Here is a 144,179-nt window from a genome sequence, read left to right as displayed (position 1 = left end):
AACTGGATTGAGACCCTAGGGGTTCCTTGGAGGTAGCTCAGGCTCATTGTTGTGCGTGATAATAATGCCAGTGGAGAGGGGCTGTCATCTCCCCAGCCTCTGCTAAAATCAAAGACGCTTCGTTTTTATGCATTTCACGTATTTGGCTTCTGTATGTGATAGAATTTAAAGAGAGATTTTCAGTGCTTAAAAAGAAAAAGAAAAGCTTGCAGTTTGTAAACCACCATGCTAGATGTTTCCAGAAGTCTCTCCCAGTGGCAGCCCTTCTGGTTTTCTTTATGGAAAGTGCTTGATTCTCTATGAGTACAGTGGGAGTTATCTGGGCTGGAGCAACACTGTGGTATTATCTCACCCTGTTATCAGTGACTCAGCTTGGTCCTGAAATACAACAGAGACTTGTCAAGAGAAAGTCTATTCCAAAGGCATACCCAGCCTAACTTCCCATCAATCACTGGGCTGCATCAAAGTATAAACTTTCCATGATATTTTCAAAGGGATCAAAATATTTGGATGAGAAGTTCTGGGAAAAGTTTTACGAGGGTAATGCTACTTGAGGAATATTTAAAAATGCTGCTTATGGCAACATTTTAAATATTTTGTGTTAGAAGATTTTTTTTTAAGATATTAATTTTACTGAAGTCTAGTGGACTATTTTGGCAAACGCTGCATCTATGTAACAACTATTACGATCAAGATATAGGCTATTACCTTCACCCAAAACCTTTCTTTGCCTTTACCCCTTACTAATCAATAATATCCCCATTTCTCGTTCCAGGCAAAGCTAGTCCACTTTCTTTCATTGCGGAATCATTTGTCCTTCTTGAAGGTTTTTGTTTTCTTTCTTTTTTTTTAATATAAGTAAAACATACAGTTTCTACTCTTTTCTGTCTTTGATCATTTAGTGCAGTGCTGTTCAGAGTCATCTGCATCGTTGTGTTTATCAATAGTTCATTACTGCAGATCAGTACTTAATTGGATGTATATATCCAAGTTCATTCATTTACCTGTGGACGCATGTATAGGTTGGCTAGAGTTGTGGCTACTAGGAAGAGACCTGCTAGGAACAATCAAGCCCAAGTCTTTGTGTGGACATATATTTTTATTCTCTTGGGAAAAGAACTCAGTGTGTGTTGCTGGGTCATATGATAAGTGCATGTGGGACTTTTTAGGAAACATTTCCACAGGGTTATACATTTTATATTCCCACCAGCAATGAGAGCTCCAGCTGGTCTACATGCCAGCCAAGACTGTTGCTTTTTCTTTTCAGCCATTTCAGTGGGTATATGGTATTATTCCATTGTGGTTTTTAACTTGCATCTCTCTGGTTCTTGCAGTCGAGATGACTTTTCGAGATTATTTCTGTCTTTATGATTGTGATCTTGATTCATTTGCCCCGCCATTTTGGTCTTCACTGAGTGTGTTTACTTTTGCTCTATGATGTAGATAAGTGGGTTTCTCCAGTTCCACTTTTTAATGTCGCAGTTTACTTTTACTTATGTTTTCCAACAAGTTACCTCCAATTTTTTTGAATCTAAAAGGCTATGTTATATGTACTACAATTAATTAGCATTACACTCAATTTCTAGCTAAGCTTCAAGGCAAATTAAAGAATTTTTTAAAAATTTAAATGACTTGTCTTTGTTATAAAAACATTGTCGTGAAGACGTTCTTTAAAAGCAAACTCTTCTGACATGAGAAAAATCATTTGCATATGTTAAATGTTTTAAATATTTCTATTCTTAATATCTGAACTCATTTTGAATGTTACTTTTCAGTTTAGAAGGTTCATTGACAATATAAGAAAAAGTCAGTTGGGGTGGAGCACACCTGTAATACCAGCAGCTCAGGAGGCCGAGGCAGGAGTATCATAAGTTCAAAGTCAGCCTCAGCAACTTAGCAAGGCCCTAAGCAACTCAGTGAGACCCTGTCTTAAAATAAAATATGAAAAAGGGTTGGGGATGTGGCTCAGTGGTTCAGTGCCCCTGAGATCAATCTCTGGTACCAAAAAAAAAAAAAAAAAAAAGAAAAGAAAAGAAAAAGATATAAGTAAAGGAGTCATAGGTGCTTAAACATATGCTGTTTCAATAAATTATGTATTTACCTCCTAGAAAGATGTTTGACATAATCATTATTGTATGTTTTCTGGTTCCTATTATTACTCGGTGACATGACTTCAAATTGTTTTTCTTTGCCAGATATTTAAAGCATATATGTGCTAAAAAGCTCTGCTATAATTTATTAGAAATATTTCTTCTTTAGACTTTTCTCTGCATGTGAGACATAAAACATTTATTCATTAGCTCAACAAGTGATCATTATTTTCTGCACTTTTATGATCCTGTAAAATTACTTTGTCATCTGCATTGCTTATATTTTAAATGAATCCTAAAGATTGTAGCTTAAACTTGGGACATTAAGAAATTATTGCCCACATTTTTTCTGGTTTTTTAATTGTAACAGAGACAATGATCATTCAGCAGGGCAAGAAGTTGGCCATGAACTTATTCCTGTTTATTTTGGCAATAGCACACCAAGGAAGAGAAACTCCACAAAAGTCTATCTTCTTAAGTATGTTGATTTCAAATCCATTATGTTTCACGACCAAGTCAAGTGCAAAAAAATATCAAAGATTCTCACCTGGTGTGAAGTTTCCTATTTCTCCTGGAGTTTTGCAGAACACCAGAAAGAAAATGGTACTTGCCTGCAGCTACATATGTGCCTGTGGGATAGTATATATTCTTTGAATTTGTCTGGAGTAGGCTGAGGTCTGGAAGTATATGTGTGGCCTAGTCATGTCTTGACATCATCCAAATCTCTGCTTAATGGCATGCCATCCCATGAATTCACCAGAACCACTTTATGAAACAACATAGCACATAGCAACTCACCCTAAAAATAATAATACCATAAAGCTTACAGCCAGGCACATCAGTTCAGAGGAGAGGATGATGGCTATTAAATCTTCTGGCTACTACTATGTCATTGGGATTTTTTTGTAATCTGAGTCTTTATTTTTTTAAGGAATTAGTCTGAAGGTCAAGTCTTTGACTTCTATTTCATCATTCTAAACATCTATAGGCTATCTCATTAATGTTAATTTTTCAGAATTTATTATTTTTTTTTGCAAAACTTGCATGCATTTTGAGACCTGGAAAGGCAATTAGGGTTTCCTAAACCTAGTCTAGCCATCACATTCCTCTAGAATGAGGAATTCTGGATTTTTTTCTCCTTCCTCTGTCCAAGACAAATTGCACCATTAACAATTTATTTTTGATGTAATATGAAGTGCCTGGCTTAAAAGAGAAAAATCTCATTTTTCTGCCCTGTTGGAAGCACATGCCATTATTTCCTTTATACATCATGTACATGCTGTCATATGAAAATAATTTAAAGCTCTTTTCATTAAATGTCACTAAATAATGACATATACTTAAAGAAACTTATTATTGAATTATTATATGTATGTAGAAATCTCAAGGGTATAGCTTAATGAATCTCACAATGTGAACACATCTGTGTAATTACCACTCTGACCAAGAAATAAAATATTAGCATACCAGAAACCCTTCCTGTGCCTTCTCCCAATTATTATTTCTCTATCCTTCCAAAAGGTAATCATCATCCTATTTTCTAACATCATGAATCAGTTTACTTGTTGAACTTTATGCATAAGTTTCACTGCAGTAATTATTTTTTGGTGTTGGGCTATTTTTCTCACTATTATCTTTCTCGGATTCCCCCATGTTACTTCTTATAGCAGTAGTTGGCTTATTTCTGCTACTATATAGTATTTTATTATAGTCATATGCTGTATGACACAGTTTTGGTTAATGGTGGACCTTATATATGACAGTGGTCCCAGAAAACTACAACGGAGTTAAAAAATTCCTATTGCCAGTGGTGTCATAGCCATGAAAACATCATGGTGCTGGTGTTACTCATGTTTGTAGTGATGCTGGCATAAACTGCCAGTCATGTAGGAATGTAGCAAAACAATTATGTACAATACATAATGCTTGACAATAATAATAAATGATAATGTTCCTGGCTTATATTTACTATCCCATATATTTTCTTCATTATTTTAGAGTGTACTCCTTCTATTCATAAAAAAGTTTCCTGTTATACAGTATGCAGTGTTACATCTCCTTCAGTCTTGTACATCTTGTGCTTACCACACTTTTTTTAAAAATAATTTTTTTGTAGTCATAGATGGACAACATGCCTTTATTTTATGGGTGTGTGTGTATGTGTGTGTGTGTGTGTTTATGCAGTGCTGAGGATTGAACCCAGTGCCTCACATATGCTAGGCAAGTGCTCCACCACGAAACCACAACGGCAGCCCTTACCACACCTTTTGATTGTGTCAAGAGGCCATGTTGAAAGAGTGACCTCGGCTGTCTAGGTTTGTGTCAGTATACTTCCAGGATGAAATTGGCTAATTTTCAGAATTATCTCCATCATTAAGGGATGCATAATTATATCAACTTATTATTTATTGATTGGTTCTATTGATTTAGGTTTTATTTGGAGCTTTAGCTTTTCTAAATCATGTTGCTATGAATATTCTTGTGTATGTCCTTATCTATCTATTTCTTTCTTTCTTTCTTTCTTTCTTCTAATGAAGTTGACCACCTATTTATAATTTCCTAGTTCTTTGGATATTTTTGTGTGAATTTTCTGCTTAGAACACTTTCCATCCAATTTTTCTCTGGGATTATTTATGTCTTTCAAAAGGATTTGGAGTTCTTTATATATTCTAGAGCTGGGCCATGTATGTGTTCTAAACATCTCTTCTAACTATAAGGGCTATCTTTTCATGCTTTTAATGTTGTCTTTTTAAATAATTAATAATTCATACTACAAATTACCAGGGAAATGCAAAACCACACATGTGTTAGGGTGGCCAGCATCAGAACAACAAAAGACAAGAAGTGTTGATGAGACTATAGGGAAGCCGAGACCCTTGTGCATAGTTAGTGGGAATGAGAAATGGGGCAGTTGCAAGGGAAAACAGCATGAAAAGTTCTCAAAAAATTAAAAACAGTATAAATACATTTATATATTTAAAAGAGCACATAAAACATTATATATATATATATATACACACACACACACACACACACACACACACACATACACATACACACACACACAGAGCTATTATATTATTCAACAAAAACACTTCTGGGTATTTATTCAAAAAAACTGAAACCCAGGATCTCAAAGAGACACTAATAATCAATATTCATTGTAGTGCTACTTTTAATAGCCAAAATGTAGAAATAACCTAAATGCCCATTGAAGGATGAATGGATTAAGAAAATGTTATATATCCACAAAATACAATACTATTTAGCCTTAAAAGAGCAGGTAAATTCTGTATGTGCCAACATGGATGAACTTTAAGAGTATTATCTTAATGATAGCTTTGGATGAAGAATTTAATTTTTATGATATTCAATATATCAATATTTTCCTTTTTGATTAGGATGCATAAAAATGTTACTGGATGAAAATTTAGGATCTGATTGATGGAGGTTTGGAACACCATGTTAAAGAGTCAAAAAAAGTATGTAGGAAGAACAAAGGAAACTTTTTTTTACTCCACGTGAGTGATTTAGTCAGTGATATTTTAAACATTAGACTAGTAGTGACTATATAATGAATTGAAAAACTGAAGAGGAAACTATAATCTTAGATATCAGAAATTCGTAAAGTAGACAGTGGAGAACAATAAGAACCCTGAAATACACTAAGAGAATAGAAGTGAGTGTAGGAAATATTTCAAAGGATCAATGGAAACTACTTAATTAATCATGTCAGTTGCAGAGTCCAGAACATGTCGTTATCCTGATACTGCCAAGTCTCTCACCTGTTACATCCAATGAGTCATTAGATCCTACCAATTCTGTATGTTATAGGACTTTAGGATCCATCCACCTCATCCCACCCGCCTGCTGGCTTTCATTGTATTCAACCCAGGTACTGCAATGACATCCACAGTGTTCTCCACTTGTCTCTTCAAACCAACCTCAATGCTAACAACTGGGCTTATCTTTCTGAAATATGAGTTGAATTATCCCATTTATCTGTTTAAATGTCTTCATGAATTCTTCATAGTTCAAAAATGAAGTTCATATTCTTTTTTCCCCTCCTTTGGGCACATTCTTTTATTTTGCCTCATAGTATCATCTGTAAACAGGGCTCATATTTCAAATATCACCTTGTGAAGTTCATATTCTTATATAAATCAAAAGTTCCTTTGTCATTTCTCCAGGAAGTCCTTTGTGCTCACTGTCTGGCCATTTCAACATTTGCTAGATTTTCTAGACAATTCAGAGATTTGAAATCTTCCTGTACATTATGCATTTCCATCTCACCAGACTTGACTGATGCCTGCTCACATTAAAGTCTTTTAAAAAATCTTTTCAGATATCTGAAGCATTCCTGAGCATTCCTGGTGATAGTTTTGCCCTGGAAGCAGGCATGAGCTCAAAGTTTGATGGTGCCATTTACAAAAATATGGAACTTTGGAAAATCTGCTTTGATTTTAGTGATGTTGGGTTTAAGATTCTGGAAGGAAATCTAGTAAGAGCTGTGCAGCAGGCAGTTGGAAAGAGGGAGTATAGGTGAGATGCTGAGTGTGAGGATCATTATTATCATTTGCATTTGAGTACCTTTGAAACTATAGGAATGTGTGAGTTTATCAGGGAAGAATATAAGAAATAAAATTAAAAGACACACATTCACCTCTCACTTTAAATAGAAATATATATATATATGTGATCTTCAATAATATTTATAATTTTAAATATCTTTAAATAATAATATTTTAAATAATGATAATAGTACATAAGCTTCCTAGAGAATAGTGGAAATTTTTTTACAAATTTATAATTCCAACATTCAGATATAACTATAAGTTATATATTCTCATTTTTTTTACTAAGCTGACGGATTTTTATTGCAAACTCAGAATCATTGTACCCCCAAAGTCTGGTCTGGGTCCTGATTTTTGTTTTGAATAGAGGTACAGAGGCCCAAGTGATTAATATCTCAGGGTATTGTCTACTGTAAACATTGGCCTATGCTCTCTCTCTCTCCCTCCCTTCCTTCTTTCCTACCTTCATTTCATCTTTTATATTTATCTTTATATTCATCTATCATCTTTATCTAACCATCCATCCATCCATCCATCCATCCACCCACCCATCCATTGATCTACTCATTCATCCAATTGGTCATCTTCATCCTTATTCCCTTCTGAACCGAGAAAACTAGTCTCTATAATTGACATATAGAATTTTTTTTGCATATGTTCCTTGAAAAATATTTAATTTGTGTGCATATGTGCATTTTCCTTCTTCTGAGATAATTACAGATTTACAAGTTGCAAAAAATGTACATGAATATTCTCAATACTTAACTCAGACCACCATAAAGCCATGTTAACTAAGCCATGATATTTTATAATCACAGCATGCCATAAAAACCAGAAAAGTAGTCATTGGCCAGTCTTGAGATAACGCAAGAATTTTCAGAGGTGAAATGCTTAGTTATGAGAAATATAACCTAACCAATGGATTAATCCAAACTGGGCAGTAACTGTAGGCAGGTATAGGTGACTGGGGATACCTTTGGGGTTTATATTTTGTTCCCAGTGAGCAGAGCTCACTTTCTCTCTGTTTCCTGGCTCTCAGGGCCCTGAGCTGCTTTCCTCTGACATACTCTCCACCATGATGTTCTGTCTCACCTCCAGCCTAGAGCTATGGAGTCAGCTGACCATGGACTGAGACCTCTAAAATCACGAGTCAAAATAAACCTTTCCTCCTCTAATTATTCTTGTCAGGACTTTTGGTCTCAGTGAAGAAAAAGCTGGCTGAAACACAATCTAAAGAACTTAATCTGGGTCTAGGAGTTTCCCAGCCACTCATTTGCCCGTCTATGTGCTTACAATTCTGTATAATTTTAGCTTCTTGTAGCCACGGGTACATTTGAGACACTGAATACTCCATCATGATGACTGCAGGACTTTCACCTGCTACCCCTTTATAGCCACCCACTCCCTCCCTGCCCATTATTGAGCTTTGATGGCCACTAAATCTTCTCTATCTCTATAATTTTATTTTCAGAGTACCCAGAATAAATGAATAAACATATTCATTGTTTTAGTTAGCCTTTCTGCTGCTGTGGCTAAAAGACCTGACCAAAACAATCGGAGAGGAGGAAAAGTTTAAGGGCTCACAGTTTCAGAGGTCTCAGTCCATAGACAGTGGAGTCCATTCCTCAGAGCTCAAGGTGAGGCTGAACATCATGGTGGAAGCGTGTGGCAGAGGGAAGCAGCTCACATCAGGAAGCAGAGAGAGGTCTCCACTTGCCCCCTACAAATATATCCCCCAAGGCCTCACCCCCAATTCCCACCTCCTTCAGCCACACCTCACCACTTCAGTTACCACTCAGTTAATCCCTGTTAGGAGATTAATTCACTAATTGGGTTCAGATGCTCCCAATCCAATCATTTCTCCTCTGAACCTCCTTGCACTGTTTTGGAGGACTCCTCACATTCAAACCATAATATTCGTAGAGTATGTAACCTTTTGAGATTGGCTTTTTTTCACTCATTCTAATTCCCTTGGGACTTATCCAATCATATATCCATTCATTTTTATTACTGAGGAGTAATTCATTAGATGTATCACAAATATTTGTATTTTTAATTTACGATAATGATATTTTGCTATGGACAGTGTGATGTTACGTTTTCATTTTCAACAATACATTTTTAAGATCCATTTGTGTTTCTGTGCGTTTCTAACCTCCACATAGTATTTCTTAATGTGTGCCTTTCACATTTCACATTGATTCCCTCAAAGATGGATACCTAGATGGTCTACCACCCTTTACCATCACAAATAACATTCATCTTATGGTTATATATAAAAATGCCTCTGGAATACTCATATCTAAGCATGAAATTTCTAGGTTAAAGTGATGCGTATATTCATTTGACTAAGCCTTGACAATTTGTACACTTGCCAGTGGCAGAAAAGGGGTCCTGTATTTCCATGTCTCTAACATCACTGGCTATTATAATGCTTTCTGGTTTTGCCAGTATTATAGGCATAAATTGATAGCTTATTGTCATTGTTATTTAAATTTCTATAATTTATTAATTATTTTAACCACTTCTTCATATGATTATCTTTTGGCTTATCTCTTAGTTTTTTCTTTTTCCTCTCCCTCCTTTTAAATTGTGGTCTGTCTTCTTCATTGTTGTTTGTTGTTTTGTAAGACTTCTTGATATATTATATATATATATTTTTTTTCTTTTTCTTTGTAGTTGGGATTAAATCCAGGGGAGCTTTGCCACTGAGCTACATCCCCTGCCAGTTTTATCCTTCATTTTGAAACAGAGTCTCGCTAAGTTGCTGAGGCTGGCTTTGAACTTGCAATTCTCCTGCCTCAGCCTCTCCAGCTGCTGGGATTACAGGCATGCACCACGGTGCCTGCCTCATATTTTAGGTATTAACCACTTGCAAATTTTAGAAATTTCAAATAATTTTTCCTAAGTCCTCATCTATTTGCTAACTTCTGCTATGGTGTTCTTCATTTAAATGAAATCCTTAATATTGATGTAATTAAAAACATTATTTTTTTTGGTTTTCTTCTTTGTGCAGAAAGAAATACTTCCTTATCGCTAGCTATATACTCCTACATTGTACCTTTCCTCAATTGATGGTTACTCCATCCTCTCGTCCTTGGACCCCAAACTCATGTCACCTGGGTTCGTTCTTCTCTCACATTCCTTATCAATTTGTCAGGAAATTTCTGCTTTAGTTTCAAAACGTATCTAGAGTCTCACTGCCTTTTCGCACCTCTACTGCTACCATCCAAGCTACCATCCCATCATCTCTCATTGGGGTATTGTGAAGATCCTTGCTCCCTAATTGATGCATAAACAAATGCAAATACAATGTATAAACAAATTAATTTTATAATGTAATGTTTCACCTTTAGATCTGGGGAGTTCAATTTAACTTCTCTCTATATAGTGAAACAATTTTCCAAAACAGTTTACCAAATTACCTTTTTTCCAAGGATTTGTTGTACTGCCTTCATTGCATATTAAGCTCTCACTGATACACGATTCTGTTTCTGGCCTCTTAATTCTGTATCACAGGCAGTATATAGTATACAGTATACAGTATGGGTTATTGTGCTTATATTATTGTATTATTATTTTGGGGGGCAGGGGTACCAGGGATTGAACTGAGGGGCACTTGACCACTGAGTCACATCTCTAGCCCTATTTTGTATTTTATTTAGAGACAGGGTCTCTCTGAGTTGCTTAGCGCCTCACTTTTGCTGATGCTGGCTTTGAATTTTTGATCCTCCAGTCTCAGCCTCCTGAGCCACAGGGATTATAGGCATGTGCCTATTATGGCACTGGGGTATACTTTTATTTCGATAGGGCAACAAATCCTCTTATTAACCTTTTATCGAAGTTGATTTAGACATTCATGAAACTTTTTCCTTCATATAAATTTATTGATTTTTTTTCTTAGAAAAATGAGCTTTAGATTGGAACTATATTTATAGATAAGTTTGTAGTATACTGGGGGAGGGGAGAAACTATTTTTTAGAATATTTTATAATTTCATCTATGAGCACGGACTGTTTTCTCTATTATGTCACATCTTGTTTTACATCCTTTAATATAGTTCTAACATTTTATCCATACAGGTATTACTAATTCTTTGTAGGTTGGTGAATACCTTAAAATGATGTTTTGAATAGTCTTTCAAAGATATTTTAAAATAATTACTCATGCTGTAGAGAAGAACTGATTGTTATTCTAAGTTGTAGATTGCGCTTGGATCCAGTGGCACTGCTCCCTCCTTTTAGCTCTAATGGCTCACTCTTGAGTTTTGCCCCCAGGTGGTACCACCTGTGAAAATAACCATGGCGACATCTCCTCCTTTCCCATGCTTACAGCTCTTACTTCCTGGGCTTTACTTACAGCAGTGACAGTGGGCTTGTGTTCCTGATCTTAGCACCTAAAGTTTCTTCATAACACGTCATATTTGCTCTCGGGAATGTCTGTCAAGTTATGGAAGTTCTGCCCTTTAGCTAATTTTGCAACATGAAAGAAAAAAAAAAATCCCACCAAACCCTAAGTGTTGAAATGCACCAAAGCTTGTCAAGTGCCCTAACCCTGAAACTGTCTGCTTTGTTCCAGAGAGTGAAGAGGGGAAGGAGAGGAAGCTCGTCAAGGACCAGGAGCCCCCAAAGCTGTCCTGATCTTTTCATGGAACAGTATGGCATCTGTTTCCCCCACCTCTTTCAATACTTTTGATGAAAAGATTGAGATCGATCTATCTATCTATCTATCTATCTATCTATCTATCTATCTATCTATCTATCTATATTTTTTGGTACCAGGGATTGAACCCAAGGTGTTAACCACTGAGCCATTTCCCCAGCCCCACCCCCCCTTATGTTTTGTATTTTATTTAGAGACAGGGTCTCGCTGAGTTGCTAAGGACCTCACTAAGTTGCTGAGGCTGGTTTTGAGCTTGTAATCCTCTTGCCTCAGCCTCCCAAGCCCCTGGGATTATAGGTGTGTGTGCCACCACATCTGGCCAAAGGGATGATTTTTAACAACTGTGCAAAGTATCACAAGCTAGAATATGTAACCATCTCCCATATTTTATAATCCTTAACATTGTTCTGTAATAAAAAGTATATTAATGACATTATAGTATAAATGTACCTCAAAATCTTACCTTTGTTATACTAAAAAAGAACAAATAGGAAGTCCCTAGTTGTTGACAGCCACAGCCGAAGGGGCCCCAGCAAACTTCTAGCTGATTGGCTCACAGTGGCCCCAGCAAACTTCCAGCTGATTGGCTCACAGTGGCCCCAGCAAACTTGCAGCTGCCAGCTGATTGGCTCCTCTGTGGTGATGCTCATTGGGCTATTTCCCCGCCCTTTCAGACCACGGAGCTGCTCATTGGGGGACTCTTTTGGCTCCGCCCATGTGACCCAGCCAATCGGCCTCAAGAGCAGGAGGAGTTGGGGGTTGAGAGGCTCAACAAGCGGGTGGTGGCAGGTGGGCTCTAAGGGAATTCCTGAAGAGCTCCTGTGGTGTGGAGAGTGTGTTCTAAAAATAAAGTTTGTTTCTGCTTGACAAGTGGCTCTTGTATTGTGCCCAGCCAGACTGCGGCACCTAATTATTACTACACCTAATTATTAATACTACAGTATTTTAAAATTAGACATTTTATGTGTTTTAGGAGCATAGTGCTTACCTAATTTTAAGGTCCATTCAGATGGACAGTGAGAGCTAGGCCTCCATGAGGCTTAAACCTGAAAATTAATATCAGTCTAATTTTGAATATTTAATTCAATGAAGAAAAGACCCTCTATGAAGATCACGTGTCTACACTAAATTTTCAAAATCAATTTAAAAGTATTTCAGGAGGCCTGGAGAACTAAAACAAGCCAGATCCAGGCAGACAGAAGATTTTTTTTTTTTTAAAAAAAAAAAACATTTTATGGTTAAAATGATGAATATTCTGAAAAACAACTTCATGTTTTGAAAAAAAAAATTGAATGTGGAAAGGTCTATAAATTTGCTGGGTTTCTCACAAGCTTCATATTTTAGCTTTCTGGCTAGAAAAGAAAAGTCATGAAACCATAATCAAGAAAGGTCACAGGCAGGTCCACTTAAGATTTCAGGCACAATAAAACTGTGAAGTCTGCCATTTTCATGCTGCTTTGCAATTTTCTGGTTTGAGTTTGGTGCTGAGAACCCCCGATAGGATAACCTTTTCGCTTCCTCCCGGGCACGCGCAATATTTACTCGACTGCCACTTCTCAACACAGGAGAAGTGTGTGGGATTGTATGCACACGTCTGTAAATAATTACCTTCAAAACTACCTCAGGAAGACTGCCTTATTGAAGAAAGACGACTTTATAATTATAAGATGCATCCTCTTATAATTAATGGCCATTCCATTTTATAGGATAGTGGAAGACGAAAGAGACTAATAAACGCACAAAGCTCAGGCTCATTTTAAGCTTAGCATCAGTCTGGACATTTTCTCTCCCTCTCAGACTTTCTGTTTGGGGGCAAGGACATGGCAAGTGGGAGTGGGGAGAGTTTGGAGAATTTGGATTTTAAGGTAAACAGAAGGTGGGAAATTGAAAAGCAAGTCCAGCTCCCTTTTAGGAAGAGGACCAGTTATTAAGCCACAAATAAAGAACCCAGGACTTGGGTCCCTCTCAAGCACTGAGGGCAGGAGGTAGTTTCCTCTTAGATCTCCAGGAAGTGCAGCAGGGGTGTAGACAGTTGACATACATTTCAAGCCATTCCTTCCTTCTGCATCCCAAATTTGGGAGCCATATTCGGAGTCCATGTCAACACCCAGGCCTGGCATTTCAACTTCCTCCTCCTACCACTGGGAGGCGGGGGGGGAAACTGGGACTGCAGATGGCAGGAAGGCCATGGCTCTGGGCATCCAGCACCAGGTGCAGAGGCCAGTTCAGTGCTGACCTTGGGCTAGAACAATGTTGAAGCCACTTCACTTCTCTGAGCCTCATTTTGATCGCTTGCCAAGTGATACTGTGTGGCACCTATGGTCCCTGTTGGCTCAGGGGTTTGGTGACTGACTGACTTCTCCCTCCCCAGGTGTCTGGCTCTGGCTCTTTGTTAGCACACTCTCTCAGGTCTTGAGTGGCCAGGGCTTCCTTCCCACACATATCATTCCTCCATGGGTCCCAGTAGATGGCAGAGACCCCCTTAAGGTATGGTATGCTCCGAAGTTAGAATCATTGAGGGATTTTAAAAACACCCTAAGAATTTTTAGATGTGAGGAAGACACAGCACCAGGCTTCCACCCTTCTATTTTCTCTTTTAATGGGTGATTGAGGGAACACATCCCTCTTCTTTGAATCTTAATATTCCCATCTGTAAGACAGAGTGTTCACTCTCCTTATTCACACAAAGGTGTGATTAATGCTTATAAACCTTGAGGTTTTGATGAGAGACACTACAGCAGCATAACATATAATTATGCCTAATTACAGAGCACCTGTGTATGAAATGCACTCAAAATGACAATAACTTTACCTGAAGACAGAGAAATGTGGAGATGATGGAGAAGAGGTGATGAAGGAAGGAGAAATATAGAGGCAGAGTGACAATAGGCAAAGCAGAGTGGGAGAAGGCCAGAGGAGAACAGTTTTAAAAATGTAAGTGGAAGGAAAAAAGAGAAGCATAATAAAGGGACAGATGGTTCAGAATTTATTATGAATTTATTAGGGCTGTTATAAACCATAATACAGATAATGGCTAAAATTAGCGACCAGTAACCCTAACGCAGTTCTCAGCACGTGCTGTATGCAGAAAGAATTCTAAGATGGTCTCTGCTGGGCTAGAACAATGTTGGTCAGCCCTAGAACAATGTTTCTTAAACATGTTATTTCACATGGCAAAGGGATTCTGGAGATGTCATTACAGCTGTTGATCAGTTCCTACTCCAATAGAGAAATTGACCTCATCTTGCGAGTTCTTGAAAAGCAAGGGGTTTGCTTGGCTGGTAGTAGACGAGGAAACCACAATGGTGTTCTCTGTCTCACCCGGAAGGAAGCAATTATCATATAGTGAGCTGCCCCTGCAGGCTTCTGGGGAAAGGCCCGAGATTAACCCCCAAGAGCTAGAAGTACACCGCAAGGACAAGCAGACTTCAGTCCTACAACCGCAAGAAACTAAATCCTGCCAACAACAAATATGAGCTTGGAAGTGGATTTTCTCCCACGTCACACAGCAGGTCAACAGTTGGGTTTCTGCCTCCTGGTACCCCGAGCATGGAACCCAGTCATGCCACGAGGGACTCTGACAGGCAGAACTGAACCCACGAAGAGCTGCTAAGCTTGTGATAATTTGCCACTTAGCAATGGAAAACCAAGGTACCTTGTTAATACAAAATAGAAATAACTGCTTTATAACATTATTCTATCAACTAAAACTCTTTCATTGATTGGCTTCTAGGCCACTAGTTAAAATTTAGAAGTCATGATAGTGAAAATTTGGGTTCCAAGGAGAACAAGGAAAAATGAAATTTTTAACAAACTCTGTTATCTTATTTAATGCAGATTTAACCTGTTGAATAAGAATAGCATTGCTCTACAAGTACAGGTAACATATTTAGTTGTATGTTTGTAAATTAAGCCAGGTTTGGGGAAGGAATGTTACACAGGGCGTTGGGGACCAACAGTTTTGAAAGGAAGGAGTTTCCTTATGACAATCTCCTCCTATAGGGAGAGTTTTATTGACAAGTGGCAAAGTAGACTTTTTTTTTTTATTGGTTGTTCACAACATTACAAAGCTCTTGACATATCATATTTCATACATTAGATTCAAGTGAATTACATCTTCTCTGTATATTTTATGCCATTTTGTATTAGAGCACCTGCCATACAATGAAGGGAGCAAGAAAAGAAAAATCATAGGCAGATTTGGAAAGGTGGAAAACCACAACTAATCAGTGTGTTTCTTCTTCTGCCATTTCCAGCACCAATCTTTCCTGTTTTACATATCATATCAAGATCCCAGTAAAGGACCTTTTTGTTGTTGTTGTTCTTTTTAGATAGATATGACAGCAGAGTGTATTTTGACCTATATTACATACATTGAGTATAACTTCCCATTCTTGTGGCTGTGCATGATATGGAGTTACATTGGTTGTGTATTCATATATGAACATGGGGGGGGGAGTTATGTCTGATGCATTCTACTGTCTTTTCTATTCATTTCCCCCCTCCCTTCCCTTCAATCCACTGAATTTCTATCCCCTCCCACCTTCATGTGTACTAGCATCCACATATCAAAGAGAACATTCAGCCTTTGGGTTTTTGGGATTGGCTTATTTTACTCAGCATGATAGTCTCCAGTTCCATCCATTTACCATCAAATACCATAATTTCATTCTTCTTTAGTGCTCAGTAATATTCCATGGTGTATATATACCACAATTTCTTTGTCCATTCATCTATTGAAGGGCATCTAGGTTGCTTGCACAGTTGAGCTATTGTGAATTGAGCTGCTATAAACATTGATGAGGCCACATTACTATAGTATGCTGATTTTAAGTCCTTTGGGTATAGACAAAGGAGTGGGATAGCTGGGTCAAATGGTGGTTCCATTCCAAGTTTCCTGAGGAATCTCCACACTGCTTTCCAGAGTGGTTGCACCAATTTGCAGTCCCACCACCAATGTATGAGGGAACGTTTTCACCACAACCTCACCAACATTTATTGTTGCTTGTATTCCATTCAAGGACGGTTTTAAGAAATTAGTGGCAATGACCTGCCCTTCCTCCTACCAAGCTAACCAGCAGCTCTGCTTGATGTACTTTCTCATGTGTGATGCCACCACTCCTTCAGCTCCCAAGACTTCAAAGCTCTGAGTCATCATCCCTCCCTCCCGTTCCCTAATCCCTCATATCCTTTAGTTGCCAAAGTCCTACAAAATGTGTCTTTTTTCCCCCTGAGCCCTGCTGCCATTTACTTAATTCAAGTCCTTGTTAGGGTTTGCCAGATTTTCAGCACAGCCTCTGAAGTCATTCGGTTTTCTCTGTCCTCATCACCATTCATTCTACAAATCACTTACAGGACATTCCTTCCAAAATACTGTACAGTTCTAGTCTTGCTTTTTGCACTGAAAGATTTTTAATATCTCCTTTGGCTCACAGAACCAAGTCCAGACTCCTTACTTGGGTATTAAATATCTCCACAATATGAACCAACTTGTTTTTTTTAGCCTGTTTTCCAGGGCTTTCTCCATGTGCACTCTACTCTTGAATAGAGTTTGATTCTTGTGTTCTGAAGTGTTTGTGAATTTTGGAATCAAATAAGGTTGCAACAAATTTCTAATTCTACAAGTTACTGGATATGTGAACTTGGACAGCTCTCCTCAATCTCCATTAGCTTCAATTTTGTCATATGTAAAATGGGGGAAATATGATCTCTCATGGAGAGACATCCAGAGAATGAAATAGGATGCTGTATGTAAATTTCTGGGAGAGGCCTGACATGCAAGTGCTGAATAAAGGATACTTTCACTCTTATTTTTCGTCTTCTCCCTTTCCTGTTTCTTATATGTCCATATTCTTATTCTCATGTCTGGTATATTTTGTCTCCTTGCTTTTTGTTTGTGATGCTTTCTTGATTGGAGCGCCAATTCTGCCTATTTAATTGCACATTACCATTCCTGGTGGTGACATCCCCAAATCCCTCCCAATGCAAAGGATGGACAGTCTAATCCAATTCTGTTGACTCTTTTCTTTGCAGAAACTGGGAAATAGTATGTGGCTCAGTTCTAGACAATGAGGTGTGAAATAAATCTGCCACTAAAGGCCTTTTTTTTTTTTTCCCAATGGAGGAAACTGTCCCTCATCATCCTTTGGACTTGATTGTATCTGAATGTGGTTCCTGAACTAGTATTATCCCAAAGTGCCTCCAGGAATGGAAGAGAAAATGAAGAGAGAACTTGACAGATGTCCTGACATTAGCCACGCTGAGCCTAGAGCCTCTTCTCTCCTGCCTTCTGATCATGTGATATAAAAATCTTTCTTACCTGAAGCTTGAATGAGCTGTGGCTTTCTTCCTTCCTTCTAGAAGGATGCTAAAATTTACTATCTTTCAAGGCTAAGTTAGAATGCTATTCTCTCTCTCTCTCTCTCTCTCTCTCTCTCTCTCTCTCTCTCTCTCTTTTAGAACTGGGCATTGAACTCAGGGGCACTTAACCACTGAGCTATATCCCCAGTCCTTTTTTTGTATTTCATTTAATGACAGGGTCTCAATGAGTTGCTTAGCACCTGGCTAAGTTGATGAAGCTACCTTTGAACTTGTGGTCCTCCTGCCTCAGCCTACTGAGTGGCTGGGATTATAGGTGTGTGCCACCATGCCTGGCAAAATGCTATTTTCTTGATGAAACTGTCCCTGCTATTTCTCCAGCAGATGTGAGCATGTTCTATCCTCCTATGCCCATCAGAGCCATGCACCTATCACAGGCTGCCATGGAGAGTGGTCATGTTTACAGGTACCTATGACTTGCTGGAGAGGTGTTCCATTGAAGGTAGTGACTGCATCTGAATCCCCTTAAGAGTGTGCCATGGTGTCTTGCTCAAGAACACATCATCTTCCAATGGGCCATTTATTATTTGTTGGGCTTCTGTATGTTGACTTTTTATAGTTTAGATGCAATTCAGTTATTCTTTTAAAAGGACAATGGTCCACATAGAGAGATATACAGGTTCTCTTCCAAATTTTCTTGTGTGAGAACATTTTTTTTAAATCAACACTTTAGAGGGGAACCCCAAATATATTTTAATTGGTAGCAGAGAACCTAAGAGATTAAAGAGTAAAGAGAATATGAGCACGGTGGCGCATGCCTGTAATCTTAGTAGCTTGGGAGGCTGAAGCAGGAGGATTCTGAGTTCAAAGTCAGCCTCAGCAATTTAGCGAGGACCTAAGTAACTCAGAAAGACTTGTCTCTAAATAAAATATTTTAAAAAATGGCTGAGGCTGGGGCTCAGTGGTTAAGTACCCCTGGGTCCAATCCTCAGTGTAACAACGACACAGTGAGGAGCAGAAAATCTAGGAAATCTGTTTCATGCATCCTATCAGCAACACTAAGGGACACTGTGAGCAGGTTCATGGAAAACTTATGTTTCCCACATATACCAATGGCCTGATTTGTGACATAGGTAAACATGTGTCCTTTAACTAGTATATTTGCAGGGCAGGAGGATAAAAATTGTTCACAAATGTTTTTTGAAAAAAAAAATCAATAAACTTATAATTTCTTCAATTTGATCCATCTCCTTATTTCACTTTCAGACTCCAAATACCAATCACCTTGAATGTTCACATTAAGAAACAAAATACTGGGCTGGGGATATAGCTCAGTTGGTAGGGGTGCTTGCCTGGCATGCATAAGGCCCTGGGTTCAATCCCCAGCACCAAAAAAAGAATATTTAAACAGTCTGTCTTCAATGCCACATGTCAATTATTCTTAATATAAGCCTCTGATAACTTTTTAAATGTTTATGTTATTATTTGGAATTGAAGCCTACATCATGGTCTTCCTTGGGGTGAGAGCTAAAAATCCCTTTCCTCTGTCACTAACGTGTAGTATTATGAGAGGTCATGGAATTTGCCTCCAGGATTTAAGGTAGATTCTCATCTTCAATGTGCCTGTGTCTGAAATAGGGGATATTTGACCCAAATTAACTCTCAGCCGTCGGATATTATGATGTATATATATCTGTCACTCCAGAAGGTTTCAAGAAAAGACTTGAAGGAATTAGACTATCTTGAAGCCTAGAAATGGAACGTGGGGGAGGAAGGGGCAGGAGGCTCCGGAGGCTCTGGGAGGCTCTGGAGGCTCTGGGAGGCTCTAGGGAGGTGGGTACACTTACACAAACTCTCTGATGTCAGGTTTGGCACATGCACCTATGCTTTCAAGGAGCGTGCAGCATCTTCCCAGGGCTGGGCAGGCTGGGTGGTTCACAGCGCCTTGGCCCAAAGGAGCCCATCATGCTGGGAGAGAGAGATGGGCGTGGGCCCGAGTTGGGGGAGCGGGCACATCTGTACCCCGGCAGGAGTTAGTTATGACTGCACCCAGCAACTGCTCTGCTCTTTAGTAAACACCACTTACGGACCCACTGGCAGGGCTCCCAGAGTGAGGCCTTTCTTTCCTCTGTGTCTGCTGGAGAAGCACCGTCAGTGAGGAGTGAACCGCTCCCAACCCAGTGGACCAAGGGGTGATGTTGGAGACCTCCCTGTGTCAACTCGCCTCACTCCCTCGGGGGTCTTTTCGAAGACCTGGATCTTCTGTTATTTCTTAGTCTTCCTGAGCTTCACACTTGAAGAATTAGCAACGTGTTTTGTTTTTGGTTGTTGTTAATTCAATTGTTTTCATCACTTTAATCAAACAAAAAAAAATCTTTTTTTTTTTTTTTGAGCATATGCTTGGTGCCAGGCACCTTTGTCTGTACTGAGGACACACAGCAGCCCTGGACCTGGGAAACTTGGTCTCTATGGTTCACTAAGTTCATGATCAAAAGTAGGGGTCTGAAAGTTAAAGAATTAGTTACGGCTGGAATGCTCTTCCAGTCTCCAGGGCTCTCCCCCGCCCCCCGACTTTCACAGATCAGGATTCTCAGGCCTGACCTCCCCATCACCCAATCTCAAGACACCCTACCTCCAAGGCCTTCACTGTTCCATCACCCGCACCCACAGTCCCCAAATCCAAACATCTCTGACACTAAAAGTTTTCTCCCCCCATAATTTTGGTGCAAACTAATTGGTTCCAAATGCTGTGAGGGTATAACCTTTATTTGTTTAATTTATTATGAATATTTATATATTTTACTGCAGACACATTCATGTGTTTGACCATGAGAGGCTGCCCCAGACCCTGTGCTTTCACAAACAGTATGAATGCTGGATGGGTTTCCTAAAATCCTGAATGTAGTCCTAATGGTTTTAGATAAGGGACTATGAACTTGTCCTCCCTCATTTTCTCCTGTTTACTTCCCAATCAAGAATCACAGCAGCTTCCTTGTCCCTCTTGTTCTCTCTATCTGGAATCCAACACAGAAATGAGTTGCTTACTAAGTAGCTGTTAAATAAATCAATGTTTTTGTATGTCAAGTACCTCGTGCTCTGGGGTCAATTTTGGTTGGGGGAGGACAGAGGGAATGCCAGAGAAGTTTTCTTGAAATAAATGAAATTAGATCTAAGATTTACTATCCTTCCTACTCCCATACCCCTCCCCTCCGTTCACTCCCCTCTGTCTAATCCAAAGTACCTGTATTCCTCCCTAGCCACCAGTCCCCCCATTGTGAATTAGCATCCACACATCAGAGAATACATATATATATATATATATATATCACATTTTCTTTATCCATTCATCTACTGAAGAGCATGCATTCTACTGTCACATATAACTAATTAGAACAAAAAAAAATACAGATTGTTATTTATTCACCATGAAATAAGGACTATAAAAAAAAATCTAAGATTTAAATAATGCCCTAACTAAAGGGGAATGGGAAAGGGGAAGAGAAACAGTACAAGCCAAGGAGAGTCTTAAGTTTGAAGGAGGGACCAAGACTCAGGGAGGATGAAGCCGAAAATTTCAGGGAATGGGATTTGAAAGGGATAAGACAGCAAGTGACAGATTTAAAAACCATGTTAAAGGATCTGGGTTTTCTTCCTCAGGCAAAAAGACCTCTTCCTAAAGACAGCCACTCATTTAGTCTTGCCAACCTGTGAAGCTGCTGCTGTCTTTCTGTCTGAGGGTCTGGGGAGCTCGGGGGAGCCGACTGGCATTGTGCTCTGGTCCTGGCCTCTGTGCGGTGTGTCCTTTTACAATGATGGTGAAAAATCTTTATGGGAAGCAGGACACCTGTGATGTCACTGCCATCGCCATGAAATAAGGCCTCCTGAGCGTCCAGGCTCTCTGCATCACTAAGCTCATCATGCCAGCAGCAGGGAGTTGGTCTCTGAATGTGCTGATTAGATCTGGTCTGTCCCACTAGCTGAGCCGGTACGTCTTCTCCATCCACCAAGGGTCTTACAGATCCAATGATCCAGTCGCACAGCGGATGGCTGGGTGAGACAGGAGAAGCACACTGCATAAAACAAAGCCACCTTACAAGCCCAGACTATTTAGACAGCAGGGTTCCTGTTCACAGAGGACTGCATGACATTAGCTATCCACCCGGGTGTTCTAGAAGGTATGGGACACTTGTTGGCCACTCGCAGAGGTGGTAGGTAACTAGGAAGTGGATAAGATGTGAAAACGGCTGGTAGGGTTTAAATGTCGCATCCAGGCTTCTGCATGCCTTCATCTTCCTTTACAGAATCCACTGGCTTTCACTCTGCCTGGTAAGCTTCAAAGCTCCTTCCTGAAGAGCTGCCCGTTGTTCTCCACTGACCTCATGGAAGCATGGAAATGTGTTATTCCAAAATGCAGAGGGCTAAACCATATGTATTGACTAGAGTTGCTATTTCTGTTAGCAACTGGAATGTTTCAAATCAACTTTTGTGAGTAGTAGCATATTTCATGGGCTACCAGCTCCAGCAGAGGCCTGACTTGACCTTCTGAAGTGATTGGGTCATTATGGATTTCAGAGTTCTTAGTTTCTCTTTGTTAACTCTGGGAGCCCTTCCTTCAGTGAAAAAAGAAAGGGTATCTGTTGACTTCTGCTTCAGGTCCTTATAAGATTTGTAAAGAAAGTTGTAACCAACATGAAGCTGCTCTGTGGCATGATGGATGTGGCATCGGTTTGGGGAGTCAGAAGACCTAGGCCTGATTGCCAAGTCTATTCCTCCCTATGAATTCTTGGAAATGTAGCTAATCTGTCCAAGTCTCAGTTTTCCTGCTTGCAAAATGAGAAAATATGGAGGATTAATTGGGATCATACATGTGAAAAGCACGTTGAGAGAATTGTGCAAGGACCTGCTATGAATAGTACCAATTTATACTGCAAATAGGGAGACTTTAGAGATTTGTTTTAGACATAAGAGTGAATTCTGTTGTGTTTGGATGGATTTAAATGTGGAAATTGACAAAGTGGGTTCTTTAGAATGAGTTCCACTTTCATTTGTAGTTTTATGACAGTTGTATGTAAGAGGAACAGTTGAATTACGAGGAATTTGAGAAAATGCTAAAAATGTCTTAGGAAAAAACCCTTAGAGCAATACTATGTTTAACATTAGCACGTCAGGTAAAATGTTTGAAATATTTTAGTGATGTTTTCTAGAAAGTTCCTTGGCTGTCACTTTCAGGCTGTCAATCTGATGTACTGGGGCAGGCTGTGACACTGATTTGCGGTAGGTCGTAGGAATCAGTCAGTGACCCATCTATTCAGCAAGTGGACCTGACATAGCTGGGGAGATTTAGAAGCATACTGAATTATCCTGGGTCTTTGATTTACCCTGTTAAACATATCAGTAATCCAGATTTTTTCAAAATGTAAATAAATAGAGAAGTTAGTAAAAGAAAAAAATGTGCCTTAAATTTTGAATTTGTTACAGAAGTTTGGACAGCTCAGATAATGTAAGTTTGTTATAAAGGGAGATTGTTTTGTAGGGAAGCTGGTGGCATACATTTAGCAAGCTCTGTATCATGCCAGATGTAGTGGCACATGCCTGAAATCTTAGTGACTTGAGAGGCTGAGGTAGGAGGATCGCAAGTTCAAAGCCAGCCTCAGCAACCTAGGCCCTAAGCAACTTAGTGAGTCCCGGCTTCAAAACAAAAAATTAGAAGGACTGGGGATGTGGCTCAGTGGATAAGCACCCCTGGGGGCAATCTTCCATACCTAAATAAATAAATAAATAAATAAGTCTCTACTCATAATTGTGCTTTGATAGTTCCTTGTCTGAGACCCTAGTCTGAGCTTTTTTATGCATCTATACAATAGGGATAGTGAATGGGACCTTCATACTATGACTGTTGGATGGTTTGAGTGTGGAAATTGAAAAGTGGGCTCTTGAATGACTTCTACTGTCATTGGTAGAGTTTTATGAAAGCTGTGTAGGAAGAAGTACAATGGTATTAATGAGGAATTTGAACAAATGCTGAAAGGTATCTTAGGAATTAACCTTTAGAGCAGCACAATGTGAGGGAGTCCCCATGAACTACAGTCCGGTGCCTAAATGGGCAGTTCACGATGTCTATCATATTCATAGATTATTTAGCAACGTTTAAAAACTGGTCTTTCAATCCATTTCTACAACATTCTTTCCCCAAAGAAGACAATCAGTCAGAAGCAAAATCCGATGCTATTATATCAACTCCAGCTTTATTACTCTCCTAAGGAAAGAATAGAGAAAAAATCTTAGAAGTGCAATTGCTGCAGAACTGGGCCACAGCCTTGTGAAAGCCCAGGAATGAGCAGGGGTTAGGGCTCATGAGCGCGAGGCTTTGCAAGTGCTTGAACTAAAAAATGAATCAAAAAAGGAACAGAACAGAAAAGAAAGCCCCCTGATATTTCATACCTAATATACATTCGTGGGGTATAATCCTTTTTGGAAAGAACTCATAAGTGGAGAAACAAAATATTAAAGCAATGGAGTTTTACCAAACCTATGAGCATGTAAAAGAAATTCTTTGCTAAAGAAATGACACACATAATATTTGCAGCAATGGGGCAGTAGTCAGAGACAAGCAAGAGGCTGCAAATAAACAGGTAAGATACGCTGCAATCATGCTCCAAGCCTGATATCAGCCTTGCACAGGAACCTGCTTGCCACCTGCAGTTAGAAGCAATAGCAACAAAACCTTCCCATCACAATCAACCCATTTACTGTGGAGAAGTCCCTGCCAGAGACAGCAGCAATGTTGACTGAGTGGGGAGACGTCTCAGTGGGGCCTGTAAAGGGAAGACATTCAAAAGGACTTCAGGGCAGGAGGACAGTAAAACACTTATGTTCAGAGGTGGCTCAACTACAGTTCTAGGCTCTGTTCCCTGGGGAGGCCTGGTGCCTCCAGAAATCTGGCCTGGAGCAGAGACCACAGGCTGAGCTGTTGTGGAGAGCACAGCTCGCCGCGCCTTCGCTTGGCTCTGGACGCAGGGCCTAGTTTATGGATGGGCAGAAGGCGAGCACAGTTTTGTGCTTCCTGGCTCTGCTTTACAATGCCCAGTGGTCCAAAAGCGACACACGCTCCCTCTAGAGATGAATGGTGTGAAACTGGGAAGGCAAATACAACTTGCCCTGCCCCTCTGCCCATGTCAAATACTCAATTGAAAAACAATCTCATAAAGAGAGCTTTATTGTATAATAACACTGAGAGAAGGGTGGGAGCCTCTGGGGATCAAGTATGCACAGACACTATTTTGACAGTAAGCAGTGCTGTTATTAAGCCCTGAGAGGGTAAACAGCTCTCCTCTTAGCGCAGTTCATTGCATGGATCAAACTGCACTGGCAATGCAGAGGGAGACAAAGAAGAGATGGCGTTTGGGTCTTTAGGAACTCCAGCCAGGCTGGAAGTCACTTCTGAAATGGACAAAAGGGCCAAATGACATTAATAACCTTGGTTTTGAAACTATGAGGGCTTCCACGGGAGCTAGTGTGCAGGCTACAGGCCCAGGGGCCTGGGGAGTCTGGTGAGCAGCAGGGAGAAAGGGCTGGTGGGCAGATGGGTGGGTGCAAAGAGGCAGACAGTTCTCTTCCTTTCCTTCCACCACCTCTGCCTTTTAGACAGTACCCCTGCCTCTAGGTCTGCGAGGTCCTGGGGTCTGAAGAGGCAGAGGCGAGGAGCCACGGGAATGGGGAAGGAAGGCCAGGGGGAGGAAGGTCAGTAAGTGTATACCCGAGGACCTTTTGAAATCTTTTCAAATGCAGAGATGTGGTAATATTCAAGGATCGGGGATGTTATTCTTCCTCTCTTCACTCCACTTCAAGCTTTGATACCGCTGCTCTATGTTGCAACCTCAAGTCCTGTGACAGCTTTGGGAGTGAATGATTGACAACATTGGATTTCACCCAAGTATAGGCCACAGCAGAGGACAGGGAGCTACTGCCATCATGGCTGCCCGCCCTTCCTCCCTCCCTCCCTCCCTCCCTTCCTTCCTTCCTTCCTTCCTTCCTTCCTTCCTTCCTTCCTTCCTTCCTTCCTTCCTTCCTTCCTTCTCTCTATCTCTCTCTCTCTCTCCCTGTCCTTCTCCTTCTTCCTCTTTCTTTCTGTGGGAATTGAATCCAGGACCTTGCACTTTACCCAGGCTACATATTTTCTTCTCCAAAGAACAATTACCTATTTTTTTCCTTCCCCTCTCCCCTCCCCTCCCTTTTCCTATTCTTCTCCCCTCCCTCTTGTTAGTGTTGCTTTTCTACTTAAATTTACTTTACCCCCCCCCCCCACCACCAAGGAGACTGTCATTTGTTTTCAGTATCCTCACATGGGAGGAGAAACACTCCAACTTCTGGACCTAGGAGCAGCACCTGGGTGGCAGAGATCTCACCTGAGTTAACCTCCTAGGCCGCCCTCTCTCCTTTGCCGCCTGCCCCTGTGGCCTCATTTCACCATGAAAATCAAGGTATCGTTTAACACATGGTTCTAAGAAACACTGGGCCAAATACTCGGCCCCTTGGCATAGGCCACGCTCAGGAGCAACAGCGTTTTTCTTCACTTCACCGTCATGGCTGCTAAAGAAAGGAATACAGAGCACTTGAATTTCAAGGCACTGGGGAAATGAAGACTGTTGAGCAAATATTAGTTCATGCATGGTGATCCTCTCCTTTGTGTACACTTTGAACTAAAACAACAGCCTCTTAGTAGAGCGGTTGAAGTTAAAGTGTTCTGACACACATTCAAAAGAAAAAAAAAAAAAAGAAGAACATTTTAAACAGCAGCCTGCCTCTGTGCTCTACGCAAAGACTCCCCAAGTCTCAGAACAAAATTAATGTGCTTGCAAGGTGTCTGCTTCTTGCCCAAAATTAAATAGACTATGATCAGCAATTCAGTGATGTTGGAATCCAAAAGGCGATAAAAGACAAGGAAATGTGTCCTAGTTTGATGACTTATAGGGAGTTAGTACATGAACGAGGAAATACTGGACCTCAACAGACGAAGGTCATTATTTTTTTCTGCCACTAAAATTTTGTTTGGACAACTGAAGAAGATGAAGTGGAAAAAGGAGACATTCATGTCTCGTATGGAAGGAAAGACCTGGTTGCGTCTGATATTGGAGAACAAATTTTTCTGGGACTGTTCATTCTAATGAAAATATTACCTTTGTGTGTCTGCCAATGGGAGCGTTCTCATTTGTGATTCAGGATTATTTGTCCTGTTGTGGTTGTTTGATTCTCTTTTAAAATTCTTCCCTTTTCCTTTAGTATTTGCTTGGCTTTCCAACTCCAGCTGATCAGGACAGCGGAATCGTTTTCTAGAAGGAGATGCTCAGTGTTGGTCCCTGACTTCATGACCATGGACATTGCTCTTTGTCCCAAGGAGACACATGTCCTCCCGTTTGGAAACAGATGTGGGCATTTCTGATGGAGGCCTAGGCAGCAAATGAACAAGGTCTCTTGTTTGGAATGCAGGCATTACTCAGTGCCTTTTGTCACATATCAAGCATGAAAATGACATGTGTAACACAGGAAGGATGTTTTGATGCCAGGCTAATCCTGGGCCTGCTTCAGGTTCTGAGAGTCTGAGGGTTGGACCACTGGGTTCTTTGTAGTAGGTCCAAATTGCCGAGCTCCATGACACTCAAAGGATCTCTGGAACAGTCTGGGATCATGCTGGATCCCTGGGCTGCCAGGGATGCATAGCTACTTTGAGGCTTTGTTTTGACCTTGACTTTCTCTCTTCCTAAAGAAGATCTACTCCAGGTGCTTTGAAATGCATGGGAGAAAATGCAAAGCCCAGAGGATTTCAGTTTTTCAGACAGATGAAATGTAGTTTTATGCAATTCTGAAAGTGCTCACCTGCTCATGAAGGTTCCCCTACCTACTCTAGAATCTTTTTTTTTTTTTTTTTTTTTGGTGGTGGTGGTACTGGGAATTGATCCACTGAAGCACATTCCCAGCCTCATTTTACATTTTGTTTAGAGATTGGGTCTTGCTGTGTTGCTTAGGGTCTAGCTAAGTTGCTGAGGCTGGCTTTGAACACACAATCCTCTTGCCTCAGTCTCCCAAGCTGCTGGGTGCTCTAGAATCATCACCTGAGGCAGTGTTAATTCTGAAAACTGAAGGAGATTCATACTGGAGAAGAAAAGTGTGGATCATCAAAGTTCCTTTCCCTGAAAATCCCAGACCACTCACTCTTTACTCTCCCCAAAGTGGATTATGAGCTTCAACCTATTACCAATAGGAATTAGACATCTTGACCTTGCAGTCAAATCAGTCACGCATTTACAAGTTCCCCCTACTTGTATTCTCCTGTGGATTATAACCTGTAAGTTTGCCCAATTCAGAATCATGACATAGATCTGACATCTGAAGTCAGCCTTGATGTCAGCAGTGATAAACTTGTTTCTTTCATTTTCACATAATGTCATGACTATCTGCTGTACCATGACATTTCTGTAACAGGTTGTTTTGAATTTCTGTACTCAAAAGAATTTTATAGTCCTGAGGAATATTTCCAGAGTGGAATATTTGGTTGTAAGCAGAATAATTTATGATGAAATTCATGTAGCTATCCCTTTGATGGTGAATTTGAAAACTCAGGGACAACAGGTGGGTGAGTTAGACTTTTCTAAATGAGGGCATACCAGTGTGATGGAACTGTTTATGATATCTCAAATGGTCTTTTCTTTCTTTTTAAAAATTTTATTTATTCTAATTTGTTATATATGATGGTGGAATGCAATTCAATTCATATTACACAAATAGAGTCCAATTTTTCATGTCTGGTTGTACACAAAGTAGAGTCACACCATTCGAGTTTTCATACATGCACTTAGGGTAATAATGTCTGTCTCATTCCACTGTTTTTCCTAGCCCCATTCCCCCTCCCTTCCCCTTCCTCCCATTTCTCCCCTTTTCCCTATCTAAAATTCTTCTATTTGTTCCACGCTGCTCTCGCATCTCCATTACGAATCAGCATCTTTACATCAGAGAAAACATTCAGCATTTGGTTTTTTGGGATTGGCTTAGTTCACTTAGCATTATATTCTCCAACTCCATCTCAAATGGTCTTTTCTAAAGGTATTTATGAAGCAATAGCATACAGGAAAGAATAAAAGTATCTATAAAAATCTTAATTTTTATTGGGAGCAGATTTGGATTATACTCAGTAAATTACTTTGAGTTGACTGACAAGGGGAGATAGAGCAATTGCAGCATTAAGCAATAATGTGTTTCTCTTTTCTGATACCAATTAAAATTTTCCCAGTAGCTAAAGAATCAAGTTAAATTTCCCACCATTGGGACCATATTTTGAAGTGAAGAAATCCTGTATCTGAAATCACCCTTAGATATATATTTTCATCTTTCTAAGTCTCAGCTATTTCTCATATAGATAAAAAGACCTGACTCACAGAGGAGTTGTGAGAAATAAATATAGTATAACATGTAGGGAGATACCATCGGCACATATTGGATGCCCAAGGGATAGTAATTACTTTTATTATTTTTGTTGTCTATTTTTATTATTATTATTATTATTTAGATGGTCTGCCCAAGCATTTCATCTTAGCTCTTTTTCTAGGTATTTCTTCTTATGCACTCTCCTTTCCTGAGTTCTGGACTCCTGGCCCTGTAACCCAGCCTCCAAAGCACCCATCCTATCTGCAATGCATCCTTGCTGGGAAATCTCCATCCTTCTGATTGGATTCCTTCTAGATGTTTGGACCTTTGCTTATCTGAGGATTTCCTAAGTTCTCCAAACTCTACTTAGACTCCAGCTGTCCCGGGCGGAAGTTCTCAATGAGTACCAAGAAATCCAGGATTGCAGAAGCTCTGAATTAGGAAAACACAACTAAACAAAAACAAAAACCCTGCACTGGATATTTGGCTATTTGTTGGTTGTTTGCTTGGTATCCACTCCCCGCTACCTTTTGTCTTCCTGAAAGGTGTGAGAGAAGAATTTGCTTGCAAATAACTGGTGACTGGTGAAAATAACTGGTGCAAAATAACTGGTGACTCCAGCTCAGAAATGTTTGGCCTCACTTGCTGGGGTCCTTTTTCTCCCTTTGGTGCTGGGGAGGGAACCCAGGGGCCTTGTGCATTCTAAGCACATGTTCTATGGGGGAGCTACAATCTCAGCCTCTACCTGCTTGTGTTTTAGACTATTCCAACAGCCTCTGAATCACTATCTTCTTCCACACCCAGTTTGTTCTTTGCAGAGTTCATCTGTGCATTTATCCAATGAATAACACGTAAGTCCTTTGGTGAGTCAGGCACTGAACTGAAGGTAAATGATAAATTAGTCTGTGGAGACGTCAGAGGCTGGGATTCATGTGTTGGTCAATCTCCTTCTCCCTGTCTTCACCTGCAACTTGATATGGATGAGGTCTTTGTTGCTAGAGGCAGAGGCAAGGGGCAATTTGTGTGTATATGGACTTTTAAGGAGTGGTGGAGAAGGAAAAATATAGTGTGTGGACCTTACCATTTCCCTTGGAAGAAAGCTGAACACCCATGATTAATCGGGCAGGCACTGAAGGAATTATGTCCTTGTTTTTGCTTTTCTTTTTGGCACTGGGCATCCAACCCAGGCCTTCAAATATATGAAGTGAGTGACTGACTATTGAGCTCAATACTGTTGAGCTCTAAAGGACTTATTTTTATGAAATTCTTACTTTGTATATTTTGGACACCATTATTTTGGAGTCCAAGTGACGAGAGTCAGGGTGAGAGCCCTCTGCATCCCTGTGGATGGGACCCAGTGCCATTTTAAAATCCTGCAGACCAGTTGCTCCTTGTTTGATAGGTAGGTCAGTACCCTTGATACTGATTTTTCCTGTAGTAGCTCCTTGGACAGTGGATACGGACAAGCAGAAGACAGAGCAGGGGAAGAGAATACGGCTGATGTCACTTGGTGACCGAAACTCACAGTCTGGGACTGTTTCAAAGATGAGACTTCAGAAGAAACCAGGGAGGCTTGAAGGATAGACACAGGTGGAAGATAAAGAGGACTGAGACTGTGCAAGGGCTTAGATAGGACTGTAATTGGGTCACCTGTATTGCGTATCTGATTGATATAATAAGTCTTTTGAAATTTCAGCTATGAGGTCCACTTGCCCAATCTGAGTATGTTTATACCTGATTTCCACAGACCAAGTTCCCTAGGCCCAGACTGGCAAAACGGCTCTTCATAACACCACCCAACCTCCTTCTGTGCGTCATCTTTTCCCTCTGCCCCCTTCTCCCGTTCAGCCTGTTCGACGACAGCTTTCTTTCTCCACGTTCCTCAGATGGCTGTCTTATGCCTGTTATTCCCTACACAGTACATTTTGCAGAATACGATTCTCATGTGTTTGTTCTCATACATATATCCTTGGGTTACTGCAATAGGGTTTCTCTTGTCTTCCTCTCTAACCAAAGTCTCTTTGGAGAAGCCAGGAGTATCATTCAGGTTCTAAATAAACGTTTCATAAATGCTTACATGCAGTGAGACCTAACTCAGAATAGTAGAAAGTCAAAATATGTAAAGCAAGAAACTCTTCACAAACAGGGCATTTGTTGGTTATCTACTTAGCATCCTTTTTTTTTTTTTTTTTCCCCTGTTCTTCTCTAACAAAGGGCACATAGCTGAGGTACTTCTAGGGTGCAATATCCATTAGTCTCATCAGAATCAAAATGGAAAATTTGCCTAACATGTGAGACATATCAGATGCATTGTGTCTGAATGTGTGTCCCCAGGTTTGGGCAGCCTTCTGGTGACCATGAGGGTGGATGGGCTAAGGAAGGAACAGGAAGTAATGGAGACAGGGAGAATTAGCTCTTAACGGTGTCACTGAGATGGTACCCCATGCCTTCCCCACCTGCACTTTCACACTAAGTCAGAAAAGCCCTTCTCTGTGTTAATTTGAGCTGGCTGTTTCTGTCCTTGTGCTAGCTAACACAGAAGATTATGCATCTCCTGCTTCCCACAAAGGCCTGAGAGCAGGAACCAGAGGCCCTGAACCAGGCAGCAACTTCATAACTATCTGGAAAGTAGAACCCAGGTCTCTGCCCTCCTCTTCCAAACCTCTTTATGTTAAATCATACTTTATCGTAGGCATTTTTAGTGTTGCCACTTTCACTTCTAAACAGAAAAGAATTAAAAATTTCTTAACAATTCATGGCTTTTCTACTTGTTATTAAATATGAATATATTTGCAATCTGGCCCAATAATTATTTAAATTTACATAGATGAGCCTGGAGAAGGTGATGTGCCGATTTATGCAACACAGTGTTCAAATTGGGCACCCAAGAACTGCTTTTTGTTTAACTAGGACTGTAACTTTAGAATGTATGGTCTTTTTTTTTTTTTTCCCTGAAAACTGTTGAAATTGTAAATTGTAGGAAAATGAACTAGTTCATAATTCTGGGCAGAGAGTATCTGACTCCATAAAACTTGATGGGAAAGTTACATTAATGACTGTGTCAGTAGCCATGTGATTAAGATAAAAGACTTATCATGAGAGTTTATAAAAAGTGCTTTAGATAATTGGCAGTGCAGTCCACTTTAATCAAAATTGTGATAGACACCAAAAGCCATGTTATCAAGGGAATATAGGAGTCTCACGCATGGATAATGATGTTTGGCTGCAAAACACAACGAACATTTGAAATGGTACATCTTGTTTCGAAGACGTTGTTTAGCAATGTAACTGCATGCTGGCCAATGATCCCTGATGAAGCGTGGATGGCAGGTCATGCCTAGCATGGTGAGCTCTGTTAAGTGTCTCACAGTCTAAATAAACTCCCTGCAATAGTTTAGGAGCCAGTATGAGGCAAAGTTTATCGTTTTGGGTTCCTTGTGAAGAATCAGTAAGAACATTCTGTTTACTTCTGCAAAGAAGTGTTTTTGATGGGCCCAGTCATGCAGGCAGTTGGGGGAATCCTAACTGCTTACTACCGGGAGGCTGAGAATAGTCTTCCCTTCCTTACACTTTCTTTCTAGGCAGCTCTTCTTGCCTGATCTTCAGCTCTCGGTGAACAACAGCTGCATACACATCACTGAACCTGACACTTGGAAAACAGACAAGTAGCCTTTTCTATTACTGCCATAAATGCCACTCGGTGAACCAGCCACTAGGTCATGCTCATGTGCAATGCAATCTGCTTCCTCCCTGCTGGGCTCCGGCCTCACCTTCATAATGACTAGAGAGGGAGCTGTCCCTGGGGGAGCCTGTTGTTCTACACTTAAGGCTTTTGGCTGCTAGTAAACATAAACCTATTATTTTCCAAGTAAGCTCATTACACAAACATGAAATTTCCAAGTTGAAAAACTGTGTTAACTAGGATCCTATTCAATCAAGAAATGTGTGTGAGAATATAGAATATGTGCGAGAATATGGAATGATGGAAAATATACTGATGTTTTTATTTTTCTTACATAGAATCTAATGCTTCTAAGAACATACCTTCACGGCTTAGAATCCCTCTCTTTCACATGTTTCTGAAGAAAACCCATATTCCGTTTCTAGGATATATAAAAGGCATGCTGAAAAAAAAAAAAACAAAACAAAAACCCAACAACTCACAAAGTCAAGAATCTTGAAGGTAAAGCTTAGGAAGCAATGCCAACTTACGTCATAGTAGAAAGTATGCCAACTCTAAAATTATTTTGTTAGTTACTAGGAATATAGAAATAAACGTACAAGGGAGTTCAGCCGATTTTGCACTTAAAAAGTAGGCTGCATCTTACCATTCTCTAATTATGAGCTAGTGCTTTTCTCTTCAAGTGTTCAGAAAACCATATCCCTGGTTCAAGTTGTTCCACCTCTCAAAATGGACATGGGTTAAATTTAGACAGAAGGACATCGGTCAGATTTGTGGTTTTACGTGCTTACTATGCCAGTGCAAGAAAAGGATTCTCGTTTTAAAGCATGTTGGTCGTTCATAAATTTAGTTTTAAAAAGCCCAAAGAATGCCTACTCCAAGAATTCCTTTCTGTGCTTGGAGAACCATTCCGAATTTCCCATTCAGTGCCTACGGATGCCATGTGTGGCACAGAGCAGTTCCTCAGTAAGTATCTGTTGGCAAGATGAATACATGGATGAATTCTCCCTCTTGGATAGATTGTCCTTCACCCTGCTCTGCCTCCTGAGGAAGGAACTCCCCCTGGCCCTGTTCTGGACACTTGACCTTGGGTTTTCCTCTTTGAAATTTCAGCAAGTGCCCGCTAAGTTTAGTATGCAGTAGCAGAGTCCTTGCTGCTCAGCATAAAGATCCTGGCAATGAGGAGAATGTGTTTGCAGTCCCGCAGGCCTAGTGTTGCCGGCCTCTCTGCTCTCAGCAGCTGGGTGACCTCAAGCTCTGGGGCTCATTTCCTCACTGGTAACAGGAGGGCGACAATCCCACCCTGCTAGGCTGGGTGGGAGAACTGAAGGGGATGACATATTTAAAGAATTTAGCATACTGCCCGGCTCACAGTAAATATGTAGTACATGTATTATTATTTGAGTTTTGCACCTGTGGGAAAGAGTCCTGTTCCCTAAAGTTTATTTTCCTAAGCCTCTCACCCTTGAGATGGTCCTAGTTTTTTTCTCTATAGAGGGGCAGTGACTGTCAGTACACCGTACAGTACCCCAGGGGCCGTCCACTGTTGTTCTAAATGACATTTCCACAATGTCTGGTATTTATTGCTCCTTTTGACTATGGCGATGTATTAGGATCTTATATTCAGGGAGCAGCAGGCAGTGATCCTTAGATTTCTTTCTTAGACATGATTAAGGACTCGGAGTTCTTCGTTTTATAAGTATTATTTGGATATTTCTTCCTAAATGCAATTCTTCCTGTGTGTCTCATCTATAGCTCACCTGACTATGTGAACATACCACCATTGCAGTAGCCAATGTCGTTTTATATTTCAAATCTTCCTTCTTTCTGAAAATATAAAAGGGTGTTTTCAGTACTGAAGATTTTATGACTGGCACTAGCCTTCGTCCCAGGAACAGCTGTGGTTGGCACAGCTCTCTTTAGTTCCCATTGCTGTTCTTAGATAACCGTCCCCCAAGGGGCCATGTGTTAGAGGCCTGGTTCCCAGACAGTGGTGCCATGGGACACGATGGAACCTTTTAGAGGTAGAGCCCCATGGGAGATTTTCTAGTCATTGGGGTTATGCCCTTGGAACTATACCCTTTCCTTTCTCTCTTTTCCTTCTGGCCATGAGATGAGGGCTTTCTCTGCCACATATTCCTGCCATGATGCGTTGCCTCACCACAAGCCTAAAAACAACAGGCCAAATGATCCTCCCAAACTGTGAGATGCAATAAACCTTTCTTCTTTTTTTCAAATTGATTTGTTACAGTAATGGAAAGCAGACTACCACAGTAATTAATGTTGGTTTTTTATCCTTTTAGGACATTTGTATATGATAAGAATATTGACTGTCATTATATTTGTTGAAACATTTTTTAATTTGCTTGCTTTTAATTTTGATTATACATTTTTGACATAGAAATTCTATGTTTTACCTAGTTGATTCTACAGTGGTTTTCATCTTTGTGTTTTCTTTTAAGACTGTTTAAACTTAGAAATTCTATTGGACTCATTCTGATCAAAATTCTACTGTACTCATTCTGATAAAAATTCAGCAACATGTTCATCTAGATATTAATGGTTGTCATTTTTAAAGAAATATATCACATTAAATTGATCTCTCTGTGTCATATGTAATAGCTAAGATTATGACACAAACAGGCAATGATTATCTTGAAACTACTGATGGAATAATTATTTCTTTCTCCACAGATTTGATTTGTAGAGCCAAGCTTATCATATGCTAGATTTATAAAATATTCTATCATCTGTTGGCAGGTCATTTTTCAAATATAGGTCTAGCTACTGATTCCTGCATTGCAACTCTCCTTTGTTATTGTTATTATTGGTTTATAAGACGTTTTAACCATGTTTTAAATATAAGTGCCCTCGCTCACCAGAACTTGTGTTGGCTCCATGCACAGTCAACATGAAAACCGCATCTGTCCACTAATGTGCTCAGAGTCCTACTGCTTTGCCATGTCCACTGTAACTGTCTTAGTTTCCGTCACTATTGTCTCCTCCTGGGATTGTAGTAATGACCTTTTTGTTCCTCCAGCTTTCACCTTGCACCCCAAAGTCTATTCTGCACACCACAATCACAGCACGTACCTCAGATGTAGGTTAGATCAACTCAGACGGAGACACTGTGGTACCTTTCTTCCTAAGCCAGCGTCCATGTCCCCAAGGCCCAAGGGACCGGGTGTTATATTCTTTCTAGCCTCTGTGCACACAAAGCTCCAGGTGCATACTTTTACCTCAGGGTCCTTCTATGTCTGTTTCCTCTAGCACCAGCTTTCCATATTTCCTTTGTAGTTTACTCCTCAGCTGCTCATAGAACACCAGAGTCCTTGTCCACCCACCTGAGGAATGACCAACTATCTATGTCTTCCTTCCCTTCCCCATCCTGTGTTGGCTTTCTTCATAGTGTGTGTGTGTGTGTGTGTGTGTGTGTGTGTGTGTGTATCTTTAAGAAATCTAACACATTAAATTTATTATTTATGTGGCATATGTAATAGCTAAGACTATAACAAAAATAGATAACCGATTATCTTAAAACTATTGAGGGATATTCCCAGTATCTAGAGTAGGGCTTAACATATAGTATGTTAATTTGTACTCCAATAAAATAGAAAATATCAAAGGCATTGACAAATTTCTAGAAGCATACGATATGCCCAAACTAAATCGGATGACATACACAATTTAAACAGACCAATTTCAAGCAAGGAAATAGAGGATGCCATCAGAGGCCTACCAACCAAGAAAAGTGCAGGTCTGGATGGATACACAGCTGAGTTCTACAAGACCTTTAAAGAAAAACTAACACCAATGCTCCTCAAACTACTTCATAAAGTAGAAAAAGAGGGACCACTTCCATACAAATTCTATGAGGCCAATATCACCGTGATTTCAAAACCAGACAGAGACTCATCAAAGAAAGAAAACTTCAGACCAATATCTCTAATGAATATAGATGCAAAAATTCTCAATGAAATTCTGGCAACTTGAACACAAAAACATATCAAAAAGATAGTGCACCATGATCAAGTGGGATTCAGCCCAGGGATGCAAGGTTGGTTCAACCTATGGAAATCAATAAATGTAATTCATCACATCAATGGACTCAAAGATAAAAATCATATAATCATCTCAATAGATGCAAAGAAAGCACTTGACAAAATACAGCACCCTTTCATTTTCAAAACACTAGAAAATCTAGGGATATCAGGAACATATCTCAACATTGTAAAAGCTATCTATGCTAAGCCCCAGGCCAACGTCATTCTAAATGGAGAAAAAGTAAAAGTATTCCCTCTAAAATCTGGAACAAGACAGGGATGCCCTCTTTCACCATTTCTATATAACATAGTTCTTGAAACTCTAGCCAGAGCAATTAAACAGATAAAAGAAATTAAAGGGATACAGATAGGAAAAGAAGAACTCAAATTATCATTATTTGTTGACAATATGATTCTATACCTAGAAGACCCAAAAATTCTACCAGAAATCTTCTAGAACTAATAAATTATTTCAGCAAAGTAGCAAGATATGAAATCAACACCCATAAATTAAAGGCATTTCTGTACATCAGTAACAAATCCTTAGAAATAGAAAGTAGGAAAACCATCCCCTTTACAATAGCCTCAAAAAAAAAATACTTAGGAATCAAATTAATGAAAAAGATAAAAAGACCTCTACAATGAAAACTACAGCACACTTAAGAAAGAAATTAAAGAAGACCTTAGAAAATGGAAAGATATACCTTGTTCTTGGATAGGCAGAATTAATACTGTCAAAATGACCGTACTACCAAAAGCACTATACAGTTTCAATGCAATCCCCATCAAAATCCCAATGACATTCTTCATAGTAATAGAAAAATAAGAAAATCTGGAAAAATAAGAGACCAAGAATAGCTAAAGCAATCCATAGCAAGAAGAGTGAAGCTGGTGGCATTACTATTGCAGACCTTAAACTATACTATATACGACAGAGCAATACTAACAAAAACAGCCTGGTATTGGCACCAGCTACCCCACTCCTTGGTTTAAACCCAAAGGACTTAAAAACAGCATACTTTCAGAGACACTGCCACAATTCACAATAGCTAATATGTGGAACCAACTTATATATCCTTCAGCACATGAATGGATAAAGAAAATGTGGTATCTATATACATGTGCAATATTATTCAGCATTAAACAAAAATAAAATCATGGCATTTGCAGGTAAATGGATGAGGTTGGAGAATACAATGCTAAGTAAGTTAGCCAATCCCCAAAAAACAAATACTGAATGTTTTCTCTGATATAAAGATGTTGATTCATAATGGGGTTGGGGGCGCATGGGAGGATTATATGAATTCTAGACAGGACAAAGGGGAGGGAGGGGAAGGGAGAAGGCATGGGGGTAGTAAAGACGGTGGAATGAGATGTACATGTATGAAGAACGAATGATGTGAAATATACTTTGTGTACAGCTAGAGAAATGATTGTGCTCTGTACGGGTAATATGAATTGTAATGCATTCTGCTGTCATATATAACAAATAAAAATTTGAGAAACTAAAAAAAAAAAGATAAATTCCATGCATGTATGATGATGTCAAAGTGAACCTTACTATTATGTACAACTGGAATGCGCTAATAGTAAAAACAAACACACACACACACAAAACAAGTGTGCACGTATTGTTCTACTGACCTCTGGTTTTCCTGTTAAAAGAAAGCCAATCTAATTTCAGTTCACGGTAATTAACCTGAATTTTCTACGTAGATATTTAATAGGATTTTTTTTTCTTCATTCGTGTGTTTCAGGACGTGTCTCCGTGTGGCTCTTCTTTTATTCATTTTATTTCCATCAACATAAGGAGGCTCTGAAGGGCAACAAAAGCAGGGAAAAGGTGCCAGATTCCTGGACCCCAAGGCTGCTCTTTCCCACACTAAGCTACTGCTGGCACCCACAAATCCATCCACGCTCCATCACGAATTGACCTTGGCTTCCCTCCACCTCTGTCCACCCCAGAAAGCCATGTGTGATAGCCAGGATCTCTTTAAATTATTTCACTTTTATTTTCTGGGATATGCAGCCCCAAATGGATATATATATAAATGCAGGATTGAGGGTATAGTATTTTGCCTGCCTCAAATGACATCATCTGCCCCAGAGAAGAAAAATAATTCTCTTTTATTTACTTGGTAAAGGGCCTTGGGGCACTGAGGTAGATGTCAGTAGACTTAAGACTAAGCTCTGAGTTTGTTTGTATTTTTTTAGATTGATTCCATTTATGAAGTTTCTTCCTCCTCTCTAACAATTGATTATTGCCCATTGTTTTCCTTTTGAATGGAACCGAATGAGAGCCTGGGACAATTGCTATTAGGAGCTACTTCCTTGACACATCATTTTAAACTGAGAAATCTCATTGATTTCCATTTCTGTTTTTGTGATCCCATATGGCCTCATGTCAGAAAAACTTTTGTCAGTATCTGCATGCCATTTTAGGACTCTATAATTTTTTTAGACTAAACATGTTTTCTGTATCTTTTAGGCCTCAAACTGCAATTTACATTATCTGAATTGTTTGTCTACTGAGATCGCTTTTTCTAGACAGTGTTCAACTTTTTCCTAGGCCGTGGATAAATAGGCTTGTATACAAAACCTTCTATTTATAAAATCTCTCCTTGGGATAACAGAGCACTTTTGCAATTCATTGACTTCTTCTAGTTTTGGATGGCTAACTTTGGAAGTTCTGTTGCCCTAAAGGAATACCAAACTTACAGTGATGTACTGTATGTGCACATTCCATGCTAATTTATATTTTTACTTTAATTGTGTTTAAAAGAAATTTGCTCTCATGTGTCCTTATGAATTTGATGTCCTAAAAGTCTTTTATGTTATCAGACTTTCACTGTATTGTCTTAAATCCCACTGTCTTAGTATGTTTGGGTGGCTATGCCCAATTGCTTAAGATGGCTGTTCTGATTTGCATATGAGGTGTCCATCAGAAGCCACTGTGTTAATGCAGGAATAATCAGAGGTGAACTGTTTAGATTATGAGAGCTCTACCCTAATAGGTGCATCCTAGTTTGAATGGACTGATTGGTTGACTCCTGTAAGTAGATAGGGTATGGCTGGAGGAGGTGTGTTCCCTAAGTCCCCCTGCCCTACTTCCTGGCTGTCATGAGCAGAACAAAGCTCCTCTGTCACACTCTCCTGTCACAGTGTTCTGCCTTACCCTGGGCCCTGAGCAATGGAGTTGAATAGAGTTGGCTGACCAAGGACTGAACCTCTGAAAACATAAGCCAAAATAAACTTCCTCTAAGTTAGTCTTGTTAGGCATTTTGGTTAAAACAACAAAGTTAACTAACAAGTTGTGTTAGGTAATTTACAAACAACAGATTTTTTTTCTCATAATTATGGAGGCTGGGAAGTCCAAGGTCAGGGTGTTAGTAGATACAGTATCTGCATCATGGTGCATGGTAGATGGCACCTTCTTGTGGGTTCCTCACATGGCAGAAGAGGCAAAGCCCACTCAGGCCTCTCTGTTAAGGCATTTATAATCCCATTTATGAGAGCTCCACTCTTGTGATTTAATCACTTCCTTTATGCCCCATCTCTTAGTAGAATTGCATTGGTTAGAAGGTCTCAATATAAGAGTCTCCCTGCCCCCTGAAAAACAGACATTCAGATGGTAGCATCTGACCATTGTGTATCTCATCTGTGTTCCTATTCTGAGTGTATAAAAAGGAACAAAGGTAATTCTTTGCATTAACCAGGTTCATTCTAACGAGGCATATTTGGTGCACTTAAGTTTTGGGCCTTTTTGGGAAAAAAACCCAATCTTCCTTTAGCTACAAGTTGTTAAAAAACAAAAACAAAAACAAAAAAAAGCGTGGTGGAGAGGAGCTGGAGCACAAGCTGAAGGTCTAAAATGAACACGATGACCCAGAGAGGAGCTCCATCCTTACTTGAACCCAAACTCTGGTTTTGCCCAGACTCAACACTCAGCAGTCTTCCCTGCATACCACCATACCTCATGGCTCCATCTTATTAAAGACATGTGCACTGTTATTTAGAAAGTATACATACGGCCAAGAACTTTTTCTTCTCAAAGTTCTGTACAAAAGGATTTTTATTTATTCATTTCAGTCTAAAAAGTAAGTAGTTTTATGTCAGTTCTAACTGCCTATTATATATTCTTTCTTTCAATAAACACTGGTCAGTCATCTCTAAGTCTTGGCTACATCCTGAGCCCTGGAAGTTTAAAGATGAACTTGAAGGTTTATTTATTTTTTAATTGAAAACAAAGATGTAAGTGCTCAGTACAATAACCTATGCAATAAAATGTTGTGGGAAATATAATTGAATGATATTGAGTACCATGGGACAAAAGGTAAAATGATCAATACAAATGTTAGCGTAGGGAAGAGAAGGTGGTTTTGAAATGTTATAAGAGAATCTTAGCCCTGTAAGTGCCTTTTCACATACGTTATTCTTCTAAATATGTGTTATGTTTTAATGATTCCATACTTAGAAAAATTGCCTGAGTGCTTTTCATACTGATTCTTGTAGGAGCTAATATGCTCAACCCATAGTACTCTAGACCAAATGTTGACAGATTCATCCTGCTCCCTTAGCATGGTTTTAGTGCTGGGGCATAGCTGGGATTCTTACAAAGCTGGGTTATGCAGCTGATCCATATTTTTCTACAAATATTTCAAAACATAAAAGACACCGACTATTTTGAAAAAGAAAGAAGAAAGAATGTGATCATTGGTGCAACTATGTAGACACGGATACAGAGGGACATAGAACACAATTCCTTTTCCTTACCTTTCATGTGAAAATAAAATCCAACGTTATAAGAAGTCCTGGGAAACAGGATATTTTTTTTCCCTTGGATTGTAAAGTTGGTTTAAAAAAATAGTAATAACCTTTTAATGTTGATGAAAATTTCCTCTGTAAAATACATGCCGGAACACCTTTTGCATTTTTGTCCTACTGGAAAAATAACATAATTTCGTTCCCTCTACCCCATGGATTGCTAAAGTAGAAGCAGAAATTACTTTGTGGCCACCACCATGGAGAGAAAATGGCTCTTCTCACATTGCCTAACGCAGGCCTCCATCATTCCCACTCTCTGGCCCTTGTTTAAGTATAGCTCAGGAACTCGTGCTAGGTGGGGTTGTTGCTAAATGGGATGTACTATTTTCCACCGAGTGCTTGTGGGACACCCAAGTAGGCCACCAGGGTGTTGGGGAGAACCAGAAAAACAAAGGTATGAGGCCTCTCCTCCCACTCCACCCTCCAATTGCAGGGTTATCAAACCAGAGCCCTGGACGGGCCAGTGGCTGAAGGATTTGGGGTTTGGATGAGAGAAGGACAGGAGGGTGGGAAGCAGCATTACAGAAAACTGATCCAATGCAGTGCCCAGAGCAAATGCAAGGCATTTCAGAGGATCCTCTGTTCTTTTAAAAAAATACTGCTTTGCTTTCCATGAAAAATTCATAAAACAAAACCTAGGAATTTCTCACAGCGTACACAGGGGGATGGGTGTTTCCACTTCAGAGCCAGAGACAAGTAATGGGGAAGATTGTTTCTCTGAACATGAATGTAGAATATGCCTAGATGGTTAGGAAATCTTTGGAGTGAGATCCATCTTTTCAAATGTGGTACATACACAGGCAAAGTTCCCTGTGTGTTCAGGGTTGGTTCTCAGAAGCTCAACCTGAAAACAGAGGAGAAGGTGTCAGAGGGCAGGTTGAATATTTTTCTCATGTGTAAGCCTAGAAGATACCCTCACAGTTCAGGAAAAAAACCTCACCTCACCTGAACAAACGTGGGTGGCTGCAGAGTTCCCTTGAAGGAATTCCTGGAGCATTTCTTGGGCATGCACAGGGTTGCTGAGTGACAGCCCCCTGCTTAGGTCCAGGCAGCCTGCATTCTCTCCTGGTGGCCACTTTCTGTCCCTCTCAGCAGCCCTAGGGAGACTGGGTGCTCATTTCAAACACACCTGAAGGCACTCACATCATGATACAGTCATTGCATGGGAATGGATGCATGGTACATGGATGGGAAATCAAAATTGCCCATAGGGGACATTTCTGAATCCTCCTGAAGGGCTCAAATCCTACTCACTCATTGTCACGGTTCTGTCTAAGCAAGGGAGCACCGCAGCTTGGCAGAGGTTGAAGATAACTAAGACACCATTGGTGGGAACAAGAAGTTAGGAAAACACGTTCCTCTTTTAACTTGATGGTCTGATTCCCCACTTAAGGGTCACTCTGCGTTTTTGTAATCCCTTTTGTGCTTTCCTGCCCAACCACTTTTCACCCGTTCAACTTCCTGTTCCTCTCTTACATCCAGTTCTTTGTATGACTTGGCGCCTCTTCCTACCTTCACATGTCCGGAACACTTTCTGAGCAAATATTTTATTGAATTTCCTAAAAATACACAGGAAGAATGAAAATATGGCCATGTAAATAAAGGCAGCAGAGTGCTGATGTTTACTAGAAAATATGCATAAATATGCTGGTGCAGGATTCTCTGACTCTGTCCCCACCGTAATTCTTGCCAATGCTAAAATTGCCATTAAAACAGAAATATGCTCATGGCAATTTCCACTGGACTTTCTGAACACCGATTTCCATAGTGATATGTTTTTGAAGTTCACAACAGTCTGTACTGCCATAATGAGATGGCTGTGTTGCTCAAATACTCCTTGTGATAAAAAAAAAAAATCACATGAAAGATATGATTAGAAATTAGAGTGATAAAGTGAACATTTTTTTAGCAGTAAATAAGTGTTTGAGTGAATGCTTAAAAATTAATCCTACAAGTTCTTACTTGCAAAACCTAAATCGACCAATCCAGTATTTGAGTATAACTAACTTTTCCTATCACTATCAATACTGACCTTCACCTGCATTTTTTAAAAAATATTGTATTATTATGGTCACTCCTCTCACTTTCAGCAGGATAAATCCAGCAAAAAGCCACTACCCAAAGTATCTGTGTTCTAAGATGCTATGGTCTCAATATTTTTGTCCTTTTAAAATTTGTAAGCTGAAATGTAACTCCCAGGTGAAAATACTCAGGTGAGGCCTTTAGAAGGTGACTACATCAAGAGAGGATTAGTGTCCTTATAAAAGAGGCTTGTGGGGGCTGGGGATGTGGCTCAAGCGGTAGCGCGCTCGCCTGGCATGCATGCGGCCCGGGTTCGATCCTCAGCACCACATACAAAACAAAGATGTCGTGTCCACCGAAAAACTAAAATAAATAAATAAATATTAAAATTCTCTAAATTCTCTCTCTCTCTCTCTTATATAAAAAAAAAGAGGCTTGGGGAGTCCTTTTGCTTTTTTACCATGTGAGGACATAAGAAGAAGGACCATCTTTGGGCCCTGTTGACACAATAGCCACATCCCTATCCACATCCACTGACAATGCCATGATTCAGTGCCAAGCCCCCAGAACTGTAAGCAATAAATTCCTGTTGTTTATAATTTCCCAGTCTCATCTATTTTGTTATAGCAGCCCCCACAGACTAAGGCATTGGGGTAATAGTTTTCTTCTTGCCCAGGTGCTAATTCCTATTTACAACTATGCTATTACTGACAGCAGTTTGGTAAAAGCAAATCACGCTTCCTCATCAGCTTCATTATATTTAATTGGTGCTACGGAAAGTTGTACTGCATTTGTCGATACAAGTTATGAGTTAAAATTAAATATAAATTCATTTTGGACCAAAACAAGCAGTCTTTTTGAGGTTGAAATATTATCTAACTGTTGACATTCACTGAGACTCTTTTATTCTTTTGCATGCTATAAACTATTGAGACAGGATCCAAAAATGATCTTTTCTAAGGAATGCTTCATCCTTCTCTGAGCACATTTATTTTTGTTTTATTTTATTTTTGTCTATTCTTCCTAATGGGAGTTTTGTATTTGCCTATCTGTAATTGTTTATAGCTACACATTAAAAAATAATGGGACTTAATGACTATGTCTCAAATTAGGATGATTAGGATCTACTTTTTAGGTCTATTTCCAAGCAAATCTGCAGCACTGTGAAGATGCTCCAGAGATTTAATGAGGGTGAACCAGGTATTACTAAACAGCTTTTGCAAAGAAGGAACTCTGAGTTAAAGGAAAGAAAGCAAAATTCTTTTTTTTTTTTTTCCTTCTCCTCTCCTAACTTAAGAGACCAGTTAACTTGCCAAGTGAAAACTCCAAATCCCAAGAAATGCCCCAAACTCAGAAAAAATAAGCACATAGATGAATGGCTCCCCTTTTGCTGGTTGGTCTGAGACCGACTGACAGTACCAGGTGGTAGCCCTCGGGAGATGCCTGCTCCAGATGCCCTACCTGACAGCCAAAAGCTGGCAGGAATTAACCAGAAACATGTGCTTCCTGTGGAGGGCAACGGTCGGCAGGTGGGATGGGCAGACTTGGTGCCTGAGCCCAGCCTCTTGTGTGGTCACCGGCCGCCTTCCTCGTGGGCACTGAGGGCCCGGAACAAGACATTTTCTCAGAGCCGTGCTGGAAGCCATTCAAGTGCAATTACGCTGTGTTTCGCTGCGGAATGGATGACTTAGAGGTTCCACACAAATTGAATTCTGAGGCCAGCCTGAAATTACATTAGATCTGGGGGCTTTGACAAAAGCCTGTCTGAATCCCCCGGCAGTCCCCCCGGGTCATCTTTCTTTAATCATTCGCTAATGTTTTTCTGGTTAGGTCACTGATTAATGGGTGACGTCAATTTCTGCCCCCCTCCTTTTAGGACTGTAGGCTGCATAACGTTTTATTAATTTGTCCTTTTGGGCTGCCACCAAGACAGCAAATATGAAACTGATTTCTGAGCCTCAAAAAAAAAAAAAAAAAAAAAGGACATTTCTAATTCTGCTGTGTGTTATAAATCTCAAATGCAAAAGGCTATGACGAGAATGTGATAATAGACGAGATGTAATAATTCTTTGCTGTTGTCTGTAAGTACACTCTCAACAAGCCGAGAGAAACCGCGGGAATTCAGCACATGGAGCTCATGAGAAAAATAGGAACTTGCCCCTCAGGGCAGGAAGCACAAATGCCCACACTCCTATCCATGCATCCTGCATCTCAGATAATTGCTTCATTTTTCTCGATATCTTATTAAAACAATAAACCATGGGTTTATTATTTAAGATATAACAAAGCCCCCAAACTCCCCTCATTCTTGCTTGGTCTCTGCCAATGTCAGCAGTCACACAAGCACTCACAGCACATCTGTAAGGTTATAATACGTCTGCAAGAAATTATATAGAGTCAGCCAGGCTATCTACAAAAGCTTTATTATTATTTTTTTGAATCTTTCAATCACAGAATTGATCAGAAAAATCTTGGTAAGAAAAATACAGCTCATGACTTCTTCTCTTTCTTCTGGCCCAAAGAGTCTGAGTTACTAATATCCCAAGGACAGGAAAAGTTGATGGGCATTTTTGGTGAAATTTGGGGGGACAACTCAGAAGATGATTGACATATAAGCCATCAGACAAACTGCTGCTTCAGCAAACTTTGTTCTAAGTGTGATTCTGTTAAATATAAAGTAAGAATGTATCTCAGTTTTTTTTATCTTGTGTTAATTCAAGAAACATTGATTAGAAGTCTCCTATGTGCCAGGCTTGGTGTTGAATACTGGAGATAGAATGATAAATAAGATGTAGTTCCTGGCCTTAATTTGATTATGGTTGCATTGAAAGAGATATAAACAAGGGATTTCAATGTGGTCCAGTTTTGCCTGCTTTTAAATTTTATATGAATGGACCAATTATGCAAATATTCTTTTATATATGGTTGATTTTCTCAATATTATGTTGGTGACATTCATCCATGCTGTTTAACCATGGTTTATTCTTTCTTTATGATATATTACATTCCTATTATGGAACTATACCACATTTTATTTACTCATTCTCCTATGGGTGGAATTTGAGTTGTTTCCTGTTTGGGCTGTTATAAATACCATCCCTATGAACATTCCTATGTGTGTCTTGGTGAACGTGTGCATTCATCTCTATTAGTTATATGTCTAGGAATGGAATTTCTGGAGCATAAGGAATGCATATGCTCAGCTCTCTCTCTATCTTGTAGATTCTTTTGCAGTTTTCCAAAGTGTCTTTAGCAGTGTATGTGCCCACCATCTGTGTGTGAGAGTTCTATTTGACCTTCACTCTTACCAACACTTGGCATTGTCTGTCTTCTCCATTTCAACAATTCTCTTAGTTATGTATTCATCTCTCATTGTAATTTTATTCATGCAATAAATATAAAGTCAAAGATGTTTTTCCCTGGATAACTTAATTATAGAGGCAAAGATGGTATATTTTAGAAAGAAAAATACTCAGTGACCTATTCTGTAATTCTGTGCACATTGAGTACTGCAGTGTTGCTATAACACTCTCATAACTTTGAAGAGCTCCCAAATTCATGCCTTTTGCATCATCTCTCCATTCTATTCTGCCTTTACCTCTTTATTGGCTTTCCCATACACTGGGAGTAAGATTAAAAAGGACAGTAATAGCTAATGATTACTGTGGGCTACCATTTGCCAGGTGCTGTTCCAAAGTACTTTATGGATACGTGTCTTTTAATCCTCAGAATAATTTCATGAGGTAGATGGTGTGATTTACTCCATTTTACAGATGAGAAGAATGAGGCACAGAGAGGTTGAATAACTCATCCAGGTTCCACGGGAAGTCATGAAGTCTGAATTTGAATGCAAGTGAACAGATTCCAAATGCAAATTCTTAAACTTTATGCTATCATGGGCCAGTGGAGCTTGAAGTTTGCCCCTTTTCCATGGGTTTGTATTTATACATTTCAGTAGAAACAAATTAGAGAAGCATGGCTTTCTTGGTATATAGCTTCATCTAGGGAAAAAAGGGAAAAACTCCATCAGTTTTAAGGTATTGTTGAATACATGTCCAAACTAGTGTTTGACATTATGATCACTGTGATGCATGCTAATAAGAAGTTTAATAGTTGAACAGGACCTTTGAACTTCCAAATTTCTTTGTCATTGTTATTTGATCTGCATTAAGAGTTAACTGAAGAGAGATTTTAAGACTAAGAACTTCAGTGAATTACTGAGGTCAAATGTCCAAAGCAGGTTCTGAGCCTTGACTCAGACCCTTGGATTTTCTAGTCAGGTTTGGACTGTAATGCACAGAGAAGAACTTGAGTGCCTGGTCAAAAAATGAAAAGGGTAAAATTTTATACAAAATTCAGGCTAACTCTAGGTTCTACACATGAAATAATCTCTTAACTCTGCCAGTGAAACTCATCTATATTGATTTAAATTTGCATGTACTGTAGCATATTTTTCATGATTTTTCTCCCCAAATTCTGGTCTACTGGGGTGGCATTTAAAAAAACGATACTTATATCTAAAACTCTTCATAGAAAACAAATTTAGTGCATGAACTTCAACATATTTAAATGTTTGACAATACTAATAACTAAAACCCAAATAAAATTGTACAGTCCTATTGTTCTGGGGAGAGATGAAAGTATTCTCTTTTAATTCCCCAGAAATTTAAAAAAAAAAAATCTGTTTTTAGCTACTTTTATGCAGTTTGGTGGACAGCACTGTGATTTTCCTAACACCCAGTAAAGAAAACAAGCCTAATTTCCATGTGCCACCATGCTGATAAATGTTGACTCTAAAAAGCACATGAAGTATTTCAGTGCCACCCAGCATGTAAACACCTATGTCATATGTTACTTCCAAACTGGCCTCTGTAATGTTGACAGAGAAGGCAGGGTCAACATTAAAATGTGAATCTTGCTGGCTCTACCGCAGTGATATTCTCTATTTCCCTGCAAGATGGTTCTGAAATCAGGAAAACAAATCTTCCCATACTTTCCCTACATTTTTCCAAATTGCTGGTAGACTTGTGTTCGATTTTGATCCATGTTCTTTGTCTCAACTTCACACACACAGACAAGGAGTCCCAGGAATTACTCACTCCTTATCCAGACTTGAGAATCTCTTATGTTTTAATAAGTCATGAAGTCAATAGGGAAGTATCACCGTGTTTTTTTTTTAAAGTAATATGTCATAGATTACATGAGAAGAAAATATAACGTGTCTCATTGGTTCATGAAGTTTGTTTGGGTTGGACATGTTTGCAAGTGTTGTGTACTGAGTCCTGATGTGAAATATGATTTCTTACTGCGATGGAATCTGTGCTGGCTTTTATCCATTTCCCTCCATCTCCAGATCCACCTCTCCAGCAACAAAGGGTGGTCGAGGATGAGGCAATGTGGCTGTGGAGGGGAGAGAGAAGGAGAAAATGAAAAATGGATGTCTCGGCTGGGATGAGGGAGCCGGTAGGGATGAGACAGCTGCCAAGGGGAGGGCATTTGGGAAATGTGTGAAGAAGAGGAAACGTGGTTTGTAAAGTGCTGTGGGATTAGAGCCCCTTTCTCCTTCTCTCCAAAAGACTGTACTCAGTAATAACTACCTTCCTGGTGTGAACAGGTGTGTGTGCTGGTGCCTACAAGTCTGTATGTGTGTACGTGTGTTGCTTTCTTTTGTGGAGACATCGTTGGCCTTGGTCCAAGACTGATGTACAGACGGGGGTAGGACAATAGGAACAAGGGTTCAGGAAAGCCAGTGTTAGTGACATGACATTTTCTGAGTGTTTTTTTCTTTTAAGAAAATAATTCTTTTGAAGTCCATAGCTATGATTATCAAAATATTAGATACCAAATTCAATTACAATTGACAACACTCATTAAATTTAATCAGTCAAAAATATATTGCAAAAATAGCATATTGCAACTGTTGCTTGGTGATAGTCCTCTCTCTTTTTTTTTTTTTTTTTGTGAGGGGGCGGGTACCAGGGATTGAACTCAGGGCACTCAATCACTGAGCCACATCTCCAGCCCAATTTTGTATTTTATTAGAGACAGGGTCTCACTGAGTTGCTTAGTGCCTCACCGTTGCGGAGGCTGGCTTTGAACTCACAATCCTCCTGTCTCAGCCTCCTGAGCTGCTGGGATTACAGGTGTGCGCCATGGCGCCCGGTCAAGATCCTCTCTTTTAACTCTCCCCGAGGTTGCACTTTTCACAATCTTTCATCATGTGATGCTACACTTTGAAATGTATACCCAGGTATGACTCTCTCTATGGTTCTATATTCATATATAGATAGATATTTGTATTGTTGATTATAAGTTTATTGGAAATTATTAAAATTATATGTGTATGTTTTAGCATTTTTCACTTTTGTGACCAAAAGACCGGATGAGAACAATTTTAGAGGAGAAAAAGTTTATTTTTGAGTCTCACTGTTTAGAGGCATCAGTCCATAGATGGCCAACTCCATTGCTTTGTGCCCAAAGTATGGCAGAATATTATGGTGGAAGAGTGTGGTGGAGGAAAGTGGCTTGGGACATGGCTACCAGGAAACACAGAGAGAGTTCCCTTTGCCACAACAAAATATAAACCCCAAAGGCATGCTACCAATGACCTCCCTCCTCCAGCCATATCCCACCTGCCTCCAGTTACCACCAGTGAATCTCTATCAGTTGATTAATGCTCTGATCAGGTTAAGGGTCTCATAATCCAATCATTTTATCCCTAAACTTCCTCGCACTGTCTCACATCTGAGGCAGACACCTCATAGGTAAACCATAATAGAATACTTTATATAGCTATTAAACTATAAATAAAGAGTGTCATAAAACTACATGTATGAAACAACATACAGCTATATACAATTATATGTAATTATAGAAAGCGATCTGTAGATTACCTGGCTTTATTGCTAGTTGACAATGTGCACCTTTTTCTTCACCGAGCTTTGTCATTTCTTTCTCAAACCTGAGAAAATTTGAAATATTCCTTAAAAACTAAGTAAAACTGTAGAGTCATTTAAAGTCACCAGTGATCCATGCCCAGATAACCAGTGTTAAAATGCAAGTTATTTTTCTTCTAATTTTTTTTCCTGGGTGAGAATGAATAGCACATCTTGGTGGCCTTGCCAGAGCCTCCTCTCCCTTGCCCCTTTTCTAAAGGCCCTGTGACTCTTCCAGTCACCGTGATTGGCTGTAATTTACTTCACCTCTGATTGTGGGGGTCCAGAGTGGGGTGGCAGGAGGTGCCATGCCATCTTGCATTTGGTTCAGGGCTGGGAATGAGAAGCAAGACAAACAAAATCAGGATCCCAAACTGGTTGCTGTTTGGATTGCTTGTTCCCACCAATCTTGAATGGGGCTACCCTCAGCCTTGGAAGACCTTTACGGTAGGACCTACCAATGGCACGGGAGTAGGGCAGAGAGAGAGATAGCATGAGAAATGGGATCCTGGCACAGATTTTGCACCCTGGACCCAGCCTTGTCTGAAGCCAGTTCTATCCCGGAATTGTTCAGTTATAATATCAACAACCCCTATTCTGCTCAGGACAGATTGAGCTAATACCTCCTGATGAGGGATTTGTGTAGTTGGGCAGGGACTAGTATAACAAAGGTCACTTGTCTGAATCATCCTTCTGTGGGCTTCTTTCTCCTTTTATGAGCTCAGTGCTTTTCTATAGGCCTCAGATAAATCTATCATGTTGTATCCATCAAGTAATTCTCCTCATTTACTTAAAAGTGCCATTTTCTTCAGCAGCCTGATCTTAAAAACACTGCTCAAAACCACCTTTACGGTAGGACTGACAAATCCTTCTTTGCCAAGTCATTCAAAGAAAGCAATTTTTTAAAAAATTTTTATTTAAAAGTGGACCTATCTGGTGAGAACCTTCTTCCTGTGTTTCGCTCAGCGTTAATACAGTCGGTATTCCATTACTATCATCCAACAGCAAGCCTGTATGACTGACGATTTTTAGGTTGACGAATCTCACCATTAATTCATTTCTAAAGGTGTTTTGATGATTGCAGAGGTGATTAATGGAAAGCAACGAAGGCCCATCCCATTGATTCATTCTCTGTGCTGAGCAGACATAGAAGACACCAGAAGCCAACTCAGGGCACTGGAATATTGCAAACTGATGTTTCCTGTGCAACCAAGGGTTTGCAAGGAGAGATTTGCAGCATTGAATGGGGGTAGCTTGCTTTGTTTTTGGCGGGCAGTTCCTTAGCACTTATCAGAGATGAAGGGTATCATCCAGGCTACAGTTTCCTGCGTTTTGCCTTAGAAATCAGCTGCAGAGGAAGGAAGCTAATATCCTCAGTTTCCATGAAGCCCTTCTCCTGTCTTCACCAGGTTTTTAATTTTTGTGTAAACTGGGAAGCGTCCTTTTAGATTAGGTTTTTTTTTTTTTTTGGTACTGGGTATTGAAATCAGGGCCACTCAACCACTGAGCCACACCCCCAGCCCTATTTTGTATTTTTTTTAAAGACAGGTTCTCACTGAGTTGCTTAGCACCTTGCTTTTGCTGAGGCTGGTTTTGAACTCTCCATCCTCCTGCCTCAGCTTCCAGAGTCACTGGGATTATGGGTGTGCACCAGTGTGCCCAGCCCCTTTTAGCATTTGAACCATCCATCACTTTCTAACAGCACCTGGTTTCTGATCAGTTAAATGGAGATAAAATATTTCACAGAATGTTGTGAAAATCCAAGGCCACAATGCTTGTGTAAATGCTTGGAATGAACAAAACATCGAAATTCTGGAAGTAGAAATCTATAACAGTTCTAAAGCATTCAAATTTTTCTCTTTATTAAGGCAAGATGATTTAGAATGGACAAATTCATAAAATGGAACGAGAACTATTTTCATCAACAACTATATATGGTTAATTATATATGTAATAAGCTACCAATACTCTTCCATATAAAATATAGTTCCATCTCATTATAACTTTATCCAAATCTAAACTAAACGAAATGCCTCTGCATTGACCACACTCTTGATTTATTAAACAGGTGAAATGATTCCCTTTGTACAGACTTTTTTGGTGGTGGTGATATGATCACTCACTTTTAGTACTTCTAACAAAAACTAATTTTGGGAATTTTCTACTTTTTTGTCCACAATTGTTGAATATTTACCCCCTATATTTCTAAAGAAATTTACTTTCTTGCATAATATGCTCTGCAAACTGCCTACAACTAGTTTCTACACTATTTTACCATTAGGTCTATTTTTGATTGTTAGTACTTAGAGGTAAGCCCTATGAAGGTAAGGCCCTTACCAATATATTTTTTTGTAATATTCCAGATCAGTGTCTGTTGTACAAGTGAATCCCTCAGTAAAATATTTTTTTAAGATATTTATTTTTTAGTTGTAGTTGGACACAAAAACTTTATTTTATTTATTTATTTATTAACTTTATTTTTTTAATTTAATTTTATGTGGTGCTGAGGATTGAACTCAGGGGCACATGCAAGGTGTGTGCTCTACCGCTGAGCCACAACCCCAGCCCTCAGTAAAATATTTTAAAAAATTGAGTGAATGAATATATAATTGTAATCATGGCCATCATGGGTTTTATTTTTTATTGCTGCTGTAACAAATTAGTGCAAACTTAATGTCTTAAAACAATATAGATTTATTGCTTTTAAATTCTTTAGATCAGAAGTCCAAGAAAGGTCTCACTGAGCTAGGTGTCAGCTGATTGCATTTCTTGCTGAGGGCTCTTGGGAAGAATCTGTTTCCTTGCTCAATCCTATTGGCAGAATTTCATTCCTTGTGGTTCTAGGACTGAAGTCCCTGTTTCCTCCTACCTGTCAGCTGAGGCAAGTTCTCAGTCTCTAGAAGCCTGCCTTTTTTAACTCATTCCCTTCCTCCACCTTCAGCCAGTAAGAGTGGTTGAGTGCCTCTTTTGCTTGGAATTCACCTGCAAAAGTTTTGTATCCTAGGCTGGGGTTGTGGCTCAGCGGTAGAGTGTTCACCTCGCATGTATGAGGCACTGGGTTCGATTCTCAGCATCACATGAAAATAAATAAAATAAAGTCCATCAAAAACTCAAACAAATGTATTTTTTTAAAAAAGGTTTTGTATCTTAGAGTGAAAGTGGGTCTTCTGTTCACAGTGTATAATTGTAGTTTATTCTTTTAACACAGGCCTAGGTGCTTTATGTGCTGTCTAGATGGTTTCATCCATTGAATCCAGTTCACAGCTTGTTCATACAGTGGACTTCAGATCTCCACTTTATTTACCCACCTCTTCTTTGTTCCTTCATGCCTCCTTTTTTCTCTAATTGGTAAGACATTTTCATCATCTCATTCTTTATTTCTCTATTAGTTTTCCAGTTATAAATTTTAAAAATCATTTTAGGTCGTTATCCTAAATATTAAGATATGCATTCTTAAGCACATTGTAATAGGACTTAAATTGGTTACCTTAGCACTTCCTAAATAAAAAGAAAGAACATTACCACATTTAATCCCTTCTCTTCCTATGCATAATTGTTGTTACTTGTTTTATTTCTATTGTATGTTAGAGCTTGCCCATGACTTTATTATTACTTTTATTTTAAGCTCTCATTATATATATTTAATGATACCAATACACTTTTTCCAAGTGCTCTTTATTTCTTCCTGCAGTTCTATGTTTTCAACTGGTCTCATTTTTCTTTGGTTTCAAAACTTTCTTTAGTAATTCTTCTAGTGAAAGTTTTCCAGTGAAATGTCTTCTCCACACTTTTGTTTGTCTTAAAATATATGTATATCTCCTTTATCTTTGAAGAATATTTTTGCTGGGTATAGAATTCTAGATTAACAGTTTTGTTTGTTTTTAATTTTCATCAACTTCAAGATTTCATTCTCTTTTCTTCTGGGTTCCCTATTTTTGTTTGAAAAGCTGGTGGTGGTTGTTATTCTTCTTTAAAGTTTCAATTTTCCCCTCTGGCTCTTGTAAGATTTTCTTTTTGTTGTTGGTTTAAAGTAGTTTGATCAAGATTAACGAGGTGTGATTTTCTTTGTATTTATATTGATTGGGGTTTGCTAAGCCTCTTGAATCTGGGAAATGGTGTTTTTCACCAGTTCTGGTACAGACTTGGATTATATCTTTTCTGTTTCATTTCCTTTTTCTCCATTTTCCTCCTTTCTGGAATTCTGATGATAGCAAATTCGACATGTCACTGGATACCCCCATTTCTTTTCATATTCAGCTTTGTTTTTCTTCCTATTTGTGTGTGTGTGTGTGTGTGTGTGTGTGTGTTTCATTTAGGATATTTTCTATATCTGTTTTAATTCAATAGTATTACCCCTGCAAGTCAGACTGTTGTTATTTAAGGGGTTCTTGTTTTTAGATATATTTTGTAGCTCTAAAATGTCAGTTTTTTAAAAAAAAATCCAATTTTCTGTTGAAATTCTCCAGATTTTCAGTTATTTTTCTACTCTTTTCCTTTCTTCAATTCCTTTGGAATATTAGAATTGGTTATTTCAAAGCTCTTAGTACATAAGAGTTAGTCCATAACTCCCATATCTGAATCATCTAAGATTGACTACTGTTATGTTTTATTTTTTGATTACCAGCCACACTGACTTTCCACAGAGGTATTAATTTTCAGTTGGAGGTCACATATTGAGTAAAAAGGATCGTCAGATGCCCCAGATGACATATTCTGCCAGTGAGGGTTCTACATTCGGTAGATAAACCTGCATTAAAGGTGGTTTGGGACTGGGTGGTAGGTATATATGACTCACTTTGAATCAGTTCCCTTCTGTTTTTTCAGGTGTGTTCTTCCAAGTCTTTTCATTGAAAGCTCTTTATTGAAAGTCTTCATCACCTTAGCCTTGAAAGACTGTGGGAAATTCAGTCATCCCTTCAGAGGTCTGGGACACTGGTCTCTGGTCTCCTTCTTCCCACTGCTTCTAACTTTGGCCAATATCTAGAGGAGGAGTCCGGCCATCTGTTGGAGGCAGGTCCCATCTGCAAGCGGGACTTTGTCTCTGAAATACCATGCTACTACAGATTTCAGTTTGTGTTAGAAAAGCTTCCTAGTCCCAGAATCCAGCAAACATACTGTGGGAAGAACTAACCATGTGTTTAGGATTCCTGAAGTTTCCAATTGTCCCGCCAACCCTACATGACCACGAAAAGCTTTGCTGATTTCTCATTCTCCCCGTGAAGTCCCTCTGTGAGGGCCAAGCCCAGTCATCAGCCCACGTCCAGAACTGGCCAACCTCCCACAGCAGAAAATGGTCAGTCACAAACTGTTCATCTCAGAAGCGCTCTTGCTTTTATGGTTTAATTCCCCTTGATTTCTGGACTTCCAAGGTCTTTTAAAATAATTTTATTTTTACAGTGGACCTGTTTTTAAAATGTTATTATGGCAAAAATAGCCGATCCTTGTCACCTACTATTTTCTGCTTAGAAACATAAGTATAACCATGTTGACAGGAAAGAGAATTTCTCAAAATGTTGCTTTGAGAATGAAATGCTACAATGTATGTAAATTCTGAGGTATAAAATTTACTGATATATTCAATTTATACTAACTAATATAATACTTAGTTTGTAGTAGAAAACTTTCCATCTATTAGTTCTATTTTTTTTTTTTGAGCACAGGCACATTTTTCTCCTTATGAGAACATCTAATTCTATTTCTATCTTTTGTTTTTAGGGGTCAGAGTAATTTGTAACTTTGCTTAAGCCTCGGGTTATTCAGAAATGTCTTGTTCCCTTAAATGTTCCTGTTTCTTTTTCTCTTTGCAACTTATGCAGGGGAAGGACCCTATCTGCCTGTAGTCCCCACACCACATGGTGAGTCATAGGTCACCATGGTTGTGGAAATGTTTCTGCCTGACAGTCCTCCGCAGAGTTGGTAAAGGAAAGGATCAGGTGGTCTGGCTCTCCTTGTTTCTCAAGGGCAAAACATCCTTCAAAAAAACCTTAAAACAACTTTAGGCCCTAGACAGAAGTTGGAGGGAACGGAAGTAGGATCAAGCTCGTCTTATGGGACATGGGAAAGCCTAGAGTTCAAGAGAACAGAATCTGAAGCCAGTATTCACAGTATTAAAATATTCTTGGTGTGACAACCACATTCATCTTTTGTTTCTGTGTCTAGTTTACTAAGGTCCTCAAAGGTTTTTGATTGGCCTAATACCTTTAACAACCCCTTTTCCTCCAACCACAAAAAACAAAAACCAAATCAGAAGATCAATGGGTCCCCCTGCTCTTGCTCTGGGTTGCCCGGTTACGACATTTTTGCGTATTTGCACTTGGACTTTAAATGCCAATGAGGATTTGCCTTCTATCATCTTTATCATTGGACATGATATAAAACTCTCACAGCATTTTAATCTCCATATATAGACAGGATTGAATATATAACCTTCCTGCTCCGTAACCTGTCATGTCATTTATGAGCATGTATCTATTATACTGCACTTTCAACGCACTTTGTAGTCACTAATGAGCTATGCAACATGACACTCCTGTGAAATAGGCCTGCTACCTAACCTCCACCTTGTAGGCACACAAACGGAGACACCAGGAAATTAAGAGACATGCCTGGAGGTGTACCGCAAGCTAGAATACAGAAGCAAGCCAGAACTCATGAGTTCTTGGTGTGTGGGAACTAAACATGCATGACACTAAATATTTCATGTTAAAATTTTGGAACAAAAGGAATTTCTTACTAATGCTAAGCTAGAAATGATAGAAAGTTGAGAAATGGAAGATACGGAAGCTAAGCTGGATGTGAGTGTGAGTGTGAGTGTGAGTGTGTGTGCATGTGTGTAGAAGGGATCATTAGAACTGAAGTTGAGGTAGAAATGAACACGTTCTTTTTCCATTCTGACTACACTTAGGGTTCAACAAGACTCAAATTGTACCCTTATACTTGAATTTTAAATTCGGCTGTAGTTTAAAGCAGAGGCAATCTGCAAGGTTTTCATTAAAATATGACTTTGAAAGGATTCACTGATTTTTTTTTTTAAATGTGCATTTGGTTTCTCCTGACTTTTGTAACATTATCTCTCCAGTAGGTCATGGTAGCCTGGCCAGGAAGGAGAACTGGAGGTTGTATTTGAAGTTCAGTGAGGAGTAAACTTCTCCAGTTCCAGTACTCCAGTTTTGATTTGTCCCAGCAAAAGCCTGTTATTACTTTGGGTAAGTTTTCAAGAAAAAACCCAGAAAACTCATTCACTCCTTAACAAAGGTGCCAGGCCTGGTGCTGGGTCCTAGAGAAACAAATCTTGAGCAAAGGATGGTCAAAAACAAATAAAATAACGTTCAAAGCGTCTACAACAATTCGTGTTGTGTAAGCACATTAGCTCCTTGGCCTGTAATCAGTGGCTTCCTCGCTTGCTGCATGTGCCATCCCCATGGTGGCCTCAATGTGGCAAGGAATCCTGTGATTAACTGGCTATGGAAAAGGCAGTGACAGAAGCCAGTCTAATTTTAAACCCTTTAAATGGCAGCAAGACACTGAAGCACAACAAATAACAACCAATCAGAGGTTTTTTCATTAACCACTCTTGCCGGGAGGAAATGGTGACTCTTAAGAAAGAATAGAAACCCTTTTGGGCCTAAAGTAGTTATTCTGCTGTAGATCCCAGGCCTGCTAAGCCGGAGGGATGGCCACACAGGAGGAGGAAGAGCAATTCAAAACCCGGCTCTTCTATGCAAGCAGATCATGCTCAGAGTAACAAGTATTTCTCTGCTTTATTTCATGGGTGCCCTTGAGCCAAACAGCAGAAGGGAACGGGTGAACGAACAGTTCGGGTGGGAGCAAAGGCAGTTGTCCAAGATGGTGCCAGTGAGTGATTTGGGGGGAATTTAAGAAAGGAGAATATTATGGCCGGTTTTTCCAACAAAGTCTCTAAATCAAGTTTGCAGAGCCGTCATTGGCAATTTTGTGCTTACATCCAAAAGGGTTTGAAAAGCAACTACAAAAGAAGCCAGTTGCCCCATTTCCTTTCTTTTTCTGAGTAGCAATAGCTTTCTATCTTTTGATGTGCTGATTTTAGAAAAAAAAATTTCTTCTTATAACCCGTTTTTGCTGCTAGCAGAAATTGATTGCACAAAAGACCAAATTCATCAACACCACACACACACACACACACACACACACACACACACACACACTGTTGTTTTGAAACATTTGATCCTTTTTATGTTAATTTTTATATTAGGAAGAAGGTTACCTACTTCTCAATGACATTGAAGTTTTTGAAAGTGGTTTCTTTTATGTCTTGCAATAAACTCTAAGGAAAAGTGGTTCGGAGAATTGGGAGAATATAACTGAGCTCAATTCTTTTCTTTCTTTCCTTTTGCTATCTTATGCTATTTAGGTCTTGCCCTGAATTAGCCCAAGCCCAGAGGTTCACACTAAAAATTTTATAACTTTCCAGCTTTCTTACACCTTTTAGGATCACCCTCTGCCAATCAAACAAGACAAAACAAAAAAATCCTAAAACAAAAAAACTATATACTAGCCAAATAACAGCACCAGCAGCCCTTGTCCTATTAATCTTCTAGAGTTGGCAATGCTCTTGGTCTTAGCGTACAGCAATTAAACACTTTCTTTCCCATTATGGAGGAGAGAGGTGGAACTACACCGCCCATTTGATTCTCGGTCCAGGAGTGTCACCTGTGTTGAACTCAGCTAACTATACCCCTCTTAGCTTATCTCACTCCCTGGACCTGTTCCCTTACTCTTTGCCTTGCTAATTTCAATGGGGTATCTAACACTCTCCATTTTCCTCTTAACTTTTCAGAAACAACAGCACTGCCTGGCCAGCCCCCTTCTCTATCAGGTACCTGGGAAAGGAATCCCTGACCTTTGCCCAAAAGCTGCAATTAAGCTGGGTGCGGTGGCTCATGCCAGTAATCCCAGCAGCTCGGGAGGCTGACACAGGAGAATTGCAAGTTCAAAGCCAGCCTCAGCAGAGGCAAGGTGCTAAGCAACTCAGTGAAACCCTGTCTCAAAGTAAAATATGAAATAGGGCTGCGGGTGTGGCTCAGTGGTCGAGTGCCCCTGAGTTCAATCCCTGATACCTAAAAAAATAAATAATAATAAATTTTTTAAAAAGCTGCAGTCAGTTATCACTATGGTGTTTGGACTTTCTTGCTGATGGATGGTGTGCTATCCATAAATCAGAACGTACTGCAGATGTGAACTTCTCACACTATGATTACATTTATGGGCATTACGGAGGTTCATGATGTGTTAAATAGAAAAGTAGGTTACTAAATAGTTTATGATGTTTGATTGGATTTTTATAACCATATAAGAATAAAAAAGGCCTGAAGGCATATAGAACACTATGCTTATGGAGTATCTTTGGGGAATAGGCTCTATTTTGCCTTTAATCACTATTTTAAAAATGTTTTTAAATTCACACATATAAGTATGTAATATAATAAAAATTGATCTTGATTATTTCAGAGTACATTGAAACATTTATCAAGAAAGTACTGGCTACAAAATAACATAGTATCAATACAACAATGTGTTCCAAATATAATCATCAAATTTAGAATATTATACCCGGGGCTCTATGCATATTATCCCTAACCTTCAGGAGAGTTCTACAAAATAAATAGTACTCTTACAATTTTCCCCATTTTACAGAAAAATGAGGCTCATAAAGTCTATATAGCTTGTTCAAATAACAGCTAGAAAGTTGTGAAACTGAATCAAGATGGTCAGTTGGTGAAAATACCTGATCATACTTACAATGAGGAGATGCCAACGGACTTTGGGTCCAATGAGAGGGCTCATCTGTGAGTGACCAGAGATTTTTATTGCTTTAGTAAAACTCTTCCACGGGACAGCGTCTCTTTCCTCCAAAAAATCTCCTGGATGAGAAAGTTGACAGTGTGTGAATGCATTTAAAACTTAAAGCAGATAAAAGTGCTTCCTTTCATGGACTTGCAATTCCCCAAATATTATTTTGGCACTGAATATGTGCATGAGAACCAGAAGGATTTGAAATAAATTTTTATTTGGGGGTATTTAATGTTTCTGTACTAGTTTTAGGGGAAAGGCACAGGAAGAAGGAGAACCTAGAGGATCATGTATAGGATAAAGACAGAAAAAAATAAAAAGGAAAATATGAGAGAAGTAAGAAGAAAGAAGATTTATGAAAAGCAAAAATGATCCAGTCTATTTCCTGGACCCATCTTTTGAAATGACCCAATTCATAAACCAGAAATCTTAAAGTAATTAGGAAAAGAAGACTTGGAAATGATTATGGAAGAAGAAATCATAGACCTAGAATAAGTAAACAACTTGATAGGAGGAAACTTAAAAACAGTTGTGTGCTGGTAAGTGATTAGCAACAGGCTCTCAGGAAGGAAAAACAAAAACAAAAACCACCATTTGTTAAATGGCCAATGCCCCTAGTGTAAATTCTATTACCACCAACCTTCGTGGAAGGGGAATTGGGAAGACAAGAATACTGTTGGTCCTTGTGAATCAATACTGGCTAGTTGAGGCCTCCTACCACTTTATAGTGTTACTGAAAAATGAATCGATAGCATAAGAATACTTTTTAAACTTCATACGATGGGGTTAGAATTTATTATCTATATTTATGTATCTATATACATTTAAGTATCTATATACAGATATTAGACTTAAAATTTCCCTTAGCATACCCTTTCCTTGTGGAATGTATACAACAACAATTTAAGCAAGTTTGTTGTATGTAGCTATCTACAAATATTTATGAAAACAATCTATGTTTAGAGTGACAGCAAAAATTTTCAAGCAAGTTATAAGCGTTATTTTCCATATTCAACTAGTATGTACACTACCTAGACCATTTCTTGATTCTGGCTGTCTCCACTCCATGATCTGTGTCTGAGGAATTGAGACAGGAACAGCGAGCCACAAACTGGACTCATTGTTGGCAAGTACTCGTTAACTGAGCATGGTGAGTGCTCAGTTCATGATGGTGTGTCCTAAAACGTATACGCACAGACACACACGAGTATACACACACACGAGTACACACACACCTTCTTCTGTCCACTTGATTTAGGTCTTCTTGGGACAGGTCTGTTGGGAGTAGGATCCAGACGAGGCACACCCCTGCCTGTTCTTTTAGCAGCTGCCCTGGCTCTCACTTCTGAGTACAAGGGACTTCTTCACCTTTGTGGGGTGATTTACAATGTCCCAGCTCTTGCATATCTTCTCTCTCAAAGTGAATGGGTAAGGGGTGTGTTTACTTTCGGAAAGGTTGATCCCTACTTCACAAGTGAGAAAAAGACCGACAGAGATCATTGGATTTACCCAAATGTTCATGGGTCAGAGTTACCAGAACTGATAACCAGGTCTCGCTCCAGTGTTCTTTCCCATGCAGTTTTATTTTTAAGATAGAATTAAAATGCGGAGGATTTGTGGCCACACAGGGACCTGCCTGCAAGATTATAGTTAGGCACACGGGGAACGGTGCTTTCTAGAAACGCAGCAGAGATGAGTGTTCCTGTTGTTATGGCGGCTTCAATTTGCCTTGGTCTTTTAGTTTTGAAAGGAAAAGAGTAGGGAATAGGAGGGATGCATGGAATTTTGGGGCACCCTGCTGTTGCTCTTTCCCTATGAGAGACGTGAGTGCAGGTTACTCATCCGTCTCATTTACATGTGATCCTCTCTGAGCCAGGAGCTGAGATGCAAATTGAATAGGAGGGATGTGGCTCCCTTCTTCATAGAACAGACTTGGGAATGACCAAACATACCCTTGTGAACCACGACACTTTGTGCAATGAGAATAAACTAAATGCCTACCGAGTTAAATCATGAGCTCATGGAAATGATAAATCCACTCTCAGAAGTTCCTGGGCAAATTGGTTGATAGGGTTTGACTATAGTTTATCCTCCAAAGGGTCCTGTGTAGAAGCCTGATCCTCAGCGTGGTAGTGTGGAAGGGGTGGAATCTTTAAGAGGTGGGGGCCTTGTGGGAGCTAATTAAGTCCCTGGGGACTTTGACCATGGAAGGGATTAAGGCTGGTCTCACAGAGTGAGTGAGTTATTGTGAGAACAAATTGTTATAAAAGAACAAGCCTGAGCCCTGAATCTCTTTGGCTTCCTGTCTCACCATGTGATTGCTTCCACATGCACTCCCAGCATGATGATGCTGTCAGCCATGAGGCCCTCGCAAAGGCTGAATGGATGGAACCACTGGATCTTGAATTTCTAGCCTCCAAAACTGTGAGCTAACTAAACCTCTTTTCTTTACAAATTACCCAGCCTGAGGCATTTTGTTATAGCAACAGAAAACGGACTAACATTATGCTTGAAACTGATAACTTTTAGATTTCTTAATAAGCTTTGTTTAATAAGTGTGTGTGTGTGGGGGTGGGGGGTGGGACAAATATCGACTGAGTGCCTACTAAATTCCACTTCCTGACTCGGTCCCTACAATGATGCCATGATGTCAGTTCTATCATCTCTGTGTTAAAGAAGAGGAAGTAATAGCTAAGTGCAACAAATTCACTCGTCCAAATTGACATAGCCAAATGGTAAGTGTCAAACCTGAGTGGACGTCCGTCTTGTCCACTATGCCGTGCTATCTCCTTTACCTAACTCTTGGTCTTAGGATTTGTTTTTCTGGAATGCCATCGAGAGGGAGCATGTGACATGCTCTGACCAGACAGCTCTCGGTTTTCCTTTCCACACATACCCCAGATGCATGAAAGAAAATAGCCCAGCTATTTGCCAGCACTGGAAGCTTCCCCATCCTTCCTAGTTTGATCATCAAGACAGGTGGCAGCAAAACCCACCCCTGCCACTGTAAGGGACAGGGACTCCTCCCTCCAGCAACATGTGTTACCTGAGGGTTCAGCTTGAGCTGGTGTCCGTGGAGAGACACGCTTTATCAGAAACAAGAGAGAAGGGTTGATTTCAGAATAAGGTAAACATTTACCAGAAATGGAGACTCTTCCCTCATGGGAGGAGTGGTGGAGAGATGCTGTCTCCCTCCTCCCAGCCCCCAGAGGTTGGAGCCATGAGGAAATTACAGCCTGACTTTCTCGTGACACGGTCTCCCATGGAACCCCAGCGTATTTCTCTTGGATAGGGTCCACCCCAGGAGCTCTACCCCCCTGTCCCAGGGGGGGGGGCAATTCCCAGCAGTCCTGCCCCCAGTGCCATAAATACCCCTGACTCCACCTGGGTCTGGACACACAGGTTGAGCACAGAGGCTAAGTGTAGGGAAAGCCTCTGTAATTGCTGATATTTAAATATATGTTCTGGACCCTCGTGGGTGTTCTCTCCCTCCTTCTCCCAAGGAGAGACACACAGACACAGAAACTTCTTCAATTCATCAGGCTTCTCTCAAAAAAGAAGTAACAGACACCATCCATTTTGTAGGCAAATCTTTGCATTTTCTTTTTCCTTAAGGAGCCTCTCACAGATCGTCAATAAGGTTCCATTTTTAATAAGTTTACCCAAATCTTCGAGGGAATTCTAAAATTATAATTGCCATCCATTTCCGAGCCAACAGTATAGAGCCATCTCTTCTTACTTACAGGCGTAATTGAAATAAAGCTCGATTTGAAAAATGTTTCTGAACTATTGTGAATGTCCTGTTTGTCTGAAAAGTTAGATTTTTAAGTTGTTTGGGGAAAGTTTTTTTTTTTTTTTCTTGACTGAGTTTTACTTGTTTGTTTTTCATTTAGAAAAGAACGATTAAAAATAAGGGAATGATTTATTATTATTTAAGATTCTTCAAGAGAAATGGAGGAACATTGTATATTTATCTAGATTGGGTAAAACTAGACTTTGGTGTTTTCAGATAACCAGATTCAAATGCACTGAAGGTAAATTTTAAATTGAAAAAATATTCCTCCAAACAGAGCATACCGCATCCATGAAATACAAGGCCAAAAATTTTATCTGAAAGCAATCATTCATTTAACTATGTAACAAAAAAAAATGTCATCATCTAGTCTCAATTAAGTGACGTGCCTGGATCATCTCAAATTCTGCAACACTGCTAGAACAGCATTCGCTAAGTCCCGTGGGGAAAGAGTATGTGTGGGCTCAAACTCTGGATTAAAAAAAAAAAAGAGTTAAGTGTCTGATAAAAATGGTCTGGCAGAATAATTTGTTAATTACATTCATTCTATTATTTATCTGAAATAACTGTGGGCACTGCATGAAGCAAAGTTGATGCTCATCCTCCTCTTTTCAAAATAGGAGAATGTTTTGTTTCGTGTGCTATGTGCTTTAGCATCGGGATATTGGGGTTATATAAATTAATTGTATCTTCGCAGCACTGACGTGAATAGTCTTTTTAGGAATAACTTGTTGAAGGAGGGATGGTGTTTTTTTGTTTTTTTCTTTTACCACCCACATTATGTTATGAGTAGCACAGGGTATTTAAATGCTTTGGCACCGAACATGAATAAAGAGCTGATCTTGAAAATACCATTATCATTATTTATTTTGAAATTGACGTTCTGCTCTATTTTAAGGCTTACACCCAGTTTTATCTGTGTGTCTCAGATAATCCAACACAGGCATGAGAACCGGCCCCAAGTGCTCTTCTTTCTTCACCCCTCTCCCTGAATCCTTCCATTTAATTTTTTTGAGGAAAAAAAAATAAAAGGTGAAGAAAACACTAGTTCAGAAAAAGACATCAACTGAGGAATTTTGTTTATTATGATTGGACAGCTGCTATTGGCCCAGAGGGATCATTTGATGTTTTATTTTGATTGAGGAGATATCACTTTGCCAACCATAATTTTTACAATTCAGCTTTTCAGTCAAAATGAAATGACCTTTAGATTTTCTTTTCCTTTCTCCCCCCCCCCCCAACAGCTGGTTGTTCCCTAAAAGTGTCATTATCTGGAAGATAATTATTCTGTTGCTTTAAAAGTGACCAATTTGATGTTTCATTTCATAGACTCTTCGTTTTATGGTATCTTGGCTAAAACCCACATATTGGTGAAATATGTTCAACCTAGTAGTATGAAAACGTCTCTCGGGACAAGACTTTGGCCTCAGTCTTGGGGATTATGCTACTCATGTGTATTAGTCAAAGATTTCACTTTTGAATCAAGGAGTTTCTTCAAGAATGTACGCTAAGAAATGATGAACACACATCAGGCTGATTGACCTCCTCCAAACACCCATCGGCCTTGTGATTGATCTGGGTAGGGCCTCTGGTCATGGTTCTCTCTCTGTCCCCAGTACCTGGCGCCTAATAAAAACCCACCACATTTGGACTTCAGTTAAAATGCTGACCCTTTTACCTGTCTTGTACTACTGATGCTTTTGGAGAGTCGGCATGCTTTAGATATTCTGGAATGGGTTTCGACAGCGAGGTTTTGAAAGTTCTGAGCTGTGCAGCTGAGTTTTATCTTGATGGGCCTTGTCAAGCTCAGAGCGGACACTGCCTCGGACAGAGGACTCATGGGGATGGCCATCCTGAGTGACAGCCTGAAGTTGTGGGGATTCTATTTTTATTGGCCATCGACTCTTCATTCCTGAAGTGCTAGAGGACACATGTGGCATCTTAGGCATGGCTATTTTAGGGCAAGGTCTGGTATAAGGCTAATAAATAGAAATACCACAACAAGTGAATTCTGGCCATGACACACCTACGTCTTTGCAAAAGGAATATTCATGCCTAGAGTCGTGACAGGAGAAGTGGTGATAGGTGTGCTGTTTATCGTCTAGAATTCCGAAGAGGGAGGGGCAGGGTTTTGATGGTCAATGGGTCCATCTTCCAGGACTGCATGTATTAGGGGATAAGGTCAAAATCCCATTGCAGTGTCATTTTGTTCATTAAATACAGGGATGTTAGATTGTACCCTAATCTCCTGAAATTTGGGTACGTTCTCAAACGTTCAGTTTGAAAGATTGGAATTCATCAGTTCATATATCTATAATTTGATTGATGAAGATATTTCATATATATATATATATATATATATATATATGTATACACATGCACACACACACACACACACACACACACACTAGTATGGGGTTTCAAAAGTCAAGTGATTGCTTCTAGCTCCCTCTCTTACGAATTCCCATATTTTTGAACTGAACTCCGCCTCCTATGATATCTCTGTTTACATCCCCAGTCTCTAACATAGCATTTCAATGTTTCTTTTTTTTTCTTTTACATTTGTTCCCTTAACTAAAACGTGTCATCTTTTTTGCTTAGTTCATAGAGTTAAAAGCATGGCTCCGAAGCCAGATCACCTGAGTTCCAACCTCAGCTTCTTCAAGGACAGCCTTTCTGACCTTGGGTGAGTTACTCATTCTGGTACCTCATTTCCCTCTTCTGGAGAATTCGAAATACAATATACCCAACTCACAAGGGGTTAGGAGGATTAAAGGTGCTAATTTATGTATTTAGGACAGTGTGTGGGTCATAGCTTGCTAAATAAATGCTACCTTGTTTCTGGCCCAGAGGACTCATTCAACAAATAATCATTGAATGAATAATGATCTGCCAAAGCATCTCTTACTGTTGAGGTTACCCCAATTTTGTAAGTTGGTAAGTTCTTCTGAGGATGAGATTGTTCATTTGAAGATGGTTTGATACTGTACCTATTTTCATATTTGATAGTGTGAATCACTAACTTTCTATAAGAAGCAAAAATACTTTCTTTCATCTCAAGTCAGAGTGGCAATTATTAAGAATACAAGTAACAATAAATGTAGAAAAGAATGTATGGGAAAAGGTAACACTCATACATTGCTGGTGGGACAGCAAATTGCTGCAAGTACTCTAGAAAGCAGAACAGAGATTCCTCAGAAAACTTGGAATGGAACCACCATTTGATCTAGTTATCCCACTCCTTGTCATATATCCAAAGGATTTAAAATCAGCATACTATGGTGATGCTGCCACATTATTATTTATAGCAGCTCAATTCACAATAGCTAAGCTATGGAACCAACCCAGGTGCCCTTTAATAGATGAATGGATTAAAAAATGTGGCATATAAACACAATGAAATATTTCTGAGCCATAAAGAAGAATGAAATTATGGCATTTGCAGGTCGAAGGATGGAACTGGAAGCTATCATGCTAAGCCAAATAAGCCAGTCCCCCAAATTCAAAGGGCGAATATTCTCTCTGCTAGGTGGATGCTGACTCACAATTGGGGGAAGGAGGGAGTGTAGGTTCACCAGATTGGACAGGGGAGAATGGGGATAAGGGAGGAGGGATGGGCATGGGAAAGCAGAGGAATAAATTAGACCTAACTTTCCTATGTTCATATGTGAATACACGACCAGTGAAACTCCACATCACATACAGCCACAAGAATGGGAAGTTATACCCCATGTATGAATGATACGTCAAAATACATTCCACTGTCATGTATGATTAAAAAGAACAATTTTTAAAAAATAATTAAAAAATACTCTCTTGGGTTTTCTTTGTGCATTATCTATAAATTTATGAGAGCCTGCTCAGGAGCTATGGTACTGGGGGTGTTAGTTAAGTGTCCGCACTATGACGCTGCGCCACACCTATCCACCAGCTCCAATTTTGTCTTGTCCCACGTCATTGTAGCACCTCTGGCCAGGTCCAGTTTGGGCCTGGATTTCAGGCAAATCAGAATCCTTTTTCACTGAAGTGGAATCTCCGGCAGGAGATGTTCCTCCCAGATTTGACTCAAGACAAAGCGGTTAATTTTGCCAATAATGGAGGATGTATAATGTACACATAATAGAGGATAACTAAGGGTTAAAGCAAAGAATTAGCGCATGGATTAGCTTGGATTTTGTTTATACTTTGGTGCCAACTGTACTCATTCGTTTGAAATAAGATCTCCTGCATTTACTTGAGTCATAGAACCTGGTAGAGAGAGATCAGGTATTTAAATTTCTATAGCTTTGGTCTTTTATATTACTTTTATAATTTATATTTCATATTACATTTATATTATGCTTTTTAATATACAGCAAGACTCTATTTTTTAGTCAGGGCTTTATAAAATGACTCTTGCCATCATCACTGACTCTTGAGTGATTAATGTGTGCAACTCAACAATAAACATCAGTAAATACCAAGTTTTCATTTTGTGTGCTAGCTAATTGTTCTTCAAGAAAATCATATAGGCTTTAACAATAATAAGTCCTTGTCAAACTAAATTAGCATATACTGAAATGTATTTAATCTTTTAATTTTTTAGTGTTTAAAAAAATCTTCTAAGGGGGATAGGGTTGTAACTCAGTGGTAGAGTGCTTGCCTAGCATGCATGAGGACTGCATCCAATTCTCAGCACCATATAAAGGTAAATAAATAAAAGTAAAGGTATTATATTAAAAAAATCCTTCTAAGGTAATAGGGGCCTGATTAATCAAATCAAATATTTAAAATGTTGTAAGGTGAAAAAGGAAATCTTCTCATTCTGATTTCACTCTTCTGAGATTACTACTGTTAATGTGGGATATTTTTATGATAAAAATGAAATCATATCATGTTTACATAGTGCAGCTTTTCCTTGTTTTCTCCTGTCTCTCTTTCTCTCCCCCCACCCCAGTAGTGATGATTTAACCCAGGGTTTCTACATCCCCAACCCTTTTTATTTTATATTTTGAAATGGGGCCTCCCTAAGTTTCTCAGTCTGGCCTTGTATTTGAGATCCTCCTGCCTCAGCCTCCAGAGTTTCTGGGATTATAGGTGTGTGTGCCACTGCACCTGACCCAGTTTGTCCTTTTCATTTTACAACATTCAGAGGATCTTTCCAAGTTATCCCATGAAGACGTCCACAACCTTTTTGAAGTTTATGTAGAATTCTATCATATGGGTTTACTCATCATGGTGGACATTTATCTCATTATTTACTATTACAAACAACAATAATCATCTGTGTACCTATCTGCACACATATATATGGTTATTTATGCGTTTCAAGGTCATAAGTGAAATATTTTGGAAATATTACTAAGTTCTTTCCATCTCTCCCTCATTTAAGCAGCTAGGGTCTTCTGTGTCTGCTGAAACTGAGGAGGGATATTCCAGTTCCAAGATCAGAGAGAGAAAACAGAGATAAAAGTCCTCCCTGCTTTAGATTCCAGAAGCTTAAATCCTTAGGAGAATGGAAAAAAAAAAAAACTCCTGACAAGGACAAAATATGTTGGGGACACATCACAGATGACCACAAACTTCTGGTTAGAAAAAATTTCTCTGGCATGGTGGAGAAGGAGGCGGGTGGAGGGGAAGTGAGGACAGAAGAGACCGTTTTAAGGTCCAAATCACAGTTTTAAGGTCCAAATCCAGGCCCTATATTTCCCAGATTATAGTATTGGAGAGGAAGAAAGCCCCAGAAAATGGAGCCCAAGACAGGCCACAGGATCCCAGAGAGGAAATGCTGTGTGTCATCGAGAGACAAGTCTGCCCAGAAACAACCTGGCCAAGATTCCAAGGTTCCACCTTGGAAGGGGAATGGTAGGATTATCCCCAGGCTCTCATTCATGGCATGAAAGCAGGAGAAAAAGCTTTTAGACATGCCACCAGGAACAAGGGTCATCTTGTTAGTGACCTTCCTGGAGAGTAGCTGAGCCATGGCTTCCTTGGAGGATGTCCATGTAGAATGGTGGCTCATTTGAGGATTATGTACCTGGCCTGCCTCCCTGACATCTTGATGTGACTTAGAAAAGACCCCAGGGGAAAGGGAATCCTTTACTGATTAAGATTAAATTTCTGTCATTGAGTAAAATATCTGAAATTGGTTCAGGAGAGTTTTGTTTTTTGGCTTGTCATTTTATTTATTTATTTGCAGTGATGGGGATTGAACCCAAGGGGGGCCTCATGCATGCCACATCAGTGCCTCACCATGGAGCCCAGCCCAGCCCTGGCTCCTGAGGTTTCTATCTGCTCCAATGATCTGTTCATTTAACATGATTTTATAGCTGCTATAGTATTTTCTCTCCAACAAAGATTCTTCCAAAGATTCTTCTATTTTTTTTTCTAAATTTTTTTTTCCAAAATTTAGTAAAATAAGATGCTATGTTGTCACTTTATATTTCCCTGGTCGTCGGTGAGCACAATTTTATGTTTATTGAGTATTTATATTTTTTCCTTTGTGAAGTACTTATATAGGTCGTTTTATTCTTTTATCTTATTTGATGATGTATTTTTATCTTCCTCTTAACAAGTAGCAACTGGTTCATGATGTGGACTGATGCTTAGTCTTCTTAGGGGGATGATCTTTCTACCTGTCTTTAGACAAATCTCTACTTGACATTTCTGTGATCCTTTTAAAGCTTAAAATGAATCATTGGTCAGATTGTGCGTCACTCCAATTGCACGTTCGCTGATGGTCTGACACTTAGAAATGGTTGACTTTAAAGGTAGGAAAACGTGTTCAAAGGATGCTGGCCACTGGGAGCAGCCAACCCAGGGCAGATCTCTTTCCTCTTCCCCTCTGTCCAGTGTGCCGCATTCTGTTTCTTAGCTCTCTGTCTGTTTATTAAGCTCTGAGAATTAGACAGTTTGAAGAGCTGCTAGCTGTTCAAATAGAGGCCAGGTTGTTAGTCTTTACCATCTGAAAGCTGCTTTGATGGTCCCTGTAAAATGAACTCGTGGACACCCACCGCATGGTTGGCATCCTTGGCGCAATCTCAGCAGGGATCAAAGCCTGCTCGTTGCGTTGAGGGAGCTCCCCAGGACAGTGTTGAAGCCTCCTGGCAGCCTCTGTGCCGGCCTCACAGTGCCACTACCTGTGCCTGCCGCTGCAGAACCCCACTACCTGTCCTGGGTCCATGGATTAAAGAGGGCTTTCAGTGTTCAAACCCATTCTCTGGCAGCTGGTATTCCAAGTATACTTAGAAACTATAACCAACTCTATTAATTTTAAAATGAAGCAATAATACCACTGCTTTACTTTCTCTAACACTGTTCCTTTGTCTCTTTGGGGCTGATGCATTTTAAATGCATTAAAATGTTATGCAAGGGTGTGCCAGGATGGGTAGCCAGGAACCAAGAGCTGCCTGGTTATCAGAACCGATATCAGCCAAACTCTGCCGAATGCTCACCAGGACAGTAAAGAACACACATTTATTGCTTTCCAAACACTTTCATTTGTTCTGCCTGCAAGATCCCATTTTCTTTCCTACCCCAGTAAATGCCCAGCATTTGGGATGGAAAATAGCCTGCTTTATTAAAGGGACTGTAATCCCAAGCACTTTGGAAAGGTGCTTTGGGAATATTTTTGAAAATATTGAATATAAAGTAAAAATTTTTAGCAATTCATTTATTATTCTCAATTTAGAAGGCAGAAAGGATAGAAGTTTCCGTCATGACAGATGCCCCCACTTGGTTTGGTCTGCCATTTTATAATGGTGAGAAGTTGTTCTTTTGGGACAGTCAGACAAGGGTGTCTTCCTCTCGCTATCGGAAAAAAAAAAAAAACCTGTTTCTCTCATGGAAGTCCCACTTCTCTTTTGCAGGCTTTGAACAATAAGAAATAAAACTCAAAAACGAACAGCATAGCCCCCACCTCCCCCAGCTTAGGCAACTAAATCTTCAGACATAACAAAGTCTGTGCTAGACTTTCATTTTTTATCAGTCTGGGGACAGGAGCTAGATAAGCAGGGGAAAATCCAAAGATAAAGGAACTCTCCCAAGTCCAGGCTGTGGGAGGTAATTTTCTAAAATGACGACTTGGAATACTGTGGATTTGTGCAATAAGAGCTCGCCTTCATGTGGATATTGTGACATTCTTGTGGAAAAATGAAAACACAGCACACTGTGTATACCACGGCATATTTAACATTGACAAGTGAGGGCTTCAAAGTGCAGTGGGATTGTTGGAGGCCATGCCCCCTGCAGGTGTGTAGTGAGCAGCAGGCTAACTGGGTTCCTGGAAGTGGATGTGGGGAAACACAGAGCAGGCGTTTGGGCTCCCTGCACATCTGCTAGTGCTGAATCCGTGGGTGGAAACGGAGAAACAACTTGCATTCTGAAACCGATGGGCGAAATTCCTTTTAGTACAGAAGAGAGCTGAATGCAGGTGAAGAGTGGAGAGGGCTGGATAGTGTCTGGGCTCCTGGGGCTTGCTCTTTGATCTCGATGCTGATTCCTGGGTTTTCCAGTCACGTTTCATTCTTAGCTGTTGCAAGTTTTCACATGTTGGTTATCTGATCCGATGCTCCTACTAATACTCTGAGACCTGTAAAGTAATAGTGGTGTCCTCATTTAAAGGTGGGGAAAGGCTGGAGTACCCAGAGGAGTGCGACGACTTGTTGAGCCCCATAGGGTGAGGTACTGAGGACAGAAGTGACTGAGCCTGGATTGACACCAAGTCCCAAATTCCTTCTGTGACCTGTGTCCTGTGTGTATGTGGGCTAGCTCCACTGACTTCCAAGTTTCAATGGATCCACTTACTTCAGAAACAAACAACACAGCCCCACATCAGAAAAAAGAACTTTATGTGCTTTAAAACTTTAAATTAGTGATATATATTCATTGTAGAAAAAGTTAGGAATGTAAGAAAAACAAGGAAGAAAATCATTCAATTTCACTACAGGATAGCTGTTCATATTCTGTGAGCTGTCCTGTTGCCTTGGTGGGGCAAATACCACAAATTTATACATGTTTTCACTTTCTTAAAATACAAAAATGAGATTATTTGTATCAAATGGGGCTTTTAAAATTTTACCTATGATATTGAGAAAAATCTTTCAACGTCAATATTTCACCCTGGGATGTATGTGCTTTGGCAACTGCCTACTTTTCCATTCTATAGTTGTGAGAATAAATTTTACCTCTTTGCGTTTTCAAGTTTACTATATCATAAACGATGCTGCAATGACAATTGCAGCCATTAAATGTGTGCCCACCTCCTCATTATTTCCTCAAGGTGAATTTCTAGAATCAGAACTGCCAAGTCAAAGAGGGTGTGTGTTTTTACCATTCTGTGGCCACCCAGAAGCACTGTAAAGGGCTTGTTCTCCGCCCCTTTCAGCAGAACTGGGTCTTACAATTAACACTGACTCTAGATACCTCATATAGCTGCACAGGCAGGCCGTCAGCAAATAAGGATGAAGGAAGCTCCTTCCCTCCTTGCATTTGATTTATAAGCAAAATAAGCACAACATGTTCTTGGTCCGTGTAACTAACCCCACCAGATCACTACTGTAAGCAAACAAGATCCATAAGAGGGGACATCAAGGAAGACTGCACCCAGTCCACACTTCAAAGGCTGTAAGGAAGCGCCACCAAGGGAAAGTCTAATCCATTAGTGGCCCATGGCCATATACCTTCTCCTGTAATCCCTTCGTTTTTTTGCAAGTTAAGTAGGGTTAAGCCAGGTCAGCACTTGGGAGAAGGTCCTCTAAAGAAATCCTAAGTACCACATAAAGTGTTGTTCATGATTGTGTAAATGTCAATCCTGTGCAAACAAGCATGTGTAGCACTTTCCAAAATACCTGCTTCATAGTGGAGAAAATTCCAGCTCCTTGAACATTGCTGATGAATACAGAGCATAGGAACTAATTGGGAATGAACTCTGTTTGGTTTGTTAGATTTCTTGGACAGGAGAGAATCAACTCAGCACCTGATGGCTCTGGTGGTTCAGAAAGAACATCACCCATTTTTTTAACTGTTGCAAGATGGTTCAAGAAAGTATCAGGGACATCCAGCTGGGATGATCACATTTCACTTTAAGGTTGTCTACAGGAGCAAATGTAAGAGCTCATGCAATTATCTAAGCACTTTGAGGAAAAAGAAAAACACGGAGGAAAAGACTTTTGGAGCAGGGGAAGGGAATCTCCCATAATCTCTCTGCCTGATCAAAAAGGCCACCAAATAACACCTGTCTTCTCCTTCACCCCCCAACTTCTAGAGAAGAATGTGAAAGTGGCATAAAAGGGGGTGGGGAGAAAAACAGTGCAAGGAAATAACTTTTTGAATCCCTAAAGGGTCCATTGTGATGAGTCACACCAGAGGTGCAGGATGTGACTCCTTTGTTGTGTGAAATGAACAGGGTGTTTTACAGCCCTGTTTATTATGCAAATATAACCCCAGTGGTTTTATTTTTTTTTTTAATAAGAACTGTGATTCCCCAAAGTACCATGGATTAAAACTAAAACAATTTTTTTAAAAAAATCCACCTCAAGAATTGGCCATAAATTAAAAGTACATTTTTCTAATAGTTTCCATCCTAAAGTAGAAAAGTTTCAGGGGTTTTTAACCAATGTGGGTGCATTATCCCAGTTTGCTAATAACTTACGGGTTCAAACAAAGTGTAGCAAGCAGTGGAAAGTTGGTGTTTACTAGAGATTTTTTAAAAATGTGATATTAGGCATTTAATGGTTATATTGACTTTATCCCTACTAAAATTACTAGGATGAATTAATAATCAAAACCAGTAAAGTGAACTACTGTTTTTCAGCCGTGTTTTCAAAATTTATGTATACAATATATGACATTTTTGAACACAGGTAAGTGTTTCCTGTCACTTAATTTAGACTGTGGCACAGAATATTGTTCAATAAGTTTCTATGAATAAATATCAAAACTGAATGAAGGGGGCTGGGGTTGTGGCTCAGTGGTAGAGTGCTCGCCTAGCATGCAGGAGGCACTGGGTTCGATCCTCAGCACCACATAAACATAAAATAAAGATATGGTGTCCACCTAAAACTTAAAAAATAAACATTTAAAAAAGCTGAGTGAAGAGCAGGTATGAAAGAAGAAACTGTAGCAAAGTGAGGATTAGCCATGAAATGCTTGCCATGGATATTTAGTTTCCAACAGGCAAAAGAAGTGTTTTATCAATGGAGCCTTGGGGAACAGGTCCATGAACACCTTCACTCATTCATTGGACATTTCTTGAAATCAGTGATGTGCCACATGTCATCCTAGATGGCAGGAGACCCCAAGTTGAAAAGATAGCTGTCTCTGTCCTCCAGGAGGTCACTCAGTGTCCCCAGGAAACCTGTGATGTTGACAAGTGTCTTCTCCAGCACAGAATTTCTCCAACTATTGGAGGTGTTTCAGTTTCTAATTTAATCATCTTGCTCTTCTATTAAGTGAGTCCCAGAAAATGAACAAATTTGCTTTTAAAAGGGGAGAGAGAGAGAGAAAGAGCGAGAGAGAGGAACTTCTGATAAGTTGAGAGTATTCTACATTTCAAAATCCCTTTCCGGTGGCTGTGGGAAGAAACTTGCCTTGAACAGCTTCTTTGAGACAAGTTTTGAGATGTACCATATAACCTCAAGCTTCTGCCAGCATCTAAGACAATCAATCTGGCGATGCCCCTGAGGCACTCAGGAGTGCTAATCCTTGTTTCTCAGCAAAATTCCAAAATGGCTCAGCTAACTCTCTAAATTCCTCTTAGGAGGTTTAGCAGGAAAAAGACTTATTTTCTTTATTTCCTCTCCTCCACAGCTGGAGGGAGTTGAGTAGACTTTTAAAGCATATTAGAACTTCTACTAAGATGACTTACACAGAATTTTAAAGTCTGTGCCATTTTCTAGGCTAGAAAACTATTAAGAAAATGGGATGTATTTTATGACACCCATGATTTATCTTGCTGAACGTCACCGTTTCTGTTTCCCAGGAGGGAAAATATGCTGTGGAGAAATAAACTAACAATAAGGGAAAGACTATTCGCCTAATGTGAATTGCTGTGAAATGTTTCTCTACTGCTCTGCGGATAAGATGTCTTGAAATAAGTAATTTGATACCAGCAAGCAGCCCAGCAGGCCCAGGGTGGTGTCATAGACTGGTGACTGGGTACAGGTGTGGGTGGCTTCAGACCCAGTGCCCCCATGGAGGGTCCTTACTGATGCTATTCCATTTTGGGGTGTCTTGCTGGAATGGCAGGTTAGACATGTGATATTTGGGCCTGTGTTCCTTTTGAAAAATGTATTTTTCTAATGCCCCAAAATATCAAATTTATTTTCACAAGTGAAATCCTAGGGGAAATGAGGAAATGGGCCATAAATTCCTTTTCTAACTATTCGCTAGTGACTCTGTTCTGTTTATTTTAGGTTTGAGCTTGCAGTAGGTCCTCCAGTCTGCTGTCCTTCCTCAGGTAATGTGTACAGTGCACGTTAAAAAGCTGACGTGCCACCGGGGGTTAATATTCAGCTGTGCGGCCCAAAGCCAACCAATATGAGATAACAGGAAGAGGCTGGTCTGACAGTGAAATAACTCAGCTTCATTTCAATTGACAGAGAAAAAAAAGTGTTTTATCCTTCAAGAAGACTCTAAATGCCTTCATTAAATCACTGATTTTTATAAATTCTTTCTACTTTAGGAACATCCTCCCCCCTTCCCTCTGATGGCTTACAATTAGATTTCTTTCTCTGTAACACACAATCAACTTTCAATCTTAAGCCTTTATGTTCCAGGTCATAAGGGGCCTCTTCTTGTTTTTCATTTTTACTCCGTATCTTTTTCTTTTCCATTTAGAAAGAACCTAAGCTTTCCTTCTTAAAATTCACTTCCTAACTTCAAATGTTCTTCATTCCCTTTCTTTAAAATGCAGCCCATATTTGTGTTCTGTTCTCTCTCTCTCTCTCTCTCTCTCTCTCTCTCTCTCTCTCTCTCTCTCTCTTTTCTGCTCAAACACATTATTGACTACCTTATCAGCAGAGGTTTAAAGGGCTGGTGGTGGAAACTCCTGAGGACACTTTGCATTATGTGAAGGGGCGTTTGTCATTGATGACCCCACGGGACAAGGAGAGCCCACTTCATATGGAAAGCTCACACTATTAACACGGAATAACAGTTCCCTATGAAGAATTATCTGAGATCTGAGGAGGATCTCAGAATACCCTTCAGGTTTTTTGCCCAGAGCTGCTAAAGTATTTAACTTGATACCACCCCTGCTCCAAACACTCCCCAAGTTCTCCCAAGTTCAGGACCCAGTTGTCCTGCTCCCTTGCTGTGGATCATGAGAGGAACAGAACTCTTGCCCCTTTGAGAAGACCCCCTCAGTTGTCGTGCCTGCTGAAGCCTAGCTGTTTTCCTTCTCATTGTGCCATACCTTTCAGACAAAATGAAGGATGTTCTTTCCACACTTGCATTCCACAGCCACCTTCCGCCTTCTCTGGGATTCACCTTGAGTGGCAGGCACTTCTGCGGCTCTCCCCCAACCCATCATCTGGGGCATCTCTTTCTAAGAACTTCTGGCAGGGAACATCAGTGTCTTTGATGGCTCTGCTTTCGTTACTTGGAAATAGATAACTTATTTGTTCAAACCAGATAATTGTTAGAAGGGCAACTCACAATTTTTACTTATTTTTTGCAATGTTCCTCAGTACCTCATGGGGAAGACATAATTGAGACAAAATTGGGTGACCTGGTGAAAGCTAGACAGTTATGAGATGCCCCTTCAGACTGGCTTTGGGCTCATAACACCCCTGGGGTAAATAGAGGCCATTCTATTTGACATTAAGAGTGATCTCCCCAATTGCAGTTAAGAAAAGGTAGGAACCATCTCCAAGAGTGAGGGGCACTGCCTTTGGGTAAAAATAGACTTCACCAAAAGATTTTCCCTAGGGTAGACAGGTGATCCTTCTTTGCTTATGGAAGAGTTGTTCCGTTTTCTAGGGCTTTCTGCTGCTGTTTTTGAAGAGGAGCTATAATGGGGGGTCGGGTGGGAGGAAGGAAGCTGAGGTTACCCCACTATTAGCAAAAGGCTTTACTGGATGTGACTGCTCCATGCACCTTCAAAGACTAGAGTAACCCAGAAAACACAGAAGGAGAAGTAAGTAAGCAACCCATGGGTGGGATGTGACAATAGGTAAGCAATCATCAGGAGGATGGAGATGGAAATCACTGGATAAGGAGGGAGGAAAGCAAGGAGATAAGTGCGCACCTTGGGAATGAAGCTGAAATTGCACACACATGTTCTTGAGGTGAGATGCCCCACATTTAGTTCTCAGATTTCTAGGGCCAAGTCAAAAAATTATCTTATCAATTATGCACATGTCAGTTGAACCAAAAGTGGGAGGTAGACTCTTGCTCTTTCTTAGGAGTCCATTTTCTTTTCTCTTTTAAACAAAAGTCAGTAGGGGAGGAGATTTAAGATGGGCACCTGGGGAAGAAGGAGGTGTTATCAGGATGAAGAGAGGACACAATGACCTCTCACTAACCAGTTTGTGCCACCGTGGGGGAAACAGGACAGTGAACAAGGGAATTCTTTATGCAAGGGAGTTTATGAGGAAGTTGCTTGGTGCTATTTTTTTGATCCTTTTTTTTCTTAATTTATATATGACAGCAGAATGTATTACAATTCTTATTACACATATAGAGCACAATTTTTTCATATCTCTGGTTGTATACACAGTATATTCACACCAATTCCTGTCTTCATACCTGTACTTTGGATAATAATGATCATCACATTCCACCATCATTAATTACCGCATGCCCCCTCCCCTCCAACCCCTCTGCCCTATCTAGAGTTCATCTATTCCTCCCATGCTCCTTCTCCCTATTCCACTGTGAATCAGCCTCCTTATATCAAAAAAAACATTTGGCATTTGGTTTTTGGGGATTGGCGAACTTCACTTATCATTATCTTCTCTAACTCCATTCATTTACCTGCAAATGCCACGATTTAATTCTCTTTTATTGTTGAGTAATATTCCATTGCATATATATGGCACACTATTTTTTTATCCATTCATCTATTGAAGGGCATTTAGGTTGGTTCCACAGTTTAGCTATTGTGAATTGTGCTGCTATGGCAGGGACACGCCTTTTATTATTGGACGCATGCTGGAATTCTTCAGCAGGAGAGGTGGAGTGGTGAAAGGCAGGTAGGATGGTACAAGTGTCCCTCAGGCATGATGGATGCCCTTATGGACAGGCAGACCTGTCTACAGGGAGGCAAAGCACTGGAACCTATGTGCCCCTTTTTCGGTTCACACCTGAGGCATCCATGGGGCTTCTCCAGAAATGCTTGCAGATGGGAGAACCTTGCAGGTAAATGAACTATGAAGGAAATGGAGGTGCTTAGAATTTGTGCTTCCTCCAACATCCTATTGGTACACGCAGAGGATACTGGATTGATTACACACTGTTTAAAATGTTCGCTGGATCAAACAGCAGATGTTCAGGAGATGGATGACTCTTCTTGGTTCTCAGATCACAGAAGAACTTCTGCTTTAGGTCACAAGAAAGATACTATTTGCGGGATATCTGCTGGCTCTTTTTTTTTTTTTTTGTATCGTTCCTTTCACCCTTTTACAATGGTACTTATTTCTGTTTTGAGGTCTGTGTGATTTTGAGAAAACTGATTCTGCCTGATTCTACTGATTCTAGGGTGGACTACATGACCCAGATAATCTAATCCATGCATTCTATGAATAGATTGCAATAATTGTCAGGGTTTGAGCATGTATTTTAAGGCACCTGATTCAAGCCATCCAAGCAGATTAAATCTCATATCTTTTCCCAGAAATGTTGGAACACAACAGATTAATGACATTAATGAGGAAGTTTGTTACTAGAGGTATGGTTGCAGCCACTTTAGCACCATATGATAAGCCAAGTTTTAGGAAAAAAATAGGTCTATATAATTAAGTATTTTGATTAAGTTTCCTCTGTTGTCTCTGCATTTTTCATTACAAAGGCAGTGAATTCTCCCTTGTAGTTTAAACACATTGCGTGAAATTTTCTTCTACTTATTACTGAAAGCAGTCTCACTAGTAAAGATGTAAAGTTCTGAACCAGCATTCCCAGTATCATTCTCAACACAGTGTAAGAGGCTCTACTTCCCCAAAGAGACAGGAAAAATGCCCACTATACCACAAAATGGTGCAAAGTTGATCCAAGCCTTCTTCCTGGAAGACTCCGTCACTGGAGGGAATCCCATAAACCATATTCATTGCAATTTCAAGTGACTCCATTCTAGACGAAGCAACAAGGGAACAGAGAGTGTGCCCACTTGTTTTGCTTTAAATGCTGCTGACTATAGTATTTGTAAATAAGCATTTAATGGCTAACATTTTATGATGTAATCAAAATGTTTAATATATTTTGGTAAATTAACACAGCACCAATTTTCTAGGAAAATGCAATCAGGAAAGAAATAATCTTAGAGTCAATGGCAGAGTCAAAGAGCTCAGTGGCTTTCAATAAGTGTTTGCTGAGGACCACAGTGTGCCAGAGAGCTGCTCTCATAGAACTTAAGAGTTCAGTCCAGAGAAAGCAAATGAATTTTGATAAATTGGTTGTGGTTACCTGCAGGCTTTATTGAGAAAAAAAAAAAAAAATCCAGCTGTGTCTTGATTCAATCAGACCGAGCTGTTGGACCCAGGTTCACCTGAAGCCTGGGCTGCTTCTGTAACCCATTAGTAACATCTGCTGTGGACCCAGGAATGGCCACCATGGCACAAGAGCTCATTTATGCTGTCACTGGTTAAGGGCATAGAATCCAGGGGTCAAGTCTGAGTCCCGTGGGCTTCCTACTAAGTCACTCTGATAATAAAGGTTCAGAGCTCATGTGCTAACAGTCCTGTGCTGAAAAGCATCATAATTTGTCCTTGGAAATATATTTGCACCCCAAACCTAGATTCCAGAAAGAATTTCAATGGAAATCATAAAACAAGCTACAAGAATATGAGAAAATTCTCCTGAAAAATAAATATTGTGTGTTGTCTTTCTTTTGCTCTGTCTTCTAGAGAAAACGTCTGTTGGAATTTATGAGTGAGATACTTGAATTTTCCAATGACCTTGGAAAATGAGGAGCCTGGGTCAATATGATAAACATGGGCAAAGCAAACCCAGAGTTTGTTGCATCTGGTGATTTCGCACAGGAGGGTTTTTGCAAGGCAGTTTGGTGAATCCAAATTTCCTGAAGATCACATTTTCTCTAGTGGGACTCGGCCCAAGAACGCAGTTCAAAACAGTGAGTGCGGATGGAGAAAAGAAAGGGTATTTTAGTGTTCTCTTGTCTCTAATTTAATCCCCAAATGTGAGTCCTGTACCCCCAGCACAGTTAAATGCTTTCTGTAGCATGATGAAGGGTGGTAGGAGGGAATTCAACCTGCCAGAGCCACACAGATTTATACCTCATAATAGCTACCAATGCACCACAGTAAAATTTTACGTTTCAGCTAAATTACTAATGACTTTCAGGCCTGTGCCAGAAATTTTAGAGTAGGCTTATAAAGGGGGATGAGAGAATGCATAGTCAAGCATTCTTAAGAGTAGTGTGTGTGTGTGTGTGTGTGTGTGTACGCGCGCATCTGTGTGTGTGCATGTGGGTATGTTTTTCATTTGGGATTATGGGACACGTGCTCATCATTTTTCACCGACTTGATTAAATGTAATTAGGTTCTGGCAAACCGCACTGCCCCTCTCTTGGACTCTGGGGTGTCTTTGCATTTTCACATGGGTTATCTGCAGGAGGTTAGGTCTGGAGTTCGCTTTGTAGCCTTGTGCTTTTGCTCCAGGGGTGGCCACATTTTTTTTGACATATTGGGCTTCACAGTGATTTACAGATTAAGGCTCTGGCCTGAACTGGGGCCAGCAGGGCTGCTGTTCTCTCTCGCTGACACATCTCACAACTTGGAACCGGTGGCTCTTTGCTTACCCTCTCATTATAGTTCTTAGCCCACATTTCCTTTTGGCACAGAGCACTTGGTTATTTTGACTATGTGCTGGATTTGCCTCCTGCCTGTACCCCCTGCTGACTCGTGAAAATGACCACAGCAGAGGGAAGCAGGTGGGAGAGCTACACTGACCACTCACCCCTGCCTCCACTCCCAGGAATTGTTTCCTTAACCCCAGAGAAGCGCTTTAGGAGAAGCCTCAAAGTGGCAGGTTAGCTTTGCTCATGTTGATGGAGTCCACCCCAACCCCTCACTCTCTTCGCTCCTCTCTTTTCTACTGCACAATCTTTGGAGACCATAAGAAGCTCAGAGCATCCTGGATGGGGAGGGCAGGACTTCTGGCTTGTCTTTTTTTTTTTTTTGATATTGGGATTGAACCCAGGGGTGCTTAACCACTGGGCCACATGCCCAGTCCTTTTTTATATTTTTTATTTTGAGGCAGGGCCTCACTAAGTTAGCTAGGGTCTCGCTGAGGCTGGCCTTGAACTTGCAGGCCTCCTGCCTCAGCCTCCTGAGCGGCAGGGATTACAGGAGTGCATGGCCACACTCAGCTTCTGGTTTGTCTTTTTACATTAAGGATATGGACCACTTTTTCAACCATCTCAGGACCTCCTTCATTAAAACACAGCCCCTCTACTCTGATACCACCCCATGTGGCTGATGTTTACTCCCACTGTCTTTGCAAATGTACAAATTCAAAAATTCAAATACAGTTAAGATTATTCTAAGATAAAAGCAAAAGCAATTAAGGCATGAGCATAATAAATTTTTTTTTTAAAAAAAGCATAAAGCCCAATGTTCACATATATGGATTTATCTCTCCATTTTTGTACTTTGTATTTTAGTAGGATCACCCACTTAAGCCATTTTGGTTTGTTCTTTCCTATCTCTTTTACAACCTGAACTTTTCATATGGGCCTAATAAGAACCACTTTTTGGAATCTTTCAAATTCTCCTGCTTCAGTTGTGTTTATGGGTATGCTCGTGTTGCTGAGTCATTTTTACTGATTTCTGTTGTATCCTTATACTTTTAAAATTAAGGATGTTCCACTTTAAGTTATGTTTGGGCAGTACTTTTCCGAAGTCATGGGTGTATTTCTTTCAAGCCCAGTGATATGTACAAGCTCACACTGGATTCATTTCTATAGAAGTTGGTATTATTTAGCTTAAGACAGACTTGAAAGTTATTAAATCCTGGTAACCTCTGAATGCATTTCCATAATCAAAGTTGTTTTTTGATACTCTGCATTTTCTCCAAATATGCTTTTAAAAACAGTCTCCTTATCTTTTCTAATGAGGCTCCCTTATACCTTACAAATGAGAAAATTGAGAGACAGGTAAATGTGCCCCTGAATCAGCTCATTCAAGTGATCACATCTAGGGCTCGAATCCAGACCTGTGTCAGTTTGGTATTCTTTCCAGTTCACTGTATTGAACTTAATTAAATCATGTAGCTAGCATGACAGGTTGCATAAATCATGAACGTAAAGGAGATTTTCATTCTAAATGTAATTTAATTGGATAGGAGGCAAGGAGAAGCAAGGAAGTCAAGTGCTCCTAACGCGTTTCCAGGCTGATGTTAAAGCACTCATTTGTAAAGCGGGGCCAGCCTCAGCCTGCGTTCTCCTGTCTCTGCTGTTGCCTTCTTGGCTCTCCTCTTCTGAACATTCCTGGTCTGGAGGCAGCAGGAGAACTGTAGCGCCTTGCCCCAGCCTGGCAGACAAGCTGTGTGTTTGCCTTGCTGCAAAGGAACCAGGGCTGTTGTGTCAGGTCCGTGTCTTTGGGTGGGGGGTACATTACTGGACTGTGGTTCTGCTCCGGGAGTTTGCTCAGCTGCTTTGGCTTTGGCAGACAGGCCCAGGAGACCTTCCTTCCAACCACCACCTCAGTCGCTCTGGGTTTCTTTTGAAACATCCCCAGTCTTGGCTCAGAGGCAGGACTGAGTGGTCCCAGGCTGTTCAGATATCTTCCAAAACTCCCAGAAAATACTAGTGTAGGGACCCAAAGGCCAGAGATGGTGTTAGATTCCCCTTGGCTCTGAATGTTAAAGCCCCCAAAGATAGTCAAGTATGACTCCTGCTCTTCCTTTTTGTACTAAGGATGGAACCCAGGACCTGGCTCATGCTGGGCGTGTGCTCAACCACTGAATGACTCGTGATTTTCACGTCAATCACCTGGGAGGAAGAAGGGACAGAGGACCACCTGTGACTCTTGGAAACTCATCAGAGTGACTAGGTGTCATTGCACACTGTGGGCTATGTGGGGTTACACAGTGTCCTGGAGAGTGAGGAACTCCTAGTGATTACTTGGATTCAGTGACACATGGGACATGACCTCATATTTTTCTTCTTTCTGTTCCTTTCTTCTCCAGTAACATGAGCTTCTTTTTGTGGAACACTATTACTGTGGCCCGTTTTCAGAGCTATTATTTTATGATTCTATTTTTATATCAAGACTTCTGTGCCATCAAGCACATAGAGACAAGGCGGAAAAATCAAGACCCAGTGTCTATGATCATGGACAGCAATCATGTCAACCCCTGAAAGTCCATCTTTCCTTTCATTACCTTACGTCACTGTCTACGGGGTGGGGAATGGCCATGTCTGAGATGAATTTATGCTCTGTGTTAGCTTTGTATCACTGTGACTGAAATACCTGCCAAGAGCAAGTTAGAGGAGAGAGAAAATTTACTTTGGTTCACGGTCCCAGAGGTTCCGCCCATGGTGGGCCTACTCCATTGCTTTGGGCCCAAGATGAGGCAAAACATCATGGCGGATGGGCATGGCAGAGGAGCACTGCTCACCTCCTGGTGGCCAGGAAGCAGAGAGAGAGGGGAAGAGAAGGGGCCACAGGGAAGATACATCTTCCAGGGCATGCTGCCAGTGACCCACTTCCCCCAGCCCTGCTCCACCTACTTATGGTCGCTATCCAGTTTGTCCATTCAAACCAGGATGGACCAGTAAGGTTACAGGTCTCATAATCCACTCATTTCACTTCTGCACATTTCTGCATTAACATAGGAGCTTTGGGGGGACAATTCACATATAAGCCATAACATGTTCTGAAAACAGAAGCTTTAATGTAACTGTGGTATAGCTTGCAGGGGTGCCTCTGAGCAACCTGCCATGGAGTCTGGCTAAGCTGTTTCACCCCTTGTCAATTGCTTTTCTTCATTAAGGTCAATAAACTAAAATAAAGACCAAATATAAATTTCTAACCTTTAAGCAATCAGAGCCTTCAGATATGGCATAGGCCATTCCTATGGCTGCCCCAACAAATTATCACAAACTTGGTGGTTTAAAACAAACGGAAATTTATTCTCCACCAGTTTTGGAGACCAGAAACCTGAAGCAAGGTGTCTACCAGGCAGTGCTTCCTCCAGGGGCTCTAGGGAAGAAACTTTCCTTGTATTTTCCAGTATATAGAGTTAGTAGAGTGCCTTGGCTTATGGCAGCTTCATTCCAGTCTCTGCCTCCTTGGTCACGTGCCCTTTCTCCCCGGGGTCCCGCCCTAACCCAGGATGGTCTCATGATCCTTAACTAAACTGCATCTGCAAATACCCTTTTCCAAATAATGTCTCACTGATTTACGGATGTATCGTTTTGGGGTTCAGCATTCAACCCTTTATGGACGATTAGGAAAAAGTGCTTTGTACACATATAGTATAGGGGTCAGAAGTACCAGGTCAGTATAATCCAAGGCAGATCATGGAGTCCGGGAGGGCCATGCAGTTCAGATTGCACTGGGGCTTTAAAAAGAGAATATTTCCTGAAGGAAACCAATCAGACCTTCTCTAGTGTGAAGATACAGAGATGAGGAGTGAAGGGGAAGGAAAGGGAGCCGGAGGGACCAACATTCTCACTTGTGCATAGCCCCAGAGAATTCCTGCCTCTGGTTCCTCAGTAGCAGCAGAAGCAGAAGGGATCCTTCACTCCTTGGGGTTTCTTGGATCTTCTGTGCCAGCAGAGAAGTCACTGGACAGAATTTTAGGTCAGAGGCTACCTGTGCTTGCCCCAGGACTTCATGGAAAAGCCCTTTCCCAGATTATTTTCTTGCCTCTATTTCAACGCAGTGATAAGCAGGCTAATAAAGGACACTGGTGACTTTGGTGATCCGGGAAAGAAGAGTAATAAGAATTTTCATCAATTTCTTTCTGACTCCTACCAGTACCCCTGCTACAATTGCCCATAAATAATAGTATAATATTAAAATTAAAAGACTCTTGGAGAGTTTTAAATTTAAGAGAAATACCAGAAGCACAATAAATAAAACCAAAAGTAATTAATGGGTTATGAGTTAAAGCTACTGAAAATATTATATATATTCACTGGAGTCAAATTTCCTGTTAGGAATGATAATAGGAGAAAGAACAGACTTTGATGTCTTGCCAAAAGCCACCAGTTGTGGGGATCCAAGTCACTGTGATGTGGGCACCTGGCTTACAGATTTCAGAATTCTGTGTGGTTTCCCTCAACCAAATTTCTGAAGGAGCCCGCAGAAAGGGGTTGGGGTGGGAAATGTGTTATCTATAAAAGTAAACCACAAAAATAATTTCCAAGTGCCACTAAAGGCCTCAATTTAGGCTGTAAAAGCCAAGACATTTAGAATAAACTATTGTAACTCCTTGCAAGGGTAGCAGCACACATGGCCAGCAGCATAAGAAACTGGGTGAGTGTGCAAGATGTCGCCGTGGGAGGGGCTGGTGAAAGGGGAGCGGATAGGCAGGGATGTGTGCGCTGTGGGTTTTAAGGTTTGCTCTGTCCTTTTGGCAACTTTACTTTTGAATCTTAAATTTAATCTCACTCTGTAATTTGAAACGTATTGGGATTTGTCTGTTATATTATTCAAAAGTATCTATGGGTATAAAAGCAAAAAAAATATATATGTATGCATGAATATAAAAAGAGTAAAACTCATCTCGGAATGGCAGCCCATTTGATAGATTACATCAAAATCCAATACAAGCCTGGTGCAGTGGTAAACGCCTGTAATCCCAGCGGCTCAGGAGGCTGAGGCAGGAGGATCGCAAGTACAAAGCCAGCCTCAGTAACAGGCGCTAAGCAACTCAGTGAGACCCTGTCTCTAAATAAAATACAAAATAGAGCTGGGGATGTGGCTCAGTGGTCAAGTGCCTCTGAGTTCAATCCCGGGTACCACCCACTCTCCCACAAAAAAAGATTGAATACAACTGAAATCAGTGGCTTACTAATGATTAGGAAGATCCAGTTTACTTTTTTTTTTTTTTTGGTACAGGGGATTGAGCCTAAGGGTGCTTAACCACTAAGCCACATTGACATATCCCCAGCCCTTTTCAAGATTTTATTTAGAGACAGGGTGGCATTGAGCTGTTTAGTACCTGGTTTTGAACTCTCTATCTTCCTACCTCAGCCTCTTGAGCCACTGAGATTACAGGAGTGCACTACTATGATCCTCGACGACAGTTGTTTGAAGCCAAGAATCATTCATCCAGAGATGTCCTTGCTTCAGACTGAGGAGTGGTATGTTTGAAGAGATAGATAAATGCATATGTTGCTCCATTCCATTATCACAAGAGCAGCATTTCATGTTTTTTAGCTCCTACTGCAAAATGACAGAGGTAGCCAAGGAGTTTTTCCTACAGGCTGTTGCCTATGGAGGGTGCTTAGAATACCCTGGGACTAAAGAGAAGGAAAGGAAAGACTAAAAGTAGGTTTGACAATGCAGAGGTTTCATTGTCTTGCAAACCAAATGCTCAGGCAGGTAGACTAGAAGGCTGATTTTCTTCTTCTCTTGGTTAGCTTTCCACCCTGCCTGTGGATTGCAGGATGGCTGTACCAATTCTGGGCAGTCAGTCTGTCCTCACCCAAAGGTGTAAACTGATAAAGACATGTTCCCTCCATGCCCTGCCTTTTAAAAGATAGCTAGTTGTTCTCATGCATCCCACAGTGAATTTACCCTTAGTTTTATTGGCCAGATGTACAACTTGTACCAAATTCCCAAACCAATGGAGTTGCCTCCACTAGATTCATCCAAACTCACCTCCTAAAAATGCCCAGGACCTCAGCCCTCCCCGAAACACAGGCCTGCCTCATTGTGACCAAAACCAAGAGAGAATGTCTGTTGTGGAGGCAACCGTCAGTGTTTGCCCCACAGGGAAAAATATTTAGAAAAAGCTTTCATCAAGAATTCCTTTGGACCAGGGATAGTTAGTATTTTTCTCTTTGTACTTTCCTCATGTCTCTGTCCTAACCAATCTAAAGTGACATCACATTCTGAGAGTGAGGTCAGCCATCTCTCTAATCCAGGGGTCTGCAAAACTTTCCTATAAAGATATCTAAAGCTTTGCAGACCACCCATGTACCATCTCTGCTACCTCCGCCACCATCCCTGCCTCCTCCTCTCCTGCCTTTTCCCCGTCTTCTCCTTCTTCTTTCTTTTCTCATTATTCTTTTGACTGCTTCTTTCTACCCTTCTCCCTCTTTTACCTCCTCCTTCTGTCTTCTGCCAATTTGTATAAAAAAAATTATTAGTTTAAGTCTTGTACAAAAAAAGACTGGGATCCTCTAACTGTGATCTGGAGTTTGCCAACCTCCATTTTAGATAGAAAACACAGAACAGGGGAAAACACAACTATGATATGAAATGCATGAAATCTCTTGGATCCAGTGGAAGAAAGTGCCACTCACTGGCAGTTTGCTGGGTTCCAGAGTAAGCAGGGGGCTTTCCAGCAGTAGGAAGAGCACTATTGGAGGAAAAGGCTGATGCCATATTGAGGCCAGGGAATTCTGGCTGCCATGATTGAGTGGCCCAATGGTGCTGAGGAAGGCTGGAGAATCTAGGATATATACCAGCTTTTGAAATCTCAAGATAAGTTCCCAGCAATTTTCATGTATTGCCAAGAGTAATAGAGAAAAGTTCATGTTTTCCCTTTTTAATTGAAGCATGTCTTATTCACATTTCTTTATCCAATTTTATATTAAGCTTTCTGCAACTTCCTAACAAGGATTAATCATTTAGCTAATTTAAAAAATCCCATTTATTTTTATTGGAAAGGAAGCAAATGAAAAAATAATTTAAAAAAAACTTGTATTAATGTGTATGTAAGTACCAATATGTATGATCTAAGTCTAGCAGTTAGAAGTAATTAATATATTTCAACAAGACACTTTGCAATTCTACAAAATCCTGACAAATAGGTCTTAGAGAAATAAGGGATGTCTTACCATCTTGAATTCAATCTTCTCAGTGAAGGATAGCCTGTCTTCATAATGATAAAGAAAGGTAATCAGATAGTGCTGGTAATCCATCGTCAGTCTGAATTTGACCTTAATTCTCCCTCTTTTCTAGTGTTATTGTAGGCAACTAGCAGGGTAAAAATCAGCCTCAGGAAGAACCTGGGTACTGTTTGTTAAGTAGTGACTAAAGACCACCTGAGCCATGTAGCCAGGGCCACAGGATGAAAAGGAATCAGAAAAGGAGGGGGTGGGAGGGTGAGTTCTTGAAAGGGAGCCTCCCAAGCCAGTGGGAAAAGTGTCCAGACAACTTGGAGGGCAATAGCCATTGCACTTCTTCAGAAGTTACAAGAAAGAAATTTGAAAAATTCCCATGAACTATTCTCCCTAATGAGTGGTTTTCGTAAATTTCAGATATTAATAAATTAACTTTAAGCCTTGTAATGGAGAGAAACCTATTTCAGGTCTTCGACTAACAGCTGAAGTTTTATAGTAAGTTCAGATGGTATTCCAAGCCAGGTAAGGATTATTTTTATTTTTTTAGAATGGCCTAAATTACCAGCTACTCTTAACTCAATATCTACCTGGAGAAGTGTGAGGGGGCTAAGGATTTTTTCTCACTTATTTGTTTGAGGTTTATGGAGAATTTATGGAAGAAAATTTATTGTAAATCTTATTATTTTCAAATTTCATGTTATTATTGGCTTTGGGGACCATTTTATTTAGAATTATTAATTTGCAACCAAGTTATATTTAGAGAATTAATGAGCTCAAAAATGTTAGTAAGTAGATTGGAAAAATGTTACAGATATAATTTATTACATGGAAGAATAAGATATGGATTTTAAGTAATTTACACAAGAAAATTCCTTAGCCTGTTTATAACATTGCTGTAGTTTTGCTTTTTTAAAAAAAATTAAAATTTTCATGCAATATTGGAGATTGAACCTAGGGGTGCTATACCACTGAGCCATATCCTTAGCCCCCCCCCCCTTTTTTTTTTAATTTTGAGAAAAGGTCTCATTAAGTTACCCAGGCTGGCCTTGAATTTGCAATGCTCTCTGCCTCAGCCTCCCAAGTCTCTGGAGTTACAGGCACGCACCACTGCACCTGATGTGTCCACCCTGCACCTTCTGACTGATGGACCTTGTCTGTGTAGACTTAGGAGACTGGCCTGGAGTCCTCTGTGTCCTCTACTTCATCCTGGCTGCCTTTGACTGTAATATGATGGCATTGATGCATGAAAATCTACCTTCAGAAATAACTGACCACTAGAATTTTCTTCCCTATCTTGATAAGGAGCAAGAATTGAGGGTGAGCTATTAGTGAGTTTTTTTTTTTATCACATTAGACTACAACTAAGGATATACTATAATTTTCAGAATAACATTGTGTAAGTCAAATAAAGAGAAACAGTGTACCTCTTGTGTTTATTTCCTAAATTTGTTTTGTCATAGCTATGTTTACATTATTTTCTTTTCACAAAAAGTAAATTTACTGTATTATCTTGGACATGTCTACCAACCAAAGATAAATATTTATAATAAACAATTGTGAATGAGTGCTGGCACTCTACAGAATCCTTATGTTATTTCTACTCGGACGTCTATAGCAAGCTGTTGCAACACACACGGAGGATAATGCGTGGGAGCGATGGCATCTGTCCAAAGAGGAACGAGGACCTTTTGGCCTTTCCACAATCTACAGTGGTCCATTCTCCAGCATGTCTGGATTCCTGGTGTATCAGCTGATTTCTTCATGTGGATACATTCATTGAGTGTCACTAGTTTTTAGGAAGTAAGTTCCATGGGCTAAAATCTATAGTTCTTATTGAAGAGGAACAATTGATTTTTCTGGGATTAAATCCAACTAGAGCTTGATAAGGGTTTTCAATATCTTATTTTTTTTACATGTCTTTTGACTAGAGAAGAGAGAGAAGCAAATATGCACAGCTGTGATTATGTGGGTGTGTATAAATGTGTGTGTGTCCACAGAACACAGCTGTACTTATACCACCATCTCGAGGACCCAGGATGAAGATAGCTGGATGATGATGAATTATTGTTCATAGAAGTTAAATCTTTTTATACATTGAGGAGATGAGACTATAGGAAAAGCATCGATTCACTTCCCTATTGGCTCTGAGAATAGGATAGACCAGCTCCTCTGTGTATCCCAGATGCCCATTTTGGTGAAGCTAGAGAAATCTTGTATTCAATAATACCTATCATATAGCAGGCAAAGGCTTTAGAAAGATGAATAAGATGTGGTCTATTAGAAGCCATGGGTGTGTGAAAAAAAGTTTGTAAATCAGTGTGATACGCAAAATGATATCAGCATAATCAAGGATTTATGAGAAACTCTCCCCAGCCTAGAATGAAGGGTACGTTCTGGAGCTTTCTAAAAAAAAATTACATGACAGAGGTTTGTTTTAATAAAGAGATGGCAAATTTCTGTGGACAACTAGTTCTAATTAGAACTGTGCTTTTAATAGCATCACTTGTATAAAATGCACATTGCTAGGCCTGTTTTTCAGCTGCAATATATGGAAGAAGTGTTGTTTTATTTCTGCCTCTCGATCTTGCTGTGTTGGATGATACTACTGCACTGCCAGTGGTAATACGATCCTGCCTCATTTTTTAAAAAATCAGATTTGAAACCAGGAATCCCTAGTAACTGCAAATAAAGTCATCTTCATAATGCAAGTCAAGATTCTTACTCTATGAGTAAGACTGAAAAAGCCGCTAAATGACTTGTCCAAGGCCACACAGCAAGTGGGTGGCCAAACCGGCTTTAGAAATGAGAAATTTCTGATTCCTGGCCACAAATGAGTGGAGGAGTAAGTAATGTTTATTGCTGGCCATGAGAGAAACCTCGAGAGAGATCATTCAAAAGAGTGGGTATTTCCCTGTACTTCTTTCTATCTGCTAGGATTGAACGTTGAGGTGGTTATTCTACAATGACTGCTCACTGGCTTCACTTTTGCAAGAAGTATTTTTTTTTTTCCAACGTCACTAAACATCCCTGGGAAAGCCTTGTGAGAAAGCACTGAGGGATGTGACATTTTTAAAACTTCAGAAAATATCCAGGTATTTCCAGCTTAAAATGAGAGCAGGGGAGTGTTGTGGGGGATCTGAAATAGCACCTGACACAGATCCCAGGCCTTTGAGAAGGGACCCAGGTTTGTGCTGTTGGCTCAGACATCTGGGAACCCTAGGCCATACAACTTCCTGGGAGTCAGTATTTTCTGTAAGATGTAGGGGGTTAGAAGTGTCTGGTTTCAGTGTTATCAATTCTTTGGTGGTTATCAGATAGAAAAAGTATTCACTTTTGGCCAGACTATAGCTCTCCTTAGCCTGGATATAACCAGTGAGTCTTTCCTGCATCAATGTTATAGAATCAATTTAGAGAGACATTGACTGCTACTTCTTCTTCTGTGTATATTTTATTTAGAGACAGGGTCTCACTGAATTGCTTAACACCTTGCTTTTGCTGAGGCTGGATTTGAACTTGCGATCCTCTTGCCTCAGCCTCCAGAGCTGCTGGGATTACAGGCGTGCACCAATGCACCCGGTTCACTGCTTAATGAAAAAGAGCTTGTATCCGCATGACTCATCTTACTACTAGAAAGTGATTTCTTAAACCATAGGTGTGTATTTTAGTTGTAAACTGCCTGCTTAATGTTAATTCTTCTTCATGTCATATACAAATTGCAATGCTTAATTGCAATTTTTATGTCATGTTTTGTTGAGGGTGTGTTGACTCATGGAGTAGAGTAGAAGTGGAGGTTCAGATAGGGTCCTTGTGATTGTACCAGAGAAATCATCATTACTGGAATTAAAAAAAATAGAAACTACGAGATCTACTTCTAAATGAGACGATGATATAGAATAAAATGGGAAACTTTCAAAGACACCATCCAGTTGTCAATACATAAGCCAGAAACTGTAGAAAAATTTTACCAATTGAGATCTTACCAACTGCTCTACAATAAAAAGTGGTAGAGTCTATTGGTTTTCCAATGTTCTTATTTAAAAGGAATGGGTAGGAAAAAAGGGGGTGAGGAGGAGGCAGCCACTCCCTGCCCTGAAATGCATCCCTGTTATCCATTTAATCTTTACAACAATGCAATTGTTATTACTATTATTACTATTGTTGTTGTTGTTATCATTATTATTTTGTCCTAATGTCTCGGAGGCTGAGACCCAGGGAGTCCAGGAGATTTGCCCAGGACTGTTCAGTTAGAAGGTAGTGAAGAAAGAATTCAAATGTGGATCTGCCTGACTTCCAAGCTCTGGCTCCTTCTGCTCAGTTCCTTGCCCCACTCTGAGTCCCCTGCCCTTGCGCTTGGAGAGCCTGTGCCAAATGCAGGCTAAGATCCAGATGAAGTTATTGCAGCCTGTTCCCCCCACCCCGCCCCCATTTAGAAGCCAACCTTTTCTGCTGGCTTCTTCTGTCAAGGCTGTGTCTCCCTCAGATTGTTAGGCTGCGAAAGGACCACCCCTGATATGTTGACAAGAAATAAGCTTCTAATTTGCAACACTTCTTTATATGGCTTGTCAGCTCGGAGCTCCTACCCGAGAAGGATTTCACAACAGGCCTGGCCACCTTATCGCATTCCAGGCAGAGCCAAGGCTGTCCCGGGCTGTGATACTTGGAAACCCTTACAGTGACAAGATCCTTGCCCTCTGGTTTAATGCCTTCTTTTCCCTCTTCTTTCCCCGCTCCCCTCCACTTCAAAGAAGTCTAATTATCTTCCGTCATACACCAGGGATCTTGTGGCTCTGAGTTATAAAATAAAATAAATCACAATATTATCAGTTTATTGTTCTAGTTCACCCACTTACGCACACATTAAACAACACAAAGGGTCAATGTGGGCATTTCAGGTGGGTGTCATCCGGCCAACTATGAAAGGAATTTTATATTTGGTTCCTGTCCCGGAGCCTGATTTGTGAAACGGGGATGAATTTTGTCTCTCAGCTTGAATGAGAGGTTTTGTTCTCTCCTTCTGCCCCTCCGAGGAATCCTGCTTCTCCTGTAAACCATCCAGTATGTGCCTGAAAAAGCTTAAGAGGGTCCGCAGGGGTGGGAGACTTTTCATCAGAATTTATGACTGTTCAAAGCCTCCATAAAGACTCTCATTTAACCCTGGCCTTTGTGTTTCTATCCATGAAAATTGTTCATACCATGACCAATCTGATACATTGTCAGTGTTCTTCATGGAATATTCCAGACAAGACCACAGTAAACCAACTCCTCAGTGGGAGGAAAAGGGGAAGATATTGGGGGCATCCAAAAACTATAGTTTGCTTTAATACTCTGTGGCATTTTCCATCCAGGTCAGAGATCCCTTAGGCCAGGACGAATGGAAAGTCTGTTTTGACAGTTAAAAGAATAACTTGGATAGATGGTCCCCCACCGTGTGGATTCTGACAATGAACCAAATTTTCAATTAGACTCAAGGAAAAGGGTAGATCTAAAATGTACAGTCTTTTGTCCGAGTGGAAAACCCAGCATCTGTCAATCACAATAGCCTATCCAAACTGTTATATATGTATTTTTCTCTCATTTAACAAAAATCTTTCTCAGTATCCATTAGAGCTGTGTTCTAAGAAGAGAGAATTGTATATCCTCACACGCTCTTTATAATTCTGTGATTTAAAACATCTTGATGTTTTAAAGACACACATGCATTCCACAATTGCCATCAATAGTATTTAAATCAATCCCAAATACAAAAGAAAGAAGGCAGGAAGAAAAAAAAGAAAGTTCTTAGGAATGGATAATTGATCCAAAGAAGAACTGGTTGTACATTAATCTTAAAATACAATTTCTGTAAATTAGTGTTAGATGAACAAAAGCTTACAGTTTAGGATTTGAGTTGAGAGCTGTGGGGACTGCCACTTGGAATATGTGGTCAATTCCAGCAAATACACTGAGGCTATAATTCTAATGACTTAAAGCCTGACAATAAAACCTTGAAAAAAAAATCTGCATTTTAAAAGCAAGCACTGTAAATCACGCACTAAAGGGGTAATGTGCACAAGAACTGGAATGTGGAGCCAGGGAGAGCAGGGCATTATTTGTTTCAGGGTTTGCAAGTATCAGCTGTAACTGGAGGGTCCCGAGAATGCATCCTTTGAGTTGACAGCTTGTGTCCTGACCCTGTGTTTAGAAGATCCTTTGGGGACCTAGCCTCCCAGCACCCTAAAGAAATTTGTTTCTACCACCCCAGTTGCACGGGGAGTTGGTTGGTAATTTATATTATATCTGTTCAGATAAAGGGCCTTGGACTTTGTAAAAATCTTCCCTGTCCCTTCACCACCTCCAATCAATTGCTAACTCTTGCCAACTGGAAAAAAGGAAAATCATTCTGTACCACCCATAGCAGCTCCCTTTCCTCCCTTCCCCCCACCCTACACACATAAATAAAAACAAAAACAAAAAACCTTTGCTCACATACTGAGGGTAAGAGGATAATATTATCTTATTTCTATTTACCAGGGCTGCATGTTTTTAAATATATTTGTTGTTGATTTCTTTCTGTGTGAGTGAATTTCCTATCCTGTTTCTTAGCTCCTATTTTCTAGTTTTTTTGTATGCTTGGTCATCAATTATTTGTTGACTTTACCTAGGTTGGGCAAGGCTTGTACCTTGTTTCTTGCTTCATGGAAAATGGTTGTTATGGCTGCCTTTGGCCTTGATGGATGATCTAGCTCATATGCAGACTGCCACTTAGAATATGTAGTCAATTGGAAAAAAATATATATATGTATATATATATATATATATATATATATATATATATACACACACACACACACACACACACATACATATACATCTCAGCAAGTATGGAACCACACAACTCAAAGATATTAAAGGTGGAAATACACATTCTTTTCCTATCCTTCATATATTTTGTGATACACCATCCAATCACAAAAAAAAAAAAAAAACTTTCTTTAAATGACCCTCAATGGAGGAAATATTTTTTTAAAAAATTGTAGTCAATTAGATATTTTTTTCTGGCATTAATATCTCTAGTTCATAAAAACAACCTATCTTGATTTTATGAAGCAAATTTCCCCTGTGTTATATCATAAGACCATTTTGAACTCAGGGGCACTGGACCACTGAATCACATCCCCAGCCCTATTTTGTATTTTATTTAGATACAGGCTGTCACTGAGTTGCTTAGTGCCACAATAAGTTGCTGATGCTGGTTTTGAACTCTTGATCCTCCTGCCTTAGCCTTCAGAACTGCTGGGGTTAAAGCATTTGACAAAATACAGCACCCCTTCAGGTTCAAAATGCTAGAAAAACTAGGGATACCAGGAACATACCTTAACATTGTAAAGGCTATCTATGCTAAGCCCCAGGCCAACATCATTCTAAATGGAGGAAAAAGTGAAAGTATTCCCTTTAAAATCTGGAACAAGACAGGGAGGCCTTCTTCCTCCACTTCTATTTAACATAGTTCTTGAAACTCTAGCCAAAGCAATCAGACAGACAAAAGAAATTAAAGGGATACGGATAGGAAAGGAAGAACTCAAATTATCACTATTTGTAGACAATATGATTCTATACCTAAAAGACCCAAAACATTCCACCAGGATCTTCTAGAACTAATAAATGAATTCAGCAAAGTAGCTGGATATAAAATCAACACCCATAAATCAAAGGCATTTCTGTACATCAGTGGCAAATCCTCAGAAAGAGAAACTAGGAAAACCACCCCACTTACAATAGCCTCAAAACAAAACAAAACAAAACAAAACAAAAAAATACTTGGGAATCAACTAACAAAAGAGGTGAAAGACCTCTACAATGAAAACTATAGCACACTAAAGAAAGAAATTAAAGAAGACCTTAGAAGATGAAAAGATCTATCCTGTTCTTGGATAGGCAGAATTATACTGTCAAAATGACCATACTACCAAAAGCACTATACAGATTCAATGCAATCCCCATCAAAATCCCTATGACATTCCTCATGGAAATAGAAAAATAAGAAAATCTGGAAAAATAAGAGACCAAGAATAGCCAAAGCAATCCTTAGCAAGAAGAGTGAAGCTGGTGGCATTACTATTGCAGACCTTGAACTATACTACATATGACAGAGCAATACTAACAAAAACAGCATGATATTGGCACCAAAATAGACCTGTAGACCAATGGTACAGAACAGAGGACAGAGAGACTAACCCTACAGCTTAATTAACCCTTGAAACATTGAAGCCACACCTTCTGGAAACTTTAACTAACCACTTTGTGCAAGCCCTCCCTAAAACTTGTATGAGGCACAAATAGAGTTCTGGTGGAATGACTCCATATCTATTTCTCTCCCAAATTAAGGGAGAAAAACACTTTAGACACTAGTTCACCAGAACCAAAGGCAGTCATTTCTATATTGCTCCCAGCTTAATCGTGGTAATGGGCATGTTCTGGGTTTTGGCTGCTCAGTAGGCAACGTTCTTCCTCGTTTAGAGGAATCCTTTATTTTGTGAATCTTGAAGGGTAGACCCCTTCACCTCCTCTGCTGAGAAACATGAACTAGAGCCACCCTGTGTAAGGAGGAACCTCAGCAGACCTCTCTCCAGCTTTAGGGCCACAGCAGGTTGCTTAGATTCTCTGGGCCTCAGACTCCTCAGCCATAAACTAGTCAGAACGAGAGTGAGAGTTCCCACCTCCCAGGGCTGGTGTGAGGCTTCACGGAGTGACCCAGATGTTCCAGACACAGCAGTGTCACATGATCACTGTCCTCCAAGCCTAGCACTGAGGCATCTGCTTGGTATGCCAGAGTTGAACCCAGGGGACAGAGCGTCCTCAACTTCATTCTCTCCAACACCTCGGGCACCATGCTTGCCTAGAATGATTGTCTTATCAGTAAGATTTCAGGCTTCAAGAAAACAATTTTCTATAAATGGTACATTCACCTGGTTTAAATACCCCATTGTTCTACATGACTTCGTGGAAAAAGTGCCACTCTCTGTCCACACTGTATCCCCATTTTCCACTCCCCAGCGGTGACCCCTTTTCAACTCTTGTTAAAAAACGTGCTTAGATGGCCACTTCTTGACTTTGAAGTTGAAGTGTTCCTACCAGGGAAAATGAAAACTGAGCTCTTTTCAAACCCATTCTGCTCACCACAGCTCCCACATTTTCCCAGCCTCCAAATATAGTTGTATTTTTGGGTTATGTCAATATTGCATGTGTAAATTATTATGACCATGTAAATATTTTCATTGTTGAGCTATGGCATATACTATGACTAGTTCCTGTTTTTTATTCTTGCAAAACTTTGTGTCCTCAAGTTCATTAACTCTCAAGTTTTCTCAGTCCCTTGTTTTTCTATATATTTATCATTAATTCATTCTCAATATTCTTCCTAACTTTCTAAGCCTCCTCTCAATATATGCAAGCATTATAATTCACGAACTGCTTCTTTTGACTTGCTTTAATCAGAATAGGTGACTTCTTTCTGAACCACTCTCACACTGGATTTCCTCCACATCATCTTGGGATTTCTCTTTGACTTTCTTTTACGTTCCCTGGATTTCTTATTTTCTTTCTTTTTTTGAGATGGGGATACTAGGGATTTAATCCAAGAGTGCTCTAGCTCTGAACTACACCCACCATCCCTTTTTATTTTATTTTCAGACAGAGTTTCGCTAAGTTGCCGAGGTTGGCCTCCAACTTGTGATCCTTTGGCCTTAGCCTCCTGATGGGATTATGGGCATGTGCCACCAGGTTCTACTGGCCTTATTTCCTTTTACATCTACACTCCCCTTGTGGTAAAGCACCTCACCCAGTAACTTCTGATATAGAAGGAACATTCCTTAACATGCTCAAGGCAATTATGAAAAATTCACCACTAAACCAGGCTCAGTGGCACATGCCTGTAATCTCAGCAGCTCAGGAGGCTGAAGCTGAATCACGGTTTCAAAGCCAGCTTCAGTAACTTATCGAGGACCCAAGCAACTTAGTGAGACTCTGTCTCAAAATTAATTACAACAAAACAAAACAAAAACTCATCTACTAATATAATCAATGGAGAAAAACTTGGAGCTCTTTTACCAAGATCTTGTTCAAGTCAAGAATGTCCACTCTGGCAACTTCTATGCAACATTGGACTAGAAGTCCTGGCAAGAGCAATCAGACAAGAAAAATAAAATAAAAAAATAAAAAGTATACAAATTGGAATGAAAAGGCAAAATTATTTTTATTTCTAGATGTTGAAACTCCCAAAGATTCCACAAAAATCTGTTAGAATTAATAAATGAATTTAGTAGATTTGTAGGATAAAGTCAGATGTACAGCAACCAGCAATACCTTTATATATGAAAAACAACCTAACTGTAAAGGAAATCAGGAAAACAATCCTATTTGATAGCATCAAAATAAATAAAACCCCAAGGAATAAACTTAAGCAAGTTTAAAAGAAAAAAAGAAAGACCTGCACATTGACAACTATGAAACACTGATGAGAGAAACTGAATAAGATGCAAATAAATGGAAATATACCCCATGCTTATGGGGCAGAAGAATAAATATTGTTAAAATGTCCATATTACCCAAAGCAATGTACAGATCTCACACAATTACTATCAAATCCCAACAGCATTCTTCATTTAAATAGAAAAGACAATTCTAAATTCATATCAAACAATTAAAAAATCCTAAATAGCCAACACAATTCTGGGAAAAAACAAAACAAAATTGGAAGCATCACTGTTCTTAATTTAATATAATGTTGAAAAGCTACAGTAATAAAAACGGTATAGTACCAGCATAAAAACAAACACATAGACCAGTGAAATAGAATAGAGAACGTAGAAATAAATCCAAATGTAGATGATCAACTAATTTCCAACAAGGGCACACCAAGAGGACAATGAGGAAAAGATATTCTCTTCAATAATGGTGCCAGAAAACTAGATTTTCACATCCAAAAGAATGAAATTGGGTCATTTTTTTTTTACACCATACACAAAAATAATCTCAAAATGGAAAAAAAAAACAACCTAAATAAAAGACCAAAAGTTATGAAACTACTAGAAGAAAACATAGAAGAATAAGTCCATGACCTTGGCCTTAGATTTTTTTTTTTAATGTCATGCTAAAAGCTCAGGCTACAAAAACAAAAATAAGTTAAATGAGACTACATCAAACTAAAAAGTTCTGAAAAATAGTTAACAAAACCAAAAGTCTAAAACCTAAAAGACTCAAAACCTAAAGAAAGACTGGGAAAAATGTTCGCAAACTATATATCTGATAAGGTGAATATTCAAAATTTATTAAAAAACATACAATGCAATAGCAGAAAAACAAGTAACCTGATTAGAAAGTGGGCAAAAGACCTGAATAGACATGTTTCCAAAAAAGACATAAAAATGGTCAACATGAATATGAAAAGGTTTGGAATATCATTAATCATCAAGGAAACACAAATCAAAACCACTGTGAGATACCACCACATCCAATAGGATGACTCTTATCAAAAGTCAAGATTCCAAATGTTGGGAGGAGTGTGGAGAAGAGGAAACTCTTGCATCCTGATGGTGGGAACATAAACCAGTACAGCTATTATGAAAAACAGTGTGGAGGTTTCTAAGGAAATTAAAAATAGAACTATCAGATGACCCAGGAATCCCTCTTCTGTGCACACATCCCAAATAGATAAAACTACCCCCTCATAAAGTTACCCCCACTCTGTGTTCATACAATGTCATTCTTCATAGTTGAAGTATGGAAACAACTTAAGTGTCCATTCACAGATGAATGGGTAAAGAAACTGAGGTGTACCTACATAATGGAGTATTATTCAACCCTAAAAAGGAACGCTATATTACCATTTGCTTCGTATGGATGAGCCTGGAGGGCAATGTGCTAAGTGAAAAAAGTCAGCCATGGAAAAATATTGGATGCTCTCACTTATATGTGAATTCTAAAACAAAACAAAACAAAAACAAACAAAAAGCCAAAAATTTCAAGATATAGAGACAGAGGAAATGGGTGGGTCAGAAGATACAATACAGCAGATAAAAATCTAGAGATCTAACATAGAATAAGATGTTGATAGGACATAAAGTCACTGTATACAGAATTCATGTGAGCAGATTTTAGCTGCTTTTGCCACAAAACATGCAAGGGGACCATGTGAGATGACTCTGCTAACTTGCTTCACTGTGTAACCATTTTACTAGCTCTATGTATCCCATAATAACTGTTGTTTACCTTAAATATGCGCTTTACAGTTTATTTGAAAGGGAAAAGCACTGTGACTTATTTCTGATCCTTTTCTGTTGGACCTGCTCCATGCCCGGCCCCAGTCCACAGAAGCTCTGGCCCAGGTATTCTAGTTTCTCCCATCTGCCAAGCAGGCAGTGGGCCCTTTGAATCAGTAATCTGCTGTCTGTCAGGTTTTGAATTTTCAGGAAATTAAGTTTTTTCTTTGATGATTTGTTCTTCTAGATGTTCTCTGTTCTATTTTTCTAGAATTCATATTGTTCAGTTATTGGATCTCTGTACCTATCTTTTAAATGTGTTACCTCTTCTCTGTTTCATCTATTTATTTCACATTAGTCCTGTTTGTTGGTTCAGGTATAATTCATGTGCAATAAAGTATACCTTCTACACAAACAGATTAGAAGAGTCTTGACAAATGTATACAAATAAACACCACCTAATTAAAATATGATTGTGTTGTGTCTACCCCTTTCAGTGAGCTCAATGAGTGTATCAGTAATACAATCATTTTCATTATTAAATAGTATTATTCTATTGTAAAGATGCGCCACACATAGCTTAGTTATTTACAGATATTTACAGCCTACAGATATGTCAGTAATTTCTCTTTTTAGCTAATATAAATAAAGGTGCTGTAAACACTGGCATGCAAGCTTCTGGGTAAACATATGTTTTCATTCCTACTGAGTAAATACTGAAGAGAGGAAATTGTGGGTCATATGGTAAGAATAAATTTTGCATATGTGTGTGTGTGTGTGTGTGTGTGTGTGTGTAAAATAAAGATATTGTATCCATCTTCAAACTAAAAATACATTTTTTAAAAAAATTTTGTCTTTTGTACCAATCTAGGAAAGCTTTACCAAACCCTACTTCATCCGAATTTTCTCCTAAGTTTTTTTCCTGAAAGTTTTCCAATTTCTGGCTTTATGTTTAGGTCTATAATCATCATTAAGTTAATTTTCGTATAGAACAGGTGGTAATGTTTGAGACTGATTTTTTTGCATATGAATATTTAGTCTCCAGCACTCCTTGTTGAAGAATTTCCTCACTGAATTACCCTGACACTGCTAACAAACCTCAGTTTGTCATGTAAGTCTGCTCCCAAACTCTCTGCTCTATTTCTTTTATCTGTATGTGTGTTTTTATGCTGATACCGTTCCTTCTTATTTACTTAGCTTTATAGTAAATCTTGAAATTAGATACTATGAGTGCTTCAACTTTACTTTTTCAAACTTTTTTTTTTTTTTTTTATTGGTCGTTCATAACATTACATAGTTCTTAATACATCATATTACACGGTTGATTCACGTGGATTATGAACTCCCGCTTTTACCCCGTATACAAATTGCTGTATCACATCAGTTTCCCTTCCATTGATTGACATATTGCCTTTCTAGTGTCTGATGTATTCTGCTGTCTGTCCTATTACTTTTTCAAAATTGTTTTGGGTCTTCTCAATGTTTTCATTTTCATATACATTTTAGATTCAACTTGTTGATTTCTAAATAACAGGTGAATTTTGATTGGCGTTATGTAAAATCTGTAAACTAATATGAACAAAATCAACATTTTAACAATATTCACTCTTTTGATCTATTAACATGATATTTTTCTTCATGTATTTAGGTATTTAAAAATATTTTTCTAATATAGTCATGCAAACTACACATTTCCTTTTTAACACTTTTTTGGTTGAATACCATAAATTTTGATATTTTGTACTTTCAACATTCAGTTCAAATTATAATCCCATTCTCTTAACATTTCATCTTTAATCAAAAGTTATCTTAAAGTATGTTACTTAAATTCTGAATATTTGGGAATTTTTTTAGCTCTTTAAATTACTGATTTCCGATTTAATTCCATTGAAAGCAAAGGGCATTCTTTGTAAAGCTTATTTAAAAATATGTTAAAGTTAATTTTGATCTATCTTGGTGAATATTCCATTTGTACTTAAAAAGAACGTGTATTCTCCATAGACTTGGTTGGAGTGTTCTGTATATATTAATTAGGGCAAATTGCTTAATGATATTGTTAAGTCTTCTGTGTCCTTATTGATATTTTTGTCTGTTTGTTTTATTGATTTCTGAGAGAAGAGTGTTGAAATTCCCAGCTATAGTGTGGATTTATTTTGCCTTTGCTTCTATCACATCTTTCTTTGTGTATCTGGGAGCTCTGAGATTAGCTGTACATATGTTAAGTTCTCTTGATATATCAACCTCCTTCTTCTTTTTCCATGGTGATAACAACCTCTATGAAACTTATTTATCTAGTAGAGTAAATCGGTTTTCTTCTCCTTATTCTTTGTATAATATCTTCCTCTGTTTAACTTTCAATGTATCTTTATTTCTACATTTAAAATAAATCTTATTACATTTCAACAGGTAGTTTAAACATCTGCCTTTCAACAAGATTTTTTTTTTTGCAGAGACACAGGCTTTATATTGTCCATCTTTATGTGGCCCTGTGATATGTCTCTCACATAATCGGTCTCCAAAATAGAATGCAGGTCCAGAATGGCAGCGATGAGATGATCACAGTGGACAGTTAGTGTCAAGCTATGTGATGTCACTGAATGTACACAAGGTTAGTTTAGTGATTCCTTTCCATGAAAACTTACATATGAGGCATTCGGATATGACCAGAGCACTTTTGAGAATAACTAGTGGAGGGAGTATATTTGCCTTTGCACATTAAAAGACTTAGTTTCTATCCTAAATGCCTCCATTACTTACTTTGTTTTCTCAGTTGTTTAAAACAGGCTTGAATGATTTTTTTTTTCAATTTCAGACCCCAAAGATTGTTACAAATAAAAAAAATTTATTTATGTATATTGCAAAAAATGTCTCTTAGGGTTTTGTAAAGGGGATTGAGGGGGAAATTATGCATTAATACCTTTGGGGAAAAATACAAAAACATAAATTGCACAAAATAGAACATTTGGAGTCTTATCTCCACTCCAGTCCCCCGCCCCAGCCACCGATAATAAAATTAAATACTTTTTAAGGTTATGATGACAGTAAGAAATGTGTTCTATATAAACTTCATATCTCTTCTGAGTGGGAAAGGACTAGTTTAAATGACAAAGATCTATAAATTATCTAGGTTTCTTAAAAGGTAGAAATATTTTCAAAAGTTAATTGGTAATAACTAGATTTAAAGCAATTAGCAATGAATAGTATATCCTATGCATAAGGAAATAAAATGCAAAAAAAAAAAAAGTATTTGCCAAATAGTCACATGATTGAAAATTAACTTTTGAAAACACAGGTTGATGATATGCAGTGGTTAACTTATCATTATAGCCCAGGCATATACAGGGGTGTATACATGCCAACCATATGTAAGCGTGCAGTCAACAGCCATGCTAAGTTGTTATGAGCAGAGAAAATTACTTGTAGTCAAGGATGTATCTGAGAAGCTGTGCAGGCTAGCATTCATGACAATCAAAAATTTATTACTACCTACCATCTAGCCTTGAGACCAGCAGGCTTTGCATGTTGATTTTATGTGCACTCTGAGAGCTGACCTTCTTTAGAAAAAATTAATGAGACTCATTTTGAAGCCAGGATACCCATTAACTAATTGGCAATGATAGTGATAGCCACTGGAATTGCAGTACCTTAAGTCCATTTTCTTCCGGTGGTCAAATTTAATTAGAAACCAAATTATAACCTGAAATTATTTTACTCTGAGAAATTGCCCTTTTGTGGACCAGAAATACCACAAATCAGACCAGAATTTCTGGTTATATTACAGAATGAGTCTCATTGACCCTCTCTTTCATTCTAAGACCATAGAAATAATTGATACAACGGAAGAAGAATAGAAGCAATACACAACCAATCACAAAAGAAAGAGAAATATCCAGATGTCAGAAACAAATAGGAAATTCAGTGCCAGAATCGTGGACATGGGATCAGACACAATGAAGACTCAAGCCATCCTGCTCAAATATTTACGTGAGAACTGATCTGGGACCTCTGGGGTCCAGCAGACTGGGAACACCCTCACCAGCCTTGGAGCACAGGACTCCCACTGAATAGAAACCACAGCTGTGCTGGGGGTTGCTCACAGCAGAAGGCACAAGTCACTTGAGAAAACAACAAAAACAAATTTATGCGACCATATAAACACATGGCAAAAATAGTACCTTTAAACTAATTTAAGAGATTAAAGAAAGATGGGGGAAAATGATAACAATTTAGGGACACCTGACTGGAAAAACATTAAATGGTTAGAAAATACTGAGTATTTGTGAGAATATAAAGCCCTGAGAATACTGATATTCTGCTGTTGAGCATTTAAAACTGAAGAGCTATTTAGAAAACAATGCTGTGTTACCTAGTTTACAGATAAGTACCCACAGCTCAGGAGTCCACGTCTAGGAGTGTATTCTAGAAGAACTCTTGTGTTGGTTCATTAGAAGGCAAATGAAATCATGCTTAGAGCATGTTGTTTGTAACAGCAAATCCTAAGAACAGCCCAAATACTTACCAATGGGGAAGAGAAGGATCAATTACGTTGTGAAAATGGAATGAAACATCCACAGCAATAGAAATGGATGAACAATACAAATATGTATATAGTCTTCCTATCACTTCCCTGAAAAGGGGAGTATAAATTGTGTAAAGAACTTTAGATCATTCTATAAGATTGATGTTCTCTCTTCTGTCAAATTGTGAAGCCTGTAGGCTGTTTCCTAATGTGTAATAAAAACGTGTTTGCTGTAATCTAAAACCTAAATTTCATAGTGTGTAGTTAGGTGAAGCTATTTTTTTTTAAATTTTAATTTGTTATATATGACAGCAGAATGCATTTCAATTCATATTACACATATAGAGCACAGTCATTTCTCTAGCTATATACAAAGTAAATTCACACCATTTGTGTCTTCATTCATACATGTACTTAGGGGAATGATGCCCATCTCCTTCCACCATCTTTTTTACCCGCATGCTTCCACCCTTCCCTTCCTACCTCTTTGCCCTATCTAGAGTTCATCTATTCCTCCCGTGCTCCCCCTCCCAACCCCACTATGAATCAGTCTCCTTATATCAGAGAAAACATTCAGCATTTGGTTTTTTTGGGATTGGTTAACTTCTCTTAGAATTATCTTCTCCAACTCTATCTATTTTCCTGCAAATGCCATGATTTTATTCTCTTTCGTTGCTGAGTAATATTTCATTGTGTATATATACCACAGTTTCTTTATCCATTCATCTACTGAAGGGCATCTAGGTTGGCTCCACAGTTCAGCTATTGTGAATTGTGCTGCTATAAACATTGATGTGCCTGTGTCGCTGTGGTATGCTGTTTTTAAATCCTTTGGGTATAGACCGAGGAGAGGGATAGCTGGGTCAAATGGTGAATCCATTCCCAGATTTCAAGGAATCTCTATACTGCTTTCCATATTGGCTGCACCATTTTGCAGTCCCACCAGCAATGTATGAGTGTGCCTTTCTTCCCCAGATCCTCCTCACCAACGCTTATTGTTTGTGTTCTTAATAGCTGCCATTCTGACTGGAGTGAGATTAAATCTTAGAGTAGTTTTGATGTGCATTTCTCTAATTGCTAGAGATGTTGAACACTTTTTTCATATATTTGTTGATTGATTGTATATCATCTTCTGAGAGGTGTCTGTTCAGATCCTTGGTCCATTATTGATTGGGCTATTTGCAAAATGAAATTAAACTCCTATCTCTCACCATGCACAAAAATTAATTCAAAGTGGATCAAGGACCTAGGAATCAAACTAGAGAACCTGTGCCTAATAAAAAAAAAAAAAGTAGGCCCAAAATCTCCATCATGTCGGATTAGGCCCCAACTTCCTTAATAATACTCCTATAGCACATCAAGAATCAATAAATGGGATGGATTCAAACTTAAAAGTTTCTTCTCAGCCAAAGAAACAATCAGTGGGTGAATAGAGAGCCTGCATCCTGGGAGCAAATTAGATAGAGCACTAATCTCTAGGGTATATAAAGAACTCAAAAGGTGAAGCTATTTTTAAGTTACAAAACCATAAGGTTAAAAATGTACCCATTCTGGGAGCTGGGACTTAGCTCAGTGGCAGAGCACTTGCCTAGCATGCATAAGGCACTGGTTTCAATCCTCAGAACAGCATTAAAACAATAAATAAATAAAATAAAGGCATTCTGTCCATCTACAACTACAAAAATAATTAAAAATTAAAAAAAACTTATTAAAAAAATGTCCTCATTCTGGGTATCCCCCCAACAAATCTTCCTTTGTCCTGGTGTTGCAATCATAATGCCTAGAGTGTACTAGATGATCTAATTGTAACTATAGCCCTTCCTTTTGCTCTCCCCAATTTTAAATTAGCCTAGTGTGTAGATGGTAACCCTGAACTCTTTATATCAGAGCAAAGGGCAGCACTGTGTTAGGGATAAACACCTGGGCAGACTCCCCACCCAGTATGCTTGCTTGCCAGATATTTTGGTAGCACACCATCTGCAGAAGTAAAATTTGATTGGCTCAGTAACTTTTGAGCATGTGTCTGATTTCTTGCAGCACCCCCAATATTTCAAACAACCTCAATTTATTTTTTTATTGTTTTGCAAATTTTGACTCCATGAAAGTGCATTAACACAATATTGACTTTGTAAGTACTGTGCAGCTACTTATTGACACTTCCTCAATAAAGGAAAAGTTGTCCTTTCTTCTATCTGCATTTGTGAAAGATAAAATTTCTCAAGATATTGGCCTTTGGGGCAACCTCATAGGCTCTGATGCCTCTTTGCAATTTTTGCTCAATCTCCTGGAAAGACTTTTCTTATCTGTAATGATTAATTTGAATTGTCAACTTGATTAGATTAAGATATGCTGATGATTAAGAGGCTTGTGAGTTTATCAGTGAGGGTGTGTCTAGGAATGATTGGCATGTGGGATAGCCAACTGAAATGGAGACCCTCCCTAAGCATGAGCAGCACCATCCAATAGGAAGATGGCTTAGATGGAATAAAAGTTGGAAGAACAAGGGAGCAGCTGCAAGCTCAATTTTCTTGAATGGGTCCTTGATTGCTGGTGGGATTGTCTGAGGATATGGGACTCTTGCTTCCTCACTCTGGTGGACTCTGCCAGTGATTCTCCAGAAGCCTTTGGTCTCATACTACGGTAGCACTGTTGATCCCTCTTGTTCCGGGGCTTCAGCCTCTTGAACTACACAGCTGGTTCTTCCAGCTTTCCAGCCTGCCGACGGCCACTGGACTGTCCAGCTTCTGGTCGCATAAGCCAACCTAATAATTCCCTTTTTATAATTATACTTCCTGTTGATTCTGTTTCTCTAGAGAACCCTGACTAATACATTAGCCATCATGGTATTTCAGATGACTGCACCTGTAAAGACATAAGCACACAACCAGCAGCCGTAGTGATACATGTTCATATAGTCTGCTTTGGGATCTATTTCTTTTTGAGTATGGGTTGTCTCATAATTGTCATTTACATGTTAACTGTTGTTACTATACCTGAACATGCTTGCAAAGATATGTCTTATTATTATTATTACCCAGTTTATTGTGTAAAGTGACCTATTCAATGTTATGTGACGTTTTTACATGTTTTGAATCTCCTTTGAAAAATCTTGAATGTCTTTTAAATAATTTGTAAATTATTTTTCCAGAGTTATATGTTAAAATTTTTAAACTTTAGGAACTGTAGATTTAAGGAAATTTTATCCTTCAGGATTTAAGCATTTAGGATTATGGCATTTGTGTCTGTGTCTTTGGGGATTATGGTACAAACACCTCTTTTCACATCATGTAATATCTCTTTTTGTTTCTAGTAATTTGCTTTGCTTTGAACCCTACTTAATGATATTAATACTTAATATTACTATAGCTACTCAACCTTTATAAAAATTGATATTTTCATAGCACATTTTCCATTCTTTAATTCCTACCAGTGCTATTAAATTTGAATTGAGTTTCTTATAAGTGGCATTTCTTATAAGTTGTATGATTTTATTTAATCCACCATATAAATCTTGTTTTTTGGTGTATTTAGACCATTACATGTAACTATTAATATATTAATGCTTGAAGTCAGATTTTAATTATGTTTTCTATTTGTTTCTTCTGGGTTTTGTACCTTTCCTTGGCTTCCTAGGAGTTAATTGAACATTTTAAAATTTATCTTGATTTATTTATAACGTTTTGGGGTATGTTTCTTTGTATAATTTCATGTGGTTGCTCTAAGACATTAAAATATACACATGTAACTTATCACAGTCTACTGGTATCACATTTTACTACTTCCCATGAAGTTCGGCAACTCTATTTCCATTTAGGTTTTTTTACCTTCCCCACTGTTAAAATATCATTGTTTTCAGTATGAAATGATATGATAATTTTTATTTGATACATCAACAACAATTATAAAATCCATGAGTAAAAAGATGGTCTATTTTATGCACCACATATATTTCCACTTTTTTTAAAAAAAAAATATTCATGATGCTCTAAGGTTCCTTCTTTTATCATTTCCTTTCTCTAAAGAAGTTTTTAAATGTCACTCTAATAGTAGGTCCGCGGCAACACATTCTTTTCATTTTCCTTTGCTTGAGAATGTTCTTATTTCCTCTTTATCCTGGAACGAGAGTTTCCCTGGACATAGTCTTTCAAGTTGATGGCTCTTTCCTTTCAGCCCTTGAAAAAATGGAATGCTACTTTTTTTCTGGCCTTCATATTCTTTCAGAGCAAAATCTGCTGTCATTTAAATGAAAGATCTCCAGTAAGTTATCTGTTTCTCTCTGCATGTTTTCAAGATGTTTTTTCTCTCTCTGTTGCTTTAAAACCTTTGACCATGACGTCTCTTGGTATGGATTTCTTTCAGTTTATTATTTTTGAGGACTTACTCACTTCTTGGATCTATATAGGTTCATGTCTTGGTAAGTTTGGAAAATTTTCAGTAATTTCTTTTTTTCCAGACTTTTTTCAGTGCTCTCTCTTTCTTCGCTCCTTCTGATGAGTATAGTATTTTTGTTATTCTTCTACAGATTCCTCAGGTGGTGAGTATTTTCTCTCTGTTGCACAGATTAGGTGACTTCTATTGTTTCATTCATAGTTTGCGGATTCTGTCCTCCATTGTCTTCACCCTATTACTTCATCCATCCAGTGAAATTTTTTCTTCCTTTTATTGTGTTTTTTCAATTTCAAAATTTCCATTTAGTTCCTTTTCACTCCTTCTCTATCTTGGCTGACATTTTAATTTTCATTTGATGCAAGAACATTTTATCACTGATTTTTAAAAATATTTTATATTTTAGTTGTACACAATACCTTTATTTTGTTTATTTATTTTTATGTGGTGCTGAGGATCGAACCCAGGGCCTCACAGGTGCTAGGTGAGCACTCTAACCGCTGAGCCACAACCCCAGCCCCTTTATCATTGATTATTGAAGCCATTTTTAAGGTACTGTTTTAAACCCTTATCAAGTAATTCCAACACACAACTCATCCCACTATTGATGTCAGTTGACTCTTTTCCTCATTTGAGTTGTGAGCTTTTTGGTTCTTGTTATGACAGATAATTTTCCACTCTATCCTGCACATTTTTGACTATAATGTTAGAAGTCTCTGGGTCTCATTTACATGTCTTATTTTAGCAGGTGTCACCCTGTTTAGGGTGACCATGTGAGTCTTGGTGTATTTTGTGAGCTTTGATTCCATTGAAGTTTACTTTTCAGAATCTTTACAATGTAATTTGGGTCCTTGGTTTAGCTTGTGCATAGGGGCTCCCCATGTTCTTGCTGATGTTGCCTAAGGGGAAAGAGAATTTCTCTAGGCCTGGTCTCCACGTATCTTCCAGTGAGGGAGGGTGTGGTGGGACTCCCCTACTTGGGTATCTAGACTACTCTGGTATCTCTGGGTGGGAGAAGAGACACTTGGTTCCATGGAAACAGAGAAACTTATTGGACTGGGCCTCTTTCTGTAGCTGAATTCCTAGGCTAGTGTGGCGTCTCCTGGTGAGAGAGGGTGCTCTCAGCCCTAGTGGAGGAATAGAGTGCCTCTCTAGGCTGATTACGATGGACAAGGCTCCTAATCAATGCCTTCTGTGATGTCAGCTCACCTGACGTCAAAGGCAGTCTTCATCCATCTAGGAGAGAAATGGCCGACCTACATTAGCTTCCATTGCTAGGACAGGTATCAGAAATGATGACCCTTTATTCCCATGGTTTGGGTTGAGGGACAGACATAAGATGCCCTTTTCTATGATGTTCCTTTAAGCCTGTGATGCTAAACAAGCTGCCCCCTTACTGCCTCTCAGAGTCCTCCTTTGGTTGTCTCTGGTGTCATTTTCTGGGATTGTAACTCGCTTGCCAAGGAGGAATAGGGGAAATGCATCTACACTAACTTGTCGAGACCAGAAGTCAACTGTCTTTTTTTTGAAACAATAATTTTTTTCATTATTGACATTTGACTTTTTAAAAAACCTGCTTATTTTACAAAATATATGCAAGTGTACTTTTCCCTAAGCCATGCAGAAATACAGTCTTTGGTGTTCCCACATATACTGACTTGGAGTTATGTAAAGCTTTCTCAGCATTAAGTAATGAACCTTGGAACTTATCTGAAACTAGCATAGAGATTGCTCCATTCTCTTACTGGACTTCATTGTGACATTTCTTTATCTTTTCTTCTCTCTGTATATTTTAGACACTTTTTTTTTTTTACCCATTACCCTTTTTCTACTTCATCAGTCATGCTTCATAATGTGGGCAGTATCTGCTTTATGGTGTGCTTTCTGATTTGGGCACTAGCCCACATTCAGCTTCCCTGATTTTGATTAGAGATGGAAGGAACAAAGGCTGTTGGATGTACTCAGATTTATTCTAGTCACCCCAATACTAGTCTTCCTACCAGAGTAGTATTTGTGCATATCAGTTCATTATAAAGACATCTTTAAAAAAAAAATATATATATATATATATATATATCTTTTTAGTTATAGTTGAACACGATACCTTTATTTTATTTATTTTCTTTTATGTGGTGCTGAGGATCAAACTCAGTGCATCTCACGTGCCGGGTGAGCACTTTACCATTGAGCCACAACCCCAGCCCCTAAAGACATCTTTGTTATATTATTGCTTTTCATGAGCTTTAGATAGTTTGGGCTAGAAAAACAGGAACCATGATATAGGGAAGAAAGAATTTGGGAAATCATGCAGAGAATGAAGAATATGGTTAGATGGTAACATAGTCTGAATCTTGAGAGTCCCCCAAAGGCCTATGTGTTAGAGGCTTGGCCTCCAGGGAGGACCTATTAGGAAGTGGTGGGAGCTTTAATATGTAGGGCCTAGTGGGAGTCTTTAGGTCATTGAGGGCCTGCCCTCAAAATTGTGAGACCCAGGCTCCTTCTTCACTCTTTAGCTTTGGCCATGAAATAAGCGGTTTTGTTGTACCATGAAGCTAGGTCATGATGGACTATTTTACTACAGATCCAAAGAAATGGGACCATGGAGTAGAACTTCTAAAACTGTGAGCCAAAATAAAACTTTTCTGTTTATAAGTTGATTATCTCAGGTATATTGTTATAGTGGCAGAAAGCTAATACAGATGGAAACCTCAATATAGATACAAAGGGGTAAGAAAGATAGGTAAGAAGGATACTGGCAAATTGAAAGTACCTGAGACCTGCTGCCATCCCTGGCCAAACTTTTACAAACTATAAAATTATAGCAGCCCTTCTGCCCTTTGGCCTTTGTTTACTTTAGGTCTCAGCCCTAGTGGAGGAACAGAGTGCCTTTCTAGGCTGATTATGATGGACAAGGCTCCTAATCAATTTTTTATATTCTCCTTTCTCAAATCCTAGAAAGAAATTATACCAATTTATATATGCTGTACACTTTTTTTGTTGTTCTGAGCTACAAAAGAATATTTAAAATCAGTTGCTGTATTGTGATCTGATCTGTTTTCATTTGATGGCAAAATGTCCCTCTTTGGAGTACATTCTTCTATAAAGTGTTCTCAAAATAAGAGAAAGTGTACTAACTTTGAATTATGACCTTGAAAATATTAAAGGCACCAAGTGCCAATATGGCATCAAATTGTCATGGAATCCATTTAAATCATTCAGTGTTTCCTTTCTTGAGAAACACTGACTGTGGATTCGAAGTCACATGAAGTCAGATGGAGTAAAGAGAACCCTTTGTAAGCAAAGTGCATGAATTCAAATCAACAAATGCCACCATCTTCAAATAACACGTATGAAGTACACAAGTGTTTGAGGTCTGTGCTCTGTTTATTAATAGAAAAAAGACATATGTTCTAAAGAAGATGGGAGGTGTCCGTGCACTTTGGTCATCGGAGCGATAGGCAAGTGAGGTGTCAATGCAATCTTATTGATAAAACACTTCTTGGTTCATTTACTTCACATGAGACTTTAGACCCGTCTGATCCTTTTCCTCCACAAGTCAGCATACACGGAGGCCACCATCACTGGGTGTGCATGAAGCTCCTGCCAGCTGGGGCATTGCTGGCTTCCCAGGTCCCTGAACAGGCTGTTTACAATGAGTGGCCATTTGAAAACAGCAGAGCTTCTCACTCTATCTGACAGAATGGCTCCCAGTGCCCCAAGCCAGGCCTGCGTTGCTCACACAGTACACTCTTTATAAGCCCAGAGATGGAATTTCAACTGGGAGCACTGAGGTATGTTTTTCCAAAAGCGGCATCTGGCTCGAGGATTGGTTACGTGAATGGCCCAGCGGTTGGTTCTACCTGTGGTTTCTGCTAATTAGCCTGAGGTTTGCTGGCTGCCTGCTTGGGCTTTCAGAATGTATCCAAGTTTTCGTCATCGTCACAACTCTCAAGATGGCCTAAATGTGTGTGTGGTCAAATCCAGGGCCTTTGAACTCGGTGTGGATACCTGTCTTATTGTGGACAGAGGGGATATTTATTCCCTGGCCTACACTTATCCACTAATGATGGGTCAAGTCATTTGGATTTCGAATACAGTAATAATTAATCCTGAGGAAGTTTAGCCTAAGTACAGGTTTCCTTTCCCTTAGAACTGACTGTTTCTCCCCAAAGCAGGCAAATGTTTTCTTAAAAAATTAAAAATATTTCTACATCCATCTGTCTCTGTCATTCTTCTTTCTGTATTTATCTCTGTGGATACAAAACTGCTCTGAACATTTGAGGGATGTATATGTTTGTGTATGGGTACATATATGTTTATAAACAGGGTTTTACTGTAAGCGGAAAAAAAGTTTCCTGGTACAACTGTGGCCGGAAGGGCCCACTTCCTGTACTACAGGCCTCTGGACCACACCGAGAACAGACCCAGGCAGTCCTCCTCCCACTTCTTTATTCAGAGCTGGCCCAATGCAGAAAGTTTCTCAAGCAATGTGCAACATATATCAGGGCCCCTTTGGTCTCTCTGGTGGGCTCTCTTGCAGAAGAGCCAAATAGATACTGTCTGGAAGAAAGAGTTAGACATCTGCAGACACAGGTCAACTTCTGGGTCTATTCACAGACAGAGGTGATGCTCCTGGACAAATTCCTTCAGTTTCTCCGCCCCTATTTTCCCAATTTATTCAACATGGTGATCAGTACATCGTATATGTTTGTATCTTGCCTCACAGAGTCTAAAATTGACCGTTCTCTGAAATGTTCTCAGGTAAGAATCTGGGAAAAGGATTTGGGAAATGTACATAATTTATGCAACTCAATCCACAAGATAGCTATGAATTCATAAAATTGAGGGAACACTTGTGAGTAGAAGATTGAGTCAGACTATATCAAAATTGGGTCTGTTTTGGCATCAAGGGCACATAGAGATCATGGTTAATAAGTCCGTAGCATGCTTCTTTCTAGGAAATCTTCTATTGGTCCTCTTTTCCATTTTTGGGGGGAGGGTGGGGCTCTGAAATGTTCTTTAATGTATTTTTGTCATCCACATTCCCAGACCCCTGCCCCACCTTACATGCACAATTCATTTCCAGGTATTAGTGAGCGATGTAGAATTTTTCAAAGATTTCATAGGTGAAACAAATTAAGGTGTTTATATTGCTACCCTTCTCCAGTAAACAACCTAATACACCATAATTTGGCAACTACTTTTTCCAATAAAACATGTTTCATCTCTGATCCAAGCAGTGATCCCTGTCACCCAAATTGCTGTGCTTGCTCCCCTTCCATAATTCTGCTTCAAGAAGTCTGGCTGTCAGCCTGACACATTCTTCAACGATACAGTAGCTTTTTGAAATCTCTTTCCCTGATATTCAAATCAGGGTTTTGGTGGAGCCTGTGAGCATCTCTTCCCAATTCTGCCTTTAATTAGGTAGGGTGCTTGATCTTGCACCTGGTGGGAGACCACGAATATTGGCACATGCTATGCAACCAAGTGTTCTTCTCCCCACTTTTTCCCAAAAGGCCAGTTGCTAAACATTTACCAACACTCAAAGGGGGTGACGTTCAAAGTTTGTAAGGACAGCTATAGCACGGGCACTGAACGATCTGAACCAACAGGCATTTTTGCCCCATGAGAGCATCCAGCTGAATAACAGCCCAGTTTTCACTAAAGCAGGTGTCTCCTTGCAAAAGAATGTTCCTCCCACTTCTAAGTAATTAAATATTTCTCCAGATCTTCCACAATGGCTTTTATAAGAATTCCAGAAAAGAGTTTATAGTGTGCATCCTTCCAAAATGTAGAGGGATGGCTTAAAGTCTAAATGAAGAAATTTAACAATATGCTTACTATGATTTTCTCTGTGTATAGTTTTTATTTTTATTTTTCCACAGTGGAGAGATTATTCCTTTGTGAAAATAATTTTTAGGTGATACTTGATATTTTGCAAGTTTTATGTAGGAGGTAAGTCGTCATTGTCATTAAAAGGCCTGCTGAATTCTAATTAAGATGAGCACAAGGTAATAAGAGGACCTTGGCGAATTCACATGAAAGTCCAATTTTAGCAATATTAAAAAATAAAAAGTAAAGTGTTTCTTAGGACTCAGGAAATGCGGCGTTATTGGGTTGAAGCAGTAAAACAGAGATAGGCAAATTGAGACAGCAGTTGAGATTGGAAAAGCAGCTGAGAAGTCCCTTCTGCTGACGTGGAGATGGTCCACCTAATTTCTTTGTAGATTTCTTTGTACCTCCAGGAAGAGTTGGACAAAAGTCATCTGTTACCTAATTAGGTAGGAGAAAGCATTTATACAAAAACTTTTTGATAAGGGAGTTAGCATTTCCAATTAGGGTAGGAGAAAAAGAGGATTTGGTCTAAGACAAAGCTCTGGTGTTCTTGAGGCAGGCCACTCAGGAAGCAACGGGAACTTAAAATTGGGAGAACAGCATGAGACAAAGTGCCACTTTACCTAAAATCAACAAAGGAATCGAAAGTTGCACCAAACTGTTAGGACAGATTGAATAGGGATTAAATCTTTACTAACCACAACTCATCTTTCAAACATGGAGGATGTCGAGCTATTGCATAGTAATTTTATTGAAGGCTACTTTTAAAATTAAAAAAAGAGAGAGAGAAATTTTCAGTGATTCTAAGTGTGTAATTACAGTCTAATCAAATCATTTTTTTGGATTCATCAAACCTGTGCCTTCTTTTCAAATGTTTTATGAAAACTTTACTTCTGTTTGCTTTCAGTTTTCTCAAATATCATTAGTGTCAATTTTTAGTTGGATAATTTGTGTAGATGATCTCCTTTTTTCTCTTTCTAATTCATAAGCGTTGATAAAGTTACCTAAAAATGCTATGTGTTAGTATCTATCTGGATTTCTCCCATTGATTTTTTTACCCCATTTGGAAAAACTTCTCATCCAGAGATAAGTAAACACTAACCTCTGTTTCCTTATTTTTTATGGCTTTATGCATACAGTTAACTCTTGAGTATAGAGAGAAAGTTTTAGTGAAAGATTTCTGATAAAGCTTTCTTTTTCTTTTTGGTTCTGGGAATTGAACTCTGGGACACCCAACCACTGAGCCACATCATCAGCTCTATTTTGTATTTTATTTAGAGACAAGTTCTCACTGAGTTGCTTAGTGCCTCACTTTTTCTGAGGCTGGCTTTGAATTCTCCATCCTCCTGTCTCAGCCTCCTGAGTCACTGGGATTACAGGCAGGCACCACCACATCCAGCAAGTTTTCATTTTACTATTAACTTTTCAATTACATAAACATTGGTATCAACATCTTTTCATTTATTTTGGCTGAATTGTTTTGTAATGTGACTTTTGTGATGTAATACTCCTACATAGAATAGAACCTGTCTTTGACTTTTCTTTCTTGGGTCCTTTGTGTGTTACATTATATAGTTGTATATAAATGCTTTTAATTTTGTACCTAGGTAAATATTTTAACACTGAGAATTAGATGCATCTCCCCATTGGTATTAATTTTCAGTTTTCTTTGTAATTTTTACCCACTAGTAATCTTTGTAATCTCAGTAGACAAAGCCTAGAGTATAGGTGAGATGTATCTGATTTTCACCATAAAATGAAGCTAATAACTAAGGAGAAGGAGGGAAATAATGGTCTCTTAGTGATCAGCTGAACCAGTCTAGTTTTTCTTCTGGTAATTCTTATGGTTTATTTCTCCCTCACCTCCAACTCTAACCCCATTCTCACCTCCACCCACAGTCTTTTCCTTCCTCTCTTTCCTTCCACACCTGAGCTTCTCTATGAGTAATTACCAGTTTTCCCCACAATTACCAGCCACCCATGTCTACTCTCATTTCCATATTATTTTCTAAATAATTATTTTAATAATTTGATAAACTTTACTTTTTGGTAGTAAAGTTTCTTTAGTAATTATATGGTTTTTTTTCTTGAATGGGGTAAACTATGTTGTATTTTCTAACTGGTTATTAAGGTATTGATTTTATGTATTTTTCTTAATGTCCACCAACCCCCTTGCTGTGATTCTTTTGTTAGTTCTAATGGTTGCTCAATTACTTATACTGGCTTCTTTTATTCAAATAATTGTATGACAAATTAAGATAATTTATATTTCCCTTTCAGCAGTTAGTTTTCTTACAATTAATATTGTAATAATTGCCTAAAACATCCAAGTAACCATTAGTAATGGTGGCAGTAATGGACACCTTTACTTTGCTTCTGAAATTGGTTTTCAGGTGTCTTGAGATAAATGTTATTTATCATAAAAATATTTTTATTTTCCTAGCCTGTAACTAAAATTTTAATGAATAAATAAAATATTCATTGCTGGTTCCTTGTTTTGAAATTAATAATGTGTCTTGCTGCACTTTGATTCTGGAGCCCTGTCTAAGGTGGACTGATCAAAATCAGAGAGGGGACACTCCTGTCCACTAGTGGTCCTGAGAGGCCTTAACTGTTCCTGATTCTTCATATTCTGGCAATTTATCATCTGTTAGCTTCCAACCTTCTATTGCTACAGGCAAAGAAAATGAGACTCCAAACTGTAAAATGGCCATTCCGAGAGCACATGACAGCGTCTGGGATCTTGGCTCCTTTATGTTTCATTTACTGCCTTAGTGTCTTTGGGGAGACCAGCTTTTCCCCAGGTGGCTTATCCCCAGGGAGGGTTCATGCCCACAGAGTTTCACATTCTGATTTTTCTGTCAGTAAGGACCTGACACAGGACCCATCCAGGCACTGTGGAGTGCACTAGGGTGAAAGCAACCCCAGACTGTCGGAGCCACTGAAGGCACTCAGGTGCTGTGTGTTCAACCCCAACTTATAGGACACGAGGGAGAGAATGACCCTCGGTCAGCCTGAGCAGCAAGAAAGTCAAGGACAAGTAGGGGACAGTTTGAATGAAAACAAGGGAGGCCAATGACAGAAACTCTTCTTCTCCTCCCCTTTCCTTCCTTCCCTCCTTCCCTCCTTCCCTCCTTCCTTCCTGATACTCTGACCACATGAAGAGGTTCATCAGGAATCACATAATTAATACAAGGTGGACACTGACAGTCCATCAGTATAACCTGGTGACCAGTGAGAGTCCACAAGACCAGAATTTCCACAACAGATCAGTAAAATAACAAAGAAGGGACAAACACAGCAAGTGAGAAAGAAATCAAGAAGGAAAGGAAGGAAGGAGAAAGGAAGGGAGGAGGGAAGGAAGGAAGGAGGGAAAGGACTAATGAGGCTTCCATCTTTATGTTAAGCAAAGTGAGGACACAGGGGAAACGTTGCCACCCATTGATCACCATCGCTTTTCAGAAGAAAGAACACCAGAATGTATCAAGGTGGGACCAGAGAAGGTTAGGCTTGAAAAAGGCTGCATTTAACTTCATTAGAAAAGTTACCTGGACCTTGGTTTCTCTCCTAATCTTTGCTGTATTTTGTTAAAAAACAAAAACGAAACCACGACAACACAGCAGAGGGATGCTTGTCTCTGGACTTTTAATGAATACATCAAATTTTAACGAGTAAATAGAACTGTCAGTCAAACCAGAACGCTATGGAACACGGTGCTGCTTGGGGGCTAGAAAAGTCAGTGCCATGTTCCTTGGGCACTGAGTTCAAAGGGTCTTTCAATGCAAGGGAATGTGAGGGAAAACTGACCCTCGTATCGCACAGTGTGCAGCTGCCCGTGGGGTAGAGTCCTTAGGAGGTGAAGCCCCTGGCAGGAGCTCAGGCAGTCCACAGAGCCTGAGGCTTGTGTCAGGCTGAGCCCAGCCTGGAGACCAGAGTGAGGACAGTGGTGTTGTGAAGAGGGCATAGGAGGAATCGGGGCTGAAACCAGCTCTTCACAGGGAGACAGGCATGATCCTGAGGCAGAAACAAGGGTGTCTTAATGAAAGCACACCCTTGTGACACACGGGTAGCATCTGTGTCAACATGTTGTAACAGCATCTCCTTACATACTGATTTCTACTAAATGTGCTATTTTGTCATAGGGTCTTCTTTTCTAAAACTGGGGCTGTCCTAAGGAGGAAGGGAATACCCCTAACTATGAAGAGTCACTCTGATACACTTAGCAGCATAAAACCACATTAATTCTAAGAATTAATTATATGAATTAAGCTAAATCAATTTTTCCATGTTTCACTTTCTCAATTTAATGAGTATCCATTGACTTAAAGTACTTGATTATCAACTTTCTCTTCAGGCTATGGATGGTTTCATCTTAAAACCTGGACAGCTCATTCTACTTGCTCTTAAGAATCCTTTATTATAGCACTAAATGTTAATTTTCCTGTCCATATGTGGATTTTCTTTGAGCTCAACTCAGTTTTGCCGTTGGCAATCATGACTGATTTCTCTGAATGTGCCATCCGCAGTGTTATTTTAGTTATTCTCAATTACTGTTTTTAAATTGTGTTCTAATGTCCAGCTTTACATAACACTTGACTTGTCCAAACCAAAAATTCTGGATGAATGTGAACCCAGATAATCCACCAGGTACATGAGAGTCTTCTATATCACTGGTAGGTTGGAGGATCTGTCTCTGATTTCCCAGCACGTAGTTTACAAAAGCAAACTTTGGAAGTAAAACACTTAAGGAAAATGATACTTTGCCTTGGTATTTCTTAGCAGAATTACATAGTCAACAACCTGGGTCGTAGGCAATAATCTCAGACGTCATCAAAGACCAGAGGAAGCAGAATCAAGTGAGGCAGTTACTCTGCTGAAAATTGCTATTTCACGCTCATCTGCTTAAAAATCTCTTAGTTAGTTGCTGTTCTGGTAGGAATGGGTGGAGACACCATCTCAGGGTAGCATCTCTAGCCTTCAGCTTCAGGCTTGGACACTGTGACCCCTTTCAGAGAGAATCACTTTCCTTACTGCTTCCTTCTGTCTGATTCATTGTGCAAAGCCAATGAACCCCTCTTACATCTATCCATTCTGTTTTCTACCTGGACTGACATCCAATCTGCCTCTTTGCCTAGAGTGGTGTGGACTTCTCTGGGGCTTCAAAAGTTGCAAAATGTAAATGGGCTCAAGATACCTCCTGAAAAACTCAGTGACTCTGGCTGGTGAAAGGATGACCAGCCACATGGGCCCCGGGGATTTAGAGACACTCCAGTCATCTCAGCCTATGACCATTAATTACTACACAACGATGCATTCTGCACCAACAGCTGGAGCTCCTGGGAGGTCCTTCACCATAGTCCTGAGCAGAGGGCATTGAGGTAATCCAGGATGGAGGTCACCAACGGGTGGAAAACTGTGGTGGGATTCTCCCTAGTGAGGAGAGAGAGGAGGTTACGGCCGTTTTGCCAAATCCTCTGTGGCTGGATTTAGTGCCCAAGTGATGATTTCCATGGCAAATGCAGGGTTACATTGGTGGTATCTGTCTTCAGGAGGAAAACAAGTCCTGATACTGAGGCCCACTCTTTGCTGAAGAGGCACTGCCAAAATGTAGTCTGTGGGCCTATTTCAGTGGGAGAGTTTCTTATCTCCACTAATTATTTCAGGAATAAAAAATGCCTTTATGCAATTAAACAAATGGCAGAGCTCAGTGCATAGACATCCTTCCACTGGAGTTGGAAGGCCTGTATTGTTCTCTCTCAGAAACTACAGGTGGAAAAAGAAGGTAATCAGTTCATCTAACTAAGCAAAATGCAATTTAAAATATGAGCCAGTTTTTTCTTCCTCCACTTCCTCTAACCTGCAAATTTTTCTTTGAGTGTACAGTGGTCTATGACCCATTAGTACTTCAACTCACAAAAACCGTAGTTCAAAATGTTCTTCAGGTCTCTACTATAAACAATCATTTGCAGCAAAATAGACCCCTGACCATGTACTTTTGATATTATGTTGGTATTAGTCAAAATGTTTAAGGCTTTACTCTCTGAGGTCCACTTTCCCAAACAAGAGGGAGGGCACAAATATGAAAGAACACACACCTAGCAATGCCTATCGTAGTACCAATGCTTACAGTTAAAGTATAACTTCTGTGGCCAGCAGTACAAGTGAGTTTAGCTTTATGGTTTGGAAATTTTGTGACTCTATGATGAAGGGAGATGTGTGAGTTTCACATGAAGCAATGATGTCTTCCATTCACCAGGGCCGTTGCCGTTCACAGTCGAGAAAGCTGAATAGGACATTAACTTTGAAGCAACGAGTTATTGCATGTAAGACTCTGCTCCTACAACCAGAGCTGTTCTGGGATCAGGATCATTGAAGTTTACTATGTTTATATCTGAAAATGAATATTCACTTGGAGATGGTCCCTGTCACAGGTGGACATAGACCACTGGAAAATGTACCTGAAAACAGAAAGCTTCCATGTCATCTTCCTCCTCCTCACTGTTAATGACACGGGCAGGAGGGTATCTATTTTGCCTGCTCAGGTTCTTACTCTCCAAACTTACATTCACGCTTGTTTATTTTATTGGATTCTCTATGTCACACAGGAGTCTCAAGTTGCCAAACACGCCCAGGGATCTCTCTCTCTCTCTCATACACACATGCAAACACACATTTTTTCATTGCACTAGAGTTGGTAAAGTATAGAGTATAGCAAGTAACATGCCTTTTTGTAATAATACATGGGTAAAAATATACAAAGATCACCATAATATATTTCTTACATTGGTTGAATATGCAACTAGATTTTGAGAATAAATGAAATGCTTTCTGAACCTCAAATAAGGTCACTTTTACCCTTTTTACCCTGAGCTGACCATCAAATTCTGACAATTGTTCCAAAGTGATATTGTCGTGACAGTTGTGGGACAAACCCCAAAATAGATTCATGGCTAGTTTGCCTCTTTCAAGTCTCATCTCTCTTTGATCTTCCTGACTAGAAACGGTGGTCCTCAGGATGTGCTTTGATGGTCACTTATCTTCTTATATCATAAAAGTGGTTCTAAGCACTTTTCCTATTACATGTAACTGTTGATTTTTGTAAAAAAAACTTTTCTAACTGTTCTCTCCCCAACTTGTCCCAAGGTTCATGTCACCACCTATGCCATTCATTGCTTTTGTCTGTCATTCCTCATTAGGAATCCTCATTTCCTGTATAACTGCAGAGTTCTGCCTAGCCCTCTGACGGCTTATAGATCTAATTAAATTCAATAAACACATGTTAAATGCCTATTTTCCAGGCTGCGTGCCAGATTCTATCCAGTCAGTTAGAACTAAATTATATACTGTTCCCCCCCCTTTTTTTTTTAAACTTTTCCTCTAGGTATGCCATTTAGCCAACCAGAAAGCTAAGCCTTCTCTGAGAGCTTAAGCCTGGTCATACACCTCTTTCTATTTCGTTTTGCTTTATGAACGCTTAACACAGGTGTGCACGTCGTGTGCACACAAGCACGCGCACACACACACACTACTTGACTGATTTGTTTGTATTGATTTCCTAGACTCCTGCATATATTGTTCTCCAACTCTCCAATAGTTCTCCCCTCCCATGCTATTTAGGCCTTAGAGCCACATGGTGGTAAGCTGCAATGTGTGAATCCTGATCCTTACTCTTATCGTGCTCTAAGCTTTGGATTATGAGCATCTTCAAAACAGTAGCCACATCTCTGCTATAGAAAACTTTCTGCAATTGTGATTACTTAATGTGAGATGCTTATAGGGAATGGAGAGCCGGGCACCTTTCCTGGGTCCCTCTTGTCTGCCTGCTCCTGGCTGGAGTGTGCATGTTTGTTGTTCAACTTTGTTTGGCCCACCTGTTGAAGTGAGAGAGAACCCAGGTGCTTTTGTTCACTTGCAGAGGAAGGGGATTTGCAAATATGATGGAATAGTATTTTGGTCATTGGCCAAAAGTTGACTTTTGGGAGAAAGAACATGAAAATACTTTGCTCTAGATTTGGTCTCCTTCTTATAGACTACACTAATTATGCAAGTGATTCAAAGCTCGGTTCAATGAATATTTTTCAGGTGCACCAATTAGGAGTAGAAATAAGAGCCCGAGGCACTTCACATGACATTCAATACTCAACATTCAACACCCAGCCCTGTAAGACTGAGCTGTACTCATTGAAGGTGTCTGGCTCTAGTTATAGCCCTAATAGAGATTTGAATGCTTGGGAAACTTGAGAAAATAGGTCATACTCTATACACCTTTCTCCCATGCCAAATAAAATAATATTAAACCTTAAAATTGCTATCGATAACTTTTTTTTGGGGGGGGGGGGGACAAGAAGTGTTATAAGAAAACAAGGCCAACAAATACATTAATCATCTTACCTAGATAGGACCAATGAGCATAGACTATTCTGGGACTTTTGTTTTCTGCTTTTTAAAAAAATATATATTTTTAGTTGTAGTTGGACACAATACCTTTATTTTATTTATTTTTACGTGGTTCTGAGGATCAAACCCAGTGCCTCGCATGTGCTAGGTGAGCGCTCTACTGCTGAGCCACAACCCTAGCTCCTTCTACTTTTTTAAACTTTGTACTTTTTAAGTTAATATATGTTAGTAAATATTTTTCTAGAGCAGCATATTCACACATTGGCTCTGTGTGTCATAGGTTATGAATAAATATTACATTTAATAAAGGGAAACATTTTCATGGTGAGATAAATTTTTTAAATGTTGGATTAAATAGGTTCTTTTGTTACTGAAATCTTTAATGAATTTATTGTTGTGATTCTCAACAATAAAAGATACAGTACAGTATTTTTTTAGATTATCTTCTCATGTACATTCTTTAGGTGCCTTTTCATTTGTACATATGTGCTTATGTGGTTTTGGTGGAATGAGTATCTTTTTGAACATACTCTGAGAAAAAAGGTAGAAATAAGACACAAAACTGTGCCCAGTCCTAGGACATGTCCTAGGAGCTTGCTTTTATTTTTTTTTTTTAACTTTTTGTTTGGTTGAATGGTTGTATATCCATATGTTCCTGCTTCTTTATCATCAGTGAGTGAGAGATTTGATACCACCATCAATTTGGCTCATCATCTGCTAACGTCTTATGGGACTGACATTCCCTATGATGTAATGGGAGAAGCTCTCTGCTCTGTTCTCTGAAATGACAGACGATCAAGGTGACACGTTCTTTATGCATCCTGAGTGTATATGCTGGTCTTCTTTAACCATGTACTCCAAATGGGGTATCATAGCTTACTCTATTAAAGACACAATATGTCAGGCATAGGGCACACGCCTGTAATCCCAGTGGCTGGGGAGGCTGAGCCAGGAGGGTCACAAGTTCAAAACCAGCCTCAGCAACTTAACAGGGCCCTAAGCAACTCAGTGAAACCCTGTCTCTAAATTATATATATATATATATATATATATATATATATATATACACACACACACACACACACACACACACATGTATATGTGTGTGTGTGTGTATGGCTGGGGTTAAGCTCCCAGTGGTTAAGTGCCCATGGGCTCAATCCCTTATTTTTTTTTTTTTAAAAAAGACACAATATGATCCACATAGGTTTGTTTATTTTTCTAATTCTATGTTTGGGTTTCATAAAAATACATTGGCCAGAAAACCAGTTATTAATCAGTACGCTATAAAAATTCAGTTAAGAATGTCTTATGAAATTTAAATAGAAATAAATGCTCCTTTGTGGTAGAAAAATAGCAACAGCTGGATTTTTTTCGGCAGGGATTCACCTTCACTCACAGTGACCCATTCTTTCTTTGACTTTGTGCCCTCTGGAGGATTTTGTCCCACCCAGCAGGCAGTTTTGTTTGGCATAAGCATTTTTCTCTTCTGCTCCCATATTTGTACATGTCCTGTGGCTTTCCATTTGCTCTGTGTTTAAATGAACAATGTATATAGTTTCTTTCTCAAGTTGTGCTTATCAGTAGTTTGCATGGAACGGTTGGAAGACAGATCTGTACCAAATGAGTTGCTTGGTATAATTGATACAGTTTCTTTCAAAAACAGAGGTTTCAGGAACAGCTTATCCATCAGTAGCTCCCAGGGGCACTGTGATTGCTTTGCACAAACACGTCCTCTTTCTCTCCCAACCCTATTACTGCAAAAGATAATTGGCTTGCTGTGTTGGACATGTTTCCTTTGATTTTAAGATTCCTCCTTCTCTTATTTTGTTATCGGGGTGGTGCTGAGAGACTTCTAGAAATGTATAACTCAAAGAAGTGGATGTGCTTCATGTGGGGCCACAAGAGGGAAACCAAAGTCAACATGGTTTGGACTCCATCCTGAAGCAGAATGTAAGAGCAGCTGATCATTAAACTTCAGTTTCCTGACGAAAATGCATTGTTCTGGTGAATGTAATATTCATTTGAAATAAATGCAGAGGGGATTTTTATTTTCCATATGGTGATCTTTATTCTAAACACTTCCTCATGTTCTTAACTGCCTAATTTATTCATTTATTGGCATAGAACTTTATGGTGAACCAATTTTTTAAAATGTCAATCACCCTTCATTTATAAAGCATTTATGATATGCTAGTTGCTATGAAGTTCAGAGGGCACAGTCCATTATGTGGACTTACCCAGAAGTTCATTATACTCTCTCTAACACACTTTTGTAAAAAGAAAAAAAAAAAAAAGGCCATTACTGGTGATGCACATTGGCTGATCAGAAACCATGCTCAAAGGATGTTCTGGGCATGGAAGGAAGGTGTAAGATCAGAGCCCTGCTCTTCAGCAGCTGAGAAGAAGCTGGATATGTATCTAAACAGGAAACTGTGTGGCTATTGCCTGAGTGATCCAGATTCAGTAATGGGACCCCCACTGAGTTGAAGGAAGGAAGGGCAATATTTAAATGAGCAAAAAGGCAATGTGTCTATTGTAATCAAGGATGACAATCTGGAAATTGTTTTCTTTGTAACTTTGGAAAGATTAACTTGTCTGGAACAACTGTATTTTATTTCAGTGATAATGTTTTCAAAATTGCTTCTATTATTCCGTGTTTTTAAAAAAATTATTTGGTGAACTCTTGATAAAAATTGTGAGACTTTTTCCTAAAATCCACTCATGGGCACTGAACTTCCAAGGTTTCCGTGATGCCTACTAGGCCATTGTTTGGGCCATAATTCAGTATTCCGTGGGCACAGTGATGGACTAGATGTGTTATATACACATTACCTCGTTTGATCATGAAGTTTCTGTGATGCGAACTCCATGACCAGCTTGCTTCACAGGAAACTGAAGACTCTCCACTAGTTAGAGTCAGACCTGGAGTCAAACACCCTTCCTTCTCTTTGTGACTGCCCAGCTTAGTTCCCTGACCAACCTCAGGGTCAACCTGCTGTGGTCTCTTTATCTGGCGTCTGGCTACTGTTTGCTTTAAGGAATGGCAAACAAACCCGGGGCTTCCTTGGGGGTACTTATGGCCTAGATAGCCCCATCCTCTGCTTGTTTACAGAAATCAGATATGTGTTTGTGTTGGCACAGGAGTGGACAGCGAGTGAGAATTTACATGGCTCCTCCAGGGGTGTCATTAAGTAAAACAAGAATTGTTCTTGAAACTTAAGTGATAAAGAACACAGATATGGTATGGAGAGGAAGCTTTAGTATTTTTGTAGGGAGGCTAAGGACCAAGAAGCAAAGTCGAGAATTCAGATCAGACTTGGTTCCAACTTTCCCAAGCACTGTGAGATTTATGAAGGTCTCAGTTATTAGGATATCTGGGGACAGGGACTTGGAGAGGCTGCCCTAGGGAAATAGGAAGTCAAAGAGAAAACCAGGATATTTTCCAAGTTCCGTAATGTGTCACCCTGGAGCACCAGTGAGGAGGCTGAGAGGTGGCCTAACTGCCCCTTTCAGCACCTCTGGGGGGCCTCTTCCTTCACATGTTCTTCTATTTCTCCTGGAGGTGGATGGTTTTTAGACTGAAAATTACTGTCATAGAAGTTCAGCCAAGTAGAAGCTGCATCCAAGTCATGCCAGCCCCACCCCGACAGGACGGAGGGTGACTCAGGCTTTCCCTGGGATTCAGGGAACCTTCTGTGCATCCAGAGAAAATCCCTCAGGAAGTCACGCCTACCATCAAGGCCGCTGAGCCAGTGTGAATCTGTCACCGGAGAGGAAAAACACTATCTTCCCCGCGATGAATAAGGGGTCTGTTCCCTCACCGCAGTGTCTCCAAAGTGCCACCCAGAGCCACAGCTTGGTGGTGGAATGACCCATTTTCCGAGGGCTGCAGGCTAGCTGTGGAGACTCTGCTTCACTGGAGAAGACTCAGACAGCTCTGTCCAGCTTCTCTGTCTCCTTGCTGAAGTCATGGCCATTAGCAACTCAGATGAAGAAATGGAAACCTCCTCCATGGGTCTGACACGACACCCGTCCAGCATCTCAGCCCTGTTCGGGCCACTTGTCTTTTGCCAACGAGGGACACTCCCATGTATGACTACTTATCTGAGGATTAATCAGCATCAGAGACAAGAGTGATGAAAAGGACTCAGAGTAGCCCAAAGGAAATATCCTGCTTAGAACACAGAGGGCCACTGGCTAATAATGGTTCAGCAAAACAGTAAAACAAAATGAAAATTTGGGAAACACTAAACAACATCGTATCAATTCCTTCACTGAATAACTTATTTCTTTTTTAAAAATACGTTCATATTCACCATGAATCTCCAAGAGATGAGTAAAAAGAGGTGATATTTCTCAAGTGCTCTTGGTCATGAAATACTTTTTAGGTGAAACATTCCACAATATTAGTGTGAGTGTAGGTGTCCAGAAGGTACCATGGCATCACAACATAATAAAACATTGGATGTTCAAAATGAGAACACTTGATATAGAGAGAAGATTCTGTTCTGTCCATAAAATATGCTTTATGATGGGGAACTAAACCATTAAAAATAACCCAAAAGATATATATATTTTTAAAGAGCAATAATGAGAGAGGATGTTTGGGTACACTGAGAATATGTCCTTAGATATGTGAACATACCACAAAGTACTGATAATTAAATCTCTATAGGCATGGCTCCAGACTCATTTAAAATAAATAACAGAGAAAACCAGAAATAGACCCGAGTGTGTGTGTGTGTGTGTGTATACACATCCACATATGTGTATAAGTATATGTATAAATATGTATGTATATATATATATATATATATATATATATATAAAGTTATTATTTTAAAAAAAGGGATGTCAAAGCCATTAAGAATGAATGGATTACACAAAAATATTAAAACTGTGAAAACTGGTTGTCTATTCAGGAAAAAAGAAAGACATCAGATCCAAAATGACAGGCCAGAGGAAGGCAGCATTCTGTGTTGCTCCATGACCTAGGACTCAAGTTGTGAGAATACTGCTTCTCTGTGAGTGATATTTCTGCTCCCAGCCGCCATGCCTGTCTAGGGCTCCAGGCCTCAGTGTTGGGGTAGACCTCCCAACTACTCATCCACGCAGGACTATCAGGTGCCCCAGCAGGACCATCAGCACCCACACAGACCTTTCGGCCACCCACCCAAGCAGAAATCATGGATGCCGCTGCCACGCAGCATACCTGGCAGCTTCTCACATGCAGGAACCCTGGCTGCCACTTCTGTGTGGACCCCCATCTACCGACGATGTGGGGCTCCACCAGTTGCCACCATGTTGGGACTCTGCTCCAGCAGAGAGAGTCCCCTGCATGCAGTAGCCCGCCCGCACCCGAGAACTTCACACAGGCTCTGAAGTCAGCTGACAGCCACACACTGCAAGCCACAGATCTCGTCTCTGAACTCATCCTCCATCGCCTCACCCAGCTCCCCCCACAATCCTTGACAGCCCACTACTGAGAGCAGGTGCCTCCATCTTGGGCCACCTTCAGCACCATCATCAGTGGGGGCAACTGCCAGGTTTGGAACTCCGGCCAGGTACCCAGTTTCTAACTGCCCCCTTCCCAGCAGCTGCTACCCTGGCACAGTGACACCCTGGAAAACATCACCACCCTGAAGGCGGAGATGCCAGCTAACAACCGACAACCCCACCTATTGGATGAGAAGGGAAGCAGGAAAGACACGAATTCCCAACCAAAACAATCCTGTTTCTTCCTTTGAGATTTTTTTTTTAACCTCTCCCTCTCTATTCTCCTGCCCTCACATCCCCAACATATGTGAAACCAAGTGCTTTGCATGAATTAGGACTTTGAGGACTGGGATGACTGAATAGTATATTACAGCTGTGATTGGTATATATATTTCTTTTATCCCCCAATTTCTACTATTTTAACATTTTTAAATTTTTCTCAGTATATATGTATGTTTTATGTACTCTACCGTCTTCCCACTTACCTGTCTACCTGAAATTACTTTCTCTCCTTTCTCCTGCCACTAATCTTCCTCTCTAGATTTCTCTGACATACTAAGATATAACAACTCTGTATCCTTACCTCCTGTCTCCTCAGTATATCGTCCTACTCCTCACCCGCAGTTCTTTGAAACTGTAAGCCTTTTTACAAACCTACTAAGTATATTGGAGATAATAATTGAATTCACTATTTCTGTGCATTGTGACCAAACTGTTAATGTCTAAATAGCAAACGTTTGTTTTTAGAGTGTATACTGTTTATATTGGGATCTGATAACATTGTCCTTCACCTCAAAGGAGAGGTATGCATCCCTAGAGAGGGGCACTGTAAGCCCATAGGGTAAAAATGGTAATACCTCGGATCCACAGTGCTACAAGGGAAGACACACAAGCAATATGAAAAGACAAAGGAAGATAATGCCCCAAACATATCAAGATGCCACATTATTAGAATCCATGGCAAAGACAGCAGAAGACATGACAGAGAATGAGTTCAGGGTGTACATGATTAGAATGTTCTGCGAATTATAGGATAATATAAGAGAGTAAACACAGGTAGCAAAACATCATTTCAACAAAGAGCTACATAAACAAATAGAGGAAGCAAAAGATTACTTCAATAGGGGATAGAGGTTATAAAAAAAACCCCAGAAATCCTTGAAATGAAAGAAATAATAACCCAAATTAAAAGCTCAATTAAAAGTATCACCAATAGATTAGACCACTTGGAAGATAGGACCTCAGTCAATGAAGACAAAATATATAATCTTGAAAAGAATGTACACAACACAGTGAAAATGGTAAGAAATCAATGAACAAATACACTTTCTTCTCAGCAGCACATGGATTCTTTTCTAAAATAGACCATATATTATGCCACAAAGCAACACTTACCAAATATAAAAAAAAGTAGAGATACTACCCTGCATTCTATCAAATCATAATAAAATAAAAATTAAAAGCTACTTCAACACCTGGAGAGTAAATAATACACTACTAAATGAAGAGTGGGTTGCAAAAAACATCAAGGAGGAGATTACAAAATTCTTAGAGGTGAATAAGAACACAGATAAAATGTTTTAAAATCTCTGGGACACACGAAGGTACTAAGAGAAAGTTCATTGCATATTTCTTAAAAGAAGAAAAAGCCACCAAATAAATGACTTAACATTACATCTCAAAGCCCTAGAAAAAGAAGAACAAATTAACACCAAAAGCAGAAGACAGGAAATAATTAAAATCAGAGCTGAAATCAATGAAATTGAAACAAAAGAAACAATTGAAAAAGTTGACAAAACAAAAACTTAGTTCTCTGAAAAAATAGATAAAATTGACAGACCCTTAACCATGCTAATGAAGAGAAGGAGAGAGAAAACTCAAATTACTAACATACAGGATAAAAAAGGAAATATCATAACAGACACTACAGAAATACAGAAGATAATTAGAAATCATTTTGAAAACTTGTACTCCAATAAAATAGAGATTATCAAAGGCATCAACAAATTTCTACAGTTATATGATTTGTCCAAATTGAATCAGGGTGATATCACAATTTAAACAGATCAAATTCAAGCAATGAAATAGAAGATGCCATCAAAAGCCTACCAATCAAGAAAAGCCCAGGACCAGATGAATACACAGATGAGTTCTACAAAGAATACACAGATGAGTTCTTTAAAGAAGAACCAACACCAATCCTCTTCAATTTATTTTAGAAAATAGAAAAAGAGGGAGCATTTCCAAACTCATTCTATGAGGCCAATATCACCCTGATTCCAGAACCAGACAAAGACACATCAAAAAAAGAAAACTTCAGACCAATGTCTCTAATGAACATAGATGAAAAAATTCTCAATAAAATTCTGGCAAATCTCATAAAAAAACATATCAAAAAGATTGTGCACCACACTCAAGTGGGGTTCATCCTGGGGATGCAAGTTTGGTTCAACATATGGAAATCAATAAATGTAATTCATCACATCAATTGACTTAAAGATAAGAACCATATGACCATCTCAATAGATGCAGAAAAAGCATTGACAAAATAAAGCATGATTCATGTTCAAAACACTAGAAAAACTAGGGATAATAGGAACATATCCCAACATTGTAAAAGCTATCCATGCTAAGCCCCAGGCCAACATCATTCTAAATGGAGGCAAATTGAAAGCATTCCCTCTAAAACCTGGAACAAGTGGCCTCTTTCACCACTTCTATTTAATATAATTCTTGAAAAACTTGCCAGAGCAATTAGATAGATGAAAGAAATTAAAGGGATACAGATAGGAAAGGAAAAATTCAAATTAGCACTATTTGCCGATGATATGATTCTATACCTAGAAGACCCAAAACATTCCATTAGAAAACTTCTAGAACTAGTAAATGAATTCAGCAAAGTAGCAAGATAAAAAATCAACACCCATAAATCAAAGGCATTTCTGTGTATCAGTGACAAATCCTCTAAGAGGGAAATGAGGAAAAGTACCCCATTTACAATAGCCTAAAAAAAAAAAAACCTGGGAATCAACCTAACAAAAGAGGTGAAAGACCTGTACAACAAAAATTATAGCACACTAAAGAAATAAATTAAAGAAGACCTTAGAAGATGGAAAGATCTACCTTGTTCTTGGATAGGCAGAATTAATATTGTCAAAATGACTATATTACCAAAAGCATTATACAAATCCAATGCAATTCCAATTAAAATCCCAATGACATTCCTCATAGAAATATAAAAAGCAGTAATAAAATTCATCTGGAAAAATAAGAGACCCAGAATAGCTAAAGCAATCCTTAGCAAGAGTGAAGCAGGTGACATCACTATACCAGTTCTTAAATATCCTACAGAGTAAAGTAACAAAAACAGCATAGTATTGGCACCAAAAGAGACAGGTAAACCAATGGTACAGAATAGAGGACACAGAGACTAACCCACAAAATTACAGTTATCTTATATAAGACAAAGGCATCAAAAACACACATTGGAGAAAAGATGTCCTCTTCAACAAATGGTTCTGAGAACTGGAAATCATATGCAACAAAATAAAATTAAACCCCTGTCTTTCAGCATGCACAAAACTCAACTCAAAGTAGATCAGGGACCTAGGAATTAAACCAGAGACGCTGTGTCTAATATAAGAAAAAGTAGGCCCAAATTTCCAACATATCAGATTAGATTCCTACCTATAGTGCAAGAATTAAAATCAAGAATTAATAAATGGGATGGATTCAAACTAAAAAGCTTCTTCTCAGTAAAAGAAACAATCTAAGCTTCTTCTCAGTAAAAGAAACAATCTGTGAGGTGAATAGAGAGCCTTCAGCTTGGAAGCTAATTTTTACCACTTGCACATCAGATACAGCACTAATCTCAGGGCATATAAAGAACTCAAAAAGCTAAACTCTAAAAAAAACAAATAACCTAATCAATAAATGGGCCAAGGAACTGAACAGATACTTCTCAGAAGGTGATATACAATCAGTCAATAAATATATGAAAAAAAATTCTCAACATCTCTAGCTATTAGAGACATGCAAATCAAAATTACTCTAAGATTTCTTCTCACTCCAGTCAGAATGGCAGCTATTAAGAACACAAACAACAATAAGTGTTGGCGAGGATGTGGGGAAAAAGGCACACTCATACATTGTTGGTGGGACTGCAAAATGGTACAGTCAATATGGAAAGCAGTATGGAGATTCCTTGGAAAACTGGGAATGGAATCACCTTTTGACCCAGCTATCCCAGTTCTCGTTCTATACCCAAAGGACTTAAAAACAGCATACTACAGGGACACAGGCACATTAGTATTTATTTTATCACAATTCACAATAGCTAAACTGTGGAACCATCCTAAATGCTCTTCAGTAGATGAATGGATAAAAAAAACAGTGGTATATATACACAATGGAATATTACTCAGCAATAAAAGAGAGTAAAATCATGGCATTTGCAGGTGAATAGATGGAGTTGGAGAATATAATGCTAAGTGAAGTTAGCTAATCCCCCAAAACAAAATGCTGAATGTTTCCTCTGATATGAGGAGGCTGATTCATAGTGGGTTTGGGAGGGGAAGCATGGGAGGATTACATGAACTCTAGATAGGGCAAAGGGAAGGGGGGGAGGTAGGGGGGCATGGTGGTTAAAAAAAAAAAAATATATATATATATATATATATGATGGAATGAGATAGACATCACTATCCTAAGTACATGTATGAAAAAGACACAAATGGTGTGAATATACTTTGTATATAAGCAGAGATATGAAAAACTGTGCTCTACATGTGTAATATGAACTGTAATGCATTCTGCTGTCATATGTAACAAATTAGAATAAAAAAAAATTTAAATAAAAATAATTAAAAAATTCAAACCCCCCCAAAATAAATAAATCTAGAATCTTAACATCTTTAAATGTTAAAGTAATTTTAGATCAATAAGTCTAGTAATATAACAAATTAAATTATGCAAAAATAAAAGAAAGTAGAAACAAATATTTGTTTAGTCTCTAATAAGAAGGGAAGGAATTAAAATAATTTAATAACTTATAAAATTTAAAATTGATACACTTGGATGTCTAAAAGTTAGAAGTCTTTTTGTGTGCAAAATCTTAAAAACAAAAATAAAGTCAATATACTGGGAAAGTGTTAAAAATCAATTGTTAATATATCACTATCCAAAATTTACTCAGACTCAAACCATGTGGAGAAAAAATGTAAATAATTATTTCACAACAGGAGAAATGCCAATGCTATTGAATATTTATAAAGATATTTACTCTTATTTAATGTTATAATCTTAAAAATTAAAATTTTAAGTGGCTAAGCAAATTAACAATGACAAAGAATAAACCCACCTTCAGTGTGTATGAGGATATAGTAAAATATTGAAATTTCTAGAAAGTTAATGAGAGAATATAATCAAGAATCCTGCAAATTCTCATATCCTGAAGCTTAGTATTTGTCTCTTATTATTTAAATAGCAAAAATACATTAAATTGAGAAATTTGATATTATTCTTAAACCAATATGTTTATGTTCTTTTTGCTACTGAATAATAGATCTCCTTTATAAATCTATTTTTAACTATAAATTTAGCCAATCAAAGGAGACTTTTAGGAGACAAGAAAAAGAGATGCTGGTGACTTCCTATTTTGGTTCTAAGTCATAAAAATGTTTATAGAACCCAAGTTGTTCCACTGAGGTTGCCTTATTTTTAAAATTAATGTCAGGCAAAATTAGTTATTTTTTTAAAAAAATCCTAAAAATTCAATATAGAAATTTTTTTAAAGAAAGAAAAGAAAAAGAAAGAATCTGGCCATGGTAATCTGAGTGTTCACACACACACACATACACACACACACACACACACACACACACTACATCTAGAACAAATAGCATGAAGACAGAATAGGGGAGAAAAAACCAAAAAACCAAACCAAAACAAAACAAAAAACCAGCAGGATTAGTGTACAAAAAATATAATATAAAATATAATATAAAAAAATTGGATTTGGTTAAATATATGAAATCTCAGATTAAGGAGATACAGAAAACCCTGGCTATGATAGAAAATATGAATGTCTTGCTACACATATAATGGGAAATATCCAGAAAACCAAAGGCACGGATGTGAAAGCCACCAAGGAGAAAAGATGCAGTTCTCAGGAAACGTTGGCAGCACATTACTTTCCTAAGTGAGGGGAGCATCTGAGTTAGCCAAGAATCTGACATGCGTCTATGGGACATGGTGCTCATTCCAGAGGCAGGAGCTTTCCTGGATCCTCTTTGGTCTCAATGAAAAAGGCTGAATGAGGTACAGGTAATTTGTATTTGCAGAAGTCTGTTCTGCATGCTAGTTCCCCACCTCACCCCCCACCCCCTGTTGGGATGAAGTCCTTTCACACAAGACACTCTATTCCATAAGGAGAATAAATATTTGCCAGCCTAGACATAGTTCTGACGGCTTGCTGGTAAATATCTCCAACAAACAGAGATAAACAACTAAGAAAGTAAATAAGTACACACCAAGAGAACAAAAAGATAAAATAAATTGGATAAAACAAATAGCATATAAAGAACATTTATCAGAAAACATTGTCCATAATGAAGACAAAGTAGAAGCACCATTAGGAATAATATATATATTATCAAAAACAAACAAAAAAAGTGAGGCATGGAAAAAAGGATTAAGAGGTTCAAGTAAAATAAAATGGAAATGAATGAAAAGCTTAAAAGTCTTAGTAAAGAAAATTTATGTATATGGCGAGCAAAAGCAAAGCAAATCCAATATGTATACAATTGGCCACCTTGAGAAAAAGAAAGGCAAAAATATAGGGAAATTCCTTAATGATATAGGTTAAGAGAATTATTTCAAAACAATGAGAAAATTCAGAATAGAGATTGAAAAGATATATTAGGAGATACGTTATCACTGAATTTTAAAAATAAATTAAGAATTTGTGGAATACCAACACAAAATGTTTTGCTGTGTCTAAGGGAATAATTTCGGAGTTCTCCTTGGTAAGTTTGGCCCCTAAAAGCTAGTGCCTGTAATATCTGCAAAGGAAGAAAAATGTGACCCCAAATTTCAACTCAGCTAATGTTGTTCAGGGAAAAATTCAACATAAAGGCATTTCTAACACATTAGAAGAACTGAATACAATTTTTATAATCTATCTTAGAAAAAACTACTAGATTATAAGATAACCAAGTCAAGCAATATTCATTTATTATAATTAAGGCATATATGTGGATTATGCTTATAGGCATGATATAACTATTACACAGCTTGAAAATGTAGAAGAGATAACAATAATTAGGAGGAGAAAAAAGTGTGAAAGGATACAATTACATTGATTCATTTTTATTTTGTACTTGAGGGTAAAACAGATTGTTCAAAATTGATCATTGAAGCAATAGATCTATAAATATATTTAAATGCATAAGGTAATGAATAAGAAAAAATGTGACTAATATGTAAATTTGTAAATAAGGACAAATGCAAGTATATCAGCATAGTATAATCAGGATATGAAGAGAAGAAGAAAAGGCACAAAGTAGAAATATACTACTTTTATCAGTGCTAACAGTAGGAGTCAAAGACACATCAGAAATGAAGAATTTTAATTAAAGAATTTACTTACCAAAGTAACCACCAGAAGGATATTGTAAAACCTTCTGGAATTTTCAAGAAAAACACCTTCAATACAGAACAAAGACAGGATATAATAAAAGATTCTCAAAATTAATAAAAACATAAACATTGGCTAACATGACATCAGGGCTGAGGACCAAACCTACCTGTGATATCAATAAAGCTGGTCTACTTTTTAAATAAACTCAGACTAGATGACAAAGTCAATCCATCCATGTGCTATTTATAAGACAAAAGTCTGAAACTGTTAGAGATAAACATGAAGTGTTCAACAAAGAAATATCAGGAAAACATACATTATAAAATAGAAATAACAATAATGTCAAAGTTGACTTCAGAAAAAAATCATTATAGTGAAGAAAAATGTGATCTGGAATGAATATATAATGTTGTGAATATAGGATAGAAATAATATAGCAAAAACATTTAAAGCAAAAGCACAGGATATACAACAAATGAGCATAAATGTGGTGTTTTTGAAGAGTTAAGTTGATGCCTCACAGCCCACCATGAAATGAATATATACGAATATATAGAGAAAACAATTCAATACCAAAACTAGTAAAGTAGATCTAGTTGATATAGGTGTCTCTCCACCTTTAATATTGAGTCTGAACCTTTCCCAATGCCCCCCCAAATGATAAAAAAAGACAGAGAATACATCACAGAGTCTACTTTAATACATGCTAAATCACAGGAGACATCACAATACCAGACCCTAAATTATAAGTTAAAAAAATCATGGTATTGGCCCTGGACCATACATGAATACCAATGGAACAGAAGAGAAGACACAGAGATAAACCCACATAAATATAGTTATCTCATACTAGACAGAGGCACCAAAACATATATTGGAGAATGCTGGGAAAATGGGAAATCCTCAATGTAGCAGAATGAAATTTAATCCCTATCTCTCACCCTTCACAGAACTCAAATCAAAGTGTGTCAAGGACCTGCACATTCCAGAAGAAAATGTAGGCTCAACTCTCCCTCATGCAAGCTTAGGAATCAACTTCCTCAACAAGACTCCTAAAGCTCAAGAAGTAAAATCAAGAATCAATAAATGGGACGGTATAAAAATAAAAAGCTTCTTTATAGCAAAGAAACAATAAAAAATGTGATGAGAGAGCCTACAGAATGAGAGAAAAACTTTGCACCTGCACCTCAGATAAGGCATTAATTTCAAGGATACATAAAGAAATCAAAACACTCAACACCAAAAAACAAGTAACCCCATCAATAAATGAACTGAACAGGCCCTTCACAGGAGAGGAAATACAAATGGTCAACAAATACATGAAAAAAAGTTCTAATTGTTAGAGCAATTAGAGAAATGTGAATTAAAGCTACACTGAGATTCCATCTCATCCCAGTCAGAATGGCAATTATCAGGAATACAAGTAATGATAATTGTTGGTGAGGATATGGAGGAAAGATTCACTCATATATTGCTGGTGGGACTGCAAATTGGTGCAACCACTCTGGAAAGCAGAATGGAGATTCCTCAGAAAACTCAGAATAGAGCCACCATTTGACCCAGCTATCCCACTCCTCGGTCTATACCCAAAGGACTTAAAATCAGCATACTACAGGGACATGGCCACATTGATATTTATAGCATCTCAATTCACAATAGCTAAGCTATGATACCAACGAAGGTACCTTTCAACAGATGGATGGATAAAGAAAATGTGATACACACACACACACACACACACACACACACACACACACACAATGGAATGTTACTCATCCATAAAAAGAATGACTTTGTGACTCTTGCTGGTAAATGGATGGATCTGGAGACTATTATGCTAAGGTGAAATAAGCCAATTTCAAAGAAACAAAGGCTGAGTATTCTCTCTGATATGTGGGTGCTAACACACAATTAGGAGTGGCAGGGTGTGGAGGGGATAGAAGCTCGTTGGAGTAGACCAAGGAGAATAAAGGGAAGGGAGAAGGGAAAGAGAAAAGACAGTAGAATGAATTGGACATCACTTTTCTAAGTTCATATATGAATACCCTGCCAGTGAAACTGCAAATCATCTATAATCACAAGAATGGGATCCTAATTAGAATAAGTTTTATTCCATGTACATACAATATGTCAAAATGCACTCTACTTTCATGTACATATAAAAAAGAACAAATAAAAAAATACATGCTAAATCAAAAGTAGACATAGTAAAGGCAGCATTGTCTCCCAATATAATAAAACTAAAAACAATGATAAGAAAAGCAAAGACCTGGAAGTTTTAAACTCTCTTTTTAAAAATTCTCAGGATAAAAGGAAATCCAAGGGCACTCAAGGTTAATTTAAAATTATTATTACTTAACAATACTAACATTGATATTAAAGATGTATGAAACACTCAAGTTTAGAAAAAGAAGTATAAAATAAATTAAGGAATGTGATAAAACAATAAAGACGAATAAAGAAATTAACAGATTCTGAAACAGGTAAACAGAAGGGGAAAAAAGCAAAGTAGATGATTGAATAGCAAACTAATGGAGAAGAATAAAAACCATAAGAGGACAATAACAAAAAGTAGTCACACATACTTATGAAGTGAAAACTTGAAATGAATTTGCTTGACTCTATGCAAATAAATTGGAAAAATGGAATGAAAAAATGCTGGTATGAAAACCTAAAATAAAAATGATCCAAATAGAAAAAATGAAATAATTTATGAAGATGGATAAGAGTATTCTAGGGGAAATATTAGTAAAAAGAATCTTTCACAGCATTCCAAAGGTAAAAAAAAAAAAGAATGGACAATTATTTTATTTTTAAAAAATAAGTGTAAATCCATATTCAGAGTTGTTAATACTAAGGATAAAAAGGGGAAAATCCTGTAGTCATTTCCATAGATAGCCTAAATATTTTTATTGGTTCTTGATGAAGAAAATAAAAGAAGTAAAAGCCTCTTAAGTATGAAAGATTTTGTGATTTAAAATAGGCACATGCAAGAAGTGAAATTGTGGAGATCAAGAACATGTTCGTCTAGAGATGATATAAAAATATTACTGAATGTAATGCAAATTGCTTCTTGTGGGCTGGGAGGAATTGCTGCCATCATCAAACAATGAATTTTCTATAGGTGTGCATCTTAATCTAGCTAAATGGCATCAAAAGTCAGTGCCCTGCAATTCCATGGTAGACAAGTAAAAATGTGGTGTCAGTTATGATGAAGCCACTGATAATGAAATGGCAATTATTGAAGAGTTGGAGTATCACTGTTTCATAAAATATGATCACAAAGTAAAGCAGAAAATGTAACTTAATATTTTATCATGTGCCATATATAGCCCTAATTTCATATCACATAATGGTTTTGTAGTTAATTAAATTTCCTTAGAATTACATTGTGAGTAAAAGGTTTACTCCAACATAATTTCCCTCAATTGGTCTGTTCTTCTTGTTACTTTTTTTTTTTTGGTACTGGGGATCGAGTCACTGTGCCACATTCCCGAGGCTGACTTTGAACTCTCCATCCTTCTGCCTCAGCCTCCTGAACCCCTGGGATTACAGGTGTGTGTGTGCCACCATGCCCAGCTTTCTTGTTACTTTTTTGGGTGCTGATGGTGACTTTCTGTGTATTCCCAAGAAACTACATGGGTGGTCAGATGAATTTATGGTAACTTAAATCTAAGAGGAAAAGTTAGAAAAAAATATTTTTCTTTTACTCCTTATCCACTTACTTTATTAATAAATCAATTCTCTTCATTAGCGTGTCTTCATACAAAGCACAAACAATGTGAAGATTAGAAAAGAATCTGCCTGGTGCAGTTTCAGTTCTCTTCAAAATCCGTTCAATTATGGACTTCATAAAATAAATGCACCTCTGAATCAATTCTCCTTCAGTCTTGAACTCACTGTAACAACACAGAAGTTTCAAGTGGCGAGTTAGGCTTCCATGTTCTGGTTACACTGTACCGCCAAAAAAGCTCTAGGATTATTGTGAGAAGACTTGGAGAGGTTTTAAGGGTCTTTCTCTTCTTCCTGGATCACTTCCCACCACTCTGTCAACCTCAGTTCCCTTATCTGAGGACGAAGATTAGATGAGTGTGATGTTTAGTTTTATGTGTTAGCGTGGCTAGGCTGTGGGGCCCAGTTACTGAACCACACATCAGTCTAGATCTTGCTGTGCAGGTGTTTTGTAGATGTGGTATCATATAAAATCAATTGGCTTTAAGCTAAGGAGATGATTGGTCATGTTGGTGGTCTTCATCCCCTCGGTTCAAGGCCTTAAGACAAAAATAGAGATTTCCCAGAGAAGAAATTCTGCCACTAGATTGCAGCATCTCTCCTGCCTGAGTTGCCCACTAGCCAGTGCGCCTTATGGATTGGGGACTGTCCATCCTGCACAGATGCATAAAACTATATGAGACAATTCCTTTGGAAAGCCTCTTGGTACATGCATACATGTATACATACATATGTATACACAATATCTATCGTCTCTATCACCATCCTATCTATCTATCTATCTATCTATCTATCTATCTATCTATCTATCTAATCTATCTTTTGTTTCTACTCCTCTGGAAAACCATGACTGATACAATGAGATAGAGAATATGAACATTTTAATTCATGGTGCAGATAGATGTGTCATTTGTAGGATGGGCTAGACTCTGCCCATGCTGTGCCACACCTCAGGACTCCTCTCCAGATACCTACACCATCCTCTGATTTCCTTAATGTCTTTGTTCAAAGTCACCTTCTTAGTAAGACATTCCTTAATCACTCTACTTAATGGTGACCCACCAATGGTCCCCCCAATCCTTCTTGCTTTCTTTGTGTTTATCTATTGCATTTATTATTCTCTGGATTATTAGGTGTTTTACCTTTTTTTTTTTTTTTTTTTTTTTTTTTTGGTCTGTCTTGCCCCACTAGAATGGAAATTCCTTGAATCATTAAAAGACTCTCTCCTCTCTTCAGTCTGATCTCTTTGAATCTGTCCTCCAGAGTTGGCGGGTGAGAATCTAAGACCTGACTTTGATTTTCCTATATAAAACACTTCAGAGATTCAGAACTGCCCAGTAGAACTTTCTGTGCTGATGGAAATGTTTCATAATCTGCACTTTCCGTGGTAAAGCCCTGACTTCAGGGGGCTTTTGAGCCCATGAAATGAGATTAGTGAAGCTGAGGAACCAAATTTTTAAAATATATATGACTTACTTTAAATTTAAACAGCTCCCTGCGGCTGGTGGGAGAGTGTTGGGCAGATGGGTCTAGGGGGTAACCCCCAAGCCCTCCACACTGTTGCTACCTGATTTCTTCAGCACATATTCTCTTTGGCCACAGCTCATGGACTTCTCACACAGAAAAACGGCACTCTGTGATGTCTTCCAAACCCATCTGTGGTTCTCACCTGGTGTATTTGCTCACGTGTTCCTCACAGTCTCCAGTTCTCCACCAATTTATTCATTATTAACAGTTTAACTCGGGTGTATTCCCAAGGTCACCTCAGCAAAACTAAGTGCCCTTCCTTTACACTCTTAAGGCTCAGAGTGCACAGCTCTGTGCTTGGAATTCTAGCATTGGACTGTGTTTATCTATTGAGTCTCTGTCACCCCTTTGAGGGGTTGACCTGCTTGAGGTCAGGCCCCATTTCTATCTAGCTTTATATTTTGAGTTCATGGGTCAGTATATGGCTCATCGAGGCACCCAATAAATTTTGTTGAATAAATGAAGGAAGGAATGAAGGCCTTGGGCCAATGTTGCCTTAGCGTGCAGGACCCAATAGGCATGCCAATCTCAACAGCCCTTTATGATTCTTTTGTTCCTTATATGAACCTGGAAAAATGCAACAAGGGTCAGGTAGCTCTGTTGTCCAACAGGATGCCATTGAGTACTGTGGCCTCTCTGCTCTTTTTTTCCATAGTCAGGAAGATCACTTCCAACACCACTGAGGTCAACTCTGCTGGGCAACCTTACCCTTGTTTAGCCCTTGTTATTTTAAGTCACTCAAAAGGCAACTTTTAAAGCATTTTAATTACTTCCTTCCTGTTCCTTTCTGTCCTTGAAGTTCTGCTTTGGGAAAGCAGTCTGTGAGTACTGCAGAGTCATTCCCTCTGCTGGATTTAGTTTGGCAGAGGATGTATTGATATCACTCCTGATCTGTGACCAGGGGCAGTTCAGAGAGTGACCTGACTCTGAGCATGTTTATAGGAAAGCAAGTATCTTTGCCCTAAAAGCTATATCTGATTTTTCAACTGACACAGAAAAGTACAGATTTATAATATAAGCATTTCTGTGGCGAGTGTTTT

The sequence above is a fragment of the Urocitellus parryii genome, chromosome 10, assembly GCF_045843805.1.
Source record: "Urocitellus parryii isolate mUroPar1 chromosome 10, mUroPar1.hap1, whole genome shotgun sequence".
Taxonomy (NCBI): domain Eukaryota; kingdom Metazoa; phylum Chordata; class Mammalia; order Rodentia; family Sciuridae; genus Urocitellus; species Urocitellus parryii.
This window is presented reverse-complemented; position numbering follows the sequence as displayed.